Genomic DNA, 144,179 nt, shown 5'->3' on the forward strand with positions numbered 1-144,179 from the left:
AGGCCGACCCGCGGCGAGCGCCCAGGGCGCCGGCAGCCCCGGCCCGCCCTCCCCGCCCCCAACTACTCGCTCCCCAACGGAAAGTTCGGCTCCGGCGGCTTCTCGCCCGGCAGCGGGGATGAGCCGGGGTCGGGGGGCGCGCTGAGCGGCGGCCAGGAGGGGGCAACTTCTCCCGGGAGAGCGCCTCCCGCCGGGCCCCGCCGCCCGCAGCCCCCGGCGGGCTCGAGTGGTTTTTCCCTTGCCTGTGCCTCCCCCCTGCGGATCCAAGAGACGGACCTAGGTCCCCGCGCTCCCGCTGCCGGGTGACAAGAGCCAGCGCCGCCGCCGCCGCCTCGGCCGCCGCTCCCTCCGTCCCTCCGCCCGGCCGGCTGGCCGCTCCCGGCCGCAGCCCCTGCCCTGCCCGCCCGCCTGCCCGCCGCACCATGGAGTTCTCGGAGAGGAAGCGGAGCAGGAAATCCCAGAGCTTCAAACTGGTGAGCCGAGGTAAGCGGCTGACCGGGCCGGGCCGGGCCGGGCGGGGGGCGTGCGGGCGGCGGAGCGAGGACTTGGCGCCGCGTAAACAGCCCCCGGCCCCTTGCCCGTCGCCCGGGCCGCGCAGCCAACTCCCGCGGGGCCGGGGCTCCCGGGACCCCCCCGGTCCCCTCCCGAGGGGGGGCTGCGGCCGCAGGGCGGCGAGGAAAGTTGTGCCGGGGGGAGGCAGGATGTGATTCCGCGTAAACAAGTCGGAGGGCACATCAGGAAATTAGCAAACAATGACACTTGGGGCGCGGAGAGCCTTCTTTGGTATTCCACTCCTGTGGCTCGGCGGCGGGGTGGGGGAGGACACCTCTCCATCAGGCGGTGCGAACACCAACCCGGACCAGTGCTTGTGGTGGGTTGGGGGTCGGTGTGTTTTCCAACCCCCAAAGAGGAGGAAGAAAGGTGCTGGTGGCGTTTGGAAGATGGAGAAAGACGCTCATTAGGTGTCCAAGCCCAAATAAGAATTGTTGACATTCAGCATCTTTTCTGGGTACGTTATTTGGCCTGGAAAGGTGTTTTGGAATAGATCACTTATCCGTCAGGTAAGTATTATTAAAAAAAAAAAAAAATCCAGCCGACCCCTGACGATTTAACAGGTGTACACCGCAGTCTCTGGGCTTGGGTTTATTTCATCAGGCGAGGGGAAAGTTGAATAGTCCTGCCTGTGGTCAGTGAATTGTTAAGAGTCTCTGTTTTTCCTGATGTGACTTCGAAAAACGATGAGAACTTAAGGGCAGATGTAAAAAAAAAAATCAAAATGCATTGTGTTACCTTAGAGGCAGGTGACTTTTTTCTCCCCATCATGTCACAAGTCCCAATATTGAGTTTAGAATGCTCCTGTTTAAGTATCGCCTTTGAATCAGCTTGAAGTCAGAACCAAACCAGAGAACCTGTCCACTTTGGTCCTCTGTTGTTTTATCTAGCATGGGCATCAGAGCAGAGAGCAAGGCGATTGTGTTACCAACCTGGAGAAGTCCCATGTAAGCTGATGAAAATTAGAGGGCGATTGCAATTTCCAGCTAAGCTGAGCTAACTATGATGCAGATTCAGTAAAGCCTGCTTTGGGTTACTCTGAAAATGGTTTGATTATAGACATTTTGGAGATCTACTCCTGTTTCCTCCTGTTGAGTTCGGATACTGTTTAATGAAAAAAGCCTGAAGTAGTTTTACGTAGTCAAAATATTTGGCTTTTCCTTGTCTCTACGTACATTTTGTTCCCCCAGCAGTGTTGATTGCTCAGTCATTTGTACTTTAAAAGTCCCTCCATATTTGACTGGCCTGTTGGTCTATCTGATTCATTCTGGAATGTAGGCTGCTTTCTTATTTATGACCTCAGGAAACCTACTACTTTACCTTAAAAGTGAGAGGAGTTTTGTAGACCTTGTCCTGGGAGGTCTAAGGCCCCAAAAAGGGAATCGCTGTTAACAAGGGACCTAGTCTAGTTTCTTACCTAAGCGATCCTACTTTTTAGAAACAGACAACTGCCAAAGCACAGTAGCCTCTATAGAGAAGCTTGTAAAATACTGTGTCTTAAAGTTTGACTGACATAGCAAGTTTTTTTCCTTTTTTTAAAAAAAAATTATGGGTCTGATGTTTCTCTCTGCTCTGCAGGTGCATTTTTAGAACGTAAACGGTTGTATATTAAAGTGCAATAGCTGAATGCAAGACTCAGCTTTCTTATCCAAATTATACTATACTTGAAATAACAACTCAGTATTTTTCACGTGTGCTTGCCTGTAAGCTGCTCAAAGCCTGGGGTTTTTCTGGGTAAACTGAGAGTACCAGGTAACTCTAAAGCATACTATTCATCTACTCATGAAAATGGGTTGTAGAGGTAAATTTGGCGTCTTCCCCTGGCCTCTGATTGGGCAAGCTTCTTTCTGTTCCTTGTAAACATACTTGTCATTTGGAAGAAAAGAAGCCTCGTATGTAACTGGCATCTGTGGGCCAAATTTCCTGAGAAAACTGTGTGATCAAGCAGAGCCGTTTTCTAAAGTAAAAGTAATAATGTCAAGTCTGTGTACTTCTCCAGAGTAAGCAAAGTTGTAGGGATGACCAGTGACTACAAATTCTGTGATTAACTGAGTTCTCGAAAATTATATTTATAAATTAAAGTATAGCTTATACCTACTATATATAGTGAGATGCTAGCCTTTCTTGCTGATTCACATCTTGTAGGTCATTAGAATTCTAATTTTTCGTTGTCTTCTCACCCCAGATTATCACCATGAGGTCTGTAAGATCTCAGAATTCAGCACCGATGTTAATGGGAAGGCCAAAGAGACACAACCCATTTTTTTAGGTAGGTTCTCATGTCAATGAATTTCTCAGCAAGACAGCATGGCCATTTGCAATTAGGGAGAAGGGAAAAAAAAAAAAAAAAAGATTGTGCCAGAATGGGAAATGTCTGCCATTGCTTAATGTCTGACATTCTTTTCGAGACCCTTTATTTTACGGATTGCCAATATATCCCTTATTAACATTGCTAAAAGTTGTAATTTCAGACATAAATGTTTATTAGTGTCTACACACAGTGCTAATTATCACTCACACCCAGAGCCAGATGCTGACCATGCAGTTCTGTAGCTCTGCGTTCGCCCCATTTACATTGCATATTCACTGGCATGCTTCACCGGCTGTAGTTCGTGTAATTGGGGTATTACATCTTTGACATCTGGGTAACAGAAATTCAATTTCCAAGAAGCTGCTATTTGTTTGGTTCTGCCTCTGCCTTGGGTGGGATAGAGGATTAATACGCTGTCTGACGATAATGTCCCTTCACCTCTGTGGCCTGGTTGCTAATCCTGCCACGACAAAATTAAATTAACTCTCCAGCCAAAAAGCGGAAGGAAGAGAAAAGTGTGATTGTCCGCCGAACCACCTCTTGATAGGACTAGCGATCACGGAGCCACTTCTCATCTGTCTGGCTTTGTTTTCATTTCACACCAGCATCGGTGGTCAGAGAGAAGAGCCACACTTTGCTCTCCCCACCCTCCTTCCCAGCTTACCCCAGGGCCAAGCAGAGCCAAGCAGCATCTTGGAGGCCATCTGACAAGAGTAGCTGCGTGATGGATAAGTAGGTCCCCCAAGATGATGCCCCTCTCTCCAAGTGTGGTTTTTGGTGCACATACTGTACCTGATGGGGCCTTGCCTGTGCAGTTTGTTATTTGCAGACCATGAGCCCAAAATTAAACGATTTAGGATTTTGCCACGAAGAATGAACTACCCGTGAGGTTGGAGTGGAGGGTACATCATGGTGCTTGGCCTTCACCTTGCCCATCCCCAATACCTCCTCGAGCCCCAGGGGCAGGGTGAGAGCCGGGTGCCGCACACGAGGAAGCAACACGGGAGACGGTCCTGGCAAGAGCCATTGAAAGCAAGGGCCAGAATGGCCGTATCTCTGGGGAGAGTTGATAGGTCTTAAGGAAGCAGGATGTGTGCTCAGACCCAATGTACTGCCAATTAAAACAACGAGGAAGCCAGGCAGTGGGGCGTTCTCACTCTTTTGCTTTGAGGAAGAGAAAGGGTGGGTTGCAAAGGACCAAGAAGTCAAACAGATAATGAGTAGAGGTAAAAGAGGAGGGAAATAATGGCATTTCTTCCACAAGTGAGCACCAGAGTCACGCGAATCTTTCCATCCAGGCAGAGAGCATGACTGAGGCCAGCACTGTTCTTAGCACCTGTTTACTCTTCAGAGGTCTAGAACCCAAAACGTTCACAGTCAAGCGAAACGCTAAGACCCAGCAGGAGGATATTCCTGGATTGTACTCTCTTCAGTTCCTTCAGCTTACTCAGAATCCTGTATTTTCAGTTCCCTAAACTCGATCGGTTGGAAATTCTATATATCAAAGCACCACCCAATCTAACCATTTGAAATGAAGAACTTGCCTATTAGTAGAAAAATGTACATTTATCATAAAAAAGAACATCATATCCTTGGTTTCGTTCATCTTCAACAAAGCAGGCTTTTCCCCCCTTTCTGCTCCCTACTTGGAAAATGGTGAGGGCGCTATACAGTAGGTGGATTCTGGGTACGAGAGAGTGAAAGACGCAGAGCAGGAAGATGCTAGCGCTCGGAATTCGGTAAAAGGTAAACTCTCCACGGGGCAGGGCTGGCTTCGTTTTTCCTAGCTCGAGTCCAGGAAGATAAGAGAACATCAGTGAAAGGCCAGGCTTGGGATAAGTTTCTCAGTTGTTGGTCAGGGAGGCCTTTGACATCAAGAGACAAAAGATGGACCAGCATAAAAATGCCTGGGTTATTCTCAGTCTTCTGCTCATTCTGGGAAAAGTGTGATATGGTTCCCAAAGAACATTTCTCTTTTGTGATCTTCATGTCAGTTTGGAAAAGAAAAAAAGTGGAAGAGCAAACGATGACACAAACCTGATTTCTAGAGTAATTGAGAATAGTTACTGATAGCATATGAGAATCAGAATTCTGTTGTTGACAGTGTAATAAAGTGGACTTTTATTTAGCTAATAGTTCTTATTCACAAATGTAAATCATGTTTGTTTCGTAAATGGCTTGAGTCTACCCATAATATAACTCATTATGGCGTAGAATTCTGCGTGAGGTCTGTGACATCCAAGGGAGTTTGTTAGCAAAATAGCAGAACTGTTTCACCTATAACGCATTCCTCACACATGGCCCTATGGGATTTTCTGTGTTCAAACGTACATATGTGTCATCTTTGATACTATCTGTGCCTATAAGATTACAGTTCATGTCTCAGGGGAAGAGAACGCTCCAGAATCTGGCAGAGGTTCCCACCTCAAATCAGTTTCCTCAGAATATTTTCAGGCTGTTGATTCATGCATGCAGCACATCCAGCGAGGTAGGATGGCTCAATGGTGTGAATGGCTTGGCTGAGCGCTTTGGGCATTCCTCACACTTGATAACAGGATCAGAAGAGGTTACTTTACCCTGTGGACATTGGCTTTGTCAGGTTGGCCGTGATGGGCCACTATAAAGATTGGGTCACTATTTTGGAGAAAAACAACTTAATTCGTTTTGATCAATTCAACAGGTGTTTTTTTGAGAATATATGACGAACTCAGCACTTTTCTAGAGTGGCAGTGGGGTCAGGGGAAACCAGAGAAGTGGATAGGACAGGGACCCTGCTCTCAAGGATTAAAATCCAGTTGGGGTGATAGCACAAATTCAGGACACAGTGAAGGAGCGAAATTCAGTCACCCGTAACAGCTGCGGTTGTCTGAGTGCTTGCTCTGTGCCCAGCATTGAGTCCAGTACTTGACGTGAAGGATCTCATTTACTCCTCAGAGCAAATCTATGAGAGTTATCACCATCCCTGTTTTGTAGATGAGACTGAGAGGTGTCAGGTGGGCTGCCACAGGTCTCCCAAGGGACAAGCGCCATAGCCGGGACCCCACGCAGGTCCACCTGAGCTGGAAACACCCCATAGCATGCACAGCGTGTGTGCATGATAAATCACAAACGTGAACCTTCAGGGCAATGAGCAAAAGCAGAGCTGGGAGGGAAGGATCACATTCAGGGTCGGGTGGAAAGCTCTGGAAGGGGGAGATCTCGAACTAGGGGAGGATTTGGGTAGGCAGAGGGGAGTTGGAGAAGATTCCAGGTGGGAGGGGTGATGTGAGTCTCGGCAGAGGGCTGAGCATCGCTGTCATCGGACTTTAAGTGCCAGGTGCACTTTGTAGTTTGGACAGCGCTGGCGCACCTGTCGTCCCATGACTTTACGGTGGCCCCGTGCGGTAGCCTGGGCGGTGTTGTTGTTCCCATTCCCCAGAGGAAGAAACTGAAGCTCAAGTGACTTGCTCATAAGTAGCAGAACCTGGAGTAAACCCAGGTCTCCTACCCAAAGATCTTTTGCCTCCGCCTGGTTGAGCCAGGCAAATCCCAAGGATCATCGGAGAGGCCTCAGCCGGCAGCAAGGCACTTTTAGGAAGTATTTTAATGAGACAGTGAACTTACTATTCATAACTATAATACAAACATTTCATAAAATCTTTTATATTTGGATTTTGTTCTAGATTTACTATTGTAGTAGATAAATATGAAACATGTCTGTTTTTCAGGTGTCTGGTCCATTTATTCATTCAGATATTTACTGCACTCCAATTATGTGTCAGGCCCTGGTCTAGCTAGTTGTCCTTTTTAATATAAAGTCTGTGACACAACTTTCAGAAGATGAAGCTCAGGCTGCAGCCGCCAAGCCAAGGGAGCAGGGTGTAGGTCTCTGATATTTTGAATCTCTTTTCAATGGCTTTCTTGATGACAGCGGCCTCTACCAGGGTCCCCAGAGTCTCGAAATTCTCTTTGGGTTGGAAATGCAGCCAACAAGAGTAGGTGTCATTCATCGAGTTTGCTGTGTGTCAGGTACCATGCTAAGAACTTTGTGTTTTTGGTTTTTTTGGCCACACTGCACAGCTTGCGGGATCTTAGTTCCCTGGTCAGGGATTGAACCTGGGGCCACGGCGGCAGTGAAAGCACCAAGTCCTAACTACTGGACCTCCCCGGGAGTCCCCATGCTAAGAACTTTGTTACCCCATTATTTGTCCCATAAAAGATATTATTATTTCCACTTCACAGACGAGGAATTTGAGGATTTCACAAAGCAACTCAGTGACAGAACCAGGATACAAACCAGGGTCTGTCTCCAAAACCATGCCCTTAACCACAGGAAAGGCTCGTTCAAATGAACTCCTGGCTGGGACCCCAATATGTACAGAAGTGGAAGGGGAGTGGGGCAGCCAGGAGCATGCGGAAGAAGCCCAGAGCACCTTGTCCCATGTCCTACCCTCCTCTGCTAGCCTCTGCAGAACTGTCAGGGTGCCCTCATCCCTGTGTAAAAGCCTCTTGTCCAGATGGTTTCCGAGAATTCCTGCGGCACTGAAAGTATACCTGGTTCTACCGTGGGTCCAAAAATGGCTTCAAAAACAAGAGCAAGCAAAGTCCGATTTGAGAGCCTCTTGAGGAGACCTAAACACTGATGGCTTCTTTCAATGTAAGTGCACATAAGTACATGTGCTTCTGTAGCTGTGGGTGCAGATTTAGTTGTCCTTGGAGAGCACGCACTTTATTGCCTGAAGTTCTGGAGCTTTTGCTGCTAGGCCTGTCTCATACTTCCATTAATCACTGAGTTAATATCATAACCACACCATGAGGTAGGTGTTATGTCCCTTAGACAAATGGGAAGCTGAGCTCAGAGATGACAGTGACCTGCCTGAGGTCCCACAGGAATTAGTAGCTGGCCCCGCTTTAAATCGGGTGCTTTGACATCTAGTTCTGTCCTCTTTTCCTTAAGCCAGAGCGGCCTGTCCTCCCCGTCCCCTTCTGCCCACATGAGCTGATCTTAGTATGTAATTCATTATTCTCTCCCCTGCTCAGAGACTTAAGTGCCTTCTCATGGATTCTAGGGTCAAGGTGAAATCCCTTAACTGAGTCTTGAGTATCCACAGTCTGCCCTTAATCTGCATCACCATCTTCGACTTTGATATAACTTACCTCCCTGGAACCCAATTGCCCCCCCCCCAGCAAAGTAGGACTTCCAGGTGAGAAAGGGGGCCCCACCACAGGTAGAAGGAAAGGGGGCGGCCAGAGGCTTGGGCACGGGGAAGCCTGGGACCCATTTAGGAAGAAAGGAACTAAGGTTTGTTTAACATCCACCAAGGTCGGAAAACCCCAGCTTGAATCTCAGGTTAACAGTTCGGCACACCTCGGACAAGACTCTGGGGGGTTTCCTTTATCTTCCATAATGCAATACTGATGGTGGTCCTGAGCCCCTCATCAGATGCCCTGACAGCATGCAGGACGTCCTATACGGTGAAACACTCTTTCAAACTAGAAAATGCTGTATTCTTATTTTTATCCCCTTCTCCCTTCTCTTCTGACTTAGAGGTTATGCTTTCTTCTTGGACACCTCAGCACTAAATAGGAACACCACTCTCCTATGGCACTTACCATGGACTGCCTAGTAGTTCCTCATTTTTGTACGTGCCTTTGCTGTGCTCCAGGTCACCCCAAACACTTCCCACGTTGAATTGTGGTCGTTTTTGCCCCATCTCTCCTCATGTACTTTGGAGGATCACAGAGCAAGTGGGACCTGGATTCTGTCTTGAATCCTTTAGACCACTTAGCACAGCATTTTGTTTGATCACAGTAGGTACCCAAATTATCGGTACTCAAATCTGCGTTATCTCATTGCATGAGTATACTGGATACGGTTGCATAGGACTCTGAAGATTTGCTTTAAAATATTCTACCGTGGGCTTCCTTGGTGGCGCAGTGGTTAAGAATCCGCCTGCCAATGCAGGGGACAGGGGTTCAATCCCTGGTCCGGGAAGATCCCACATGACGCGGAGCAACTAAGCCAGTGTGCCACAACTACTGAGCCTGCGCTCTAGAGCCTGCGAGCCACAACTATTGAGCCCCCGTGCCTCAACTACTGAAGCCCGCACGCCTAGAGCCGGTGCTCCGCAACAAGAGAAGCCACTGCAATGAGAAGCCCGTGCACCACAGCAAAGAGTAGCCCTCGCTCGACGCAACTAGAGAAAGCCCGCGCACAGCAACAAAGACCCAACTCAGCCAAAAATAAATAAATAAATAAATTAAATATACTACCGTCTTGAGATTTTAGAGACAGTTAGCGAACCAAAGATATGCCTCATTTAACTGAAGAAGCTTTGGTCATGTACTAAGCTAGCGTAGAAATTGGGAATTTCTGTTGTTGATGGGTGAGAGACAACTCGAAATATAATATTTTTTTCAAATCTAGAAAAGACCAAAAAGGAGAGGAGCTCGCATATGAAAGCAGTGGCATGTTGCAAACCCAAACTGAAAAATAACATATGTTCTGCTGGCTCCGTACTCCGCTGTGATTTTGGCACACCTTTATAAAGGGGCTGAAGACTGTCCTGTCCTGTTTGTAAGCCCATGTTTAGAACTGAATGTCTGGTTCTCCACCTGCAGTAAGTTTTCCTACCTGGATTTAAGAAAATCCATGCATTAAGTAACAGCAGACCTTGGTGAATGGCCCGTTTGGGAACCCTGCCCCAACCCCATCGCACAACTGCACGCACCTGTCTTTCTGTTTCTCATAAGAGCTTGGTGTGGGTCAGCAATCGCCGTATAAGTGAAACGTGTGATGGGTTGTGAGAGTTGGCTTTTCCAGTAACGATCACGACTGCATCGCTGAAACAAAGAAATCTTCATGAGGGACAGAATCTAAGAAGATGTCTTAACAATTTAGCTTCCCTGGTTCCCATGGGAATATGGATGTTTCCTTTTGGAGGAAAAGAGCCCGGCCATCCATAAGGTGAAAGAAAGACTCCGGGAACAGTGTGTTTTGCATCTCAAAGTTGAAAATAGATCTAGGACGTTTATGCAACAAGTCTGTTATTCTTGAAAGTAACAGATTATTGGAGAGAACACTACCTGGGAAGGAATGTTAGTGCAGTAGCAGGATGCACACCAGGACCTATGGTGACTGAGGCAGGGGGCGCACGGAGGGCCCATGGAGAGTCGCCCCCTTGCCTGAACCTCCGGTTGTCTGTGGCTTTCAGATTAGGACCCAGATGACAGATAAGACCCTGCACGAGCTGCCACCTGCCTGCCTCAAGCTTATTCCTGACACTGCCCTTCCCACCAAACCACTTCCCATTCCTGCAGCGGCCTCACTTCCCCTCTTTACCTCTTCGCCTTGGTGGCTGCACGGACCACCTCCTCTGCTGACAACCCCACACCTGCACCATGCTCCCTTCGCTTTGCTTGGCTGTCTTATCCCTAAAGGCTCCAAGTTGACTTCCTCCAGGCAGTCTTCTCTGATTTCCCCCTCCCCGCTCCTTCCACAGCATCTCTACCAAAGCAAAGGCACTGCCAGTTTACTTCTGTCTCGCCCCCCCGGGTTGGAAACTCCCTCACGGTCATCTCTGTGTCCCCATCTCCCGGCACCACACTGGTCACATCACAAACATCCAAGGATGCTTGGCGAGTGTGCCAGGAGCCCGATTTCAAATTAAAAATAAAGTAGCGAGATCAGCCATCTTGAAGCTTTATCATTCACCTCTTTTACCTCCCAGCTCCTATCCTGGCTGCACGAGGTGAAAATCTACACATCCTCCTTAGTAGCTACCTGGACCTCACATGGCAGGAGTAACATACACCAACACTGACAATGGAACAGTTACTTTTCATTACACATTTTTTTCCCCTTTCTTACTAGGTTAACAGCAGGCCCCCTTTTATTTCTTTCTTTATTTTTGGCCGAGCCACACGACTTGTGGGATCTTAGTTCCTGGACCAGGGATCGAACCTGCGCCCCCTGCAGTGGAAGTGAGAAGTCTTAACCACTGGACCGCCAGGGAAGTCCCCAGGCCCCCCTTTTAAAGTTTAACTTGGGAATAGGACGCCCTTGTGTGTATCCCAGCCCCTGCCCCCAGGGCCTCGCAGGCTTAAGCTGCACGGTGTGAAGGTGCCCCTGGAATATTGCAATGCCGTGGGCTTGGCATCTGCCCTGCTGCTCCCTGCCTACAACCACCTCTACTAACTGCCTTGCCCGTGAGATCCTCTGTTGACCCCTTGAGTCTCAGCTTGAATTCCTGCAGGGCGAGACTTCAAGCTTCCTGTGTTCCCAGTGCACAATACCTGGCACCAAGTAGACTCTCGATCGCTAATTTTGGATAAATGAATGAGGACCATGTGAAGACATGTTAAAATGTAGTTTGCCGCCAGTTATTAGCTGATCCGAGTGGGACAGTGTGTTGAGCCGAGACGGTTTTCTTGGGCAGGACTGTCCTGTGCGTGGAAGGAGGTCTAGATCTCACCCTCTGAATGTTGGCAGGTCGGGAGCATCTCACCCAGTCATTGTGATGATCAGGACTGCCCCCAGCACATGCGAGCCAGAGCGTGGTCCTTAGCAGGCCAGGGGTGTGGGGTCCTTTAGCTTTGAGTGGAGAAAAACTATTGCATTGCCATAGACTGGATGCCCTTCCATCGCCGTTCTCTCTCAGATGCCCGTATGAAGGGGGATAACAAATGACAGAGGCTGTGATGGACCAATTCAGCTGCATCACCATCCCGAGAAGAGAGAGATCAAAGGGCACATTCCATTCAAGGTCAGGTTACTGTGCCTCCTTTCCGCAGAAAGGACAGCTTCTTGCTGGCATATTTGATCAGATATTTTAAAACCATTAAGAAGTTTAGACAGATTTTCTTTCGAGATTCCAGACAATCAGTATCCTTGTAAATAAGAATCCATAAAATTGTTTTCTTGGTATTGTATTTTTTTCCGAGCATGTACAAATATATACTGTGTTATTTGAATTCCAAGGGTTTTACAATGTTTTTTTTTTTTTTAACTTGGAAATCAAATTTTATATCTGAAAGGTTAATGATTATGCTATCTGGTAACCAAATGTGTGATGAGACGTTTGTCTCTGTAATTAACAGCAAGGGACTTTTACAGTTTCATAAAATTGAATGCTACATAGAGTATTCTGTGAGCATTTGTTTGGACGGGGTGTCCAAAACAGAGATGTTTATGGATGATATAAAGTTGAACTGAAATGTAATGCAGGTGTCTGCTGTGCATCTCACAGAATTTCTCATTGTTGAAATGGAAGCCAGAAGATTAATAACTTGACTTTGTCATGATAAAATAAGTAATGTGTTCTTGGAACAGTGGTATGGCACATAAGTTACTCCGTAATTCCAAGAATTTTTTTCTGTTCCAGGAATAATATCCTGAACAATCTATTTTTATAGAAAAAGTTGATGCAACATAATAGCCTACGAAGTTGCTTGTATGGCTAAAGGAATTATATCTCAAACGTGACTTGACACCCACACATAAAGTATAAAGAACCCCACAGAAACGCAAGGTTAAGGCACATCTTTTTTTTTTTTTTTTTTTTTTTTTGCGGTACGCGGGCCTCTCACTGTTGTGGCCTCTCCCGTTGCGGAGCACAGGCTCCGGATGCGCAGGCTCAGCGGCCATGGCTCACGGGCCCAGCTGCTCTGCTGCATGTGGGATCTTCCCGGACCGGGGCACGAACACACGTCCCCAGCATCGGCAGGCGGACTCTCAACCACTGCGCCACCAGGGAAGCCCTAAGGCACATCTTGAAAGGAAGAAGTCAGGAGGTGCAAAAGTAAAGGTTCTTCTGTGAACATTAACTCACCCTCCTCACACGTATATAATTTTTTCAATTACCAGCAAGACTTTAATGGGCACCTTAATAAGCATCGTGTGAAATACGGTGGAGCAGCGCTTGCTGCGGGAATGGGGGCTCCAGCCAGCCCTGTGAGCTGTTTAACTCCGCCCTGAAAGCCGGAGCAGTGCAGCCGTGAGGGGCCCTTTGGTCGTTTTGGGTAACTCGGTCTTATCCTTTGTGAAATGGGGGAAACGGTGCCCTGTCTGTCGTCTTCGATAAACTAGGAAGGCGTTGAGGATGAGACGCGTTCCCTTGGGAGAGCTTTGCCTAAAAGACACCATTGACTCTAGGCACCAAGTGGCCTCATCTTGCAAACCCCACGCCCCACGGAAACAGGGAGAACTTCCGTCACAGATGCCACAGATGTTGGTTGACACCTTGTACATCAGTAGTGTTTTGGGGTTTCTTTTCCCCCAGCTTTCCTCAACAGTAGTGTCCCAGCATAGCTGATACTAGAATTAACCCATTCCTGTATCCATTGGTAGGTCTTTATTGAGCAGCCCCTGGTGCCAGGCTAGGAGATTTGACAGCCCACTAGGGTGTGACAGGAACACAGAACCAGGGGACCTCACCTGGGGAGTTAAGGGATGTGACCCTTGAGAAGAGGACATTTAAGCAGAGAAAGACCTGAAGAGTAAGTATGGGGATGGGGCCGAGGCTGTGAGTCAGCCAGGAAATGACAGGGCCCCGAGAGCTGAAGACCTTCCTTAGAGCTGACGCAGGGAGCCCTCTGGCCATCCAGGACAGTCGCTAATGGGATTCGGATTTAATTGTCCTGAAGTGAGGCCTGGGCGCTGGTATTTTGTCACAGTCGTCCAGGTGATTCTACTGTGTGTCAGACCCCAGAGCTGCCATCTAGAACAAGGCGAGACGTGGCAGTAGCCAAGGCTGGACGAGCCCCCAGCGGGCCCCCATCCCCAGGTGGCCGGCATCCCACCGAGGCAGGCCACGACGTGATGCGGTTTGCATTTCTGAAAGATCACCCTGGCTTCAGGATGGACGTGTCTGGGCGGGGAGCAGTGCTGAGGGCTTTTGGCCATAGCCCCATGAGGTGGTAATGGGAGGCGAGTGGAAGGACTGAAGAGCAATCTAGAAGTTATAATAAGCAGGACTCGGTGATTAATTGGCTGTGAGGGGAGGGATGGGAAATGAGGCCCAGGTTTCTGGCTTGGACAGCGGGTTGGTGCTATTTATTAAGGCTCGGGGATAGTCATCATAAAATACATTTTTGGATGTGATTTTAAGGTTGCTCTTGAAATGTGCAAGTGGAGCCGTCCAGTGGCCTGGAGCCCCGAACTGGGATCCCACAGACAGATGGTCACTGGAACCAGAGAGAGGCTGGGGGATCCAGGAAGTGTGTGGAAAGGCCCCAGGGAAACGGCATTTAAGGCAGTGGCCGTGACCTGTAGGTGCGTGGTCAAGTCAATTTAGCGGATTGTCACCAACAGGAACAAGAAGAAGAAGAGAAATAGAAAATATCAGAGTGTCTTGCGTGCGGGAAGGATAAATTTGTGAAACTTTGGTTTTCTTGCTGTGAATCACAATCAAAAAAGTTTGGAAGCCTCTGATTTAAGCTGTGGTTGCCTCACCCCTGCAGATTTCCCCTTGGCCTCACTCAGGGAAGGCGACCACTGCCAACCTCCAGGTGCCTTTGGGCCCAAAGTCATCAGAGTTTCTTGAGATTCTTGGAAGAGAAAGGTGCTGTGAATGTGATCCGTTTTCATCATCATTAACATTATTTACATTGAAGATGAAACTGTATGACAGCATGTGTATTTAAGTTGGAATATTTTTAAAACTTTAAATGACTGAAGAAATATAATACCGCCAGTCCTTAATCTTGTTCATCCTTAACTGACCCACGGTGTAAACATGTGAATTAACATCTCAGTCAGGAGGGGGGATGTGTACTTCTGTACTAGCATTCTCTTTGAGTTTTCTGTACAGTAGAGCAGAGGGTCAAGATTTCAGATTATATTGAAAAGGATTGTCTCTTTCCAGACAGTAAATTATGAACATTTTCTCTCATATTGAATGAAGGCAAGATTTTGGTTATGCTACTCTAGGAAAATGGAAGCAGCCCTTGATCTACAATCTTGTTATATTTTTCCTGTGGGTACTGTCAGCCTTCGAAGACTTTTGCTTTATGTTTCACAGAACCATGAACACAAAAAAATTCTTATTCTCCTTTTTCCAAGTTAAAATATTTGGCTTTTGTAGAACCAACAGGACTCACATGAACCATGTTTTGAATTTATAGGACATGTCTGAGCCGCCTTCTTTTAGTTTGAAACAGTACAACTAAGTTGGACTCCATAAACATAGCTTGGTCCAAAGGTTTCATTGTTTCCAGTATGTGTATTAAGATAAGTAGGGGGTTAAGGTGCTGACTACTTCAAACAGCGCCCAGCGCAGGTCACAACAGCTTCCTGGATGCCACGCAGAGGGACTGTTTTGTGGATGGAGCCCTTCCTGCCATCCAGCTAGTTAGTTTCCCGAGCGTCGTAATGGAGCAGTGAGGCTCATGGACCTTGGAGTGTGGTGGGTCTCTAATTTCTAAACTCAAAGTCTCTGTTTTCTCCTGGGTAAGATGTATTCATAACATCCGAACCTCTTAGCTTTGTGATCAGGACTAAGTGTAGGCAGCATGCTCGCCAGAGGGCCTGGTACATAGTAAGTGCTCCATAAATGGTAGCTTTAACACTTTTCCACCTAAGTGTGTCCAAATTCCTTTAAAAAATACATGGCTTGTAATGAGCTTCAAAAGAATGTCATCTTAGGCCTATATCCCAGGGGTTGCAAAATATGCCCCACCCAGGCCCCTCCTTCCTTGACCTTCTTTTGCTGCCGTCTCTGGCCACCTACTTCCCCTTCCTGCCCAGCTTCATCTTTCCTGGGTGACTTAGAGAAGATGTTTTTATGTCCAAAGCTGCCTCTACCAGTTGCCTTATACCCCAGCTTTACATTCCCACAGGGAGAAGATGGTACATAATTCTTCCAGATTATTTTTTTCTTACAAAAAAGTAATACATATTCATTCCAAAACCACTTTGAAAGTTTTAACATATAAAGTTGAAAACAAGGTATAAAGTAAAAAGTCCCAGGGCTTCCCTGGTGGCGCAGTGGTCGAGAGTCCGCTGCCGATGCAGGGGACACGGGTTCATGCCCCGGTCTGGGAAGATCCCACATGCCGCAGAGCGGCTAGGCCCGTGAGCCGTGGCCACTGAGCTTGCGCGTCCAGAGCCTGTGCTCCGCAATTGGAGAGGCCACAGCAGTGAGAGGCCCGCGTACCGCAAAAAAAAAAAAAAAAAAAAAATCCTGTCCCAGTCACACGCTCCAGCAATAACCACTGTTTTTTTTTTTTGGTTGCACCAGGTCTTAGTTGCAGCAGTAGGCAGGCTCCTTAGTTGTGGCTCCAGGGCTCCTTTAGTTGTGGCTCACCAGCTCCTTAGTTGTGGCACACGGGTTTCTTAGTTGTGGCATGTGAACTCTTAGTTGCGGCATGCGTGTGGGATTTAGTTCCCTGACCAAGGATCAAACCCTGCATTGGGAGCGCAGAGTATTATCCACTGCGGCACCAGGGAAGTCCCGATAACCACTGTTAACAACGTGTGTGTAAAAAGTACACGTGTGTGTGCTATAAAAAGGAAAATTGAATCATCCTGTATAACGTTTTGTAACTTTTGTTTTGCTTAACCAAATCTCCATCTGTTCCACACAGGTTGAGTGTCTAATTTGAGCCAAGTAGTTAGGCCCTGATTATCCAGTGGTGGAGGAAGTAATCATGGTTTCAGACGTCGTGGAGTTTCTAGTTTATCCTTCACTTACTTCCAAATGACTATAAAAGGTCCATTTCATTCTTTACAGACATGTAAAGATATACTGTAATCTCATTGTACTGATATGCCATAATTCACTTATCTAATGCTCACTGATTGATGTCTGGGTGGTTCCCAGTGTCTCCCTAGTAAAATGATGCTACTGTGAATGTCCTTGTACTTGTGTCATGGGTACTTGTCTGAATATTTCTGTAGGATAAATGCCTGTGAATGGAATTGCCGAATTCCCTCCAAAAAGATCCCCCGACAACAGCCTATGAGAGGGGACCGTAACCCTACACCTTCACCCAAAATGGGCTTTATGAATCTATAGTTTTTGCCAAATTAATAGATAAAGAATTTCACATTATTTAACTTTCATTACATTAATAATTAGGGACCTTAAGAGATTTGAACTATTTATTTCTCGTGTGAATTGCACGTTCACATCCTGTGCCCATTTTCCATTGTTAGTACGTGTCCTTTTCTTCATTGACTTATAAGGCCTCTCCCGTGTATTTGGGATTTTAGCTCTTTGGCTTGAGTATTCCTGAACATTACTTGAAGTGGTGGCTTCTGACCTACCCACTTAATGTGGCTGGAATTACAGTCCATGTCTGATGAAGGAACGTTGTATTGGGAGGCCATGTTGTATTTATTGTAAAATCAAAGTTTTCCATGTTATAAGAACACTTGGGGGAGAGGAAAGTAGATAAACTCTCTCAACTGGTTGGGTAGTTGTAGTGGTATCGTAGCACTCTCTTCTTCTCATAGAAGTTTATTCTCCTCTGTAGATGTTCTTTGAGGGACACGTTTGAGAAGCAGTGTGACAGTCCATTTTGATTCATTTCCTGGCATTTCTCTGCTCCCCTGGCCCTTCTTACCCGTCTTAAGCCCTTCTTTCCCTTTCTGCTTTGAAGGCCTGTTTTCCAGCCTGGACCCATGGCATTCTGTCTTGGGACCTGTCCTGGCGTCACCTCCTCAGCCTTGATTAAAAAGACCTCTGGCCTCCCGCCCTGGCTGTGGGTAGCGCTTGCTGGGTGCGCCTGCCCACGTGTTAGGAGAGAGGCCCTGGGTCCTCAGAATCATTGTGCATCCATTTGGGTCCCGTGCTAGGCTGTAAACTCCTGCAGGGGAGAGACCGTATCTTGTTTTTTTTTCTTTTTCTTACTCTGCTCCCACAGTATCTCATATTTATTGAATGGATGAACGAAACTGGTATTATCTAAATAGATTTGAAAGGAACCTCGTTGTCCTTTCAGTGAAAACGCCATGTACGTGCTGAGCTGCTTAATTTTTTTCCACCTAAAACTTCAGCTGAACGGGAGGGTCCTCCAGCACGTGGCAGCACGCAGGCGGGCTAACGCCTCCTGTTCAGAGCTTTTCTCAGTGGTGTTTAGACCCCGTTGTGTCCTTGAATGGACTCCAAGGGCTGTTTCAGGACGGCGGGTTCCGGCACGTTCTCTTCAGTAGAGCTCGCTTCCTCTTTATTTTGGGGGCTTCTACTTCAGATTGCTGGGGAGGGAAGGGCTCACTTGGTGACCACCGCTCTGTTCTGTAGGGCTTCTCAGACCGTTCTTGCCGAGTTAGAACCCCAGGCTTGCGTGTCCCTGGTAAACATGGCTGTGGTCCCTGGGGACGGCCAGTTGTGACCCTGCTGGCATCTGCAAGCCAACACGGGTTTGGAGTGAGGATGCCAACCCCAGGTCTGCTCAGAGCGCAGAGTGTGCCCCAGATGCCTGCCTCTTTGGCTCACCTGTCAAGCCATGTGGTGAAGAGAGCCATGGCCTGGGCCTGATGGACCCTGCCTCCTTTTTCCTGCTGTTTCTCTCACTGCTGTCATTTGACAGGTTGTAGTTCAGCCTTTTCTGCAACATGGCTCCATGCCAACTTCTACTCGTGTTTGAGAGGAGTTATTTGCAGCGTTCAGTATAAATCCTGGTCATCTTGGTATTTCTCACTGATAAACTCAGCTTTTTTCTATTTAACATATCATTACCTGGAAAATGCAAGGAGTTTTAAAGTTTTTTTTTTTTTTTAAACGTATATCCACAGTGACACGCAGCCATCACCACTGTTTCCAGAACTTCTTCAACATCCCAAACAGAAAGAGTTCTTACTGTCACTCCTGCACATCTTCTCAGATGTCCCTCCTCTGTTTCTAGAACTGGAAGGGTCAGCTCTTTAGACCATAATGTCGCCCAGCTTCCTCCCTGGAAGCTACAATTTGAGTCTACTTTTTCCTCGTGAAAGATGTCGGGCTTCCCTGGTGGCGCAGTGGTTGAGAGTCCGCCTGCCGATGCAGGGGACACGGGTTCGTGCCCCGGTCCGGGAGGATCCCACATGCCGCGGAGCGGCTGGGCCCGTGAGCCATGGCCGCTGAGCCTGCGCGTCCGGAGCCTGTGCTCCGCAGCGGGAGAGGCCACGGCAGTGAGAGGCCCGTGTACCGCAAAAAAAAACAAAAACAAAAACAAAAAGAACAATGTCAGTAATAACTCGTACTGTATTTGAAGATAATTAAGTCACTCAATAGCCATTTATCTCTCAGAGAAACGACTGGACTTCTTTAACCTTTCCTTGTTCCTTTCATCTTTTTCGTTGACTTTTGCACGCTCTCCTCAAGTTTCTCAACAGGCTCTTTAAAAGAGCGCAAAACCTGGACATGATGGGAGTTCCCTGGTGGCCTAGTGGTTAGGATTCCAGGCTTTCACTGCCGTGGCCCGGATTCAATCCCTGGTCAGGGAACTGAGATCCCACAAGCCCCGAGGCCCCAAAAAACCAACCAACCAACAAACAAACCAAAAACTGGACATGATACCATAGTAAGAGTCGACCCATACTGGATGCAGTGGTGACTGTCCCTCCGTGCTTTAAGTGCCTGTTGGGCCTTTGGTAGAGGTGAGTTACCCAGTGGCACCCTGGGGATGGACTTGACGGTGGGTCAGGGCACGTGAGGAGCTGGAGATGACGCGGTTCTGACCGCTGTGACCGCTGCCTGCCACGGGGACGGGGAGTCCAGGAGGAATAGGTGGCCTCACTTCCCCAGCTTGGACACAAATGAGGTGATAGCTCTTTTAATGTTGAAATGAGGATTTTGAGCTCTCTGCGTTGTTAGATTAATAGGAAATCTGGTATCTCCGAATACAATGACCTTCCACCCCCTGAATTGTTGGTGAACCCCAGGGTCTGACTTAGTCTAGAAGGCCAGCTACCACTAGTAGTAATAGTAGCTACTGCTACTATGGGAATAGTTCAGGAGCGTTGCTTCATCGTCAGCTTTATGTACATTTCCAACTGCCTGCCGATTACCTAAGTTGCCTTTGTCAAAACTAGCCTCATTGTATCGCCACTTCCCTGCACCCTTCTAATTCTCTGACTGGTGTTAGCATCCATCCAGTCCCCCAAACTAGAAACCTTGGAGTTATCTTTAATTGATTCTCCTTCACATCCCACCCCCATCCCCACATCCAGTGAATCACCAAGTCTCTCTGGTGGACCTTCTTAAATGTCTCTCTTTCCATCTTATCTCTCCAGTCCCGTCCCCCAGTACTGGTACAGACTGGCACGGTCACTCACATAGCCTTTAGCAACAACCCGCTGGCTGGTTTCCCCTGCCCACACCACTTTCACCATAGTTTTGCCAGATTTGTTTTTCTAAAGGAAAGGTCTGATTATTTACCATCCTTATGTTAAAAGAGGTAATGAATTTTAAACTACCCAGAGCAATAACCCAGTTATCTCCAGTGCAAAATTTTTCTTCCTTAACCTGGTACCTTACTGGGATGACCTCACTGTACATTTCCACTTCATCACCTGCCACTTCTCTTTATGAGCCTTAAACTCCCGGCACACAGACTGCTGTTCAGGAAGAAGGGTGGGAGGTGATACAGCTGTGGCATCAACTCAAACAACAGTGAGCTTCTGTCTGGGGCCAGAAGAGTGATGTTTGGTGGGGGGGCACCGTCCCCAGCCCCGAGGGAATGGGAGGTGAATAATTTTCATGAGGGGCTGCAGGGAGGCAGGGACCTCAGAGAAGAGCTGATTTTTATCTCTAGCAAGGAAGCAGAGGCATCTACAGATCGTGGGGCAATCTGCTACCTGGAGTTCCGGGGGCACAGAGTTAAAAGAGGCATAGGGCCAACAGGATGGGGAGAATCAGGACCATTTCTTAGAACAACAAACCAGTATAAAGGGATTTGGGTAGAAGATGTTGAGAGATTTGCAGGGGGAGTACCTTTCAATTCGGACAAGATGATTTTTGTTATCTCTGGGGCCCAGGAGATGCTTGATAAATGTTTATGGAATGATATATTTCTGGTACTTTTTCAGTCCATCCTATTAATATATTGTTGGTTTATAACCTTAGGATCACATTTAATTCTACTGGACTTCACTCTGCTTTTGACAGAACATTTCTTTCATTTACTTAAGAAAGGTATATGGAATGCCTACTGCATGTCAACACCAGTTAATTTTTAGGGCAAAGATATGGTGACTGTTCTTCGTGAAAAGAAGGCATATAGAAACGGACATACAATGTTTACGTACGTCATCTCACTCTATGTTTGGGCATTACCGTCTTTTTTTCTTTTAATACCCCAAACCATGAATAATCGTGTTCTGCGTAGTATATCTTTCTCTCCTGGCCAAGTTAAAGGAGATCCTGTATGGTGACTTGTGTGTTGCAAGACTCTGTATGTATTATATAAATTCTTTACATAAAGGAAAGTGATCTTGTAGAGTCTTGAGCTTTCGCAAAGGGTAGAATCCAGCCTACTATCTTTTGTAGACCTTGTCCAAAGGAGTCTAGTCAGTAAACGCTCAAAACATTTTTCATTTAAGGCTGTTTTACCTATAAGGCAGCCACATAGCATGGATCCATGTTAGTAAGATTTCTTACTGTTCTGTCTTTTCTAGAAAGATGCAGCCCCTTGCGGTTAAACATCAGTAAAGGCATAGTTAGGTTTGGAAAGGAATCAGGAAAGTGCACAGGTTTCCTTAGGGAATCCTGCTTCTTTAGAGCTTCCTTTTCCTGACATTTATACGTGGAGAAGACATTGCCTTAAAACTGGAAAGACAAAGAGAGGTCAACTAGTGCTTTGAATCTCAATCTCGTAATACTTCCTGCCCTTTTTTGTTTTTGTTTTGGAATCAGAGAACTCGGCTTCACTGTGACAGTCAGAATAAGCCCACTTTTTCTTTTCTTTTTTTTTTTTTTGCAGTACGCAGGCCTCTCACTGTTGCGGCCTCTCCCGTTGCGGAGCACAGGCTCCGGACGCGCAGGCTCAGCGGCCATGGCTCACGGGCCCGGCCGCTGCGCGGCATGTGGGATCCTCCCGGACCGGGGCACGAACCCGTGTCCCCTGCATCAGCAGGCGAACTCTCAACCACTGCGCCACCAGGGAAGCCCAAGCCCACTTTTTCTGAGAAGGACTTTTAGAGGCATTCGGTGCCCTGTGAACATCTTGGTAACGGAAAAACCTGTATCCCTCCTAGACCGCCCTGTGTCCCCCCCTAGGTTATGCCCAGCAAGGTCTGGTTAAGAATTCATTTTACGGTTCAGGAAGCTGAAGTCAGAGAACGGCAGGCGGCTTGTCTTGTATCAAGTAGCAAGTCAGCGCAGTTGGGAAGTGAGTCCAGGTCTGGGGAGCACCAGCCCCGGCCTGTCCCCTGACCCACACACCGGCATCCGTGGTCTGAGCCTCTGCGGTGCCCCTGCTTGTCTGCAGTCCGCACCCATTCCATCCCAGTGCGTGCAGGCAGCTCGGCTTTTTCTGTTGTCCACACCTTTAGTCTTCAAGCCTCCCCGGCCCCCGGCCCTCTGCTCCATCCCTCCCAAATGTGCTTGTGTGAGGATACTCTCCCCCTCTCTGCAGAGCACATCAGCCTGTGATCGCCAGCCAGCCTGTGATCCGGTTCCAGGAGCTCTTCCCCCAGGCGGTATGGTCAGGGCTGTTCCCAACTTCTCTGGCTAAAGGAAGGACAGTTCAGTTACCCATTGTCCCCTGGGGACACCCAGCGTGTGTCCTCTAAGAAGCTCCCTGCAACTAGCCCGTTTCCAGCCTTCCCCACATCCCTCAACTTTCCTCTCCTTGACTTGGGCAGTTGTTGCACTTTTCTACTTTCCGTCCTTTCGGATGCCCCGCAGTCAGATGGACAGTGCGCTGTCTTCTCAGGACGTCAGCCAGCTCCGCTGCCCTCCTTCACAGACCCCTGTTTCCTTCCTCCTCGGTCCCAGGTCCTGATCTGTTGTTGTGGTTTGTTTTTTGTTTTGATTTTAGAAGAAGTGTTTCTAAACATCAGCCCACAGCCAGGATCCCCCTTGATGCTTGCGCCTTCTTTCCTCCACCGAGGAGCCTGGACTTCCACATGAAAAGACCAAGTATGCAGAATTCACACTGTAGTTTCAGTCTTGTAATTTTCAGAGCTGCAACTTCTAGGGCTGTGAAACTAAGGTCATGACAAAGCAGATTTGCTCTTAGAAAGTTCCAGGATCCTCATGACTTCTTTCCCCGCCCAAGACAGCACTTTATCATAGAATTCAGTCCCCGCAGCAGAGGTGGAGCCTTTGGAAAGACAGCATCCCTTTTGCTGTGATGTGTCACGGTTCATGTGCAGCAGGCACTGACCCAGGAGCCAGGCCGCGCGCCTGTCTTCATCTGGCTTGGCCGGTGCAGCTCTCGCCAGGGATCCAGGAGGGAGGGCAGTGGCAGCCACCGGCCAGTGCCAGCTAAGATCAGCGTGCTGCAGGTGGATGCATGTGCAACGTCCTTGATCTAGAAGATCAAGAACAAAAACCCTGCAGGAAGGAAGCTCCTTCTTGCCGAAACTGTGCTGCTAACCTAGCGAGGAAGGTTTAGCTTTGGATGCTGAAACGAACACGGACCACACTGGCGTACAGATTTCTCTTTCAGAGTTCCTCTGGGACCTCTTCCAGACACACCCTGTTCCCCAGACATCTTGAGAAACTTGTGAATTCTGCTGACCCTGCATTACTTAAATTGTGCTTGGTCATTCATTCCCATAAAATCTGGAACATGATTTATTGTTTCCGTATTGTCATTGTCACAGGTGTTTGAAGTGAAAAGAGTTTTATTACAAATTAAAATATTTCTCCTCTCAAGCACATGCCCACACAGAGCAGAATTGTAAATTTGGAAACCTGTGTTCCTTCTGTGTTTGCTCATGTTAGATGGTAGATAGTTAATATTTTTATTATTTTAAAAATTGAAGATACTTATTTGAAAACAGTATATAAAAGTTGCCTTATACTCAGTAATGTCTTCATATATTAATGAGCTAAATATCTAACTAGACAACACAAAATACCTACATTCATTGTGCAGTTAGTGCTACAGAGAAACGTGGCTAATATGATGCTGAGTGCATTAAAACGTGATTGTATTAAATGTGCTAGATTTATCTGCAAGAGCTGTGTTTTTCCTAATAGATACTTTCTGTGGGCCTTTTCCTTTTCTTGTAGTTGAAATCGCAGGCATTTAGTAGAGTGACTGTATGAGTGCGTATACATACCCTGGCATTAGACTTTTATTTTAACACCCAGATTAGAGAAAAAAAAAACAAAAAAAAAAACTACTTCTCTTAATGTTTGTAAAGATATTGGCTGATGACAATTTAAGAGGATAGTATGTTTGAAATAGCTCCTAATACATCTAGGCATCCTCTAATGTTATTATTTATAGAAAATACTTTATAGCTGTATAATTTGAATCATGTTTAAGTAATATTTATTAAGTACCCTCAGTGCAATACAGATACTTTGGTTCAAAAAAGAAAAAAAAATCCTCTGAGGAAGGAAGATTCTTGAAAGAGAGGCTTGCATCTGGAGTCAGTAATCATTCCCATTTCCAAAGAAGGAAGAAGGGGTGGCCTTTTATTTGTTTTGTTTTGGTTTGGTTTGGTGGTGGATTATTTTTTCTTTCGCTAATTTACAGTGATATCTCTGGCCCCATTTCCATTAGGAGACGAAAGCATGGAAATTAAAAAACAAATTACAGGAATGAGAAGATTACTGAATGACAGCGCTGGGAGGATCTACCAGCGTGTGGGCAAGGAGGGGGAGAAGTTGAAAGAAGAACCCCAGGATCTGGATTCGATGTGGCCTCCGCGTTTGAACTCTGTGGAGGCCCCACCGAGCCTACACCCGTCTTCCCGGGGTGCGTGGAACGAGCTACCACCCCAGAGTGGGCAGTTCTCAGGGCAGTATGGCACCCGCTCCAGAACCTTCCAGAGCCAGTCCCACGCCGCCGGGAGCTCCAATGGTATGGCTGCCATCAGATGCTCACAATGCTTTCGGGGCCGTTGCCCCGACGTGTTTTCTGTCTAAATATTCAGCATGTTCTTTGAGTTCAACATATTAAACCCTCCCTTAATCACCCACCCGCCTTAGCTGAGTTATCTTAAAAGACCGGGAAGACATAAAGGAAAACGTTGAAGAGCATCAAAAACCAGAATTGAGACGCAGGAAAACCTGGGGGTTCTCCATTAGAAGGGATAGTTTCTTGGTAGAGATTTTAGCCCTTTAAGAGGTTTAAAGCCATCATTTGCAGAGATAACGATACTATTGTCACAAAAGACTGAACAGTTAGGGCAGAAAGAGCTCCTCCCGCTCTGTCATTAAAAGAAGGTTCCTGGTCACGCGGTGTATTAATACGTCCCCTGGCCTAGTCTTGTGCTTTCTTCATTATCGGAAGAGTCAGATAAAGGCAGGACTGATGACCCCGCCCCCAGGTGACACCTTCACTTCAACCTCACATTCAAGCTACTGAACCTGTTGAGCCATATTTTACAACCTGCTTCATTCAGGTTGAAAAGTATTCCTATAAAGTAAAATTTCCTTAATTTAAATTCCTAATTTTTTTTAGTAATTTTTATTGGAGTCTAGGTGATTTATCATGTTGTGTTAGTTTCAGGTGTACAGCAAAGCGAATCAGCTATACACATACATATATATCCCCTCTGTTTTAGTTTCTTTTCCCATATAGGTCACCACAGAGTATTGAGTAGAGTTCCCTGTGCTAGACAGTAGGTTCTTATTAGTTATCTATTTTAAATTCCTAATTGTTAAGAAAAAAAAATCAAATGGCAAATTTTTTTTCAAAGCGTAAGGAAAAACTTGATGATTTCTCCATTCACGTTAATTTTCCCTCCAGTGACATGTTACTCGTTCTATAAATTATGTACAGATGTGCAGAACTGTAGTTTTCACACAGAGAACAAGAAGAAAGGAAGAATGCGTTTTCAGTTTCCTTGAAAAGTTAAGGATTTTTTTTTTTTTCCCATACATCATCCTTCAAGAAAAAGAGAACTACTGTGATTTTATTTTTCTTTTTAAACACAATTTGCAAGAACCAGTTCAGAGGTATGAAGAGCCATTCTGAGCCACTGCTGATGAGACAGGGAGGGACCCCCAAGAGATGTATGGGTGTCTTCTCTCTCTCTTAATTTTACATAAGCCAATATCATGCATGCTGGCATGCTTCCAGGTTAGAAGGAGATGGCTCTTTTAAGGCTCCTTCATAAAAATGAAAGGGCAGTTCTCTTTAAAATTAGAAAATGATTTATAACAAGCTGAAAAGGGTTGGTTTTGTCCTCTAAAAGTGATAAAGATAGACTTGGAATAGTGACTAGGAACATTCTACAACGTCCGCCTAACTCTACTGCCATGGGAGAAATGATGAGAGAACTAAAATAGCCTTAGGTATGTGTGAAGTTAGCAAGCCCCGCATCAATGAGTGTTGGGTGAACAGTGTTCTGTTTTCCAGGATACAACAAGGATAGTGGATTTACTTTGGAAAATATTAGTAATGGTAAAAGTTGAAAACATGAATTCCCCCATATTCGTTTAAAAATAGATCTTTTTGTGTTGATTGCTTGCATATTTTCGATAGGAATGCATTTGGTGTCTCGTTGGAATTATCTGCACTTCTAAAGTTGTAACATCTCAACGTGCTACCACTCGGAATGTAAATAATTATGCTGTTCCAAAGATTAAGTATATCCACAAATAATGCATATTGCAGGATGTAAATTACATTTAATGTATACGAAAAGCTATCACTGGACCAAAACCTTAGAACTTCCCTCTTCCACCTGTGAAAAAACCGAAGTGATAGCAGTCTCTCTTATCCTAATCCACTTAAAGGTAGCAGGGTGGGATACTGAGACTGGGAGAACTGCGCTGAAAGCGTGTTTTTCCAAATGTCCCGTTTTATTACAGGGATGATAGGAAGATATTTGTTTACATGTAAGGGAAACAGGATAGTTTCATGAAGGAAAAGATACTAAATTTAAACAGTGGAAAAGAGACTAAAGTGAAATTAAAGAAATGGGAATGGAAAAAAGATGTAGCAGGATCTCCTTTATGTAGCTGGAGAAAATCTAACACCCCAGCACCCTCTAAACCCTCAAGTTCAAATGGATCCTCCCAGACCCTCCTGCCCCCGCTTTCTCCATCCCAGACATACCACACCCAGAGTGGAAGTTTAATGTGTTGACCGTTCTTAATATTTGGAATAACATGATTAATGATAAAACTATTTTTTAAACAGACACATTTAATTCTTAATATGAACCCTCAGGACATCTCCAACTACCAGGTTTTGTTTTTGGTTTTGTTTTTTTTGGTAACACTGTTCTCGGAGCTAGTTTTTTGTGCAACAGCATGAGCGTGTTTCTAGTGAATCTTTCTGGAATTGTTATCTGAGATGAACTGGGGTGTCAGTAGGGAGGCCTGCTGTGACAGTGAACTGTGTGTGTCCGTTCACGCAGGCTCTGCCACCCGAGACACAGCGCGCACCTGACAATAGAGAAGCCTGGATAATTAGACGAAGTCAGACCCCAAAATTTAGGCTGTCCAAATTACTGGGTACATTTTCCTCAGGCACGATTTCATAGTTAACTGCACAGGCTTCAGAAGCCTGTCACGGTCCCTTCCTTTTTTTTTGGCTGTTTATAATCTTGCTGTTGCTTGGCGTCCGTCATTCTTTTCTTTCGTGCTCAGGAGAACTTCCAGTGGTGAATTCGTCAGTGGGATCAAACTGCTGTACTTGTAACTGCCAGTCGACGTTGCAGGCCATTCTCCAGGAGCTCAAGGCCATGCGGAAGCTGATGCAGATTCAGGCAGGTACGGAGATCAGGCCTCGGATGGAGGCCTCGGGTTTTGAATGCATACGTGACATCTCCAGTCAGGATGTTCATGGTGCTTTGATCACTGTCTGCTTCCCTCCTTGCTATCTTTTTTTTTCTTAGTTTTTTTAAAAAACATTTTTACTGGAGTATACTGGATGACATGCTTCTTCAATTAGCCATTTTCTCCACTTTTTCTACAACCCATCTTCCCATTAGCAACTCTAACAAATGCTTTATGGCCGGTACATGTGCTCCGGATACTTCAGCCCGACTCCCCACACTTCACAAATGTCAGCTAATTAAACTTTGAAACAATTATACCCGAAAGTGGGCAGAGCTGCTCAGGCTCATTTTCCTAATGGGAATCAACAAGGAGGTTCACGTCAGGGAAGGAGGTGAGAACGGCTCATCTTCCCTCCCGAGGGGCTCGGTTTGGGGGCTGCGTGCGTCTCACACACTCCCACTCCTGCACAAGTCCCCCCCCCCCCCACACACACACGTGTGCACGCCCCCTGCACTGGGCTCCGTGTGACAGGTGGGGAGCCACGCATTTTTGTGCACACGAAGGAGCCCTTAGGAAGCATGGGCTCCGCTGGTGAAGATTCCAGAGCATCAGCTGACAAGAAACGTTGGCCCTCGGGCCCTGCTTGTGGCTTTTCTCCTTAACATTCAGGTCAGAGAAGCTCAGAGACACCTCCTGTTTTGTCTTTTTATTTACACGACGCTTTTTTTGTTCTCGCCCCTGTTGGACAAGTTGAAGAACAGAAGAGCAGTGAACTTGCAGTTTGGGGTCAGAGTCCCAGTTTCTCCTGTCCTAGCTTGTTTAACTTCTCTGAACCTCAGATTTCTCATCTGTAACTGGAGTATTAATATCTAACTCACAGGGTTGTTGTGAAAATGGAATGAGATAGTAAATGGAAATGAACTCTGTAAGGCATGATCCGAGCCTCAGCTATTTCGTTAGTGTTGTTATGAAGACCTGTAGCATTTCATAGAGGTCTAGAAGTCTAGGTCCTTATTATAGTGGGTGTGTTTTCTAGTCTCCACAATTAGGGGAGAAAAAAAGGACATTTTTGTGACAGGCACAGAAAGTAACAAATCATTTTATTAAGCCCTCCCCCTTGTCAGGGAAAGCTGCTCCTTGAGCAGGAAGATAGCACTGTCTTTTATGACTATCACCCCTAACCCCCTTTTCTCTGTAAAGGTATTCAGAAAGGTCACTGTTCAGAAATCGTACTTGGTGCCGTTTAGTGAATTCTAGTAAAATTTTAATATTCAGTGATGTGGTTTGATGTAAAAAGCTTCATACTAAAACATATCAGTCACCCAAGATCACGTGAAAGTAAAATGGGCAAAAGGCTTTCTGAGAAGCGACATCTAATTTTATGTGCTGGATTTGGTCTTATCCCAAGGGAAAAAAAAATAAGCATTTTGGTCAGGCCAGTAAGCATTTAACTCACCTTGTTCCACCAGGATAATCTGTGTTCTTATTAACCTGGTAAAGGCTAACATCTGCTAAATGAGGAGCTCAGAAAGAAAGGTTACTTCATCCGGTACAGATTCTTTCCTCAATGGAAGAATTTGTTAGCACTTAAGAAAATGTGCGTAGGAAACTGTAATGATTTATTTTGTTACTTAAGCTCCTTACTCCTGAAATGGCAAACTACAAATTGCAACCCTTTAAATCCTTGACTGAAGCCTTTTTAGGATCTATTAAGTAAATGCCGCTATGTCACCCTGTTTTCTTTTCTGAACCTCTGCAGGTTAGGGTGGTAAGCGACTCCAAAGCTGTAGGAGAACCCAAAGGATAAACTGAATAAATTACTCTCCTTTCCTTAAACTTAAGAATTTGTGTTGAGTGCGTAGATTTACTTAAGGTTTATTGCCTATAAAACGTAGATTTAAATTCTATTTAGAAAGTTTCACCTTTACTTCAGGGAGAAAGCCAGGATTAAGATCAAGCGATAAGATCTGGATACAAAAGACTACGGCTCGCTCTGTCCAGACTTGCGGAAGGAGGAGAAAAACTTAGACAGTACCTGTGTTCTTTAAACTTAAATCATTTTGCTTTTAATTTTGGAAAGTGAGGCTGGAGTCCTAGACCGTAGATAATTGCTTCGGTTGTCCATGTGACTTTCGGGATGGAGACCCAGCCGCCTCAGGTGAAAATCTGGACCAAAGAGAGAAAAGTTTCTGTCCGGCTTGCATAGTAGGATCACTTGAGGAGCTTTAAAAAAACCCTGATGCCCAGGCATCACCCCTGGAAATTCCAATTCAAATTAATCTGGGGTGAGGCTGAGGCACTGGCTTTTTTTTTTTTTTAAAGCTCCAGGGTGATTCTAACGTGTAGCCGAGGTCGAGAACCGGTGAGCTAGACTAATTACTGCATGGGCGGTCAAAAAACTTCTCTGCTCATTTTACAGTGCAAGTAGTTTTTTTCTAATACTTATTTATAAATTTCTGTCCAGCCTAGAGATGCAGATATCAAGTTCAGAGTACAAATATTCTTTATTTACAACCTGATAGGAAATGATCCATATGATGTGCATGTAAAGATCTTTAGATTTTCATTTGTCTTATTTTTAGAGGTGTACTTCTGTAAAAAAAAAAAAAAAAAAAAGCAGCTATGTCCTGTGGTTGTATTTATCAAACCATATTAACACATGAAGATTTAAGTAGTAATGCCATATTTTCCTACAAAACTTTGCATCAGAGTATTTTTATTTATTTATGTATTTGGCTGCGTTGGGTCTTCGTTGCTGCGCGCGAGCTTTCTCTAGTTGCGGTGAGCGGGGGCTACTCTTCATTGCGGTGCGCGTGCTTCTCATTGCGGTGGCTTCTCTTGTTGCGGAGCACGGGGTCTAGGTGTGCGGGCTTCAGTAGTTGCGGCACGCAGGCCCTGCAGCTCGAGGGCTTCAGTAGTTGCAGCACTCGGGCTTCAGTAGTTGTGGCTCGTGGGCTCTAGAGCACAGGCTCAGTAGTTGTAGCACACGGGCTTAGTTGCTCCGTGGCGTGGGGGATCTTCCCAGACCAGGGCTCGAACCTGTGTCCCCTGCATTGGCAGGTGGATTCCTAACCACTGTACCACCAGGGAAGCCCCCAGAGTATTTTTAAATGGTTAATAAACGTTACTTCTCGAAGGGCACCAATGAGAACTGTAATTAGCATCCTTGGTTCCCTTAAGTACATAGGCAGCATCGGCACCCACTTCTTGATGGGTGCTTTTCGTCTTTGGAACTCAGACTGTTTCTGGGTCTTACTGATTTGCTCTCCTTGTACAGAATTATAGCCTTCCTCTTTTTCACCTACATGAAACTGAGGCAGAGAGGAGCAGCCTGGTCGGAACCCAGGAGAGTAGTGTGTGGAGATAGTTGATGTGTGGAACATCATTGGTTTGTGAGGCCGGAGTAACTGGACCTGAAATTGACCGGCAGGCCTGGCCCACATGCTTACTGGTCATTCCTGAATGACGCTTTTGATCAGCTTTGCCCCAGTGACCGTCCTTGCTCAGCCTTTGTCAGCTTTGGCACCTGTAGGCTGCTGGCTACTGATCAGTTTAACCTCAAGTGACAACTGGAATATTCCTGAGACTGGCTTGCCAGAAAGCATGAACATCCACACCGCAATTTAATTTCCGGAGTTCTCAGTTATACAAGAGTGTCATGGGATGCGTAAAGTCACGCTTCAGTGTTTTTTCAGAGCTCATCATCCTTTCCTCCTGTCGATTACCCACCAGCATTTGGAACAGAGTATTCTCTTGGGTTTTTCTGCCTGTAGACCTTTAAGGCTGCATTTGGTTATCTTCAGGTCCAGCGTGAGGTTGATTTCAGTGTGCCTCGTCCTTGAGTGAACCCACTTCAGCCTCAGTTTATGAAGCAAGTACATATTCCTGAGTTAGAGACAAGTGCCTGTACCATATTTTTGTTTGTTGTTCACAGTTGGAACCCAGAACAGACAACAACCCCCAATTTCCCTTATCTGCTCCCAGCGAACTGCCGTCTCGCGCAAGAGAAATAAAAAGAAAAAAGTGCCCCTGAAGACTGTGGAACCTCTCACTGTGAAACAGAAGCCCAGTGCGTTAGAAGCCGAGAAGAAGGCGGCGGCGGCCCCCGAGAATCCCAGTCTCCCCTCGGCCGAGCACACCTCCCCCAGGGAGAACCACATCCTAGGATTCGGCATCGTACTCCAATCACCAGCCTCTGATGTAAGTTGATGTTTTCTGGCTGCTGACGCTAATGTGTAACTTTGCCCTTAACTAGTTCTGCCCAAGAAAACCAGGGAAACTTGCAGAATACACGTGGGAAAGAGGAAAGGAAAACTCTTAGTAATTCCCTTGCCCAGGGTTTTCTCTTCTGAAAATCTTAGGCCTTATTTCCTTAAACATGTTTGCATTCTCTCCGAAAGAAGAAGGATGATGAAGTTCTGCTCACTAATTTCGTTAACATTTTTAATTTTGAAGCAGCCGTTTTCAATTTCCTCAGCGTAGTGAGCTAAAAGAACATAACTGAATCCTTTGTAGATGGGCATAAATGAACAGAACCCTACAGATAAGGTCACACCTTTCTAGAAACACAAACTAATAATAAAGAAAAGGGCAGTGGTGCTACTTCTGTTTTATAGATGCAAGCCACACTGCTAAGTAAGTCGCAGTGCCGTGCCACTGAGTCTGTGTAATGATAGGTTAACAGTCTGCAAAGGTTTTTCTATTTAAATATCATCGCTAGAAGGTCGTCGCAGCCCAAGATGCTGAATGACATCTAAGACGTTCGTCTGACTTACCATTTTATAGTCACACGGCCATAAACGAACTTCTTCAGTAATGTGCTCTATCGGCCACGGCGTACCCTCCTTGCAGTACCTTGATCTGAGTACACTGATGCCGTGAACCCCAACTCGTTGGGAGAGTTCCTAAAATAAACAAGGATGGGTGAGCTATTATTACCAGATGGTATAGGATGAGAATCCCGCTGAGAACTCCCACAGGCCTATATAGGATGAGAGTTTGGCCCTACCTCTTCAACTTTAAATAAGAAATAAATTGCTATTTTAAATCAGTTGTTCCTTTCAAGTTGCAGAAAGACGGTCTGCTAGCACGGGTCTTTAAAAAAGGGAGGCAACAAAAAGAATCATCTCGTGACTTGGTTAGACTAGAAAATCATTTGACCTTTTATCCAATCCTTGGCGTGAGGGGTTCCTGTTTATTTGTTTCTTTACCCACGAACACACACACACAATTGTTAAGAAGTTCTTCTAGACTAAAAACTTAGTTTTAAAAAATCATTAATGACGACAGCATTCTACCCTGGACCAGCTGGCTCATTTGATCCTACCCCATTGTTACTGCAGCTGAGGCCCTGGTTTCAAAGCCCACGTGGATCACACATTTGGAAGCAGAGGTAAATGGTTCCACAACACAAAGTACATTCAGTCTGAAGCAGTTTTCATACTGTTACATTTTTCTTGAATTTTTTAGGCCTTCTTTTCTGTGATAGGCATTAATGTATCAGGAGCAGTCATTTGAGTTGTGAAAATCATCTCCTGCGTGAGTCGATCTAATGCTAAGAACTGAACTTGCTCCTTTTTAAAAAATGTTTAAGGTCTAAATGTACTTCAGAGATAAATTGAGAAAGGTCTGTTAAAGGCTTTATGTACATTAGTGAAATAGAATAGAATTTTTCTTATCTTTACCAATACCAGTATTGTAATTTAAATACCAAAAAAATAATTTGCTTTTTATTCATGATGATTTTTGCTAACAAGAGGTATTCAGTTTAATAAAGCACGTTCAGAATTGTCCATGTAAACTCAGTTAGGTGCTGACTGTCTTTGACTGAAGAATAACATGCTTCTAAAGAAAAGCAAAAGCGTACACAGATATCATCTTTACATCATCCAACTGATATGCCCTTTGATTCATCTATTCCACGGAAATCGTCACTGCACCTAGAGGACCACGCAGTGAGTCCCATCATCAGAAATTGTGTCCCCGGATAGTCTTGCTGGCATGAATGAGGCTGGCCCTTTAGGTGATGAGACCATCAGTGCCAAGGCATCTAAATTTAGGTGCCCTTCTAGTCTTCTGTTATTTCTTAGCCGTGAGCCGTTTAAACTTTGGTGGAAGTCCAGAGGAGACAACAAGAAAATAGATCATAATCTTGTAGGAATTATTCTATAAAATCAATTGGAGAAAAGGTAATATAACTGGATTATATATAAGAAGATGGGCATCGTGTATCTGAAGATGGGCTCTGAAAAGTACCCAGTGTTGGGACGATTAAGTCCAAAGTTCTAGGACTGGGCGTGTGGCCCGTTGCAGTCAGAGCAGCTGTGTGGCCTGCACCGATAGCAGACGATACAAACACGGGATCGAGTCCGACAGCGAAAGCCCGATGTGTCCTGCCGAGGCCCTTGGGCCTTTTTTATCTTGTGGGCACTAGGGAGCCATTGCAGATTTCAAGTAGAGGAATAATCATACCTGTGTTTAGAATGGAATCTGGAACAGCACTGTGGATGATTGATGAATACAGAAAAGAGACTAGAGGCAAAGAGAGCAGGAAGAAGGTAATTCCAGGCGGCCAGGCAAGAGATGGGGAGGGTCTGTACGTGAGCAGTGAGCCTGCAGGGACAGAGAAATGAGAGGCCCCCGGGGGTGCCCACACAGAGAACCTGGTGGCTCAGGAGAAGTAAGCCCCACATTTCTATCCCGGAAAACGAGGTTGGTTACTAGATGCTACTGATTTCCTTAACTGAGACAGGGAGGACGGAGCAGAAGCAGGCCTTCAGTGCTGGATGGGAAGTAAAAAGAAGCTGAGTATCCTCAAAAGGTCATTAGACGTTTGGAGCACAGGAGAAAGATGAGAGCGGGAAGCAATGAAAAAAGGACACATAAAACCTGTGCTTTATTGTTTTTTAAATGTAAAAAAAAAAAAAATTACTGTAAATTGTTTAAAGTTCACAATGCATTATCATTTTTTATGCTGTGACTTTTAGAGTCACCCAAATACAAATTTGTGTATCTAGGCACAGGCACGAACGTGAGGGGCTGTAGATCACTGCAGGTGGACCGCCGACCCTCTGACCCCTGACGGGTATCCCTGCTCAGTGCAGAGAAACAGGGAGCCCTAATCAAAACCAGCTACAGTCCAGCACCTCGGAGTGCTGTCAGCACTAAATGACCTGGAGCACATGGGGAAATCCTCTTGCGGTGCCTGGCACATAAAAGGTACTCAGCAGATGGCCAAACGTCTCCATTTGTGTTAAGCACAATATACAAAATCACCTTTTAAAACTTTGGGTCTAGGACTTGGCGTTAATCAGAAGCTCTCCTCAATTTAACTCCTATTTTCTTGTTCTTTCCCTGTTATTCCTCACTGTGCACACATCCCCCCCGCCCAAAGCACCAATATGATTTCAACAATCCTTTACAGAACTTGCTATGCCAGTTTGTAATTATTTACGTGATTTCTTCTCCTTCCCCCTTGGCGTCTCAAGGGCAGGGAATAAATTTTAAAATAATAATAATAATAGCATTAATAGTAGTAGTAGCAGTAGCGTTTGTGTGCTATCCTCTGCCAAATAATTTTTCAAATTTTATGCTTACTCTTTGAGGTACTAGTATTATCCTCAATCTATAGATGAGGAGACGGTGGCCTAAAGGGCTTAAGTAGCCTGCTCAAGCCCACAAAGCCAGAAAGGTGGAGCTGGTTCCCAGACCAGGGCTGAGTGTGCCCTTACCCACTGAGTGCCAGACTTGGGCCCCTGCTCTAGCCCTGTTCTTGAATGTGACCACCGCTCACTAACTGTTCATGAGACGATCGTGACACAAAGGAGACCTGGAAGGTTAGACTATGGCTGTGTGTGCTGTTTACTTGGAAGTCTCTGGGGGAGACCTTCATGGTTAAGGGTGCAGCCTCTGAGGTCCGGATGCCCGGGCTACAAGCCCAGCTGTGTGACCCCGAGCAAGTGCACCCACCCTCACCTCCCTCAGTTTTCTCTCCATAAAATGGGAATGATGATAGTGCTAACCTCAGAGACGGGGCTGGCTGGAAGAGTTAAATGAAGACATCTATGTAAAGCACTTAGAATAGTACCTGGTACGTTTTAAGCACTCAGTAAATACTGGGTCTTTATTTTATTTTATTTTTTTTTGTGGTACGTGGGTCTCTCACTGTTGTGGCCTCTCCCGTTGCGGAGCACAGGCTCCGGACGCACAGGCTCAGCGGCCATGGCCCACGGGCCCAGCCGCTCCGCGGCATGTGGGATCGTCCCAGACCGGGGCACAAACCCATGTCCCCTGCATCGGCAGGCGGACTCTCAACCACTGCGCCACCAGGGAAGCCCTACTGGGTCTTTTTTAAACCTTAGCAGTCCTAGCTAAGTACCTTTATAGGGATAAATATACATGTTCGTTAAGTAAACTTATGTGTACATATACATGAACAAATACACATGAGCTAATAGTGTTTTTAAAAAGAGAGTGGCCAGAAATCCTGCCCCTCTTTGGGGGCAGGATTACTTGACCCATTTTAAGTTAGCATATTAAATAAAATTGAAACCTGAACTACACAGAAGCAAAAGCAGAAACCCCAAATTTCAGATTTAAATACAATATTTAATTCTTTCTTTAGGAGTTCCCAACCCAGTATTCTACCAGTACTCAGACAAGACAGTTGTGAATTTTTTGCAGTCACTGTTTTTCCCTACCTAGTTGGATTTATTGGGCAGATATACGTGGCTTAGGTTTATTTCCTTGTTGTTGCTTCTTGTTTGGCTTGTTCTTTGGCCACGGTGAAACACTAACATCAGGTTTTTTAAAATATTTCAAAATGTTTTTTTAAAAAACATAGGAAGTGTTTTTCTATTTGGTGTCGTTACTATGAATACTTTCCAGTAATCCTAGGCAACACAGAAGTTATCAGAAGATACAGCTGTGGATACCCATCAACTTAAGATAATTTTGTTAATGTTTATGTCATTCTTAAAATAAATAATTTAAAATGCATTGGTGCTTTCAACATAAAGAGCTCCTGAATTCAGAATCTGTTTTCTTAACTTCTTCTTAGCCCAATAAATAAAGTAATCCACTGGGAACTGGTAAAGCAAATCAATCAAGCAAGTGATTTTTTAATTTATTCATCGACACACTGAAATTAAGGCAGTAATATGCTTGAGAGTTTAAGCTCTAGTGCAGACTGCCTGGGTTCACATCCTTGCTTCACCACTTATTAGCTGGATAACCTTAAACAAGCTACCTAATCTCTCTAAACCTTAGTTTTTGCATCTGCAGACTGGGGATCACGAAAGTGGCCGCCTCATAGGGTGATGAGAATTAAATTAGAAAACCCATGGAATGCGCGTCAGCCTAGGGCTTGGACTATAGTAAGTAGCGAAGACATGCTAATCGTAGCGCCATTTTCCAGGGCTACTGAAATGAAGTAGTCCTCGCCCTTCAAGTATACCATATGAGGAAAACACATAAACAGTCATCACAGGGTAGTAGGACGTAAGGCTAGCAGGCTGTCAAGGTGGAGCTGGCCTCTGCCCAGAGGGTTAAGGGCTGGCTCTCAGTGGTGGACATCTTCCCCGAGGAGCAGTTTCACTGGAGTTGTGATGCAAGAAGCTAGACTGCAGTGGTTGAAGTCTTATGTGTTAAACATTCTGGCTCAGATAGCTTGAGCATAAATCAAGCCCAAGTCCTCAGTCATTAATTTACCACCTGAGAAAGGACGATGCTGAAAACATCCCTGAACGACTTGACAGTGTCTCATTATGCAAGTGCATGGAGGCGTGTTCAAGGAGCCAAACTGTATTGTCTTTTTAAAAATTCATTAATTCGTTAATTAATTTTTATTTATTTTTTTGGCCACGCCACGAGGCTTGCAGGATCTTAGTTCCCCGACCAGGGATCAAACCCAGGGCCCTGGCAGTGAAAGCACCGAGTCCTAACCATGGACCGCGAGGGAATTCCCCCCTGTGAAATTCTTAGTTCTACCAAAATTTTGTCGAATAAAAATCCATAATTGACTTAATAATCCAGAATTGACTCTTTAATGACTTCCTGTAATTATCATCCTATTCAACGTCCAGTATGTGCTAGTCTAGAGATTACGCCTACTTCTGGATAAACCTCTTGCCTGAGCTTTTTTTTTTTTTTTTTTTTTGCGGTACGCGGGTCTCTCACTGTTGTGGCCTCTCCCGTTGCGGAGCACAGGCTCCGGACGCGCAGGCTCAGCGGCCATGGCTCACGGGCCCAGCCACTCCGCGGCATGTGGGATCTAACCGGACCGGGGCACGAACGCGCGTCCCCTGCATCGGCAGGCGGACTCTCAACCACTGTGCCACCAGGGAAGCCCTTGCCTGAGCATTTTTTACTTGCCTTTTTACACAATGGGTCCACCCACCATGGGGCCTCTGCCCCCTTGATGCAGTGGTTCTCGGTTCTGCCACGTCCCCAGGCCACGCTGTTTTGAGCTGTGCCAGCTGGACCAACGAGAGCAGGCCCACCTTCCAATCCAGTGGGTTCTTGGGGCCGCCCAGCTTATTGGCCATGATCTTGGAGTGGCATTTAATAGACAGTAATGGTAATACTTGCTAAATCTACCTGGAGCAGACCTGAGTTATAGGGAACAATTTCAGTTTTTCTCAAACAGAAGCAGATTGCATTTGCAAGCAAAATACAATCAATTATGAAGGGGTTTTGTGTGTTTTTTTTATTTCATAAACTAAAGCTCATTTTTGTAGAAGTACATCTAGTACGCTGCTAAATAAATACTAAGTGAGAAAAAAGGATCATTGTATATGATAATACTATGAACAGAAAGGTTGAATTTATAGCTTTTAAACATTCTTAAAAATTTTGTTGTATGTTTTCAGTCCAAATCCTGCCTTTTCATCCATAGTTTTCTTGTAGGTTTCAGTCTTGAGCCAGTCTGAAACTTGACTAGGTAGCAAGTCAAGTGTAAGAACTATTGTGTATAATTCACCAGTTTGCAATTAAAAATCTGGGGCTAATGCCCAAAATGAACATTCACGCACCTCCTTTTACTCTTTTAACCAATGACCACATGTAGCTTTTTACATGTCTTACTGTAATTTGCTACTGACAATACCTTATATAAAACAGCCAATATCAGAAATATTCCCGGTGTGATTAATTTGTTATGATTGCCTTAAAATAGTTTTACATTTTTTCTTTAGATTATATAGAGGAGTCACATGATATGTTCAGAGAGACTTAGGGAAAAATCTCTTAGTCTACCAGGTGCTATGGGATCCCCCCAGCCAAACTAGACCTTGACCCCAACTACTTCTAAGCAAAGGGAGACCACAGTTGAAATGCAGAGAGAAGCAAGATGGTTAGTGTGTCCACAGGCCTGGGTCCAAGAACATTTTCAAGAGTCCTCATGACTACATGCGGTTTTTGCCTCCCGAACTTCACTGGGTGTAAGATGTAACACCACTGGATAGGAAAAGTCACCATTTGATGCATAACTGTGCTAAGTGGCTGAGGTACTGAAACTCGGCAAGACACACATGGAAATCCAAATTTATAGTGGGAATTCAGACTCTTAAAATGGTGACTCCAAGTGTCGTAAATCCTGCCCCATACTTTGGATGTCATCATTTAAAGATCAGGGGCTTCCCTGGTGGCGCAGTGGTTGAGAGTCCGCCTGCCGATGCAGGGGACGTGGGTTCGTGCCCCTGGTCTGGGAGGATCCCACACGCCGCGGAGCGGCTGGGCCCGTGAGCCATGGCCGCTGAGCCTGCGCGTCCGGAGCCTGTGCTCCGCAACGGGAGAGGACACAACAGTGAGAGGCCCGCGTACTGCAAAAAAATAAAATAAAGATCATATTACTTCAGTAATCAATAGAATCTGTAAATTAGTGTATTAGCTGTCTGTCCTCACTCGAGTATCAAATAGTAATTCTGTCAAAGGAAGTGTAGCTTTTAAAACGATACTCATTTGGAATAGTGGTGGTTTCTATCATAGCCATCGCCAGTAAACAGAGAGATCTCGCTTCGACTAGACAGTAAACAAAAAGAAGAGATTCAAGCATACAATTAAAGAGTTTTAACCTGTTTTTAAATATAAGTGCAAAGTTGTGGATCATTACACGGCTGGAATCCACCTGCCATTATATTTCTAAAGTGGGAGAAATAAAAAGGTTTCAGAGTAAAAATTTGAGATCAATCAACCTTGTATCTTTTCTTCATGTCTCAGGACGTAAAGCTCCCCTCTTTTTTTTTTAAAGGAATTGGTTCGTTGCGTTGTGGCCCCTTAGTGCTCACCGACAACCAGCTAAGAAACTTGCATGAAAGAAAGCGTGCGAGGAGCAGGGAGGGGCAGAGACCAGTCACCTTGGCCTCTGCTGCTGGCCTCCACCTAATAAAACTGACTCCTTTGTAAGGGACGCATAGCTGGGCCAGTTCACGTTCCTTGATCTGGAAGGAGCGCTCCAAAATAACAACAACCGTCTGGCAGTAGAAAGTAGAACACGAAGCATCGACAGCTTCTGCATCGGGGGAGCATCTCAGGAATCAAAATGCTACTCTGACCCCATAGGCAGTCTCTCGGCTCCACAGAGACCTCCAGAGACTTAGTTTTAGGGGTTGCAGCAGATGCCAGAAACAGCGACTGCATCTCTCTCCTAAATCCTACCTCCAGGGCCCTGATAAAATGCTATCCTGGCCCCCTAACCAAAACCCCTTCCCCCCCACCAGCCAAATGCTGCCTAATGGTCTGTACCCCTCTTGTAGCACTTATCGTTCTCCACTTTGTATGCTGGGGGTTTATGAACGTGTCTCGTCTAGTGAGCCCGACCTTAAACTCCTTCCACACGGAGGATGCTGAGTAAATATCGATTGATTGAGCCAGGGCAGTGTTCTCTAGGTAGCCTGCTCCCTGAGCTAGCATGGGCCCTGCGGGGAGAAGACTGGCGTGCCGGACCCGGGCAGGGCAGACTCCACACATGCTTCCTTTATGTGGGGATAAAAGACCTCGAAATCAATACTAGTCATTTTGAATGAATTGTTACATAGTGTTTTGTTGATTCTGAGAAAAATCTATCAGGCGCTAGTTGGGTGTTTGGCACTCTGAATGCAGAAGACAGTACACATTCTGATGAGAAACACAAACTCCCGACTAAATAAATGCAGTGTGAAGAGTGCCAGAAACATAGTTCGTAGAAAATACTCTGCATATGTGAAGAAAGAAGTGGCTAGTTCTGCCTGGCGGCCAGTTTAGGTCAGAGTCTCTCAAACCGGGTCCAAGTCCTACAAGATGGCTGAATTTTAAACACCTGCTTGGGGGTACCAGAATCCAGCAGAGATACCTGAACGAGAGAAGATGGTATGGTATCTTTCCCTTTTCTCTCTTGCAAATTTAAGGGCTACTGCACCCCCCAGCCCGGGTCCTCAAATAGCTGTGAGTTGCTGTTTCTACAAAGTAGACTGCGGTCCTTTTTTTTTTTTTTGTTAACGGCATCCAAATGATACAGGAGTGCTTAGCAAAAATCTGTGCTCAGTTCATTTAGCATAGAAGGTCTAAAGTCAGCCATAGGATGTGCAAAATCAAATTCTGATTATAAATGACACTTCGTCTTCAATTTTGATGGTAGAACTCTCTCAATCCTAACATTGCTACATCGAATCATTCAGCCAATGCGCATTGAGTGCCGAGTGTACAGCTTCTGTCCCAGGAGTTGGGGGCACAGAAGGTCAGCCTCTGCAGACCTTCACCGGCACTGAGGTGCGAAAGTCAGGAAACCATCCGGCAGCACTGTGTCCGTAGTGATATTTACCAAGCATTCAGAGACCAAAAGCCAAATGGCAAAGTAGAGCGGAGAAGTGAGATGACTTTCTGGAAAATCCAGTTGAGAATTCCCTTTGGGAGCAACAGGGCCCCAAGTCGTCCCCACGTCATCTGATTCATTTAAGCCCTTCTCTGAGCCCTTTACTCTGACCACAGGACAAACAAAAAGAATTCCTACTCTCCAGGAGAAAAACTAGTCCCAAATCCTCACATTTCTAATATGACTTAGAAAATCTAAAGTAGTATCAGCTTTGCAAAGTTTTAAATATGGTATCTAAGAAAAAGCTTTTATGATACATCCGAAGTGAAGATTCCTTCTGACTTTTTTTCTAACAAAAGTTTACCAACTGCACTTCTTCACCTTAAAGTTATTATTTTAAAGTCGTCGTGTTATAGTCAACAGTAAATTAGTAGTTTAGATAATGATGAATGAACTTTTATCTATTTAACAAGAATTTATTGAGTGCCTACAATGTGCCAGGCCCTAGAGATAACAAAGACTGAGTTCCAGGCAACAGGAAGGGCCGTGATCTAATCAATAATTATAATACGGTATAGTAAACACAGTCATATAAGTATGTCAAATAAATAGCAGTGACAAAGCATGCATAGCCGCCTCCTCGGGAAAGAAACAGTTAGGAAAGGCTTTGAAAAGGAAATGGTGTGAGCTGGGTTGAAAGATGGGAAGGTGGGTTGTAAACGTCCATGGCATGTGCATAGAGAATGTATTATCAGTGTCTGAGCTTATGTGGTAGAGTTCAAGTTGAAAGGGCCCTTATCGGCCTTCTGATCCAGTATCCCAGTCAGGAAACCCCCAGCAGGGAAGCACTGTGATTGGCACACTGGTTTTCCATTGGTGCTCTGGGACAGAGCTTCAGATTTTCCTCCCAAAAGCAGGGATCAGGGCACCTGCTCAGCATTGTTGTTTATGTATTAGTTGACCTAAGTTTTCACTGGAGGAAAAAAAAAATACAGCTCCACAGCTTAAAACCACTGGCCTAGTGCCAAGAGCATGGGACCTAGAGGGTAGCCTCGTGTTTGTGTCCTTAGGCAAATGAGGTCAAATTATTTACCGCAGGAGAAAGTGATCTGTAAATAGTAATGCACTGAGTATGTCTAAATTAGTTTTAAGTCATTTTTGTTGTGATCTCTTTGGGCCTGTGTTCCCTCCTTTACAAAATGAAGACGTTTCACCCAAAAGTCTCAAGTCCCCTGGGTAGCTCTAGAATTAAATGCTTTGGGAATTATCCAGCTTTCTCTTAACTTTTTCTAAGGACGAGAATGCTTTTCCAGCGTACTCCTTTCCACTGCTTTTGACAAGACTTAATATTGGAATTAGAGCATCTCATTTGGTGAACTGTCACTAGTAATTGGTTTTGTAAGTCGCAAACACTGTCACACAAAGCCGAGGCTGTGTGCTTTGCAGAGTATATGGCCATTGCAAGAGCTAGTGATGTTTTTTTGTTGCACGTATGCCCAAAGTTGGTTGCTTCAAATCTTGCTTTTAATGACATATTTATGTTCTTTTGGTAGCCAGAAGTGCAACTTGCTGAAGGCTTCGATGTGTTTATGCCTAAATCTCAGCTGGACTCTATACTGTCAAACTACACTCGCTCAGGAAGCCTTCTGTTTAGAAAACTGGTGTGTGCATTTTTTGATGACAAGACTTTGGCTAACTCCTTACCCAATGGGAAGAGGAAAAGAGGACTCAATGACAACCGGAAAGGACTAGACCAAAATATTGTGGGTGCAATAAAAGGTTGGTCTGCATCATTTCATTTTACGGGGTCTTCGTTAAGCTTTGCCTTCATTCCATAAAGATGCAGCTTAAAGTGTAGTAAATGAGCTAGAGGCGAATTTAACCTGCCGCTGGCCATCTGCCCACCGGCCTGGCTTTTGGGTGTGAGCTCCCTAACTCTCCGCCCCAAATACCACTAGAATTTGCTATTTCAAGGTGATGTTAATTTGTTAAAATCAGAATTTAAGAGCCAGTCTGATGTGCTGCAGAACTGAAAAGTTGTTCCTTAACTAACTTTGAAAATGAAAGTAGTTTTTCCTTTCAGTCATTTCTAAGAACTTCATCAAAACAGGATTTCTACTTAGATTTTTAGTTGTAAGTAAGAATAAAGCTGTGATGCTCTTTTGAAAAGAAGGTAGAAGAGTTCTCTCCAAAGTTCAGAAGTTGCTTTGCTAGGTCACTGCTTCTAAATATACTTTAAATGGAGGTGATCCCACTGTGAAGCCAGATCCTACTCTGCTCCTTCTGGTTTTGTGACATGGAGTCGTGCCAGTTACATGCAAACAAGTCCCTGGGTCTCCCCATTAACACGTGTGAAGGTGTGTCTGAATCCCACTGCGTTACGATAGCCACGCAGGCGCACGTATGTGTAGATCCTCATTTACAACCAGGTCCACATCCTAGATGTACTGCATATTTTAAATTTAATTTTCCTTCTCATTTATTTCTTACTTTTAAAATGTCCTTGGGACTTCCCTGGTGGTCCAGTTGGTAAGACTCTGCGCTCCCAATGCAGGGGGCCCAGGTTCGATCCCTGGTCAGGGAACTAGATCCCACATAATGCAACTAAAAAAAAAAAGATCCTGCATGCCGCAACTAAGACCCGGCACACAGCAAAAATAAATAAATGAATATTTTAAAAAATAAATAAATAAAATAAAATGCCCTTACTTAGGACTCTGATAAATGTAATTTTAGGTAACAGAAGTATTTAGATGTGACTTTCAGAAAGAATGTAAATGAATTTGCAAATATAAATACAACTGCCATGAAAATGAAATTTCGGATCAGGCCTCAGTTACACCAGAATCACCGCTCGGGATGTCTCTCCCCGCCCGGGGTTGCCGTGTTGTCTGGCTGTGGACTGACACACAGAGCGCTGCCGCCCAACCCCTGGTCCCCCCACCGTGCAAAATGAGTAAACGAATTCAATAGCACTTAGAGGGTACTTGGAATCCCACAATTAACTTTGCAAAATAATACGATTTTTAAATGGAGTTAGCAAGTACCAGGCAGCCTTTGTTCACGGCCAGAAGGACATGAGCCTTCATTAACAGAAAACTTCTCATCCTCCAACAGAGTTTTTTCACTTAAAGTGACAGCTGAGTTGTATTAAGTAAGCTACAGAGATATCACGATCTGTGCCATTTCTGAAAAGATTCAGCCTGAAGCGACACTAAAAACAAGATTACAGAATTTGACAAAGAGTCAATGATGTAACTAGGACTTGCTGAAGTGAAGAAGGGTCCCATTTGGGTTTAATATGTGTGGCTGGGATTTCTGGAAACATGAAGGGCAAGGCTGCCGATGCTTTTCATGCTGAAGCTTTTAAACATGCTGAAATGTAGCCAGGGATTGTTTTCATTTTCTTTTTTTCCAGGGCAGTATATTAACAATATGAAAGGGTTTGGAAATTAGGGAATCATGAATGACTGTGTTCCATCTTAATGACAGAAGAGTTACCCTAATCATAGATGATAATGAAATATATCATTACAAGCAGACTGATACGGGTTTTATGCTACCAGTTTCCATCTAGACTGGCCATCGTACAGTACTTTGAAAAAGTATATGAGAAACAGAAATAGGAAACATCCCTTGATCATCTTCACAGCCCTCCTCTTTCGCTAGAAATAAAACTGGCAACGAGGGCTCTTCTGCCCCTAATGCATAATAAAGCAGGTTATTCAAACCAAAGAACTTACACTTTTCATACTCTTCTTTTATTGTTGAATGAAACCTGGCATTAAAAAATTCTTTTAGAACAAAAAAATAACTTTAAAACAGACAGAAATCCACCCATAAGGCACCAACAACCTAAGGCCACAGATATTGTCTCTTCACTTGTTTACCCGCCGTGTTGATTCACAGAAATATTTCAATTTTGACTTTCTTTCCTTGATTACAAAAATAACACATGCTCGTAAAAAATCCAAACCATAAAAAAGCATAGACAGCTGAAAGGCCTCCATCGTCCCACTCTTCAGGGGGTACCGTGTACACTCCTACAATCCTCATTCAAAGTACGAATGTGGCGTCAGGTTTGTCTCTCTTACGAAGACACCCTGTTCATACTGATCAGCCAGCGTTCTTACCTGGTTTATTCTGACAATTTCTTACAAGCGCCCTGAGAAGAAGCTTTGTCTTCCTATTTTTTATTACCTGTTGCACTTCACTGAGAGCTCTACACACAGTCAGGTTTCCATAAATACACGTTGGGTGAGTGAATGGACATAGGTTTCATCTTGGCTTTGCCCTTAATTTATTGACATAATGGGCCTAGTACTCAACATCCATCCTCAGGTCTTCTCACACCTAATTTGGAAGGATTGACGTCAAAACGTTGCTGTAAATTTCTACCACTTAATAAAGTGCCAATGAAACAAACGAAAAAGGAAACCAAAACTGAATATAAATTTGAATACAATTCTCTTAATTCCCTAATATTTTTTTTCTTTTCATGCCGTACTTTGACTCGCTAAACGTTTATCAACCCACACACTATACTATAAAGCGATTTTTGGAAGTAGCTATTAATTGAAGGTCTTTTTCTTTTCTTTAACAAGAGAAAAATCACACAAAATTTAATACCATGTATACATGGGAGAGACCCAGGAAATCTGAGCAACTCCTAATTGACGGTCTTATTGAATTATTATACCCAGTTTTTCATGCTATTATTAGAGTTAAAAAAAGAAATTGATTTCCCTAACCAAGTCTTTCGAACCTGAGTAATCTGGCAAAGCGATAAAATTGTTTCTTTCTACATAATAATGGCAAGAAGACTACTCATGTTACTACTGCTGTCTACCACATATTTTGAAAAGATTTTGCAAATACTAAATACTCAGTGTTTCTTCCTCCATCCTTTATGGGACAGTGCACCAACACTGTATTAATTTGAAAAGTTCTACAACCTAGGAATATACATGGACTGGTTGATTTTATGAAACCTTCAGTAAAAACAACAGTGGAGGCTGGATTTTGTTTCAGACAAAGTGATGAGGTTGGTTAAGCCAAGAATGGGAAACAAGATAAGGAAAACCTGTAAGATGCCCATGAACAGGAACAGAAAGGGACTGAAAAAGCAGAGTTTATCGTGGGATTGTTAACATATCTCTTCGTAGTTATAATTAATATTCCCCATAGTACAGTATCTTGAAAAATATGTACAAGCCTCTTTGTAGAGATCATGCTTTTCTTTTCACAGTCTCATCTGTTTTATGGTAGGTACCACTTATTGGTAATTCACTAAAAATTCATTTATAGGTATGACCCAAGGGGTTGATGATGAAAGGATCCTTAATGAGAAACTTTCACCTGAGCACTTTGAATTTAACTCTGGGAAGAAGCAACTTAGGATCTTATTAAGTGGAGTCTTAGGTTTTGGGGCTAAGGATAGTTTAGTATCCTAGATTTAATCTGGAAACGATTTTACAGCCAGGATGCAGAATGGAGGTCAGGACCCAGGTGTCCTCTCCTCCCTTTATGCTTTACTTGCCAAAGACCACCTAGTTCTTGGCATCCTATGCCCAGGAGACCACACAGGGTGACCTAGTGAGAGTTACCAGATATTGACGTAATCATTGCACCTCTGAATGCTCTTCAGAAAGTGTAGTTGCGGTAAAGCCATTTTTAGAACCCGGGTTATGGTTTTTAATTCAGCTTCATAGTGATTAACGGAGAAAGTTTTATTACTATCAAACTACACTAGGTTTTTGAATCCTCTTGCATTCAAAGGAAACGACGTCTCCTTATCAAGTGCAAGAACCACTCTACTGCCCTTCGTTCACTCCATGTAGCACAACCTGCACTGCTGCTGTCGGGGAGCATCAGTGCTGCTGACCGGCCGGGATGGCCCACGGGGATCAGAGCATCCCTGGGCGGGAGCCCTCCTTGGGCGGTGGTGCTCCGAACACTCGACTATGCTTCTGACACTTCGTGTGACCTCACCCTTCATAGGCTCTGCTAAGCAGGCCACCAAAACCTCTCCTTCTATTCCAGCAACTCTAGAGACACGTAGGGTCTATATTTGCCATTTTGGAACTCCTTTATTTTCCATTTTTATTGTGTATCGTCACTCATTTCCTTGGATTTATTCCCAAAAAGTGAATAGCTGTTTTCTATCTGATCTCAAATAGACTTTAATATGTTTGGGAGTGGAATCTACATCTGATTTCTTATTTATTGATAGTAACTTCTGTGTGTTCTGAGAACTCCCTGTAAGGACAAGGCTGGAACATCAGCTTGGACTCAAATACCCCTACGATGTTGATGATTTTAGTTCCATTTACGGGAGAGGAAACTGAGGCTATGAGAAGTTAAGTAAACTTAAAGGAAACAACTAGTAAGTGGGAGCGCCAAGATTTAACCCCAGGCCTCTCTCACTCCAGAGCCATTACTTCATACCTTCTACGAGGACTATATGAAAAGAAGGAAAGGGGTCTCAGCTTTAAATTTCTATCTTAAAATTTAGCACTTTGGATTCCTTATAAATTCCACTGGGAAGGTGGCCATACTAATGATTTTAAATGACCGCTCAGTTGTTGTGCTGTATTCAGAATGAATTTCTAGGTAGAGCTTAGCTGTCCTCCAGTTTATTTACTAGCTTCAAGGGCAGGTCTTCCTTTGAAGACAGTGAGAATCAGTCCCGTCATAGTAGAGGGAAAAATAGAAGTGTGATCCCTTCCCGAGGGAAAGAGACTCTTCCAGTGCACAGGACCACAAAGAAAGAGTGTGCAAGTTGCCCTGCGTGGAAGCAGTCTTCCAGCGTTGTATGTAAATTCAATTCTAGTTGAAGTGTTTGGCCATTGGAACCAGTTGATAAATGCTTTCATTCAAGAAATCCTTTTGGAAAATGAATATTCATTTGTTAACTAATCTGTTCAGATTTTTACACATCAGATCAGCTTAAAACAGGATAGACCTGCATAATATATGACAACAAAATAATCTATAACGACTGTTCAGTGACATCAGATTCATAGCTTGTCTGTAACTATTACCTAGCTGTTGTTGTTTGCATTCTCCCTCTTTTTATGGAGGCCCAGTGACAGGTGGGTGATGCTGAATCTCGGTCATTCCATACGCAGAGCCCTGTGTGTTCATCCCCTTCCATAGCTGGTCTCATATTTCAGTGTGCACCAGAATTACCTGAGGTATTGGTTCAAAATTCCCAGATTTCTGAGTCCCATCATCGGAGATTAATTCAGTAGGTGTAGGGTAATCCCAGGAATCTGGATTTTGAACAGGCACCTGCAGGTGACTGGGGCAGGCTGTTTCCAGACCACCCTGGGAAGAGCAGTGCCATCCCAGCTCCGATGCTAACCGCCAGTTCGATCAGTCACGATCTGTACTGGCTGCACCGGCACACGTTCGCCTTCCTCTGTTGCTAAGAGCACCCCCTTTTCTGTAGGCTGCCCTACGTCTCTCCTGGAGCAAATGAGAATAAACGTGTGTCAGCGGCTCTCATCCGATGACTCTCCGGGGCTTAAACTGATTCTTCCCTGTTGTGTTGTTACACAAGGGCCCTGGTTTCAGACGAGCCCGCGGTGCCTCCCAGGACTTGAGTGGTTAACTGCCTCGTTTACCAAAGTGGACGAACAGCACTGCCAGACTTCAGCGCGAGTCTAGCAGGTGGAGCAATAAACAGATGCGTACTTTTCTGTGAAGCTTTATCGTCACTACAGAAAATGTCATCTCCGTTCTTGGCAAGCACTCGGCCCGGCTCCCCGATGGCGTATTTGAAGCGCTGAGCCAGCCAACTTCCGCAGCAAACAGTGCGATACAGAAGACCCACTGGCCTTTGCCGCTTTTCCGAGACTGGAGAAGTCACGAGAGCAGCAAAACGTTGGCGGTATTTTCATTGACCTCACAAACGCAGAAACCATCAGCAGGCATGGCGTTGCTGTTAACCACACTCGCGCTTACTATGCACCCGCTGTGAGGCAGGAACGGGAGACAGAGACTAGTGAGGCGTGGCCCCTGACCTCCAGGAGCGTGCAGTCCAGCGGAGTGACACACACGTAAACGGTGAGCCAGGACCTAGAACCGTCTCCAAGGTAGAACAGAATAAACGTCAAGTGCCCATCATTCACGGAGGGAGAAAGCACAGAGGCTGGAAGTCCCAGTAAGACAAGGGCTTACGGAACAGGTTACATCAGAACCAGACCTTGAAGGATGAGCAGTGTCCCAGATGCAAAGAGAATGGAAGAGGTTAACTTACAGAATAATTTCAATGCAGCTTCAGTGAAGTAAGACATTGGGTGAAAGCCTTTCGCCTCCAGAACTGTTTAAAGTCTATTCTAAGCGTTGGGCCTTGAGTCCTCACCAACCCGTTCACCTTTAAGCGTTTAACTTCATGTATATAAATGCCATTGCAATGGACTCAAACACAGTTTGCCCCAGGGGTTTTCAACTGGGGCTGTGCTTCTTAAAGCTGCCTCGGCCCCATCCCAGACTTAATGAACCAGAATCCTTCGGGTTGGGGCCAGAGAGAGTGGCAAGACTGTCCCTGCTTTGTCACTGGTCTTCCGTAAGCTCGGAAAAGGAACCTCCCGTTCCTCAAAATGACAACTCTATCCGCATGAGGAGCAAAGGGAAACGTGGAGACATTTGTTAAGAAGGAGTTTGTGGCTTTTGTTGATCTGTCTTCGGCCCGTCACACCACGGATGGCAACCCATTGTGGATTAACTCACAGGGACTCAGTTCTAAGTCCCGGTTACTGAATTCTCACCCAGCCTGCATTTCATTACATAAACAGCCTCCTGTCAAAAGAGATGAGTTTCTGTCGCACAAGCAGGGCCACTATAGCATGACTGTGTGTTTTGCAATGTTGTGGGCACCCTTCCCCTGGTGGACGTTGCCGATTTGTTTATTTATTATGACAGTTTTCTGGCAGAGGCAAGTCAGATGTCCCAAGGAAGGGGCAACTTTCTAATTTGCATCATGGCATGACGTTGGCTAGCCACAGCCCTGAACCTAGCAAACAGTGTTTTCTGTGTAGCCCATCTCTGTTTCCTTTAGATCCCTGAATTGTGTGGCTGATCTGAAACGCTCACCAGCATCTTCAGGTAATGCCACATCTCTTCCTATTTTCTTTCCCACTGCTGGGAAGCAGAATTGGATAATGAGTCCAAAATTGGTCAAATTGCATAATTCCTCGTAGCTTTTCTCCTGGACCTGTCGTTGGTGCTAGTGATCTGACAATTATTTTAATTCATTTCCACGAAGAGTTATTGACTCTCTCATACAAGGTATGCTGCAGAAATCTGAGAGACTCGGGAATTGACATTTGCTTGGATCGCTGCCCTAGAGGGGTTTATGCAGCGGATCATGGAATAGTTGCTGTCACTGTAGTACCAGGGACTGATGGTAAGCCCACAAAAAAAAACTAAGGATCTGTGTCAGCTTCCATTAAGAAAATGCCTCAAAATCAATAGACCTTTATTTAAAATTGAACTGAAAGCTGTCATCTATTGTGGCTGCCTTGAAGACATCTTTGTATAAGAGCAAACCTGGCTGCATCTGTCCGGTTAAAAGCATCCTTAAAAGAGAGAGACGCTGCCTTTTGGAATTAGTCGGGTTTTCTCACCAACTGCTCCTTGAGTCAAGCCTTCTGTTATGCTGACTGTGTTTCCAGGTTCTTCTTTCTGGTGCTTCTGGCTCTTGGTTACATTTTCACACTTCTCCATCATCAGCTCCTGGGATTTCTCAGAACCCTGGTGCCCCTGCATCCACCCTGTCCCTTTGATCACAGAGCACATCCAGTGTTGGTTATGTTATGTACATGTCTCCCCCAACCTCTTCATCTCCCCCCGTGTGGAGGCAGCTTAGCCATCTACAACTAAGTGCAGGCAAATCCTAAGTAGAAATGTGGACAGAAGCCAGGAGCAAGGGAGACAGTTGACAGCAGCCACCAAGGCACGCAGGACATCCAGCCTAACCACCGGGCATGGGGGCCTGTCCTGGCCTCTTTCTAGAGTCAGGGGTGGTCCTTCTTACCCACACGTGCATCACCTGAAAGGTGGCCTGGGGCTTCTAACACTAACACCCCCTAGCAGACACATTTTTTTATACAAGCTATTTATTCATTCATTCATTCATTCATTCATTCCTTTACTGAGTGCCTCTGTTGTATACCAGGCTCTGGGTAGGATCCACTCCCTGTTCTCAGTGAGCTGAAAGTGTTAGTATGGGGAGTAACTGGTACAAGTAGAGAACAGAGGTCAGGGGAGATAGAAATGTAAATAGGTTATTGATGTAGCAGACACATTAATTTTCACAGAGGCATCAACATTCTCCTACTTTTCAAGTTTGAAAGTTCAGAATCACCGTCAATGTCTTTTTTTTTTTTTTTTTTTTTCTGCTACTAATCACACTTCACGACCCGGTCCCGTCAGTTCTTTTCGTCCCTTCTCTCCCATTCACCGGCCTCTGGCTTCTCTGACACCATCCTAGTCAAGCTGTCCATCACCTTGTCCCTGAAGTTTGGCAGAAACACTCTTGAAATATCCTCCCTGACCCTCATTTCTTCTTCTGTAAGACAAGAGTTCATGACGTTTTTCCTACCGCTTCTTTGCCCATGAAATCAAGTGCAAACCCTGGCCTTACCCAGACTTCCCATAACTTGATTTTCCTCTCCTCCCAGCCACATTCCCCTGGGCTCCTACCTGGCAACCCAGCCCAGCACTGACACTGTTCCTCAAGCATCACATACTCATTTTGGACTTTGAGTTGTGCTGTGTTCCCCAGGGCTACAGGCTCTTCCTCTCTTTGTAGACAAATCCAGCTCATTCTTCTTGGTCCGGCCCAAGTCTCATCATCTCTCCCATGAGACTTTTCTCCTGATGCCCGAGCCTCCATTGATTTCTCCTTTCTCTAAATTCCTATGGCACATGTTACCTTTAGACCGCTTAGCAATACACCCTGACCCTTCGCTTTGCTACTCATGGTTTATGTGAAGGATGACTGTATCATTTATTGCCCAAACCGGGACTCTTTTGAGAGGGAAAATGGTGCTGTTAATCATTTCACCAGGAAAACAGACATTGTGAACTATCCTGGGCAAATCAGGATCTATGGTCATCCTACTTGTGTTTAGACGTCTTATCTTTCCAACAAGACTGTAAGTTCCTAGGGAGCAAATCTTACATGGGGAATATTTGCTTTGCATATTCCGTGGCATGTGAAACACAATTAACGATCAATAAATGCAGGAAGGAAAGAAAGAGGGATGGAGGGAATCAGGCAGTCAATTCATCCTCACTGAAAAAGGTGGTTTCTTAAAAATCAAAACACAACTCCAGGACTTCCCTGGTGGCGCAGTGGTTAAGAATCCGCCTGCCAATGGAGGGGACACGGGTTCGAGCCCTGGTCCGGGAAGATCCCACATGCCACGGAGCAGCTAAGCCCGTGCGCCATAACTACTGAGTCTGCGCTCTAGAGCCCGTGAGCCACAACTACTGAGCCCGCGCGCCTAGAGCCCATGCTCCGCAACAAGAGAAGCCACCGCAATGAGAAGCCCGCGCACCGCAAGGAAGAGTAGCCCCTGCTCGCTGCAACTAGAGAAAGCCCGTGTGTAGCAACGGAGACCCAACACAGCCAAAAGAATAAATTACATAAATAAATGTATTTTTAAAAAAAACCACAACTCCACCCGATTGGATGTATACAAGGCATGAATAACAGGATAAGCACACAACTTCTCCATGACCAGTTGGAAGAGGGCAGCTGAAATTCGAGAAGGCAGAATATAAGTTTGAAGATAGAAGAAAAACAGCAACAGACAAATCAAGTGGTGCAGAGCACTCAAGAAGGGTCTAAATCGTGTCAATCAAAACCATCAAGGCGATCCTGAATATAAAACCTAATTTGTATTCCACGGGGGCTCTGAAAGCGTGGATTATTGTTAAAATGTCAAAGAGCCGTCTCCACGACGCGCAATACAGGAAGTGTAGTTTCTCGCACTTTCATTCATGCCAGAGAGTAAGCATCTCCAAAAGGTAAAGTATAGTAAGTTTCTTGTGGGATTTTGATTTTAAATAAACCCCAAAATGGAATCCGTAAGCAGGCTAAATGTGCCATTTTCTGTCTTTTCCATCTCAGGACTCCTTGCTATATCTGTATACTTATCCATCCCTGTGTTTTTTTAGCATCCATCCTGATGGCACCTTGGTGCCTCAAAGAGAGTATCAAGGAAAAGTTTGAGAACTTTTTAATTGTCCGCCTCAACATAAGCCCCAAACTTCCTTCAAGCTGGTCTCAATTAGAAGGGAGTTGTCACCGTTAAAAAAGAACAGGAAACAAAATCTGAGGCATCAGCCCTGTCCTAATGCCCAGCATCTTCACCCCAATGTTCACTCTGCGACATTAGCCGCAGGTGGATGCAGGCAGGGATGGGGCAAGTGTGTTGCTCTGATGACCTGATCCCCATGGGCAAGGCCCGCATCACCCCCACTGCTCTCCCGGCTCATCATTCTTATTCTTCCCACCTTGGCCATCTCTGAATTTAGGTGGTTGTGAGGGATAGGATGGTCCTTGAACTTCCCAAATGTGTCATAACTCATTCTGGTCCTGTGGCTGTTGCTGGCTAGTGGGCGAACTCAGGACCTCATGGAATGACTTCGAAAGTTCATGTGCCAAGAAACCCTAGCTTTAAGAACTCAGAGAAAAACTCAGCACTTTCTCCTCATTCATTTCTATAAAGAACAGGTAAACATAGAAGCACTCTATGAAGCTGTGCTTGGGCACTTGGCGGACACGTGCTTTTGTGCCACTGACCAACTGTCTGAACTGAGGATTCTCGACCTTTTAAATTTTGTTTCACTTGAGGCTCTCAGTTCCAGATCTATGAAATAAATGAGTTATACTATTTCCAAGATGCCTTCCAAGTAGAACTTCTATAAATCTATGATCTTGAAATATTTCTCTTTGCCAAAAAAAGGGGTAAAGAGTAAAACACCATTTTATCAAAGTTTGTTATCAACCAGATCTTAATATTTAGCAGATATAATACATCCCCTTAAAATACACCAAGCACATGAAACAAACGTGTTACAGCACTGCAAGCCGAAGGAAAGTGTTGTACTTCCCACTAGTTGTGTTGCAGACTAGGTCTGCTGAGGACTTTCTTAAATAAAAGTAAATTAAAATTAACTTTGTTTAGTGTAAGACACCATTAAAGGCACTTCCTCTTAGACAGAGATCCCATTATAGCAAAAACTAAATAAAGGGAGACAGAGGATACTGTTCTCTTCCTCCAGACTACTCTGGCCTCAAATCTTTGAGAATCACTGTGATTCCACAAGATTGTTCAAACCTCCAAGTCCCAGCAAGTTTGGAGACAGTGAAAGGAGCATCGTGGGACGTAGGTTTACTCCCAACCCTGCCACATAAGGTCTTGAAACATTACCTTCTCTTGAAAAAAAAAAGAGTGTGGCTTGGCTAATTTTTCAAGTCTCTTCCAGTTCAGAAATACTATGGGTCAGTGAATTTGGTCCAAATTCTCATAATTAAATAAGACTGGGAATCAGTTTTATGGATAACTAGATTGCTTTTCATTACAACAACCAACTGGAAGTTACAGCCCCGTGCAAGGATCAGCAGTAAGGGACGAAGTATTGGGTGGTTGTTACTGGTAGCTATCGCCCTGCTGGAACAGGGGGTTGCCCTGCAGTCTCCTGCATTTGCAATTCAGTAGGATATTCCGATCTCATCAATAAATACATTATTGTTTGCATGACTGTATCTCCTTATCTTTACTTCTAATCTGGAGACTTCATATTTAGGTGCATTCGTTGAGGAACCACTGTCAGTCTTATTGTTAAATCAAACCTGAAATGAATTCCAGGACTCCGTGTATTTCAAGACCAATGGCTATTTACTGAAGAAACTCTTCCTTCAGTTCTTTCAAGTTAAGTCAAAGACCAGAGAAAAAGAGTTTATCTTTCTATAGTCTAGGCGATCACTAGACGGTATTATTTAAAAACCACTGGTTAACGAATTCAGGGAGACCTTGCCTGAGAAGGTCGCATTTCAGCTGAGACCTGCAGAGTGATGGAGTCTTGCCTTCACCTGTTCCTCCCAGCAGGCCGATCACCCAGTCTTCCGGTTCTCTTTTAAGGAAAGCTTTTGGTGCTCATCCTGAGAGAGTGTGTGTAAGGAGTGTGCTTGAGACAAGTCAGCATTGGCACTTCCATGCCCTCATCCTAGGAGACACTGTCTGATTTCTTCATAGACTGATTGAAGAACAGCATTTGTCCCCATTAGCAGTAAGTAGTCTTGAGGTCAGAAGTGGAAATAATGGTATTCATCTTCATCTTGAATGTGTTGAAGACATTTTCCGCGATTCCTTTTCTCCCCATCTTACCACTGAGATTGAAAACAGATGTTACTTCATACCCTCCCCACCACCCCGCTCCTTTAGTTTAAGAATCAAAATGTTCCTCACCAGACTCTTTCTCCCCGCTGCTCCAGAGTAACGTGAAGTTGCTATGAATCTTCCCTGTTCGCGCTATTTTTACTTTACTGCGTAAGTGTGTATCCATACCTCACATTTACTACCGTTTTGCGAATTTGTGAGTCTACATATTATACATGGCCTCAGGCTCTACTTTTTGCAAGCTTGTGTCTTTGTTTCTCAAGTTTACTCATATCAGCACACTTATAAAACTAGTGCATTCATTTTAACTGCTCACCACTGTGTAAATAAAGCACTTTTCTTTCCCCAGCCTTCTGTTAAGACACAGTTAAGTTAGTTGGTTCTCCTTGCTCACGATTTTCCATGGAGGACGACGTGCAGTGAGCAGTGGAATTGAGTCTTGGGGTAGAAGCATCGTCAGCACCACTAAGTGTTGCCAAATGGTTCTCTAAAGCCAACAGTATCACTTAGACATCCACCAGCAATGGATACAAAATCCCATTTTTCCTCATTCTTGCCAACATCTGGTGTTAACAAATTTTACTCTTTGCCAGTCTGATTGGTCTCAAATGACACCTCAGTGGTGGGTTCCCTGATAATTAACAAGGTTGAGCGTCATTTCATATTTATGACTATTTGGTTATTTTGCTCTGTGAATTTCCATCCTTTTCCTATTTTCCCATTAGGTTTTTGTTTCCTTATTGACTTACATGCATTCTTTCCTCTGTTACAGGTATTAAAAATATTTTATCTCACTTTCCGACTTGTAGAAACTTTGCCGGTGAAGTCCTTTATCATACCAAAGTTTAGATTTAACAGTCAAATAGATTACTTTATGCTTTGTGCATTTCTTGTGCCCTTTTTAAGAAATTCTCCCTGCCCTGATTATGTAATGGCATTCTCTTCTTCTTTTTCCAACAAAGTTTTAACGTTTTCTCTTTCATATTCAGGTCCTTTATCCACCTGGAATTTACTTTTGCCTAAAATGTGAGGGAGCGATTGAATGTGTTTTTCTCTATGGGTCGTTACTCATTTTAACACCATACTTCTTTTTTTTTTTTTTAAAACGTGAATTGTAATTCCACCTCTTTCATAGACTAAGCTCCCCTTTTCCATGTTTACACTTGGTCTTTTATCTGCCTCTGAGCCACTACTACACCGTTTTCATTAGTTTGGCATCGCAGTAATTCTTAATATCCTACAGGTCATGCCCTCCCTTTCTTCCCCTCCACCCCCATCTTTCGTTTCACGTTTGGTTTCTTTTTCCTCAGGTACATACAGCCTTTAGTAATTCTCTGAATGCCGGTCTGTGTGACATAGTCTTTCAGTCTTTGTTCTGCAGATGTCCTTATTTCACCCTCACTATACACCCAAGCTACCGGAGTCCGTGTCCCTCTCCCTTCCATACCAAGGCCACCTGGGCCCCTTAATATGGGGGGACCATGATCTCACAGACCTGCCTGGGTCTCCCTCCCCCGTTGGCTGCCACACTTCTGCTTCGTGTGGTTGAAAGTAGAGCAGCATTCACAGCTCTCACATGGAAGCATTACCTTAGCTGTCAGTTTGCCTCTATGGAGAATTCAGTCATTATTCTTTTACAGAATCTGTGTGCTCATATACAACGCTAAATTAAAACTTAATTAATTTATTTGGAAAATAATCCCTATTAGCTGTGCCATCTTGGGCCGGTCATTTAACCTGCCCGAACTTTGAGCTTGTCATCTGTCAAATGGGATCACAATACCTGTGCCACCGGGTTCTTGCCAAGATTAAATGAGATAGATAGATGGTACTTAGCACGTGGGACGTTTCAAATCATAGCTTGGAAAGAGTCGATGGGAAGAGGGAAATGTGGGAGGGGCACTGGCTTTTATCCTCACTTGATGGGAGGAGGTGGGTACAGCCCGAAGGGAAACCTTGTCCGCTCGGGTTCCCTTTCTCACCCTTGACCTGGGCCGCACAGCCTCAGGCAGTTTGGTAGATCTAACGAGGACCCCACTTTCAGTTCTGCTTGATGTTAAGTCTTGATTTCCGCTTGTCTGTCTGACCAGAAGTTAACACTGAGTCAACAAATCAGAAGCTGGGCTCTCACAGCTGGCCGGAGTTTTAACCCAGTTAGAGGATTTCACAGTGAAATTAAAACTCTGTTAAGTCTTCTCCTGCTTCTTAAATTGTCTGTGTGATCCAGTGGCTTTCTTTAAACATCCGTACCATATCCTGCTTTTCTCAGTGCAGAGAGCCAGAAAAAGCCTCATGAAGAGTCCTCTAGGAACTGTCGTGTGAACAGACAGCTGTTGGGAACGCAGCCGATCCGCTCTGTTCCCAGCTCATCACATTCAGACACGCTACACACCGCCGTGTTCACTGATAATTATATTAGATGCCACGTTCCCAGGGAAGGATCCACTCAGCCACCACTAGCTTATTCATTGTTGATACACAGTTAAAGGGCATGGCTCGAATGAACGCAAGCATCTGAGAAAAGTCCTTATTCATGTACAGATCAAACGGAACATTTGTCATTTCCGTGGTGACCTCACATACTCTTTTGTGCCTTGGGACCTCAAAGTATGTAAGCAGAGTAGATGCTTCCACTCTTCTATTTAGTTTAATTGTTGGCCTTAATCCACTTGTTCAGATTATTTGGACGCGTTTAAAATTATCCCTTGCTTCCCCTTAATATATTAAAACAGGAGGAGAGGGAAATTTCTTTTTAGGACCTACTGCATTCTAAGGATAAATGCAAACTGTTCTACCCTGATTCTTAATGACCCACTATTAACATAGTAGGAAACCCAGCTCATAAATGCAGTACCTCTTTTCACATCATTACTCCTAATGGAACTATTACCGGGATAATAGCTTGACCTTTAGCTATAGATTCACATAGCAAAAAATATGTACTGCTTACCCGACACCTCTATCCACGTAGCATATGGAGTGTTCTCAGGTCAATACAGTGACCGTCCTTTGGCCCTGTTCTCAGGACTCATCTGTGCATGTAACAGAAAGAATAGGATTTCGTCCTCTGTAGGTAGATTCTAGTTAAAAGTTTCTTTTAAGTTTGAGTGTAAGCCATGAACCAGAATGTCAATAATATGCCCGATGGAAATATTTGTTTGTAGAGGTGTTTTTCGGAAAGCCCAATGCTTTGCAAGCAAAGGGAGACCCAGGAGGCAGAGATTTCCCTGGCTTCTTATGATTGAAACCAGATAACTTTTCACTGCAAGGAGAAAACAATAACCAGAGATTGTCACCTTTTGAACGAGCGGCAGAACACTTGAGCTTAAAATGGTGAGAAAGATCCACTTGGAAGCCACCTACACAGCGGGAGACCTTCCCTCTGTTTCTCCTGGACTTAGTCGTTGACACACGTGGTTGCCAGGAATCACTTTGATGTTGGCATAATCCAAATCTGTTTTGTTAATTTCGAATCTCTGCTTCCTGATGTGGGCTAATTTGAATGCATGCATTTCCCAGTTTAAGAAGAGAGGGGTTGCTATGGAAATTAATTACATAAATAACATTACAAGGAAGGAGGGAGAGGTTTACCTGCTAAGACGGTGTATTCAATCATTTCTGTGGTATACATTTTCCTATAATCGAATAGGGTGCCAAATACAAATATTTTCTTTTGTTCGTTAAAACACGATTTCAAGAACTTTTCGGCAGCCCTCTGATTAAGAAGTGTCATTGTGGGCATTTGAATGTAATAAAACCTTGTTTCTTTAAATATATACTATTAGGACTTCCTATTAATTGAGATAGGCCTTTCTCCCCCAATTAGCCTAAGTATCTGAGCTACTGTATTTACTTCCATTAGAAACAAAAGTAGAAAATATGTTTGTTTATTCTTCAAATGTTTATGGTGTTCTTAGTCTAGGGCACTGCAGTAGGTGCTTTTAGGGAGAGAAAATAAACAAGGACCCCCGAAGACCCCTGTCTATAATCTGGTACAGGAGATTCAGAAGCACCCCTACCCCAGGGATGCTGTCCCCTCTGCATCTCTCCCAGGTGGAGACTGCTTACTCACATGCCCCATGTATCATAGATTGGGCAGCCTGGTTGACATTCTCCCTGGACCTTAACCCTCCCTCCTCCTTATCTCTCCTCCTCTTCTCAGTTGGGGCTAGGATGGAGCCTTTCCATCAGCACACCTCTGCATCTTCCTTCCCCTCACTCCCAGGTCCTGCTGCCATCTTGGATAACTTCACCATCCACATGAGAGATCCCGTGACCCCCTAGCTAGAGTGCCCAGACCTCGTCCTCACTGGCTTTCATCTCCACTACACTTCAACCCCACACCGTTGACCACACGTCCTGCTCGCTGCCAACATTTGACGCTCCACCATTATATTCTCAGTTGCCCCTTTTCCCCGGCATCTCCTTGCCAACCCCACTGATATATCCATTCCCTGATCTCCATAGATTTGCCCGAGTCTAAGCCATTTTCTGGCTTCACGTGCTTCCCAGATATGGGTGGAAAGGAAGGGTGGGCGAAGAAAGCTGTAATTTCATCCCAGGGGGCATCTTCACCACCACCTTCAATGCTTTATATCCTGTCCTTCTGCCAAACCTGTCCGGCGAACTCCTAACCCTACACCAGCCCTCCCATCGGGTGTCTCCACCCCAGACGAGGAGCTGCCAGGTGCCCTGGAGAAAACACCCGCCCTATGGCCGCTGCCGCCACGAGCACGCAGCCCCGCTCCTACTCGGCCTCCTGCGCTCTCGTCTGCTGCCTTCCTGTTCCTGTTCTCCTCTGGGCACTTCCAGACGTTCCCGCACTCTCCACGCCCTTCACCACTGAGTTCATTGAGGCGTCAGGAGCGATGACGACCCACCTTGATCCCTTCTAAGTCCACCCCTGTCTTCCCCTCCTCTGGGTTCAGAGGAGGAAGCTTTCCTCCTGGTCCCGGTCGAGGGTAACCCCCCATCCCTCTCCCGAATGCTGACCCTCCCCCAGTTCCTCTGGTACATGGTTCCTTAGACTGTCCCTCCATCCTCCCTGGATCCCCACTGGCCGCCTCCCCCATCCCCATCCTTCCTCCCCCGCCCCTTCCTCCCCCCAAGCCCAACGCCAGGCCTGGCGTTTGGAGAGTGTCATCTGTGGCCACCCTCCCCACGCCCTTGATGACGGCCTCCAGGGATTCTTCCCTCACCTCTTTCCTGGCCCTTCGTCTGCACTTGGGGCTGTGGGTCCCACCACTTGCGCCCGCACAAGACCACGCTTCTGGCTCCTTCCTGGACTCCCGTGCCTCAACCTCCTTTCAGACCCGGGGGTCCTCTCTGCTCTGTGCTTGGCCAGTGCTCTGTTCACTCGAAAACTTCTCCCTGGTCACTGTTTTTTCTCTTGTCGTTTTAATGACCACATATATGTTTGTGCCCCTCGAACCTGCATCTTCCTCCAGGACCCCTTCCCTGAACCAAAGGCTTCTGTGTTGAAATACCCGCCAGCTGTCCCCATGTGAGGACTCCGCAAACACCCCGAACTCAACGTGTCCCAAGCCACACCTGATGCATCTCGCAGCTCCCCTCACACACCTTCCTCCTGTATTCACCGGGTCATGGGATTCTCCAGCACTGGCAGTTCCTGATCTGTCCCCGTCACCCCTTCGACTTCGCTAGCGCTGGCCCCGATTCCCGCAATCGTGTCGATTCCTGAAAGGCATCCCGTGCTCCCACCCCCTCACGTCCACCCGCCCCTTGCTGCCCTGCATCTCTTCCTGCACAACTGGATTGTTGATGTTTGTACACTCGGCCCCTCGGATCCACAGGCTCTGCACCTGCAGGTATAACCAGCTGCCAAGCAAAAGTATTTGGAAAAGAATTCCAGGAAGTTCCGAAAAGCGACACTTAAATTTGCCAAGTGCAGGCACCTACTGACATAGCATTGACGTGGTATTAGGTATAATACGTCATCCAGAAATGATTCAAAGTATACAGGAGGATGTGCATAGGTTGTATGCATATAATACACATTGTATATACGGAACTCGAGCATCCGTGGATTTTGGTACCATGGGGGTCCTGGAACCCATGCCCCACAGAGACCAGGGGACGACTGTTTATGACTTTTTTCCCTTCTTCCATATTACTATTTCCTTAGGATAAATTTCTAGGGATAGGATTACCAGTCCCAAGGAAGAACAGTTTCATGTCTCATTATATAGAACCATCTTATTTCGCAAAAGGGTTTTGCCAATTTATGCCAACAGTCATATTTGAATGCGCCAGATTCACAGAATTTTATCAATCTTAAGTATTAGCTTAATTGTTTTTCTAATTTAGTAGGTATAAAGTGTTTTGCAACTTGGGGGCTTACAAATTATTTGAACATGTTTTGCTAAGTGTACTTTTTCCATTTATCGGTGGAGGCTTGAAGTTGCTCTTTCATTTGGGATGAGCTCTTCCTATCGTGGTAGATTTAGTGCAACTAGCTCTGCTCATTCAAATGAAATGTTTATTTTTTTATTCAATAGAAATGTTACAGCTTTGTGTAGTTGAATCTGTCAACATTTTCCTCTGTCCTTTCTTTTTAAAAGAAACCTTTAAAATGTTAAAATTATCAATGTTTTAAATACCAAGGAGGCAGTGCAACGTGACCGCATAGCAGGCCTTGACCTTGAGGGGAGCAGGTTGAAAAGTGCTCAGGAACGATGTGTGAAGCAGAAATGGCAACCCCAGCGCTGCGTGTACCATCACACGCTGTGCGGCTTTACTAAGATAACTGTCATGGCACGTGACTCCAGAGTTTCCTTTGTGCTTATTAGGGAGGTCTTTCCTAGGAGCTGCTAGTACAAGATGCAAGAGGTTGACTCAAAGTAGGATTGGAACTTTCACTAACACCCAACTGCACTGCCTCTATTTTGAGTGCCGATCGACTTAGCAGGAATCACCACGAGACCATCATCTTTTTGCGTAATTTTCCATTTGATTTTGAGTTAGCAGAAAAGTGAAATATGTTGATACACTTGCAGAATTCTGTCATGGGGCCAATGGACCCCTAGGAAGCGTTTTCTCCTCTGCCCGTAAGACACATACACATGGACGTGGAGCAATTAGAAAGAGTAGTTTCCGTAGAACTACTTAATATCTGTAACCGGTTTCATTTGGAAGCACAGGACATGGTATGTAGTATGGGCCCTGCCAAGCTCCATCTTCACCAAAGGAATGCCATTTGATTTTGAGAATATCCACTGCAGAACTGACATCTTTTAGAAGTGCACTCTTTTTTTTTTTTCCTTTTTGGGGTTATGTTCCTTTTTCAGATCTGCATATTTCCTTTGTTAAAATATTTAACAATATTTCACATTTTCTTTCAGTCTTCACAGAAAAATACTGCACTGCTAATCACGTGGATAAACTTCCTGGCCCAAGAGACTGGGTTCAGATTCTACAGGATCAAATCAAACTGGCCAGAAGAAGGTTAAAAAGAGGCTCAGGTATGAATCAGCTGCAAGAAAATCATTGCAGAAGTGCTTTATCGAATTTTTAGATGATACAAAGTACAATTCTTTGCTCTCGGATACTTCATTGTCTTTTGTCTTTTAAAGGAGAAGCTTTATATAATGTGCTTTGGTTTTGTATCTTAAAATCTTAGTCAAATGATTTTGACATTCACGTTAAGATTAAACAGTGAAAATTATGTCAGGCCATTTACTTTAAATAGTACAAATGAAAAAGATTGTTAATATCACTGGTGGTCTTATGTATGAAATGAGGTCTCTCTTTTGTGATTTGTTTCTATTGCCTATTGATTTTTATTTGTTTGGACCTCCATGACCTCATAAAAAGTACTAGTTGCTTAAGGTAAAAAAAAAAGAAGATTCTGTGGAAATATATTTAATTGCATGGAAAGGTGTTCTTACTGTACTAAGTGAATAAATTATAAATTAAAACACACACACACACACACACACACACACACACAATAACCATCTTACCAGAAACACCATGTAAAATAGAAAGAGATTTTTAAGTCAGATATTTACTTTTTTTTCTTTCAATCTGGGCTTGGTGGTTCTGGGATCATTCTTCCAGGCAAGGTGAACACCAGTTGAATTATGACTATTTAGAGATGGTCATTTGAAATCTCGTTCTCCCCAAAGTGACGGTGGGACAATTTACCAATGAAGAATCCTTTTGAGGTCAGTTTTCTGCCATTATGTAGGAATAATCATCCCTAGGAGGCCACAAGCCTCTAGATAGTATTTTTAAAAAACAAAACAAAAAACAACCGATCAAACCTCAGGCCCCCTGGCCTGCTAAGAGCCTTCTGTGCTTCTGTGGCTGTGGTGTGAGAGTTTGGGAGACAGGTTTTAAATGCTTGAGTGTCACACTCTGGGGGTCCATAGAACAGCAGTACAAACTCGTGAGACTGTCTGTAACACAGCCTCTTACTTGAACTTTCACTCTGAGTAGAAGTAACCGTGACCAAGCCTGCAGAAGAGCCCAGCCACCAGCCCCGCGGAGGAGAGCTCCGGGCTTAGGCTGGGAGTGCCCTTGACTCAACAAGACACAGAGCACCGAGGGACCGAGTGGTTTTTCAGGGTGAAAAACCTTACAGTTCTACAAAAGTAGCTAGCAAGACGCTACACTATCCAGCTATAACTGGATGAGTTTTTTTTTTATTAAAAATCTTCCCTCCCTCCTTTTTTAACCTTTTGACTTCTTTTACACTTAACTGATGCTCTTTTTATAAAGAGCAATGGACTACTAAGATTTTTCATTGGTAACCAAATGGATTATTGCATTAGGTAACAAGTCACATCAGAGTCAGTAGATCTGGTTTCCAAGGCTCACGTCCGCTCTTCACCAGCTCTGGACCTTGGACAAGTCACTCCATACTTCTCATCTTGGGTCCCCATCACGAACTGGACATAGAGGTACAGCCTGCCTCAGAGCTGTCCTGAGGCTCCAGACGCGGGTTGTACATGAACGTCTTTATCAGTGAAGCTAGTGTACCTCTCGGAAGATGTCTTTGCGCGCAGCCATGCTTGGTGGCATGGAGGTCACTGAGGCAGCCACACGTCGTGTCCTCGGTCAGGGTACCGGCCAGCCTGCTGTGCTGGGGCAGCCGCTTTGCTCCTGTTGTCCTGGCATGATTATCAGTGATGCCCCTTTCACTCTCAAAGGCTTTCAGGCTTGGGCAGTAAATCATGTGCTTATCCTCCCCCTGGGTCTCCCAGTTTTCACTGCTGTCTTCTCCTGCACCCCCAAATCATCGCAGATAAACACAGCGTGGTGCAGTGGAGAGAACAGGTCTGCTTTCCTGGCTCTGATCTGCCATTTACAGTTTCCTGGGAACCTGGACTAATTACTCAACCTCTCTGAGCCTCGGTTTCTCCATTTATATAACGAGGCTGATACCTACCTCCGGGTGTTTTCAGAGTTAAAATTAGATAATGTAAGTATTGCCACCGATAGACAGCTGACACGTAATAATGCTCAAGAAATGCCCACGAATGCCTCCTTCCCTTTGCTAACCAAAAACAAAACAAAGCAGTTCCTTTCTCCTCTGACACTGTTGGTCAGATTTCTTCCAAAAGGGCCTGCATTCCCTGAGTCTGCCTCCCCACCCAGTTCACTTTAGAATCCAGGGCATTTTGCCCCTGACCTCACTCCTCTACTTACGTGAACCTTTGCTGCCTTTGCGTCCGGATCATCAGATTTCACTTGTTTATATTAACACTCAGACTTGACCTCCATATTGATTGTTACCCTTTCAAATCACATCCTTCTTGAAACTGTCTTCCTCCAGGCTCTGTGATTTCATTCTCTTTGTTTCTCCTCCAATTTCCCTGTCAGTGCCTTGGGTCTCCTTCCCCACCTCTTTCTCCTCTGCCTGTCTCCTAAACCCGGGTCCTGGTTTCCATCTTTGGTGCTTCTTCTCGTTCTCGTTGTGCGTCCTCCCATGTGACTTGCACTGTTCCATCATCGGGGGCTCCCCAGTGTGCAGCTCCAGGCTCGGCCACGTCCTGGGACCCGAGCCTCCACTCCCTGACCCTCTGCTAAAGAGGTCCGGTCGTGCCCCGCCCCAGATTAAATACTTCTGGCTTCCTGTCCGCCCAGATAAAAACCCTTCTACATACCCCCAGCACAGCGCGCATGGTCCTTCACCTCCTGCCATCGCCTGGTGCGCCCCTGGGCCACACCAGACCCTGCCCCGCCCCACCCCATCTGAAATCGGCGGGCCTCCCACACCCAGGCTTCCCCTCCGCCTGGAAGCACACAGCATCTCAGAGGCTACTTTCTCCTGGAGGCTTCACAGGCGGCCTCGGCACTTTGATCTTCTGCCACCTGAATAGTGACAGGGACACACCCGTTTCCTCCACGAGATCCTCAGGAGCAGAGGCTGCATATTTCTGTCCTAAGCATTGAGAACACTGTATGACACAGTGTGGACACGCCAGGATATTTGTTGAATGGACCAGCGAATGGGAATGAAGGGACAGCTGTCCACAGCTAAAAGGTCTCAGCTCATCGCGGTCACGTGAGATCCTGGAGAATATTTCAGCAGTTTCTGACTGGAGGTTCAGAGGCTTCCTCATCCCCCATCCCCAGAACCCGCGGGGTGGCCACGTGCTGGGTACGCCACTCGCCTGGCCTCCCTGGGTGCCCCGTCCTTCGTCCTCAGGCCCTTTCTCTCACTTCTCTGTCCCCGTCCTCTGAGGCCTCTTCACTCCTGATCGCCTCTTCTCCCAGCTCCCCCAAAGGCTCAGAGTCTCTGGTCAAGGCGCCCAGACTTCACTCTGGGTGGCTTCACTGAGAAACACCTGGGAAGATCACCCTCCTGCTGGCGGCTCTCTTATCTCTTCTTAGGCTAAAGGTCCCCTGCCTCTGCCTGGAGACACCTCACAAAGGCCCCTTTGTGACTCTGCCCTTAGATTTCAGGCTCCAGGGAAAGCACTTTTTGCGATTGACAGGTATTATAAAAGACAGCACCCCGCGAGTAACCCCTCATTAAGCAAGCACTGGTGTCCTGCTGGGTGCGTGTCTCCTCAGCTTTACTTTCAAGTATAAGCTGAGCGGTGTCCTTGCTAGTTAAGTATTAAGTTGGTCTTATGTTGCCTAGGTTCTGCGTTACCAACACTGATGGTTTTGAGTATGTGAGAACTTGTACTTACCTGTTGCTTTTCAGAGCAAGTTGTCAAACCCAAAAAACAAAGACACTAAATACAGTAGCAGAGAGATCTAAGATTTGTCATAGTGAAGAGACTGAAATGTAATACTCAGTCCAAAGGAAAGGCAAAGGGTCAGAGTGGCCAGGATCCATCCACCAGCTGCCCTGTGGTCCCCGCGCCTTGGCCCCAGCTGTGCCACCAGCTTCTAGCAAATCTGCACTTGCTTCCTCTACCTCGGACCTCTTCCTGCATCACAGGGGGTGGCGGCAGGACATGGGAAATGCTTGGAGCTCCTTGGGAGCTTGAGGGAAAAGGACGGTATAAATTCAGGATCCGGATGTTACTGATTGAGGGGCTTTAGAGACAACCCAGAGGAAGCGGGAAGAGGGCTTGGTGTCCCAGAACCTGTGCCTCTAGCTGAGGAGATACGCGGGCCTCTCACTGTTGCGGCCTCTCCCGCTGCGGAGCACAGGCTCCGGACGCGCAGGCTCAGCGGCCATGGCTCACGGGCCCAGCCGCTCCGCGGCATGTGGGCTCTTCCCGGACCGGGGCACGAACCCGCGTCGCCTGCCTCGGCAGGCGGACTCTCAACCACTGCGCTACCAGGGAAGCCCTGAAGAGTCACCTTTGAAGGTGGAAGACACACACGTAGGGAGCGGAGCGTTGGGTGTATACTGAGTATATTGGAGAAGACTGTTCTCAGAGACACAGGAGCAGCTCTGCTGCCAGAGGCCACATGACTAGAAGAGCAAGTTCTGTTGCAATGTTGTTCCCCTCCTGTATGTATTTTATACATAAACACACTTTTTTTTCTGTTGTCAGATGCTGAGACCAGTTATTATCATAAGTTCTGGTCTCCACTCCCTTCCCCACAGCATACACATGCACACAGTGGGCACCTTCCTCCACGTTCCTGTCTCTCTTTCCCCCAAATCGACTGGCCAGTGAGCACGTTTCTTAACCATCTCAGGGTTTGGATTAGTAATTCGTGTGCCTGTTGGTACAGAATGGGGTGCAGTCTCCGCCCTGCCTCCTGTGGAGCGTCTCACCCGCTCAGAGGATCGTGTACCCTGTTCTGGAGTCGTCGTCTCATTTGATTGAGGATGCTTCCACTCTGACACTGGGTTTAGATTCTCCGCCTAGAGGGTTGTGGTTGGCACCTTGGCAGGTTTCCCCAGCCTGTTTAGCAGGTTCCATTAGCGTCTGAGAAGGGGAGGGTGGCTGAAGGACAAAGCTAACCCTGACACACAGACCATACAGGAGCAAGATGACAGCACACCCACAGTGACCTGCCAAATAGGCTTTGTCTCCCAATTTTGTCAAATCCTGTCCCACCTCTTTCTCCCCAAGCGGCACAGAAGTGGGATCCCAGCAAACCGGAACTGGAGCCGCACGCGTTACTGTCGTCATGTGGATGAGAACTGAGGGGCCAGGGTCAGTGCTATTGCTTGCTCTTTTTTTGTCTCCTTTTCAGTCTAAATGACAATATGGCGTCTCATGGATAGTCCACAGCTTCAGTCTTATTTATCATATCTGGCTCACTTCCTGGAATAAGGTACAGACTGTACCTGGGCAAGTAATCAATTCGCTGCTAAAGGCAGCCGGCGAAGCCTCCAGAAAAAGGAAGTGCCCGTCACAGATCTGAAAGGTTGTTCTGCCAATCCAAATAGAAATTCATTTGGGGCTCTCATCACATGTAATACATTTTTTTTCGATAACTGGAATGATTCCTTTTCTGGTGTGGATTTTTATCATTTCCATTAGATTATTTCCTCAGTGCAAAAATCGCAATTTTTTAATTTGTGTTGGATCTAAGAGTAAAGCTGTCGCTGCTATTAAAATTTTATTGGACTTGCTTAATCTTTCCCAAATTTCACAACTTGCCTGTCACCAGAGGAGAAAGATTGTGAGCTTGTTGTTACAGATGTTAGAATCACATTTAAGTTAACAGTCATGTTCTTAATCCACAACACTTGGCCCTGTTTGTGCAGCGGGCAGCTACTCATTTATACATAATCCTTTACAGATTTGGGGTTGTGTATGTTTGGTTCTTAGTAAAGCACATAATTGCACAGGCCTGTTTTTTTTTAAAGTGAGGAGAGCTGAATTACAAAGGGAAGATCAACTTACACCCAGAACTGATTTTTGTCATCACTAAATGAAAAGCTGCTTTTCATGGAAGGTAGAGAAAGTTACTAAAGTGTCAAATGAACTAAAACTTGAAGTTTTACAATTGCAGCTCATAGGGATGCCTGTGATTTATATTTGGACTATATATAGCGAGCGAAGAGGTCAAGCCCGGGCATTAACCTGAGTCAAACCCTTGGTACGTCTTAACGTCTGTTTGTCTCCGTTGCCTCATTTCTTAAAATGGGCATAAGATAGACCTGCCTTGTAGGGGTTGCCAAGGGTTAGCTGACACAATGCATATAATAACTGCTCAGGAGGTGGTATTCAGTAAATGGTGATGCCTATCATAGCTATTATTATTACTGAAGAATCTTTTAAATCTTCTGGTTCCTTTAGCCAAGATGCCTAGTCCAACTTTTTTTTCTCCAATTAATCACATCCTGGGATTGATGATAAATCCAGTATTGCATGTCCTGTGGCATAACTGTTCTAAAGAATCTTATTTTATGTACTATATGTATTAGAATAGTGTACACTGCCATGTGATGTAAAAAAGAAAAATCGTCGGAAATAATGCAGCCAGCTATCTAAGTGTTATACCAACTAAAACAATAAATAAACCTTGAACAGTGAAAATAAATAAATAAATCCCAATGAAAGAACTACCGTGTACTTCATCTTCCTATTCAAGTTCACTTAAGCCAATCAGAAGAGAATAATATCTTCTAAATATAAAAATAACATGTTTGTTATTTTTAAAATATATAAGAAAAATTTAAAAACTCAAAGAACAAAATTTTAAATACCCATAAGCTTTTCATCCAGAGAGAAACACTTAACATTTTAGTATGTCCTGTGTTTTGTCCATAAACCTATTTATAGAATTCTAATCTTACCATTTGTCCCATCACTTGACTGGAATGCTTTATGCAGTATTAAACATTCATCTACAACATAATTTTTAGTGGTTGCTGCTCTTCTTTTTTGAATTTTATTTTTTTTATACAGCAGGTTCTAATTAGTTATCTATTTTATGCATACTAGTGTATATATGTCAATCCCAATCTCCCAATTCGTACCGTTTGTTCTCTACATCTGTGTCTCTATTTCTGCCTTGCAAACCGGTTCATCTGTACAATTTTTCTAGATCCCACCTATATGCGTTAATATGCGATATTTGTTTTTCTCTTTCTGACTTACTTCACTCTGTATGACAGTCTCTAGGTCCATCCATGTCTCTACAAATAACCCAATTTCATTCCTTTTTACGGTGAGTAATATTCCATTGTATATATGTGCCACATCTTCTTTATCCATTCGTCTGTTGATGGGCATTTAGGTTGTTTCCGTGACCTGGCTATTGTAAATAGTGCTGCAGTGAACATTGGGGTGCATGTGTCTTTTTGAATTATGGTTTTCTCAGGGTGTATGCCCAGGAGTGGGATTGCTGGATCATGGCTGCTGCTTCTCTCCAGGCAAAACTTGTCTTGACTACTCTGTCTCGGTGTTTTTGTGGTGGATTTAGCAGGGGAGGGTCTTTCACCGCGGCCGTCGTGTGGCAGCCTGAGGGCAGGATGGTGGAGGGGTGAACCAGGGGAAATCTCTGAACGTCTCCATCCATCTCTGAACCCTGATTGCGTTTAAAGCCATGGCAGTCAAAACAAGAACATACCATTAGTTTGCTTCCCAGCAACTCAGCATTACAACGTGTTACACGGGGCAGCCCTCACCTGACTGGCCTCACGGACACATGTGCAGGAAACTTCCAAGGGGGCAGCAGCCCTGGGACAGAGGGAGCAGGGCCAGAATTATCCCAGCAGCCGTGGAATGTTCTGGCCTGTCCACAGCACATTGGGGAAACTGACAAGCCCAACACTTATCAGGAAACGTACGGGCACCTTCTTTTTTGTACTTGCTGGAAGGTTTTCTGTGACGGAAGGATCTACCTTTGGAAAACTCTTCAGGAGATTGAAATATATCAGAGATGAGCAGAGTTTTGCATTTTAAAGCACAGAAGGGACAAATCATTTGAAGAAATGCTTACTCCTTCTGATTTTATTCATGACTAAATTAATGCCGATTTTAGACTGAATTTCCAGTCATCTCCGAAGAAAGGTTCGTTCCCAAGCTGTCCTGAGCCTGCCCCACTAGAATGGTTCTGAGGATGACAAGTAAAATTCTACCATAGGAATTCACTGACCTCCATGCCTTCGATGATCCTATTTAAACAATTCACGCCAGATTCTGGGTGGATACTTAAGCCTATATAAATAAGCGAAAATGAACCGAAATCATCAATGACTGATAGAATAAGGTTCCTAAGATATAAAAAATTTTAATAGAGGAAAATGGATTTTATATCATCATTTTAAAAATATTTAAATCATGGTACTAAAATCTCTAATGTGAACTGGCTGAAGCTGAGAAGGGAAAAGAAAGGTGAAAACTATTATGTACGCTGGAGTTTTTAAATGGTATTACCTTATTCAGCAGAATGAATGAGCTCACTGAAACTAATGACATTTGTGTTTCATGTTTGTAACCAGCAGAGGCAGCTGACGGTGATGAACGGCTGGACTGCGTTTCTCTACCCCCAACAGGTAAAAGACATTTCCATTTTCATCACCTGCTGGAAAATACAGCCCGTGAGAATATTTGCCTTGAAAATGTTTTTAACATCAGGGATGCGGATGCTTGAGCAAACGGCTTCTGTAAGAGGCCCAACCCCTAGTTAATCAGAGGAGCTCAATGCCCTGCATTCAGAGAGATTTTGCACATTGAATATGAAAAGCTACAGTTTTCTCACATTCTGTTTCATCTGCCTGATAACCTCAGAACAGCAAGTCCTAAGAACTTAGTGTCACAACGTTTTGCCTCCCCAAGCCCTGGGACATTCAAAAAAATATTTTAACATGAAATGACATTTCTGTTTAGATCAGGGATCATCCATTTTATGATGAAATTCACATGCGCTCTGGCCTCACTCACCTCCCTCGCAAAAACCTTTGAGAGGCAGTGTCATTGCGCTTCCTATAATGGGCACCCGATGAATACTGTGTTTTAAGTGACGGATTGAGTGTGCCTGATCCATCTAGCCTGGGTGGCACATTCGTAACGCTGTAACCCGATCAGCTGAATACACTGTCTCACTGCCACACCTGCTGCAGGGTTAAGCCATAGACTTAATTCTGACTTCTTATTTGACTCTCAAGTAATCCTTCCGAACCCGGGCTCCTCCCTCTGCGTCGGTTCTCACCCGAGAGCCTGAGGGACAGGTGTCTGATCAGTGAGCCATGTGACAAAGAGCTTATCCCCTCAGTTGGTCTCAAGACTCTTTATTCACTTCCCTCAAAATACCTGAAGGTTCTCTAACAACCAAACCCAGACACACCGCCCCCCCCCAAAAAAAACCTCTGCAAATGAAAAAGCTCAACTCAGTGTTTTCTCTCCATTTGGGGTGGTAAGTTTTAAGTTAGATCCAGCAAGTATGAGAGGAGTCGTTAGTCTGTGTAGGAACTCGGCGAGGCCCGTGTTCACAGACAGCACTTACCCTGAGTTCACGGTATAGCAGAAATGTATGTTAGCGAACTTCAGAGCAGCCAGAAAACTCGGACACGCAAATGATACGGTGCTTTCTCTGTCACTGAGTAGCTAAGCAACAGATCGATGGACAAATAATGAAATGACTTCAGAGGGCAAGAGCAACCGGCTTCTATCACATTCTCACTGTATATAGTCATTATAGAAATTACAGAAAGGGGAGTTCTTGTTTGGCTATGTTTCCACACTTATGAATCAAGAGAACTGAAATGCATGATCTCTATTGTTCCTTCCCAACCTGTGCTCCTCTGAGTATCAGGACAACTCCTATCAGCCTTGTTCTGACCACCCACTCCAGGTAGAGGCATGAAGCACTGCTACTAATGATGAAACTGTGCCCTTTCGGGAGGCCCTCTGGAGGAACACCTTGCTGTTCTAGTTGTACTTTCCAGGGTTCCTCCCCCATCAGCCCCCATGACCCCAGGACATTTGCACTGCCCGTCCTGGCCACCGTCTGACACAGTGGGCTTTTAAGAAGTATTATTATTGGAAAACCATTCCCTTGAAATAATACCTTTGCATTTTCCTGTCTGAAGATGGAGGCAGAGAGATGTTTCAGATGAGAAAATTGAAATACAGGATGGTAGAACCACCTCATGGAACTGAAAAGAATTTCAAGGAATCTGAGAAAGAAGGCATGTTAGAGATCATCTAGTCCCATCCCTTCTTTTTATCCAGTCCTTTCATTTTACAGGTGAAAAAGCCTGAGGCCCAGAAACACTAAATGACTTTCTCAAGGTCTCACAGCTGGTTGGTGGCCTGGCCGGAGCCTAGGCCTCTCAACTCCCAGCCGATCCACCGCGTAGCTTTCTTACACCTTCTCTGCGTGTTTCCTAAAGATCCTAAGAGGTGATGGATGTACTAATCCCTTTAGGATTCCATCTCAGTGTCACCCCGTCTTCACAGTTAGTGTCTGTCGTAAGTCAGCCTGAAGTAGGCTGCAGCTTCAGCTCTCAGGTTCTTCCCAAGAAGGCCCCGCCCAAGGCTGTGAGGCCCCAAGGAGGACAACAGTAGGACCCCTCCTGCAGGTTCTTTCACTAGACTCCTGATAGATATTTGACACAAATCACTAAACAGCATGATAAATAATACCACTTATCACCTCGAAAATGGGAAGAGACGTCACGGATTGGTGCCCAAATTTTGCAGTAATGGAATTAAACAATCTTGATTAGACCGGCATGTCTCTGGAGTGCCTCTCACATAAAATCCCAGTCTGGGGCGTCTCTGAACACAGCACCACGACTTAGTCCTCCCCCCTTTTCCGTGTCTCCTTAATGAGACCGTCCGAGGGATGAGCTCCACCTTTCTCGTCCATGCAGCTTCCTCCCTGGATTGGAGACTCACTGGCCAGACCTTCCTCATCTGGTCTGTCTGAGCTGGCAACAGCTGGTCCCTTTTAAAGATTTAACAGTGCCTTTATTACCTTATTAAGGTCTTTTTTCTCCTTCCAGATTCATGCGTGTTGGGAAGGGGTGGGACGGGGGAATAAATCCCCAAGTGTTTCGATGAACCAGAACCGACCAGGCCATGGTTACAGTCAGGCGTCAGATGACATTTACCTCAGTCCGTTAACACTTAAGCAAACTTCTGTTTGTCTAGCTTTAACAAAAATGGATACAGATTTTTCTAGTGGAAAAACATTTTCTTAATTTCTTTTCCCTCAACCCTGTCAGTAAGCGTTTTTGAGCGATGCCAGGAGTCAGCACTGAGTTAGGTTCTGGTGAACAAATCCCACCCTCAGACCAGAGGCAGAGGCTACTACAGCCCAGGGGTGGAGACAGAGCTCTGATCAAGGAGAAAAACCACCATAAGGGAACAATTTTGGGGGGGAAAGAGTACAGAGAATAAAATCAAAACAGTACTGAAATTTAAAGGAGGCTTCTGGATTTGAAATAGAACAGTGCAGAGCGCACCTAGGCTTAGCATTTTTTGCTCATAAATTGGCATTCTTTTGCACACATTTTAGAAATGAATACAGAAAAGTGTAAGGAAGAAAATGTAAATTACTTTTACCACCCAGAGACAACCATTATTGTTGGCTGTTTTTTCCCAGACTTTTCTCTATATTTTTAAAATTTATATAATGGAGGTCAAATCCATCCAATTTTGTTTCCTAAAGTTTTGTTCTGTTTTGTTTTACCACCTAACAAGCGTTTCCCATTTTATTACAAATCTCCATACACATTATTTTAATAGCTGCACTATATTCCATCTTACAGGCCATATTGTATTTTATTTAGCCATTTTCTACTCCTGGATGATAGATATGAACATACTCTAATAGGAACCCACATTCATGGGTTTTCCTGTAAAAATCATCATTACAGATTTCTAATGGCTAAAATTACTCATTCGGCACACCTAAAGCCTTGGCTAAAAAATACTGATTTAGAGGTGAAACACAGACACCTTACCAATGAGGTCCTGCGTCTGGCCGTGTCATAGAAAAGCGTACAACTCTTCCTTAGAGAAGTGGCCCCCCCCTTCACTTTCTTGTCTCTGTTGTAGGTCATATATTTGACACCAGGAGAGAAAACACGGAAGACACAGAGACAGCTTTCACTGCCTAGACTTCCCTTTAGCGACACTTCTTAGCGCACGCATCTCCTCCATTGGAATTTCCTCAAAGATCCACTAGCATTTCAGGTTACTGCAAAGTGTGGGCGTTCTGTGAAGCTGACCCGTCACGTTTGAATAGTTTTCATATTCTTTCTTTGTAATGTGTGATAATCAAGCCTCCAATTTGGTCTAAGATTTTTAAAAATCATCTTTAGAGTTGAATTCTCAGCCTTTAAATGTCCAGCATATCACTGGGTTGGTTCAATGTCCATGAAAAAGAAGCAGTTTTATTTTCCCTGTTTGTTTTTTTTTTCTTTTTCAGTGTGAATATGGTATAGAGTTTTGAAGCGTATTTATTTTAATGTAAATTGCTTAGTTGCGGTATAGAGGAGAATGGCTCTTTCCGGACCAAGGAAGCAGTGTTGAAGGCCAAACTTAATTAGAATCTTCAACAGCTTAGAAGATGGAAGAGTTGTTTTGGGAGACAGGACAGCTCTGATCTATTAGATGAAATCATTTGTGGCATCGTTTTCTCCCCAGAATAATCATTTGTCACTGATAAGTGCAAACGATACGTAAATTCTTAGGAAAGAAAAATCTTTCACGTAGGCTGTGTCAACACAGTGACAAAATAACTAATTAAAAGGTGAGAAGCTCAAAGTAACCAGCTATCCACATGACACCTGACAACTATTTTAACAGATGGTTTTAGCTGAGTGGTCCAGGGTTGTGGCATCACGTGGCAACTGGCCACAAATGTACTTGATCTTATATACTTCACGTGGCTCTGGTGCGCTTGCCTCCCCCCCCCCCCCGCCCGCCCGCTTGATATAAAACCAACAAGTGAAAATGTGGATTCATTTTAAAGAAATATTTGGGGCATGTGGGTATTTGTTTCACAGAGATATTTGCCTCCAGATTCCTTTCTCTAGTAAGGTGGTGAATTTAAAATACCTGTTTATTTGGAGGCATTGCATTTACACTTCATTTATTGTATAAAGCAAATTACTGTGAAGTTTTGGCACTTGATCCAAAGGCCAAAAGTTGGCTTGAAAGAACTTTGGACAGTAGAAACACCAGACCCCCGGGGCGTGGGGAGGGGAAACGCTGTGCTACCATTTAACACACGTCCCTGGCACTTATTTTATCAAATCGGAGAGTGTAAGAGCTCAGAGTTACCGTTAGTCCCACTTCCTCAGTTTGTGGTGAGGCAGCTAAGGAGGAATGAGGATCACGGATGCCCAGCGCCGGGCAACAAGCCATCAATGGGCTAGCCAAGCCGGGAACCTCAGTTCCTGACTACCCCATCCCAGGTACCTGTACCATCACGTCACTCGGGGCAGCTAACCCTGGGCTAGGAGGGGAGCTCTAGGGGGAGGCAGTACCCACTAAAGACCAGCTAATCAACCCAAGACCATAGGAGGCATTCCTGAGATGTGACAAAGCTGGTCTAGGTGTGGCTTATGGAATCAATCCACCTGCTAGACAGCTACATCTCATACACGTGTGTCTTTTATCTTCTTTTCGGAGCCTCAAGGAAGGTTCAGATCAATGGTTTCCATCACAGGTTTAGCTAGCCTTTTCGATTTCAGGCCAGTTAGTAACCCCTTCCCTGACACCAGCCTCTCTGTTCATCAAGGAGTCTAATGAAGTATTGTGAACCCAGGCTTTTGTTTTTCTGCAAGATATGTTGTAAAAGTTGTCTTCTGCCTCTCAGAAGGAAGCCTTTCTCAAGGGAATTGAAAAGATTAATTAGTGACCTTTCAACTCTGTTACAGTAAAACGAATACATTGCGAATAAAAGTAGAAACATTTACCTTACAGCTGTGGAATCTGTTAAATATACACCATGAACCTTCAAAGCACTTCCTGCCAAGACTGGGCGAGAGCTTGAATTTTTCACTACTTGAGGGGTGGGTGGGGATTGTTCAGCTCTCGGATATGTGCAATGGATTCACAGATTGGAAATACACGGCATAAAACTGCAACCGTAAAATCATATTTTATAAATTAAAACTGTGTTTACTTAACTGCAACTACTGTTCAGACTTCAGAAATCCTTTTTATAGGTTTTCTTAGCAAAAAAACAAAAAGAATTATTCCATACCTATGGATAAGGTCTCAATCTTCTGTATGTATGTTTTATTAATATGTAAATATTTAGATTTTTTTAAGATTACTATGTTCTTTAAAAAAAATTCAACACAAGGCTAGTTGTGAAAATGGTGTATAACACGTGCTGTGATATCAATTCCCAAGATGCCCTTTATGTCTGTTCTGGAAGAATACAATAAATTACTTTAATTGAACACGCCTGTCTCCTGCCTGTGTGCCAGCCCTCCTGCCTTTATGAAGTGGATACTATGCTAGCCATTAATTAAAAGGTATTTATTAGTACTCTGGTGATCTTATGCAGAAAGTTTTCTCTCCGTATGAAGTTAATTTTTAAAAATAAACGAACGAACCAGATTGCCACCAGAAAGAGTGTCTTGGAATGGCTCCACCTGGAAGTTAGATCAGTGGCAGGTCCCACAGTAACACTTGAGCAGTAAGTAGTGATATGCTTGAAGCCTAATTTTAACTGAATTAGGTAGCTTCATAAGCTTCACTTAAAAGGCTAAGCCCTGCTTCTATGGAAACAAGACATCAGAAGGACAAATCAGTCTTCTCTAACGCAAAGTGGCTGTTCAAACCTAATTGCTTTATTCTCCTCTCTGAACACAGGGGGGCGCTACTCCTCGTGGGGACTTGCCCCCTCCTGCCTCCAAAGGCATCCCGGGCTGGCCGGCCAGCTCTGTCGGGGCTTTGGCTCGGGGTCTGGGTCTTGGGCCCTCCTTCTGTGGAGGCATTGGCGCTGAGCTAGTCTACAGCTGGGAGGAGTGCAGTAGTCGCGGGTGAGAAAGCAGCCGGACTGCAGGAGAGAAGGTGACAGGGTGAACTGCTTGCAAAGAGAGAAAATCTAAAGTACTGCCAGCTAGAGTCTTCCACACACGCGCAGCCCTTGGAAGCTGGGGGCCTGGCACCAGCCTGCCCCTCCTGCTGTAATCCCCCCAGGGTTTGGTGCGGCCCTTGGTGCGGGGAAATTATTTGTATTATTGTATTATTGCCACATCCCATGATTTGGCCCCAGGCCCCCGGGATGCCCTTGCTCCCACTCGCTGGCAAGGATCTGTGCCTCGTATGTCGCCTGGCTAACACCCTGAAGGGCTTTTCTCATCCAGTGGGAGGGGACCCAGTCTTACCCCCAGAAGGGGCACCATTTGCATTCTCGTAGAATAAGAGCTCACACACTTGCCTCAGTTGTTTCCTCTCCTACAGGCCCAGCATTAAAACCAAGTGACAGGGGGACGGCGGCTGACTCATTTCCCAGCTGCACCCCGAGTCCAGCTCAAGCATTTACTGAACACCCACTGTCGGTAGATGCCGTGTTGGTTTAGCACAGCCGGGGTTGCAATGCAAGGGACGAGGGCTGACGCTGGGGAGGTCTGTCGGCCTGGTGCCATCCACGCCAGGCCTTATGGACCATCCCGAGAAGCTGGGAACGCGTAGGGGCCGCTGAAGCATTCTGAGTAAGAGGTCCAATCAGAGTCATAGGCTCTCTTGATCGGTCTGGCTGAAGTCTGGGACGTTAACTGGAGGGGGCCCAGCCTAGAACAGGGAGTCCCATTAAGAAGCCGAGGGAATAGCTAGAGATGAATGAAGAGGACCCAAGAGGACAAAGCCCCACGTGCTGAAGCACAGGAGGACCAACAAGACTTGGAGATGCACTAGCTCGGGGTGGAGGAGGGAGGAGGTGTGGAAGCTGACACCCAGGTCTCTGGCTGGAGAATCGTGCTGGTGTTATTGGCGCTCCCGAGACTGGGAACACGGCGGGGAGGGGCGACTTGGAGAAAGACGACGGACAAGTTCAGGTGCACACGGGCTCCTCCATCCCTTCCTTCACCGAGTGGTCACTGAACATTCTGGGTCTGCCTGGTACTGTCCTCGGGTCCAGGAGCACAGCTGTGAGCCCCGGGGAAACACCAGCAACATAAGGCCTGTTGAGTTCCTGAACGAGAGGAGGGAACTGAAACTGGGTAGCTTTGTCCCAAGCTAGAGTCGATCAAGATTTGAAGCCCCATTCATTCCGCATAATTCAAGTGTGAACTAAACGGCATCATCACAGAGCTCACACGTAGCCCCCAATCTCCATCAAGTCTTTTCGTCCCTTCGGGTCACTTACCACACTCTGAAATTGTCTTTCTTTTTTTTTTTTTTCCGGTACGTGGGCCTCTCACTGTTGCGGCCTCTCCCATTGCGGAGCACAGGCTCCGGACGCGCAGGCTCAGCGGCCATGGCTCACGGGCCCAGCCGCTCCACGGCATGTGGGATCTTCCCGGACAGGGGCACGAATCCGTGTCCCCTGCATCGGCAGGCAGACTCTCAACCACTGCGCCACCAGGGAAGCCCCTCTTTGCTTATTTACGTGTTTACTATCCGGTTTTTCTCTGGAATCTAAGCATCGTGATGTCAGGGATCTTATCTTTAAGGCCACTTAAAGATTAAAGATGTTTCCTTGGGGAAAACATGTTTTTAGGAGCCCCAACTCCCCATCGTCCCCAGCAGAGGTGAACTAAGACAGACATTACCCTCTCCCTCTTCCGTGTCTCGTAGCCTTAGATCACGTGGACCTCCTTTGTCCCTATGTCGACACTCCTCAGAAATGTTGGCAAAACCGTGTCCATAAATCTGCCAGAGAGATACTGGGTGCATTCCATGAGAATCCGGTAACTCTAATGATTCAGAGCAAAGCTTTGAATTCACACAAACCAACTCCTTTTGCATTTTGTGACCTCTCAAAGCACGCTATTGATCATTTCCCCTAAAATATATATTATATATGTTTTTATTATTTATTTCCATTTTGTTATCAGTGAAATTAAACAAATGTAAAGAGTCATAATGGAAAAGCCGAAGACCAATCTAGAAATGGATCCCATGTGGGATAATCCACAGCACACTGTGCTTTACACATACTGATGCTCCAAATAGACTCAATACTTAAGGGCCTTTTTAATTGCGTTTTACTTTTTTGCCATTTTTATCTGTTAATGCTGAGAAACTGAAGGACATTTTAAACCTAAACTTTGGAACTAAGCTACTTCAGCTAATTCCTTTAAAACGCCTTCCAAAAATGAAGGTGATTGTGAGTGTGTTAAAAAGAAGAGCTGGGGCTTCCCTAGTGGCACAGTGGTTGAGAGTCCACCTACCGATGCAAGGGACATGGGTTCGTGCCCCGGTCCGGGAAGATCCCACGTGCCGCGGAGCGGCTGGGCCCGTGAGCCATGGCCGCTGAGCCTGCGCATCCGGAGCCTGTGCTCCGCAACGGGAGAGGCCACAGCAGTGAGAGGCCCGCATACCGCAAAAAAAAAAAAAAAAAAAAGAAGAGCCGATCGGAAACCAGCTCTCCTGAACTCCAGGTGGCATACTCTCCACCAAGGTGCCACCCAGATTCAAAACGTGGAGGGCCCTGGATGTGAATATGGAGGAAAAACTCAACCTTACAAAGGAAATTTGAGCATCCTAAATTGGTTCAATGAAGTGGTGGACCAACTGCACATTCCGGTAGAAGAACTCATAACAGCCTAGTAGTGGGTGGGTGGTCCAGGGCGGTGGTAGGCAGCTCTGCTCCATGTGGTCATCTGGAAACCCAGTTACATCCACCTTATGGTTCTGCCACCCCTGGGAGACATCCTCGTCCATGTGGTCAAAGCTGGCTCACCAGCCTAAGTCTATAATGAAGACTATGGGAAGGGGAATAAGAGTGGAGGGGAACTTCAAGAGAACTGAGAACATCTGAGCTCACAAAGACTTGTACACAAATGTTCAGAGCAGCATTATTCATAGTAGCCAAAAGTTGGAAACGTGAGTGCCCATCAACTGATGAATGGATAAACAAAATGTGGTGTATCCATGCAATGGAATATTATTCGGCAATTAAAGAAAAGGAAGTACTCATACATGCTAACATGGATGAACCTTGAGAACATTATGCTAAGTGAAAGAAACTAGATACAAAGGCCACATATACTATGATTCCATTTATATGAAACGTCCAGATTAGGCAGGTCCACAGAGACAGAAAGTAATTAGCAGTTGCCCAGGGCCGGGATGGGGAGCGGTAATGGGAAGTGACTGCTAATGGGTGCAGGGTTTCCCTTTGGAATGACGACTATGTTCTAAAATCAGATAGTGGTGATGGCTGTGCAACTCTGAATATATTAAAAACCACTGACTTGTATAATTTAAAAGGGCAAGTTTTATAGTATGTGAATTATAGCTCAATAAAGCTGTTAAAAAATTATAGTTAAGTTGGACCCTCTTACCTTACTCTCTGTGTGACAATTAATTCCAGATATTTCAAGGATTTAAATAATAAAAATGCTAGAAAATAATAAAATTATATAAATTATATAATATATAAATTTTTATATTATATAATATATAAATTTTATATATTATATAAATTATATAAAAATACTAGAAATTTTGTAATTAATATTTATATAAGCTTGAGGAGAGAAAGGATTTCTCAAACATGATGCCATAGGAAGAAATGATCAAGTAAAAATTAATTAAAATTTTTAAATCATACTTCAAAAGTTTTACAAAGGTAAACAGCAAGTGACAAAATGAGAAAAACATTTGCAGGATAAATCTTTTAAGAAAGAAGATACCTATCATATATCCAACTCTTATAAATCAAATGTCCAATAAACATTAAAATGCTAAAATTAAACCAAGAAATGCAAATTAAAACAGTAGTAAGAAAATTTCAGTTATTCAGTTGGAAAATATTGAAAGAAAGGTAGCACCAGTGTTTTTTTACGATGAAGGGAACTGTTAGTTACTACTAATAGGCATGTTAACTGGTACAATATTTCTGAGGGCAGTTTGCCAATAAATATCAAATTTGTTTAAACCTTTTGACCCAGCAACTTTACTTGAAGGAATTTATCTGGAAGAAATAAAGATTTGTCCAGAGATCAAGCTACAGGGTGTTCATCACCACATTGTTTAATATTTTTAAAAATTAAAATGATTTACATGTCAACAAGAGTTTAAACCATAATACATCCTTAAATCAGAATACTGTACAGCCATTTTCTGAATTAAAGACTTAAATATAAGACACAACACCATAAAACTCCTAGAAGAGAACACAGGCAAAACATTCTCTGACATAAATCATACCAATGTTTTCTTAGGTCAGTCTCCCAAGGCAGTAGAAATAGAGGCGAAAATAAGCAAATGGGACCTAATCAAACTTACAGGTTTTTGCACAGCAAAAGAAACCATAAACAAAATGAAAAGACAACCTATGAAATGGGAGAAAATATTCACAGATGATGTGACAAACGAGGGCTTAATTTGCAAAATACAACTCAACAACAAGAAAACAACCCAATTGAAAAATGGGAAGAAGACCTAAACAGACATTTCTCCAAAGACATACAGTTGGCCAACACGCACATGAAAAGCTGCTCAACATCACTAATTATTAGAGAAATGCAAATCAAAACTACAATGAGGTATCACCTCACACCGGTCAGAATGGCCATCATTAACAAATCTACAAATAACAAATGCTGGAGAAGGTGTGGAGAAAAGGGAACCCTCCTGCACTGTTGGTGGGAATGTAAATTGGTGCAGCCACTATGGAGAACAGTATGGAGGTTCCTCAAAAAACTAAAAATAGAGTTGCCATATGATCCAGCAATCCCACTCCTGGGCATATATCCAGACAACACTATAACTCAAAAAGATACATGCACCCCTATGTTCATAGCAGCACTATTCACAAGAGCCAAGACATGGAAGCAACCTAAACGTCCATCGGCAGATGAATGGGTAAAGAAGATGTGGTAATATATACAATGGAATACTACTCAGTCATAAAAAGAATGAAATAATGCCATTTGCAGCAACATGGATGGACCTAGAGATTACCATACCAAGTCAGTCAAAAAGAGACAAATACCATATGATATCATTTACATGTGGAATCTAAAATATGACACAAATGAACTTATTTACAAATCAGAAACAGAATCACGGACATAGAGAACAGACTTGTGGTTGCAAAGGGGGAGGGAGGTGGGGAAGGGATGGATTGGGAGTTTGGGATTAGCAGATGCAAACTATTATATGTAGAATGGATGAACAAGTCGTCGTACTGTAGAGCACAGGGAACTATATTCAATATCCTGTGATAAACCATAATGGAAAGAACATGAAAAAGAATGCATATATATATGTGTATAACTGAATCACTTTGCTGTACAGCAGAAATTAACACAACTATACTTCAAGAAAATAAAAAAAAAAAGGATACCGCACAGCCATTTTCAGTGCTGTACACAGAGATCACCAGTCAACTGATTGCAAAAGGCAGGTCACAGAACAATAGGTACTTTAGGATCTTTTGGGTTTTTTAATAATTGAACTCAAAAAAAAGTCTAAGAGGACATGCACCCAACTATTGATGGCTACCTGTGGATAGTGAGATTATGGGTACTTTAAATTTTTCTTCCTGTTATTTACCTCAATTAATTTTCCTGTAATGAATATGTGTTGCTTTTGCAATGAAAAGGGAAGTTATTTTTTTAAACATTTTAGTAATGTAAAAAAATGTTTATAGCATGGAGAAACGTTCACAATATATTTGCTATTAAATAGCACGTTCAGCCTGATCATACTTTTTTTTTTTTTTTTTTTTGCGGCATGCGGGCCTCTCACTGTTGTGGCCTCTCCCTCTGCGGAGCACAGGCTCCGGACGCGCAGGCCCCTCTGATCGTACTTTTTTAATTTCAGAAACTCATTTATTTTTATAAAGTTAGTTTAATGGGGCTTCCCTGGTGGCGCAGTGGTTGAGAGTCCGCCTGCCGATGCAGGGGACACGGGTTCGTGTCCCTGTCCGGGAAGATCCCACATGCCGTGGAGTGGCTGGGCCCGTGAGCCATGGCCGCTGAGCCTGCGCGTCCGGAGCCTGTGCTCCGCAACGGGAGAGGCCACAACAGTGAGAGGACCGCGTACCGCAAAAAAAAAAAAAAAAAAAGTTAGTTTAATGGTCATTGTGTGTAACTACAGACAAATTGCAGCATGTCCAAAACTATACCGACATCAACAACCTCCTACACCTTTAAAAAGTTATAGACGATGTATCACCCATTGGCCTGATCACATTCTGTAAAAGAAATATTTATACACATGCACAGAAAAAAAGAATAGAAGTTGTTAATAGTTGTTAGCTCTGGGTTGTAGAATAATATGTGATTTTAAAAAATTATTTGTGTAAGTTTTCTAAAATGAACATTTATCATTTTCTAAAATGAAAAAAACAAAGGTAAAGGAAGAAAAGGCTCAGTGGTCTTTGTATTTGTATGTCATGCGCACTGTTTGGATACTGTTAGGAATGCCTGAAATATCAATGTAAAGTCTTGTAATACAGGCTTCCAAAGTATCGTATAAGCTCCAAAGACTTCAGCTTGTTACTCTAATAATATGTACATTTGAACTGATTTACACGGCTCTGGAAGTTAATGCTTTACTTTCAAGGGGGGAAAAATCATTCTGCAGCTTAACAGGAAAAGGATATCCTCTCTGCAGCTTGAAAGGAAACCAGAGCTGATGATTTATAAAAAATGTATTAGTTGCAAGATAAGAAACCCATCTGAGGTCTAAGTACATTTGACACATCAGTTCAAAAAACAATTCCGCCAGGGCCTTTGGGATTTGGGGAGAATGGCTACCTAAGAAAAAGAAAACGGGTGGGTTCCTATAACAAATGAAACCGAGACACAGGCAGCAAGGCTACGACAGTCTTCACTCACATGCTTATCCCTCTGTGCAAGGTGACAGGGACCTAACCAGAGACGTGCTTTGGAAAACAGATTGAAGACTGTCAGGCCCACAGGTACTGCCCACTCTCTGTGAATACCAGCCGACACGTATTGGACACGTAGTACAGGCCAGGCACTGTTCTAATGCTTTAAAGTCCAGTTTAACTCGTATAGTCCACAAAGCCATCCTGTGAAGGAACTACTGCGGTTATCCCAACTGAACAGATGAAAAATGTGAGGCTGTTTGTTCCAGCTCACTAAGGAGTCGTTTTTAGCCAAGACTTGAGTCCAGGGAGTGTGACTCCAGCTCGCATTCATCTAGACATTCAGTAAAGTGTTCAGAATAACCCCGTTGAAAGTCCAGGCCTATCTGAGTTGACTTTACCACGCCCTTTATACTTTAGTTTGCACAAAAGCATTGAACCAGAAATGATAACACTGTCCTAAGTATTTTACAGATAAGAATTCAGTGGATCTCCGTTCTAAGCCTGGAAGTACTACTATTATCCTCCCCATTTTACAGATGCGGAGACTGGGTTACAGAGAGCTTAACTAACTTGCCCAAAGAGCTAATAAGTGGCAGAGCCAGGATTCAAAATCAGACATTCTGACCTAGAGCCTATGCTTCTAATCTCTGTGCTACAGGATGTACGTCTGTGTACATGTCTTGGATGTTTGTTCTATGTCAGGCCTTGTTTTAAGTGTTTTAATTGAATCATCTCGTTTGAAATATCCCCAACACACTGTCAGAAAGAGCCGGGGAAGTAGCTAGTGTCTTAACCTGACAACAGGTTCTTTGTTAAAAGGTTTCCAAAAGCACATAGCAAAGTGGTCAACAGAGGGAGTTTTGTAATCAGAATGACCACAGTTTAAATACTGGCTCTACCATTTACTAAGCTCGGCTATCTTTTTATCCCTAATTTCCTCCCCCTCTCCACTGTCCATCCGTCCACCAAAAGAATTAGAGGAGACAGACTGAAATGGAGGTCAGACTATCCCCAGCATAATGAACGCCACTGAAAGCCCCTCACTTCGGTGGGGAGACATTTGCTGCAGGTGGCAGGGCTGGGGAAGCCGGAAGGGCGTGATGCCCCAAATCAATTGTTCTCAGAGTGTGATTCCCCAGACCGGCAGCATCAGCATCACCTGGGAACTTGTTAGAGATGCAAAACCTCCAGCCCCGCCCCGGACCTGCTGACCTAGCAGCTCCTGGGTGAGGCCCGGTGCCTTTGAACACGGCCTACAGGCCAACCAGACGCACACGAAAGTTTGGAAGCCAGTCTTAGGAGGCAGTATGGCAAGGCCCCAACCTCAGAGCACGATATGGATGACCAGTAACTTGTGACTACGGATAACAATGTGAATTCGCTCCCTTAATGCGTCAAAGCAGATTCAAAGGTTTCCCTGTGATAGCATCACTGCCCCTTGCATTCTCTTTGGAGAGAGCGGGAAGGCATTACAGAAGCAACCGGAAGTGCCAGTTCCCCAGTGACTGGTGGAGGCGGGGCAAACGTAGGGAAAAGTTCAGACCCAGCCCCCCCTCTTTTTTGGCTGCTGGATTGAGGCCCCTAGAGGGCAGGGACTAACCCCAGAACTCTCACCTCCTTGGGCCACATACTCAGCCGGTCACTCCCTCCCAAGACCCTCTCGGCGGCTGTGTTCCTCCCCCCGGACCTCCCCTCCGTCCCTTCCATGGTTGCCCTAGACAGTCATGTTAGCCACTCAGCAGCCCTGACCGGCACTCCGCCCTCCAGGGTGACCCCGAGCCGCGCAAACAGGATGTCCAGGAGGTGGGGAAGCACCAGCTGAGAAGAAACCAAACCCACAAATCTCAAGACACTCAGCAAACCGACAGCTATCTACCAGGCCCCTACCTCAGAGGGCCCTGCACCAGGAAAGGGGACTAAAAGTACCTCGCACATGGTTACTGCTTTTAGGGGGTAGTTGAGGAGGCAGGACATCAACCCAGCACGACTGCAGAGGCAGGACAAGCTCCAGGGGCTCTGGATACGCAGTTCCTCTAACCACCAGTAGAAAATATTCGGGAAAAAAAAATTCCAGAAAGTTCCAAAAAGCAAAGCTTGAATTTGCCCCGTGCCTGGCAACTATTTACATAGCATTAGGTATTAATTGTATTAGATGAGTTATATGCAAATACTAGGCCATTTTATATAGGGGACTTGAGCATCTGAGGAGTTGGGTATCCGCGGGGGTCCTGGAACCAATCCCCTGGCTGACTGTATATATAGAGGCATGGGAGGAAATGAAGCTTGCAGCCAGGTGGTCAAAAACCTTGGAAACCAGAGTAAGGAATTCCAAATTGATTCCATAGGCCAGGGTTTCCCCAAAGTGTTAGTATATTTCTCAGAATATTCTCTTGGTAGAGTTTTAACAGATGTTATGGGACTGAATGAGTTCTAGTACCAAATCCAATGTGGGGAGGGGATCCCACACCAACAAGCGATTCTCGGGACACCAGCTGGGTGTCCTACAATTCAGCTCCGTTCCCACAGTACCTACCCAGACAGCATCAGATCCCACAGGCGAGGGGCTCAGTCCTAGGTGACTACCACTCAGACTCCAGGCACGAGTCCAGGTTGCCATCTATGCTTCTGACCAACTGGCTATAAATCAGAGGTTGCTACAACCTTCTCAGGTTCGAGTACTTTGCTAGAGCAGCTCACAGAACTCAGAGAAACATTTTACTTACCGGATCACCAGTTTATTACGAGAGGCTGTAACTCAGGAACAGCCAGACGGAAGAGATGCACAGGGCAGGGCAGTGGGAAGGGGCTGGGAGGTTCCATGTCCTCTCCAGGCACCACTGTTGCAGCAGCTCCATGTGTTCACCAACCCAGAAGCTCTCAGAACCCCATCCTTTTGATTTTTTACGGAGGCTTCCTTACGTAGGCGTAAGTGATTACATCATTGGCCATCAGCCCCTCTCCACTGGGTGCGGGGGTGGGACTCAAAGGTGCAACCCTCCAATCACAGGGTTGGCTCCGTGGCAACCAGGCCCCCCCCATCCTCAGGTGCTTCCAAAAGTCACCTCATTAGCATAACAAGAGACACCTCTGAAGCTCTCACAAGCTCATAGGTCTTAGACATTCTGGATTGGACAGTTTCACAGGTATCTCACCTGCAGGACCTCTTCAATTGTGAATCTCTGGAGGCTGCGTTTTACAAACATTTCAATATAGAACCCTTTTTCAGAGGACTAATGCTCCATGTAACAAACTCAGTTTGTAGATTTCAGTTGGTGGGTTGGTGGGTCTGTCCCTGCTGTGATCTCCTCAGTAGCTTGTTGGGAATATGGCTTCGGAGATCTCACAGCTCCTCTGAAGCAGAAATACTGCCCCAGGTGAGTCCAATGTATCATCAAGCTTGGGAATGAGCGGTGTCCATTGTTGCAGCTGAATGCTATGGGCCAATGATGATGGGAAGGGACAGGTGGGAGGAAGAAGGAATATAAGCATGGCTTAGATGTGGGGCCCCTGAGGGGATCTGGAGTGTCACCTACAAATTGGCACTTGCCATCTACCTCTACAAGGATTCAATTACGAGCCTCTGCAGCTGCTGACCTTCAACACCCCCTGAAGGGAGCTCAGGGTGAAGATCAGAAATGAGGCACTCTGTGCTCTGGAGAAAACTGGCAGAACAGATCTTCAGATAGGTATTTTCAGGTGAAGATTTTCTGAGCCCAATTCCTGCATCTCCTCATATCTAGAAAAGCACTAAAATCCTTCATGGTGACGTCTGCACCTCATGACTAGCAGTAACCTTCACGAGACTAGCAGAAACCTTCTACAAAAAAATATGTGCTTGATTGCATGTACTCCCCCTTTACCAAAATCACATATATACTGACCTTCCCCTCCTAGCTCTTTGGAGCAGTTTCTCAGAGCTATCTGAAATGCCGTCTCCCGGGCTATAGTTCTCATTTTGCCCCAAATAAAACTTAACTCACAATTCTCATGTTGTGCATTTTTTTCAGCCAACAGGAGGCAGTGAGGGGATATGGAAACCCTGAGGGGGAAGAGAGGTACACCGTCAGGAACAGAACAGAGATTGGAAGGAAAACCTCACTTCTTAGTAGAAACAACCCACACTTGTGGAGGGGCTCGTGGTTTACAAAGTATCTTCCAAAATACCAGCTGACCTTCTTACAACCCCATGAGGTGGTTAGGAAAATGATCTCCACTTTTCTTGGTTTAAGGAAACCAAGACGAAGTGGATAGGCGCTTGCTCTTCTTTACACTGTCCCGTATCTGACTGCCCTCTTCACTCTGAGTGATTGCTAGAGTGACGCGGGACCATTAGCAGGCCCGGCAGCAGCGGCGGGGATGCCTGTACCAGCAGCAGGCACCGGCCCAGACCTCGCTCGGGGGCCGACCTGGCTGTGGTCACTGCCGTGCAGCCCCTGGAATGCCATTTTCCTGCCCTTTTTCCAAATCTGGTTCCCCGGCCTTCCCCCCTGCCTATTGTGTGAGCTACCCCATCTCCCTCCATACCTACCTTTTCTAAGTTAGCCAGAGTAGGTTTCCACGGCTTCTAAAAAGCTTGACTTGAATGAGAAAGGTCAAGTGTGGGCATGAACGTCCACTTCAAAACTCAAATCTTCCGCTGTGCCTGGCTGGGGCATTGAAACATGTAATGAGTTCGAGTTGAGTCTTATGATAATGTCAGTGATGAATGTTCAAGTGGGAATTTCCAGTAGGCATTTGGAGATACAGGACTAGTGTATGGAATAGAGGTCAAGGTAGAAATATGGGTTTAGGGAACAATTCCACTGAAATCACGGATATGAATGAAATAGCTTGTAACAGGTCAAGCTGTGACAGCAAGCAACTGAAAGCACTCTGGTGATCCAAGGCGAATAGATTCACTTGAAAAGTCCTAAGAAGAGCTTTGGAAAGAGAAGAAGCACGGCTTGGCCGAGGAAAGTGGAAAGGCAAGACATTTGAGAAGACTCCGAGGCGGATGCCGCCTATGTTTAGAGAGGCAATTTCTTAATATCGAGGGGAAAAGTAACAGTAATACAAAAAAACAAAAACAAAAACACCTTTCACTCAACAGTATGTTTGGTATGATCCCATTTTATTTTATTTTTTAAATGTATATATTTGCATCAGTCTGGAAGGATCTACATCAAAGCATTTGCAGTGGTTATCTCTGGATGCTAGAATGACAATTTTTGTTTCTTTGTTTTCTTATTTTCCACATTAAGCATTCATTGATTTTTTTTTTCCAGATACAATTCATAAAGCATAAAATTCACCATTTTAGAAGGTACAGTTCAGTGTCCTGAGAATATTCACAAAGTTGTATGACCATCATCATTCTCTAATTGCAGAAAATTTTCATCCTTCCAAAAAGAAATCCTGTGTCCATTAGCGGTCGCTCCCCATTCCTGCCCTCCCTCCCAGCCCTAGGCAACCACGAATTACTTTCTGTCTCTATAGAGCTGTTTATTCTGCATGTTCCGTATGAATGAATGAAATGCTGTATGTAGCCTTTTGTGACTGGTTTCTTTCCATCAGCATCATGTTTTCAGGGTTTATCCATGTTGTGGCTTGTGTCCGTACCTCACTGTACCTTGTTGCCAAATAAAATTCCCTGGCACGGCTGTCCCATATGTTGTTTATCCATTCATTAGCTGCTAGACACTTGAGCTGTGTCTTTCCACCTTTAGACTACGGCAAATAATCCTGCGGTGAACATTCATGAACCAGTTTTTGTATGAATGCATGTTTTCAATTCTCCTGAGTATATACCTAGGAGTGGAACTGCTGGGCCATATCTGTTTAACTTTTGAGGCGCCACCAAAGAGTTTTCCAAAAGGTCTACACTCTTTTACATTCCCACCAGCAACGTAGGAATGTTCTGGTTACTCCACCTTCTCCCTATAACACCTGTTCGCTTGTTAGCATCACTTTTTAGAAAGGATGGAGAAAACACGTGCTAAGGGGGCCCAAGACCCACCTTTCTTTTCAACGAACTTAATCCTTTTTGTGATTTTTCCACAGATGAAAGGTAAAGCAGGCAAGCATTCTTCTGTAAGAATATGATAGAGAAGTTGGCATTTATTGAATTCTTATTGGCCTCTGGGAGGGTTAATGTCGAACTCTGTGCATGTATTATCCTACTGAATATTTACAGAAAACACTGAGTTTGGAACCTATTCTGGAGATGAAGAATGAGGTTTCGAGGTGAAGTGACTTGAGCGTAATGACACTGACCCAAATCCGAAATTCTTAACCATCCATTGTGACAGCTAAAAACCCGCCTCTCCTTCTGCTGAGTGTTTCTGGCTGTACACACCATGTGTCATTTCCATATTTTCCCAGGGGAAAAGAAACCTTTCTCAAGATGATTTTTCACAAGTAAGTCAGGTACAATTTATCATACTCTTAATGCAAACATATTCTGGAGATGCAAAACCTATAGCATATGTATAAATAACTTGACTCAGCAGTGTAAACATTAATTCAATGCTTTTTAAAAAAATGAACAAGCGGGTCCCACCCCCTGCGCCCAGAACGGAGCCCGCGTTTCCGCAGAGCTGGAACTCCCCCAGCTCGGGGTCTCTTCCCTCCGCCGCCACGGAAGTGCCCCGGAGGCCGAGGGGAGGGCGACCTCACTGAGGCTGCGGGCTCTGGAGGGGCCCCGGCGGCCAGAAAAAAAAAAAAAAAAAAAAAATGAACAACTTTGTTTCTCTGAGTTGATGTGATACTTCTTCTCTCCTGCTGGATATTTTATTGGCTCATTGGTGCCAATAGGAATGGGTTCTAAAACTGGTCAGCCCAGAGAAAGACTAATCAAATAAATCTCAAGTTAGCCATGCTTTCAATTTTGTTTTGAAGTGAGATTTTTTTTTTCCAGCTGTGCCTTATTTCCCAAAGAAAGCATGGTAGATTTTGTGTTCGAAAACACGTTCGCCTCTGTGACTTCCAATGACAGCAGAACCAATTCTGTTTTGTAACTGGCCAATGTCAGCTCCTGAGATAGACCCATGGAAGAAGAGGGATGTGAATAAGATCTGAATAAAGCATATTATTAGATCTCAAAGAGAATCGATAGAATTTAATGTAGTTTTCCTTGCCTTGCGTCAATAAAGCAATGTTGTTAGGAAGGCATTACAATCTTGTCTTCTCTTGTGGGTTTGAAAGCTTCTTTTGTTGTGGCGGTGATGGTTGATTTGCCTGAGTCGCCTGTCCTAAGGGCTGATTTGTTTGGTTTTGTAACGCATCATCCCTGCATCTGTAACGTAAGGCTCAGAACACCTAGGGAGATAAATAGATGTTATTTTCATTATCTGTGCTTTATAAATAAATTTTAACCTGGAAAGATGACATGGCCTAAGTCACACATTCAGCTGCGTTTGACAGGTTGGTGCACAATTCTGGGCTGAACCTTAATCTGCTTAAAATCAGGAGAAATCTGGAAAACCACAGGCTCACCCATTATCTCTCTGCTGGTGAAATTGAGACCAGTTGGTTAAAGGGCTCTAACGGGCCGAATTGGCCCCAGAATTCATATGTTGAATCCATACACCCCCAGGACCTCAGAATGTGACTGTATGTGGAGATAGGGCCTTTAAAGAGGTAATTAATTTAAAGTGACATGATTAGGGTGGGCCCTAATCCAATATGACTGGTGTCCTTATAAGAAGGGGAAATTGGGACACAAGACACGTACAGCGGGAAGACAACGTGAAGACACAGGGGGAAGACAGCCAACCACAGGCCAAGGAGAGAAGCCTGGAACAGACCCTTCTGCACAGCCCTCAGAAGGAAACAACTCTGCCCACACCTTGACCTCAGATTTCTAGCCACCAGATGTGAGACAAGAAATTTCTGTTGTTTAAGCGGCCTAGTCCGCAGGACTTTGTTACAGCAGCCTGAGCAAACGAATACAGGGCCCTCTGCTGCCACTCTGATGACGAGTGTCAGGCCCCGGGTCTCCTGACATTCATCTCAATGCCCCAAGATCGTGCTTTTGAGGCTTACTGAGCGAAACCCAGAAACCACAGACATACCAGCTGTTTGGTGCTCACATGCATCGTATTTATCTTAGATACCATGGAGGTCAGTCTCCTCTCTGGTCAGAGCATCATCCCCCCAGAAAATCTGAATGCAGGATTTGAAATTTGAGCTATCTGGTCAACCGGTCTGAGGTTGAGCTGACATCCGACCTTTCTTGCTCCAGTGCGCTTGCTGGGGAAATTTTCTCCAGGGAAATCTTCATTCCTGTCTGGATTCCCAGAAGTTGTGCTGACTCAGACCCTCTTTTCGGACATCCTGTGATTTTTGTGAAAGACGACCCTTTGCTCTTGTCAAGCGCACGCACGCCTCTCTCCCCCTGGGGCAGAGTCCTACCTCTCCACTGGGACCCTTCTTCAGAGGAAGAAGGACGAGAGAGGGATGGGGCACCGTGCCTAGTTCAGGCACGTCTCACTTAATCTTCACCTCCCTGAGGGGAAGCTCCCTGAGGGGAAGCTACCATCACCTCCATTTGCTAGATGGAGAAACTGAGAGACATACCAGTTAATCGCTCACCCCAAATTCACACAGCTCACAAGTGGGGGAGGTAGATTTGCCTTCCGCTCTCTGACTCAGGCCTGTGCTTCTGCTACCTCGGAATGCCATTGAGAGAGAGGCAACCAGATTACCATCCTCCTTACAGACCCCACACATCCCAAGATAACAAAGGTGAAAAGGCCCAGTGAAGACCTTGCTGAGCTGGGGCTCATGACATTTTGTCTCTGGAAGCTTCAGATAACACCTCTCCATGGCTGATGGCGTACTTCCTATGGAGCTCTAAACAGCGCCACTGAAAGGGTGGTCTGCAGCAGGAGGCCCTCAAAGGTTCGGTCCCTGCTCCAGAATGAGATGGAGACAGAAAGCAAGCAGGAACATTCAGGGGCATTCATGCCAATTCAACAGCAATGCTAGGGCATGGAACCCAATCATAAAAAAAAAATGAGCTTGTATTTCATACAATCATCTCATTTTTCTCAGCACACATCATACTTCATTGCAAATAACGAAACTGGTCCTTGGGACTTCCCTGGCGGTCCAGTGGTTAGGACTCGGCACTTTCACTGCCATGGCCCTGGGTTCAATCCCTGGTCGGGGAAGTAGGATTCTGAAAACTGAGGGGGGCGGCCAAAAGAAAAAAAAAAAAAAACTGGTTCCTTACCATGGACACCTTGAGAAGCACTGCCCAGAGGCCAGCATAAATGAATAGGGAGACAAAGAGATGATGGGGAGGCATGGAGCCCAGGTGTTATGGGCTGAATGTCTGTGTCCCCCCCAAAATCCACATGTTGAAGCCCTGACCCCCAGTATGATGGTATAAGGGGGTGGGGCCTCTGGGCGGAAATTAGGTTTAGATGAGGTCATGAGGGTGAGGCCCCCATGATGGAATTGGTGCCCTTTTAAGAGGAAGAGACACCAGAGTGTTCTCTCTCCGCCCTGTGAGGATACAGCGAGAAGGTGGCCATCTGCAAGCCAGGAGGAGAGGCCTTACCAGGAACCAAGTCTGCTGGCACCTTGATCTCAGACTTCCAGCCTCCATAAGTGTGAGAAATAAATGTGTGTTGTTTAAGCCCCCCAGTCTGTGGTATTTTGCTATAGCAACCCGAACGGACAAAGACTCTGGCTCTGCTACTGACAACCCAAGGCCCTGTTGCTGAGGCTGAGCCTCCTGCCGTCTGGTGCTTCCTTTACTGGCAGCATTTCCTCCCTCGGGTCCTTAACAAAATTGGCAGGGTTCCCATGACATGACATGACAAAGCCAGTTCCCCAGGACACAAACCTGTCCCTACAAGGTGCTGGGTTTGAAGGCAGGCCCTAGGACACATCACACGCCATCCCCTTCCTACTGCCTAACTTGGGGGCCACAACCTGCCCTCGTGCCATCCCTCGGTCTCCATCTCAGGAAGGAAGGGCTGGGGGTCATAATCCCATCCCTCCCACAAAGCCAGTCCCACCTCGAGGTGGGATTCCTTTTGGAAACTCTCCTACCCCATTCTTAGCAACCTTAAATCTCCTTATAGCAATCATTTCCTCCTCTTCAGTATAAATGGTACGTTCCACTTTTCTGCATTTGTGAAATAAATTTGTATCAAGAATAAGACCATTTTTATATAACGCAACATGCCTGAGACTGATTTTGTTGTTGTTTTAGAGAAAGGTCCAGATGCTTTAAAAGTTTATGAACAGCCACCCAGCTCTCGACAGCAAGCAGAAGCCTGCAGCTCCCATCACTCATTTCTCAATTATCCTGGGAGAAGTAGGTCAGGGATGAAAGCAGGCCCGGGAGGCTGGGGGGTGTAGCAGGACAGCAGGAGACTGGCCCTGCTGTTAACGAGGGTGACCTTGGGTAAGTCTGTGACCCGCCCTGTACCTGGCTCCCCACAAGGGTTTGGAGCTCTGTGACCCCATCCTTCTTGATAAGGTCACTTTCTACAGCGGCCATCCTGTCCTTTAGATTAAACAAGAAGCCAAATGGCCTGAAATGAGCCTCCCTCCCTGCCCGCTTCATTCCCCAGGCTGTCTTGTTAATAGGAAAGTAGCCAGAAGGGTAAGCAGCCGAGAGAAGGAAGAGACCCCCCCCCCCCGACGAACAGCCAGTCCTTCGAGGGAACCTCACCCCTGAGGGCTGGGGGGACGGCGGCTTCAGCCTCCTGGACTTCCCAGCAAAGTCTGTGCTTGTCTTTGTAGTTGCTGCTGCCCGCGAAGCTGGACCTGGCTTCTCTTTCCTGCCTAACAGACACCGTGGTTTCCATCAGCCTCAGGCCGCTCCCCCTCCTGGAGGCTCCTTCCTCCTTCCTCCCCTGCATCCTGCACACTCTCTTCCCACAGCCCCAGTTCTCCCGCCCCCGTCCTTCGACACCTACCTAGCACTTACAGCGCACAAAGCACAGGCATCGAATCCTCGCGATGCTGTTGATTTATTGGCTTCTGAACAAAAATCTCCAGGTCTGGGGAGCTGAGTGTAGTTTTTGCCTCCGGTCCCCTGTCTACCCTGGGCCACCACAATCAGAGGGGGCTTGGGGTCATCAGACACTTTAGGTACATACCGTTCTTCCTGTGAGCCCGGCAAACCCTGTGAGACCGGGGTGGAGAGCTCCCTTTTATAAACATGGAAAGTGAGGCTCACTTGGATGCCTGGAAACAGATTGGATGCCCTGGGGTGTCCACTGGTTTTAAAAAAAAAAACAAGCACAGGCTGGTCACGTGCTGACTCAGGGCCAACGCAGAGCCAGTAAGGGGCAGAGGCGGGCTCAGCCCTGGGTCTGTGTGATGCCAAAGCCCCCTCTCCTCCACCAGACGTCCCACTCTGGTCTCTGCCCTTACCCCTCGGGGGTGTGGCCTCTAGGATGCCCGAGCAGCTCGGAAGGGTAGCAGACACAGAGCCTCTGGGATGCCCAGTGGAGAAGGAGGGTCCAGACGAGGAGAACCAGCTCTCCGCCCGGAAGCTGCAGAAGGCCTGCCCTTCACCTACACAGCAGATCAGAGGCAGCTGCCGGGAGCCCAGGGTGGTCCCACCAGGAAGCGGGGGTGGGGACTGGGCTGGGTTGGGTTGGGACAGCTCAGTGACTAGGGACACTGGATACTTGATGGGGCTGAGGACACTGACAGGTCCGTCCTGCCCCAAATGCCACTAGGGCCCCTGAAGAATCACGAGCCCCTTCAGCCAGCTTCTCCTTTTGCATTTGACCCCTCACTGCCGTCTTGACATTGGCCCAGAGGACACTGTCCAGCGCTTCTGGGGCCCATGGCCTGCTCTCAGGCTGCTGGAGAAGCAAGGCATTCAGAAGCCCGTGACCAGCCCTCCCTGCGCTCGGGGCTTTTAATCTCCTTAATTGAAATTGATTGGCCTCTTGGGAGGTAGCTCCGCATTGGCCCTGAGCTTCAGCAGGTGATCAACTCCTGCTTCGTTCTTTGAAAGACCAGTTCACACACCAGGGCATCTGATCTTCTCCCTGAATCCTGGGCCCCTTTCCTGACCAGGAGCAAAACCAGAAACAGGCACACTTAACAAAACAGCTCAGGAAATAAAAGCGCCCGATAAAAATAAGGGGAGAATATTCCAGTCCCATTGTGGCTTAGCATTATACAAAAGGCCAGTCAAAACCCCATTACCGAGGAAAGATGTAATCACACACGGACGGAGCTGCGGCAGCTCACAAGATAAACAGGCTGGGCTGGAGCATCTCGAGCACCGGGCTGCAGAAAAGATAAAAAGGGAAGAAAAGTGAAAGCCCATCTTAAGTTAAAAGCAAACCAAACATCGAGAGAACGGTTTGAGTGTCCGGATTCGTGTTCATCTAGACACATAACAGTCCACTCCCCACCCCCAAGTGGCTGGAGCTGCTTTACAAACCGGTTTGGTCCGTCATACCTTCTAATAGGGCCCCTTCCTTACCAGGCTGATCACATATCCTGGAAACATCCCTCTGGGGGTTCCCCTGGGATGGGCCGCTGGGTCATTTCACCAACTGGGAGCTGGGTTTGAAAGGGCTGTGCTGGGGGACTCGGGCCACCTTATGGTTTCCCAGCCCTGGGCTCTGTCCCTGCACTGGCTGCACAAGGTGGCACCAGGACACAAGACTCACCTTAGAGGTAAGGAAACACAGGCCTGACAAGGTAGATAATCATTGGGAGTGACAAACTCACCCTAAGACCATCTTGCTGCCTGGCCTTCTAAAGATCAAGTTGAAGGGACCAGGATGTGCCATCCCCAAATATGCCACTGTGGCGTAAGGATTATTTTAAACTGAAGGCAAGTGAGAATGAACAAGACACAGGATGAGTTCTTCCTCCCCTTTTCTGCCTAAAAGCAGGGCATAAAATTCCCTTGGTGAAGGCTTCCCCCTCTCCTGTACTAGAAAGAGGAGAAAGACTCTTATCACCAAGACAGAGTTGTCACTGAGATGAATCTGCAGAAACAGACCTTATTCAAATAACCCACAAGAATTCCCTGGCGGTCCAGTGGTTAGGGCTCCACGCTTCCACTGCAGGGGTCATGGGTTCGATCTATGGTCAGGGAACTAAGATCCCACAAGCCACTCGGGATGTCCAAAAATTTTTAAAAAACAAAACAAACAAAAACCATTATCTTCCATTAGTTTCCTCCTTATATTTCCTAGTCACTTCTCCACAATGTATTGTCTCTAGAAGCCTAAACCTCCTTTCCTTTGTTGAAGATGAGCTATAAATGCCCAAATTGAGTCTACCTCTTTGAGTTTCACTTTTTTTCTGTGAACTCTGTGCATGTAAAATATTAATCAAATTCATCTTCTTTTTCTCCTGTTAATCTGTCTTTTGCTGGTTAAATTCGCAGGCCCTCAGGTACTGAACATAAGAGAGTAGGGGAAAAGTTTTTCCTCCCCAATGAAGTCCAGAGATCCAGATTTTAAGAGCAGAGATCCAACTTGTTTGTGGCAGAAAACTCCATTTTTAAGTAAATTCAAGTTGAAAGTGGCTCTCTTAATCTCCACTTTCTCTAGCAGCAGGAACATGACAGAAGGATGAAGCAGAGGGTGAGCTCTGTGAAAACAAGGGCCACAACTGTCTCAGTCATCATGGAGCTAGTGTCTAAGGGTGCCTAACGTATAGTAGGCACTCAATAAACATGTGTTGAATAAGTGAATAAATCAATGAATAGAGGGATGGGTGGATGTACATTGGATCAAATAGGGTTGGAAAAACTACACTGTGCAGGAAGTAAAATTGTAGCTTACTGAAAACAGGCTCCCATAAAATACCACCAAGACAGCCTGCTGATAAAGCAAAGCTCCCAGCAGTAAGAGAGGTCACTGCTTGGCAGTCTTGACAGTGTCTCTGAGTCAGGCCGGTGAAGTCAGGATATTCAGCTGGTCGAAGGTGGGTCTTTCAGCGTGGGAATCATAAGGACTGTGTTAAGTCTCCTGATGTAATAGTTCAGGATTCTGGGCACAGCGAGGTGTGTTAACAGTCATTCGATGTTATCTGTTGAAAGGCTAAGCAGTTTTAAGTGGGTTTGGGGGAAGTTCCTACAATAATAAAGTTATTTGCAGCTTTTATCTTCCTGGGCAAGCGTTTCCGCAATGGTCAAATCACATTGGTAAAGACAGCGGAATCAAGTCATGTCGGTGAAGACTGCGTGGTACAGGTCACATGAACGCAGACGTAAGTAAGCTCTGCGGACACGGATGCTTTCCTTGAGCCAGTGACCTTGAGTAAACCACTCTCCTTCTGCACTGTGACATATACAGAGAAGTAAAAACCATGGTTGCCCCCAGGAGTACAGTAAACCTAAGTGGGCTCTAGGGTAGGTGTGGTGGCTAATTTCTGGTTAAATAGGGGTGACACATGCTAAACCATCCAAGGGAGAGGTGATTCAGGTATGCCTTAGACTTCAGTATCTGACAATAGCCCTGAAAGGCAGGACCGGCAACATAACTTGCAGAGACCAGTGCAAAATGAAAATGCAGCGAGCGGGGGCCACTCTTCATTGCGGTGCACAGACTTCTCACTGCGGTGGCTTCTCTTGTTGCGGAGCACACGGGCTCTAGGCACGTGGGCTTCAGCAGTGGTGGCACGTGGGCTCAGTAGTTGTGACTCGCGGGCTCTAGAGCGCAGGCTCAGTAGTTGTGGCGCACGGTCTTAGTTGCCCCGTAGCACGTGGGATCTTCCCGGACCAGGGCTCGAACCCGTGTCCCCTGCACTGGCAGGCGGATTCTTAACCACTGCGCCACCAGGGAAGTCCCAAGAAATAATCTTAACGTAAAAGGATAAATATTCTATGATTCCACTTACATGAAATACCCAGAATAGGCACATTCATAGAGACAGAAAATGCCTTAGAGGTTATCAGGGGCTGAAGGGAGAGGGAAAGGGAGGGTGATTGCTTAATGGGTTTAGATTTTCTATTTGGAGTAAGGAAAAAGTTTTGGAAATAGATAGTGGTGATGGTTGTACTAAACTGTGACTGTAATTAATATCACTCAATAGTATACTTTTAAAATTTTTATTTATTTAGTTTTGGCTGTGCTCAGTCTTCATTGTTGCACGTGGGCTTTCTCTAGTTGCAGTGAGCCGGGGCTACTCTTTGTGGCAGTGCGCGAGCTTCTCATCGCAGTGACTTCTCTTATTGCGGAGCATGGGTTCTAGGCGCGTAGGCTCCAGTAGTTGCAGCGCGCAGGCTCAGTAGTTATGGCATGCTGGCCCTAGAATGCATGGGCTTCGGTAGTTGCAGCACGTGGGTTCAGTAGTTGTGGCTCACGGGCTCTAGGCATGCGGGCTTCAGTAGTTGTGGCACACGGGCTCAGTAGTTGTGGTTTGCGGGCTCTAGAGTGCAGGTTCAGTAGTTGTGACGCATGGGCTTAGCTGCTCCGCGGCATGTAGGATCTTCCCAGACCAGGACTCGAACCCATGTCCTCTGCATTGGCAGGCGGATTCTTAACCACTGGACTGCCAGGGAAGTCCCAATAGTATACTTTATTGTTTTTGTTTTTGTTTTTTGCGGTACGCGGGCCTCTCACTGTTGTGGCCTCTCCCGTTGCGGAGCACAGGCTCCGGACGCACAGGCTCAGCAGCCATGGCTCACCGCGGCATGTGGGATCTTCCCGGACCGGGGCACAAACCCGTGTCCCCTGCATCGGCAGGCGGACTCTCAACCACTGCGCCACCACGGAAGCCCCCAATAGTATACTTTAAAATGACAAATTTTATGAAGTGTGTGGGTGTGTTTTATTTCTAATTATCGTACAACACTGGGACATATATACTTTGCCACAGTAGAAAAGTGATTAAATAAGAAAAACGAAGGATTTCAAGATGGCAGCAGCAGAGCATTAGCCACGTGCAGGGCCCTCCTGAGCACGGGGCTCTGTGGGAAGCCAGCTCTGCCAAGAGGACAGAGACCCCCAAATGTAGGTGTCACGCCGCATTCTGGAGACTGAGTGCTGCCTCTGGGTCACTGAAGACCTCCTCAAAGTGCCCAGCCTCCAGAAGCTTCTTGTGCTCAAACAAGGATGGTAAACACCGCAAGCCCTCACCTTCCTGCTACCCGCCACGCCCTCCCTGGCCTCCTAATATCACGTCCAGATGCAGAGCTCAGGAGACTTCCCAGTGTCAGCCCTGGAGGTGACAGTGTTCATGGGATGTTTTGCCTCCTCCTTCTGACCTCAGTTATGGTACTTTAACCCTATGGTGCCATTCACAGGGCAGACGTGTGCAGCCAGGGATACAGAGGGAGCAGGAACCTAGCTGGTAATTAGGTGACCAGCCACCTCCCCCATTTCCTGGCATTCACTGAGCACACTCCCTCCATCCCTTCTGTTTTTGCCTCCATGCAAACTATATCCCTCACTTCTCTGGGCTTCCTCTCACTCTGGATCCATTAGGTGGGACCTACTAGAGTTCCCCTGGGGGCGCTCTGGAGGGATGAAGATGAGGGATGAGAGAGGGTGGTAGAGTGTGGCCAAGAAGGAGCTCTGCCTTGTCATCCAATTCAATCAGAGTCTACAGATAACATATATTAGGTACCAATGAGAGGTGAGAAGGTAATAAAAAGGTGAACCAGGCATGGCTCTATCCCGGGAAACCTAATGAAAGATTGCCTGCCACCTTTGCCTCGCATACCTTAGATGATCAGCCCTTAATCTGGGGTTTACTGAGCAGAGAGGATGCCCTTCTCGTGAGCCAAGCCAAACACGGGTGCTCACTCAGTGAGCTTTCCAAGCCCTGAGGCCACCTGTGGCTGCTTCTGGTCATTGGTGGCCTCAAGCCGTTCCACCTCTGGGCATTCACTCAATAGGAGGGCGGGAGCGCTGCTTGTTGGCCGAGGACAGGCCCCAAACAAGACATCACACAGGAAAATTATATGAAGTAGTTCTCTAGCTCTGACCCTGTCTACCGTTGTAGGACTCCCCGGCCACCCCAAAAGCCTCTGTCTTCATTTCTGGGACATCTCATGGGGGGATCTCACGGGTATGTGTGCCCTTTCACAACCACGTGGCACGCACTTCTTTCTCCAAGTCTAACTTTGGTTCCCTACTAGGCTAGGCACTGCCCCAACCTCTCAAGGCCTGAAGGTCCCAGGAAGGTTCCTCCCCCCAGTCCTGTCTCCTGCTGTTCAGGGGTCTGCATTCAGGCTGAGGCTTCTCTTCAAGGCCCTGGACATCAAGACAGCCCACCTGCTAATGCCCGTTCTCCCTAAAGAAGAGAGAAGCCTGAATCACACGCCCCATCCTCCCCATGTTGGGCCACTGTGTAGGCTTCTGAGCACTCCTAATGCTGTGAGGAGCATTCAGGAGGATGATGTATGGCCCTGCTGTGCTAAAGCTTGCCCTTCAGCAAGAATACACAGTGGAAAAAGCACAGTCACTTCAGCAAGTAGTGTTGGGGAAGCTGGACAGCTGCATGTAAATCAATAAAGTTGGAACAGTCCCCTCACACCATGCACAAAAATAAACTCAAAATGGCTTAAAGGGGCTTCCCTGGTGGCACAGTGGTTGACAGTCTGCCTGCCGATGCAGGGGACACGGGTTCGTGCCCCGGTCCGGGAAGATCCCACATGCTGCGGAGCGGCTGGGTCCGTGAGCCATGGCCGCTGAGCCTGAGCATCCGGAGCCTGTGCTCCGCAGCGGGAGAGGCCACAGCAGTGAGAGGCCCGCGTACTGCAAAAAAAAAAAAACAACCTATAATGAGGCGCCACTTCACAATGGTCAGAATGGCCATCATTTAAAAATCTACAAATAACAAATGCTGGAGAGGATGTGGAGAAAAGGGAACCCTCCTACACTGTTGGTAGGAATGTTAATTGGTGCAGCCACTATGGAAAACAGAATGGAGGTTCCTCAAAAAACTAAAAATAGAGTTGCTATATGATCCAGCAATCCCACTCCTGGGTATACATCCAGACAAAACTATAATTCAAAAAGATACATGCACCCCTATGTTCATAGCAGCACGATTTACAATAGCCAAGACATGGAAACAACCTAAATGTCCAATGGCAGATGAATGGATAAAGAAGATGTGGTACATATATACAATGGAATACTACTCAGCCCTAAAAAAGAATGAAATAATGCCATTTGCAGGAACATGAATACAACTAGAGATTACCATACTAAGTGAAGTCACAAAGAGAAGACAAATATCCTATGATATCGCTTATACAATATGTGGAATCTTAATATATGACACAAAAGAACTTATCTGCAAAACAGAACAGACTCACAGACATAGAGAGTTTGCCAAGGGGCAACGGGAGTGGGGGAGGGATGGATTGGGAGTTTGGGATTAGCAGATGCAAACTATTATATATAGAATGGATAGACAACAAGGTCCTACTGTAGAGCACAAGGAAATATACTCAATATCCTGCGATAAAACATAATGGAAAAGAATATGGAAACAAACGTATGTATATGGTTAACCAAATCACTTTGCTGTACAGTAGAAATTAACACAACATTGTAAATCAACAATACTTCAATAAAATAAACTTTTTTTAAAAAAAGATTGCCCTTCAGGATTGGTGCTAGGCCTGGGATCTGCCTTGCCAGCCCTCCAGGTAAACCCAGGTGAGTCCTGAATCCTGGAGGTTTGAGTTTGGTCGGCAATTTCCAACGTGCTAGAAGTGTAAGGTCTAGGTGTGTCACAGCAGAGAAATATCCATATATTTTAAGTCCTCTTAAATATAGAGGACTCTCTCCTCCTCCTCTTGGGGCATAAGTTTTAGCATCAGAGGGATGAATATGTACCATGCTCCAACTACCTTTGTCAGGGGTTTAGTCAAACCACTCTTCTTTCAATCATGTACTGAACAGACCTGCTTTTTCTAATGTCTTTTAATCAAAAGACACTACCTTTGGAACATGTACTGGAATACCTCCCCCTGCAGAGGCAGGTCCTCTACAGCCATGCTCTGATTTCACAAGCGTACCTCTCCACCATTCACAGGAGGCTTCCTTTGCAAAAGTGTACCCTTGCCAGGCTCTGAAGGGTAAATTCATCTGTTTGACCTTGCAAGGACACATTTGCTGTAAACACTCACACTCCTTACATCCTCCTAGGCTAGTCCTTTGTCTGGTACAGAAAGAAAGTCTAGTCAGAGTCTGAAGATCTGGACTTGCTTCCTGGCCCAGCTTTCCATTATATAACCAGGCAGAAATTCTCTAGTCCCTGAGCTTGTATTTTGTCATCTGGGAAAAATATTGAATGTGAGGATCAAATTAAGAACATGTGTTAAAATGTAAATGCTGGGCTTCCCTGGTGGCGCAGTGGTTGAGAGTCCGCCTGCCGATGCAGGGGACACGGGTTCGTGCCCCGGTCCGGGAAGATCCCACATGGTGCGGAGCGGCTGGGCCCGTGAGCCATGGCCGCTGAGCCTGCGCATCCGGAGCCTGTGCTCCGCAACGGGAGAGGCCACAGCAGTGAGAGGCCCGCGTACCGCAAAAAAAAAAAAAAAAAAAAGTAAATGCTTTGCAAACCGTCGATCACAGTGCATGGGAGAAATTGTGTCCCTTTGATCAGCTTGGCTGAACTCTTGAGTCTGGGCATTCCTGGGGATCATATGCAGGAGAGGTAATTGCAGCCTTTCTGATCATATTCCTTAAGAAGCTGCCCAGAATGTCACCTTCCTCGGGCAGGGTGGGGTTAGGAGATGCCGGGAGACCATTGTAGTAAGACCCTCCCTGCTGAGACAGCTTTTATCAGTGGTAGAGTGTGAAGGAGGGAGCTATACTTGGCGACAGAGAGGACGGGGTTGGGGGGAGAGCCCTACTGAGTAATTTGATTAGAACAGCCCAGTGCTTACTGGGGGTAGATAGGAGAACAAGTGGAATCCCCAGCCAAGCTCAGGACAAACTTAGGCTGGCGAACTTGACTCTACTTTAGGGAGATTGGAAAGCTCTTAGGGATAGAATTCAGTGGAAACATTTGTTTTTTGATACAGAATCTTCCCACTTAAGTGAAGAGTAAATACCAAAGAAGAGACACATGTCAGTCTGTGGAAACTGACCCATCAACCTGCTCCAGAGTAGCAAGCAGGGGCCTCAGAACAGAAAGACTTGTCACTTAGTACCACAGCCTCTGTCAACAGGGCTATTATCAATGAGAAGATCAGCTGGGGAACGTCTGGGATCCCTGTTCCTACCACATGCAGGGAGGACTGACCCAAGAGAGCAAAGGAGGAAGGGACAACACGGGGCAGCGGGAGGACGAAGGAGGAGCCTGAGGAAGGAGCCGCAGTATGCCGGCCCCTGAGAGAGACCATCACAGCGTTCTAGAAACCAAAACAGCCCCCTCGCTCCATCTTTCTGCAAAGTCACCATTGAGCTCCTCCCAAACTGCTTCCTTCAAAAACTCACGGAACCCTGACTGTCCACAAAAATGTTCACCAATCCTGCCATAAGATCAGGCTATTAGGTACATCAAACTCACACCTGGAGCCCAGATGCCCTCCTCCCCCTGGAACACACTCAGGAGGAAAAGGCACACATACCATCCCTTGATTTACATAAATGTCAGCCCATCACGCAGAGCAAACAAACCCTGGGCTGAATCAGAGGAAGGCAAAACCAAGGGAGCCCAGCCGTATGAATGGCCTGCTCGCCAAAGTTTAAGACGCCATGGACAAGCTTTCACAGTCTGTCCATTACTACAAGATCACTGCCGTGGCCTTGAGCCCTTACAGGGCTCTGCATGTCATATAGGCCATAAAATTAAGCCTTGGAATCCCACTACTGGGCATATACACTGAGAAAACCATAATTCAGAAAGATACATGTACCACAATGTTCATTGCAGCAGTATTTACAATGGCCAGGACATGGAAGCAACCTAAATGTCCACTGACAGATGAATGGATAAAGAAGAAGTGGTACATATATACAATGGAATATTACTCAGCCATAAAAAGGAATGAAATTGAGTTATTTGTAATGAGGTGGAAGGACCTAGAGTCTGTCATACAGAGTAAAGTCAGAAAGAGAAAAATAAATACCGTCTGATACCACATATATATGGAATCTAAAAAACCCGGTACTGATGAACCTAGGGGCAGGACAGGAATAAAGACACAGACATAGAGAACGGACTTGAGGACACAAGGGGGGAAGGGGAAGCTGGGACGAAATGAGAGAGTGGCATGGACATATATACACTACCAAATGTAAAATAGATAGCTAGTGGGAAGCAGCCGCATAGCACAGGGAGAGATCAACTCGATGCTTTGTGACCACCTAGAGGGGTGGGAAAGAGGGGGTGGGAGGGAGGCTCAACAGGGAGGGGATATGGGGATATATGTATACATATAGCTGATTCACTTTGTTACAAAGCAGAAACTAACACAACATTGTAAAGCAGTTATACTCCAATAAAGATGTGAAAAAAAAATTAAGCCTTGGGATTATAATCTAACCCATACCTAAGGGCGACACAAAGATCAGAAAAGCTACAGAGCTGTTCTTAGAACGCTGGGTGATAAACAGCTTTCAACATCCAGAATTAACCGCCTGGAATGTGTCCCCAGCTCCCTGCATTTCTGACCCCTGGGTAATACCACCTTCTGCCTTTTCACTCTCCCAGCCCTTCCACCAGTTTTATGACTCAATGCCCTATATTAAATCCCTCTCTGTTTGAAATGCCTAAAGTGATTTCTGGTTTTAATGACCAAACATTTACCGATGAATCCTTCTTCAATATTCTTTTTCTTTTGGATGTTTGTGTACAGGCAGACCTCCTTTCATTGTGCTCCACTTCATTGTGCTTTACAGATACTGCATTTTTTACAAATTGAAGGTCTCTGGCAACCCTGCGTCGAGTAAGTCTATCGGTGCCATTTTCCCAAGAGTATTTGCTCGCTTTGTGTCTCTCAGTCACATTTTGGTGATTCTTGCAACATTTCAAACTTTTTCATTATTATTATAGTTGTCATGGTGATCTGTGATCCATGATCTGTGATGTTACTGCCACAGCTTGCTGAAGGCTCACATGATGGTTAGTAACTTTTAGCAAGAGAGCGTTTTTTCATTAAGGTATGTACAGTATTTTTTTAGACATAATGCTATAGCACACTCAACAGACTACAGTAGAGTGTGAACATAACTTTTACATGCACTGGGAAACCAAAAAATGTGTGCAACTCAATTTATTGATATTTGCTTTATTGCAGTGTTCTGGAACCAAACTCGCAACATTCCAAAGTACACCTGTGAACACCCAACTTTTCATGTTTGGGCGCTGTCCTTTGTCCTCATTTGGCTGAATTCTCTGACAAGTACTTTCTGCTTTTAATTTTTTCAGTTGTCAGTGTTTCTTCCCACCACCCTCTCAACGTTGGCGCACTTTGCTGCTTGGCCCTAGCTGGGCTCCTCTGCTTTTAGGCCACTGTTGCATTAAACTGCAGAACAAACTTAAGCACTGGGCAGACCCACTCCCTCCCTCCGGGGACACCTGGTGGCTCCACTGAACCTTTTATTCCACTGGGTCATTAACGAGAAAGGTCTGCCTCAGCAGGACCCTAATCCTGGCGATGGGAGCTATGCATAATTAATGAATAGGAAAATTGGGAGCCTGGTCAGTCTCAACATATCCCTAATAATCTCTGCATTTCCCTGTATATCTTCCTTCCTTCCAACATGAGTACTCCAAATCCACCTCATCCCACTAACGTTTTCAAGTCTATATTTTCTCTTCCTTTCCTCCCCATCTTATGGCACTTGGCTTCATAACTGGTTACCCCAGCTTCTCAGTAACCCTGTGCACATTTTAAATACCACTTGCCTTGGTCTCTGGTTGTGGATCCTAAGACGTCAGCAGGTATCCAGCAACTGGGAGATTTAAGAGTAGGCACAGGGACCATTCTGAATTTTACTATCCTAATATTTACTCATCGTTACAGTAAAACATTGGATAAACCAACAGGGATGGAGTTGTTCTAGACAGACACGTGTTTCACTGAACTGGAATTTACACACTCAGGCAATAAAATGCTGTTGACTTTTCAATGTTCTGGGGAAAATATTTACGAAGCATATTCAGTGAAGGAGCGTGACACGGTCTACCTTTTCTAGGTGATTCAGGGCTCACCCCGGTTCCTCCCCTGAGGGGCTAGCGCATGCTGTGACCTCTCCTTAGAACAGTCCTTCCCTGCCTTGGCCTATTTATTGTTTTTGTGTGGTTTTTTTGGTGGTACGCGGGCCTCTCACTGTTGTGGCCTCTCCCGTTGCGGAACACAGGCTCCGGACGCGCAGGCTCAGCGGCCATGGCTCACGGGCCCAGCCGCTCCGCGGTATGTGGGATCTTCCCAGACCGGGGCACGAACCCATGTCCCCTGCATCGGCAGGCAGACTCCCAACCACTGAACCACCAGGGAAGCCCCGTCTTGGCCTATTTAAATCCTCCTCATCCTTTGGCTGTCAGCTCCAAGACCATTTTCCTCAGGCACAACTATATCAATTTAGTAAAACGTGTCAAACTGTTCACTTAAAATGGGTGAATTCTGTGGCATGTAAACGGTACGTCAGTAAAGCCGTGAAAAACAAAACACATTTTCAAGGAGGTGGAGCATACCAACCCTCCCCCCTAAAATGCAGCTGCTTTACAGTATGTAAAGGGGGAGGGAAAGACCTTCACATTGGAGAAACCTGATGCAAACTATGTCAGCCCGATGGTCAAGGTCAACATCAACAGTGACGTCATGTGGACAGGATGTACCCTTGATATGACATGATGGAAACGGCACTTTATCTCTGTGGTCTTCCTCCCAGAAACCATAACCCCAGTCTAATTATGAGGAAAACTCCAGTACAGGTGCATCCTACAATATACCTAACTAGCTGTCCTCAAAACTATCAAGGTCATCAAAAACAATAAAAATCCAAGACACTGTCACAGCCAAGAGGAGCCTAAGTAGACACAATGATTACAATGTGGGATCCTAGAACGAAAAAGAACATAAGGTACAAACTAAGGAAATCTGAAAAAAGTATGGACTTCTGTTAATAATAATGTATCAGTATAGGCTCATTACTGGTGACAAATGTGCTACAGTAATATAAGATGTTCATAATGGGAGAAAACGGGTTTGGGATAGATGGGAACTCTCTGAACTACATTCACGATCTCTCTGCAAATCTCGAACTGTTGTAAAAAAATAAGGTTCATTTAAATCACATTAAAAAAAATTTTCCCCAGTTTCTCAAACCAAATCAAGGCCCCCCTGCTGTAGGTTCATATAGAAATGCAGACTATTGACTAAATGAATTAACCTATCACCATATGCAATTATGCTTGTGTGTTTTACCCACTGTATCCTTGGTATAAGGTTAGAGCCTGGTTCTTGATAGGCATTTAGTAATAAACATATGGCAAGTGCAGTGTCAGAGAATGTTAGTTCCATGACATCAGAATTGTGTCTGTTGGGACTTCCCTGGTGGCGCAGTGTTTAAGAACCCACCTGCTGGGCTTCCCTGGTGGCGCAGTGGTTGAGAGTCCGCCTGCCGATGCAGGGGACACGGGTTCATGCCCCGGTTTGGGAAGATCTCACATGCCGCGGAGCAACTAAGCCCGTGCGCCACAACTACTGAGCCTGTGCTCTAGAGCCTACGAGCCACAACTACTGAGCCCACGTGCCACAACTACTGAAGCCCACGTGCCTAGAGCCTGTGTTCTGCAACAAAGAGAAGCCACCGCAATGAGAAGCCCGCGCACCACAACGAAAATTATCCCCTGCTCGCTTCAACTACAGAAAGCCCGCGGGCAGCAACAAAGACTCCATGCAGCCAAAAATAAATTAATTAATTTAAAAAAAAAAAGAATTGTGTCTGTTGTGTTCTCCACTGTATCCTCATCACCCAGAGGTGCCTGGCATATGGAGACACTCAACAAAGTCTCGTTCCCAAGTTGAGCCAAGGAATCCTTTCCCCAGTGGTTTGTTTGAGTTTGGGATGAAGACAGGTTAGCTCAATCTGCCTGGTTTCTTCAATAAAGCCTATGGAAGTATTGATGGCAATAATGTTTCTCACCAGATGAACAAAAGGCACAGGGATCTGGGCTATAACAAGAGGGAAGAGTGAAGTCAACACTCAAAGTGAAGGAAGGACAAGAGACTGAGCAAGCGGCCCCTGGGACTCCCCCCAGGGCTGTCCTCTCTAGTTCCAGGCAATTCCTGGGATCTTCTGTGTCCGGGAGACCCTCTTGCTATGTGAAGTCCAATGACATTGACCATGAGATCCTGTTGCTTAGTTCAACTTCACTGAGACTTTATCTGTGTCATGTTTGACTGGCCTGTGTTTCTGTTATGAAAGATGTTGAATCAAATTAATGTGGGAACTATCACCTGTGCTAAGAGGAAGAGAAGGAAAAAAAGACAATAGAGCGCAAATGGGGACCCTAAAGGGAAAGTAGAGGCTATAAAAAGGAAAGAAGAGAAAGAATTGGAAAGAAATGAAAACGGCCTGACAAGTACACAGAAAGAAACACGGGTTTCAAAGTGTTGTGAATTCATGAGGGCTTAATTTCCAAAATATACAAACAGCTCATACAACTCAATAAGAAAAAACCAAACAACACAATTGAAAAATGGGCAGAAGACCTAAGTAGACATTTCTCCAAAGAAGACATACAGATGGCCAATAGGCACATGAAAAGATGCTCAATATTGCTAGTTATTAGAGAAACTCAAATCAAAACTACAATGAGGTATCACTTCACACTGGTCAGAATAGTCATCATTAAAAATAATAAATGCTGGAGAGAATGTGGAGAAAAGGGAACCCTCCAGCACTGTTGTTGGGAATGTAAATTGGTGCAGCCACTATGGAGAACAGTATGGAGGTTCCTTAAAAAACTAAAAATAGAGTTGCCATACGATCCAGCTATCCCACTCCTGGGCATATATCCAGACAAAACTCTAATTCGAAAAGATACATGCGCCCCAATGTTCATAGCAGTATTGTTTACAATAGCCAGGTCATGGAAACATCCTAAACGTCCATCGACAGAGGAATGGGTAAAGAAGATGTGGTACATATATACAATGGAATATTACTCAGCCATAAAAAGAATGAAATCATGCCATTTGCAGCAACATGGATGGACCTAGAGATTATCATATGACATCACTTATATGCGGAATCTAAACTATGACACAAATGAAGTTACTTACAAAACAAAAACAGACTCACAGACATAGAAAACAAACTTATGGTTACCAAAGGGGAAAGCGGGGGGAGGATAAATCAGGGTTTGGGATTAGCAAATATATACTACTATATATAAAACAGGTAAACAATAAGGCCCTACTGTACAGCACAGGGAACTATATTCAGTATCCTGTAATAAACCAGAATGGAAAAGGACATGAAAAAGTATAGATATATATTTATATATATATATATGTGTGTGTGTGTGTGTGTGTGTGTAACTGAATCATTTTGCTGTACACCTGAAACTAACACAACATTGTAAATCAACTATGCTTCAATTTAAAAAAATAAAACAAAATCAAAGCGTTGTGAATTCGTTCCTTCAGCAAAGATGTACTAAGCATCTACTATGTGCCGGGTTCCATTCCAGGTGTCAGTGAAATGATGGACATGACCACCCTCAAGGAGCCTGCATCCTGGTAGGGGCTGGAGGTGGGAACAGAAAGTCAACAAATAATTAAACAAAAGAGATACCAGAGACCGGTGAGTATTTAGACAGCAATTTAAAACAGAGTGGGAGTGAGAGACTGCTCTGTACAGTATTGGTTGATCAGGGAAAGTGACATTTAAATTGCTCTCCGAAGGACAAGAAGATGCTGCAAGTGTGAAGGTGGAGGAAGGTGTGTGGAGGCTACGGTCCAGCCAGAGGGAGAGCCAGGGCTCTAAGGCTCCAAGGAAGGTTCTGAGGAATAGGGAGGGGGTGGCCCCTGGGGAACATTTGCTAATGTCCGGGGACATACTGTCCTCACAAGGTGGTGGAGGGGCAGTGCCACTGGCATCTAGGGGTTAGAGGTCTGTCAGGGATGCTGCTGAACTACAGCGCAGGAGACAAACCCCCATGCAAAGGATTATCCAAAATATCAGAGGCGCCGGGTGGAGAAACCCTGCCCTTAGGCTATTACAGGCTTGGCATCTTCATGGTGTAGAAAGCAGGACACCACACCTGGAGAAGAAAAGAAGAGAGGGCAGGGCTATGAAACCACCCGCCTTTGTGGTTTTAAAACCGGGCAGTAAACATGGACTCGTTTATTTTTGGAAACAGTTACTCTGGCTCTTGTGTGGAATGTGGGAGAAGGGGCAAGGGTGAGTGAAGGAGACCAGGTGGGTGATTTTTAATAGTAGAGAGAGGGGATGGCGGCTTGGGTGCTCATCATGGAAGGAGAGATAGAGAAGTAAAGAGCTGAGACTGATTTTAGAGGTGGAACTCATAGCTCTTGCTGACAAAGTGAACTTGGAGGGTGAGGAGAAAAAAGGAATCAAGAATTCATTGAAGTGAGGTATCACCTCACACCAGTTAGAACGGCCATCATAAAAAAATCTACAAGCAATAAATCCTGGAGAGGGTGTGGAGAAAAGGGAACCCTCTTGCACTGTTGGTGGGAATGTAAATTGATACAGCCACTGTGGAGAACAGTATGGAGGTTCCTCAAAAAACTAAAAATAGAGTTACCATATGATCCAGCGATCCCACTGCTGGGCATATACCCTGAGAAAACCAGAATTCAAAAAGAGTCATGTACCACAATGTTCATTGCAGCTCTATTTACAATAGCCGAGACATGGAAGCAACCTAAGTGTCCATCGGCAGATGAATGGATAAAGAAGATGTGGCACAGGGCAGGGACTTCCCTGGTGGCAAAGTGGTTAAGAATCCTCCTGCCAATGCAGGGGACACGGGTTCGAGCCCTGGTCCGGGTAGATCCCACATGCTGCGGAGCAACTAAGCCCGTGAGCCCCAACTACTGAGCCTGCGCTCTAGAGCCCACGAGCCCCAACTACGGAGCCCACGTGCCCCAACTACTGAGCCCGCGTGCCTAGAGCCCGTGCTCCGCAACAAGAGAAGCCACCGCAATGAGAAGCCCGCACACTACAATGAAGAGTAGCCCCTGCTCGCCTCAACTAGAGAAAGCCCGCGTGCAGCAACGAAGACCCAATGCAGCCAAAAATAAATAAATAAAATAAAGAAATTTATAAAAATAAATAAATAAAATATCACCAAGTTACCTTTAAGAAACAACAACCCGCATAGCACAGGGAGATCAGCTCAGGGCTTTGTGTCCACCTAGAGGGGTGGGATAGGGAGGGATATGTATATGTAGAGCTGATTCACTTTGTTACAAAGCAGAAACTTAACACACCATTGTAAAGCGATTATACTCCAATAAAGATATTTTAAAAAAAAGGATTCATTGAAGGATTCACGGCCAGCTTCAGTGTATCAGTGTAGTCAGTGCCAGTAGCCGTCCCCACCCAGGGTTGCCGGGGACCTCAGGGTGGCTTCGGCCACCATGGTTCCAGGTACTGGGCACATCCCAGCACGGAGGCTGCGATCCCCCAGGGCGGCCGGTCCACTGGGGGCTGGGGCACAGAACTGTAAGAAGGGGGATTTGGCTTCCCTCCATCTTCATTTAGCACCAGGTCTGGCAAATTATGTAGCTGGTCCCGCTTAAAGGTTTCCATTTTGAGCAGCCAGATTTTTAATTAGTGTCACTTACCAAAATGGGGAAGAGTAGGGTGGGGTAAGAAGTGCAATTTGGGACGTGTTTAATCTCGAGATGCCTGTGAGACATCTAATTGAAAAGACCAAGTGGGCAATTGTGTAGTCTACCTACAGCTCAGGAAAAGTATGAAGTTATAGATATAAAGCTGGAATTCATCAGCCTGTAGATAGTGTTTAAAACCATGAGAATGATGGTGCAGCTGTTGTGAAAAACAGTAGGATTGGTCCTAAAACCATTAAGCATAGAATTACCATAGAATCCAGCAATTCCACTTCTGGGTATGTACCCAAAAGAAGTGAAAGCAGGGACCCCAACAGCTATTTGTACACCCATGTCCATAGCAGCATTATTCACAGTAGCGGAAATGTGGAAACAACTCATATGTCCATTTATAGACGAATGAATAAACAGAATGTGGTGTAGACGTAGAAGTGATATTATTCAGCCTTAAAAAGGAAGGAAATTCTGACACAGGCTACAACATGGATGAATCTTGAGGTCATGACGCTAAGTAAAAGAAACCAGTCACAAAAGGACAATACTGTGTGATTCCAATTATATGAGGAACCTAGAACAGTCAAATTCATAGAACGAATGGTGGTTATCAAGGGCTGGGAGACGAGGGAGATGGGGAGTTACCGCTTAATGGGTGCAGTTTCAGTTTTGCAAGATGAAGGAGCTCTGGAGGTGGATGGTGGTGATGGCTGCACGACGTGAATGCCCTTAGTGCCACTGAACTGTGCACTTAGAAATGATTAAAATAGTACATTTTATGTTATGTACATTTTACCACAATAAAAAAGAACTTATTATTATTTACTGAATGCTTTCTCTATGCCCAGCACTGATCTAAGTTCTTTCCTTGTTTAAAACTCATATAACCCTTCACAACAGTCTTTAAGGTAGGTCTGACATTATCTACCCCATTTTACAAACATGGAAACTAGTGACCAGAGATGTTAAGGAACAAACCAAAGCTCACACAGCTTCTCACTGGCTGGGGTAGGATTTAGACTCAAGCGGTCTGGTTCCAGAGCCTAAGCTTTATTTTTTATTTTTATTTTTTTTAACATACTGTACTACCTGCCAACAGAGATTATGTCATAAGCTATAAGAATACACGTTTCACAATAAAACACTAATTTTTAAAATGAAAGGCTGAATTTACAGCCCACAAGCAGCTAGGTCCTGGCCTTTCACCGTATTCCAACATCACTTCCCAGCACGGAGCCTGGCACTGCAGAAGTGAAGAGAAACCATCCAGGGATGATCACTGTATCATCTCTGAGGAAACTGTTCTATGACCAGAGACATGCCCAGGAAACACGTACCAGAGGGTCTCCTGCTGCATGTGAAAAGGCCGGGATCACCCATGGCCCCTTTCCTGGTCCTTAGGAGGATACAGTGTGGACTCAGCCAACTCAGGAGGCCAGGTCAGGGCCCCAATCCCAGGACAGGTAGTCTTGGGGAGGAGATGTGCAGTTCCTTGGCTTTGGAGAGAGGCAGTTACTGGGCTGTATTTAAGTTGCTTCATTATGTTATCAATTAAACCTCTCAAGCAGAAGCAGTGCCAAAACCATGGAAACTCCAGGCCTGCAGCTGGGGAAAACACGGTGGCTGGACCACGGTATACAGAAGTTCTTATTTATGAAGCAAAGTTAGAGCTGGCTGGCAGAGGGAAGGTGCAAACCACTCGTGGGGATTCCCTCTAGAGATCTGAATTCCCTCACTCAGAAACACATCCCAGACTGTCAGGAACCCAGGGGCCAGTGTCGGCGCTGGGCAGGCCTGGGTCACTGAAGTGGACAGAAAGCAGGAAGGGCCAGACAACAAGGATGCAAAGTGTCCTTCTGGCTCAAGTCCTGGGCGGTTGGAAGAGGGTGAGCGACCTTAGATTGATCTCGAGGCAGAATCCCCAGATCTGAATGCATCCTTTAGATGCAGGGAGGCCCAGGCCCCAGAGCAGTGAGTAGGCACCCCGCTTCCTAAACCTCCCTTCCAGGTGGAATTTAAGTTGACCCATCGCCATTGCCTTTGAAGTATTCCTTACCTCTCAGCATCCCCCTTTTTAAATTTACTTGTTTTTGTTTATTTATTTTTGGCTGCGTTGGGCCTTCATTGCCGTACCTGGGCTTTCTCTAGTTGCAGCGAGAGGGGGCTACTCTTCGTTGCGGTGCGTGGGCTTCTCATTGTGTGGGCTTCTCATTGCGGTGGCTTCTCGTTGCGGAACATGGGCTCTAGTCAGTAGCTGTGGCTCGCAGGCTCTAGAGTGCAGGCTCAGTAGTTTTGGCTCACGGGCCCAGCCGCTCCGTGGCATGTGGGATCTTCCCGGACCAGGGCTCAAACCCGTGTCCCCTGCATTGGCAGGCGGGTTCTTAACCACTGCGCCACCAGGGAAGCCCCTCAGGGCCCTTTCTGAGGTGGGAAGGACTCTGACCTCAGCTACGCGACCTGGGTCAGATGTTCTGGGTGAGCACGGCCAAGGCTCCTCCTGGTTAGGGGGCCCTGCCCTAGTGACATTCACACCAACAGAAAGAGAATGAAACAGGGTTCCTTTCTCTGGTCCCAACTTTGAGGAGGGCAACTTACTTTAAGTTCCAGTTTTTAAAAAATCAGCACTTTCTTCCTTCATTACTAAATATTGGGTTGGCCAAAATGTTTGTTTGGGTTTTTCCATAGATGTTAAAGATGAAATTTTGGCCAACCCAATACAAGTTTTAAGCACATACTCATCTCCACGCACCACCCCAGCACACACCCATCTTCCTAATGCTAACTGCTCCATAACTATTGCTGTCTTGAGGTGTTTGGGATCCTCAACACTTGACATAAACACATTTAAATATATATGTATGTGTATTCGTCTGCTAGAGCTGCCATAACAAAATACCACAGACTGAGGGGCTTAAACAATAGAAATGTATTTTCTCACAGTTCTGGAGGCTGGAAGTCCAAGTTCAAGGTGTGGGCAGGGTCAGTTACCGCAGAGGCCTCTCTCCTTGGCTTGTAGACAGCTGCCTTCTCTCTGCGTCCTCACATCGTCTTCCATCTGTATGAGTCTGTCTTAGTCTGTTTGGGCTGCTGTAACAAAATACCACAAACTAGGTGGTTTGTATATAGCAGAAATGCATTGCTCACAGTTCTGGAGGCTGGAAGTCCAAGATCAAGATGAGGATAGATTTGGTGTCTGGTGCGGCCCACTTCCTGGTTCATAGACAGCCATTTCCCTTGTGTCCTCACATGGTAGAAGGGGTGATGGAGCTCTCTGGGGTCTCTTTTATAAGGGCACTAATCCATTCATGAGGGCTCCACCCTCATGACCTAATCACCCCCAAAGACCCCACCTCCAAATACCATCTCATTGGGGGCTAGGATTTAGCATATGAATTTTGGGGGGACACAAACATTCAATCTATAGGTGTCTGAGTCCTAATCTCCTCTTCTTATAAGGACACCAGTTGTATTGGATTAGGGCCCATCCATATTTCCCAATTTTGCCTAAATTACCTCTTTAAAGGCCCTATCTCCAAATACAGTCACATTCTGAAATTTTGGGGGTTAGGGCTTCAGTACATGAATTTGGAGGAGGGGGGGACACAATTCGGCCCATACAGTATGGAAATGGCCGAGGAGGTTCCGCTGAATACAGCGTTAGCACAAGGCCCAGCAAAGATGTTTTGTTTAACTTATCGGAAATAGCTAAATTTATAGCAAGGAAGCAGAGAAACTATGTTTTGTTATCTTCATTTCCATTCTCACCACCTTTAAAGGAAATTTCAAAAGCAACACCTATAGCAGTAAATCTCAGCACTCGTTAGCTATGGTTTTCTCCTAAATTTTAATACTTCAGTTCTCTGATCCTTCCTTAAAGCAACGCAAATATCAAAAAACAACCCAACATGTTAGCATCATCCCAGGAAACGGCAACCCAGTAAGCAAAAGAACCCAGCCTCCCTGGGTCACTGGACTCACAACCAGAATTCCACCAAGCAGAAATAACAGGTGGCAACATTTAGCGCATTCCTTGTTTTTTGTTTTCCTTTTTCCTACCTATCAGTACCTTACGTTGCTGAGAACACAGTTCATATTGAAATCAGTCTTGCTTTTTTCTGTTACACTTGATCAGACTCCTTTCCTAACATCGTTAAAAATTATTCATCGACGTGTTGAACGGCTGCATAATACTACGTGGTGTTTCATGACGTCATTTACCTATTTCTAACTGTTGGAAGCAACATTTAGGTTGTTTCCAGTCTTTCTCAATTACAAATAATGATGACAAACATCTTTGGTTTATATCCCAGCCTGTGTTTCTGAGCATTTCTTTAGGCTAGATTCCTATTAGTGAAATTACTCTATCTAATGTACATACACTTATTTTGAAGGCTTTGGAAACATAGGAAAAGAGCTGTCTTTTCAGATTCTGTGACTTCGTGGGTCAGGCCCTCCCCTGATGCTAATCCAGCATTTGGTCCTATGTTCTTACCAAGGTATCTTTGCCTTCTGCCACCTTTCCACCCAAGCACAATTATTACTTCCAATAATTACAGGCTGCTGTGATAGGTACGAGGAATAAAAAGCACCGCAGCCGCTCGTGGGGAAAAAAAGGTGAGGAGGGGTGTAGAAATGCTTGCATTTACAAAGCACTTTTCCTCCAAAGAGCTCACAGGTTTTCCGAGACATGGTCTCATTAATCTTCTTAGGTCTGTTATTTTTCCTTCTGATACAGATCCAAACATAAACCTTATTTGTTGGCTTGCATTTAGGCACTCACTGTGCTCCAGTTTTCTTGATGTTCCCTAAAGTGACTTTTATATTTAGGACTTCTGTTCATGCAGATGACAAAAAAGCCCCAACTGGGTCTACTCATCGCTCACCCTTAAGACCCACAGGAGGAAAAGAGGAAGGACAATTGGTCTCATCTGAAGAATGAACAGAGAAGTTCAGTAGCCCAGAGAAGTTAAGTAACCCAGCACAGGGTGAAAGGGGGATTCAGGGCAGAAGCCCTAAATGACAGCTGCACACGAGGCAGGTTGCTTTCTTTCACAGTTGCTTGCTTACATCTTTTTGCACAAATACATTCACAATTTCTGACTTTGTAGACATTTTGAAACGAATCGTGGTAGATGGAATATTGGCTCCCCCAAAGATGTCCACCTCCTAGCCTCAGACTCTGTGAATATATTACCTTACGTGGCAAAAGGGACAGACTTTGCAGATGTGATTAAATTAAGGATCTTGAGATAGTGAGATTATCTTGGATTATTAGCTGTAATCACAAGGATCCTTATAAGAAGGAGGCAAAACTTGGGCATCAAAGGACGCTACCAAGAGAGTGAAACGACAGTGGGAGAAAATACCTGCAAATTGTATGTCTGATAAGGGATTAATATGCAGAATACATAAAGAACTCCTACCACTCAATGACAAAAGGACAGACAGCCCAACTAAAAATGGGCAAAAGATTTAAATAGACATTTCTCCTAAGAAGATATACAATTGGCCAACGAGCACATGAAAGGATGCTCAACATCATTAGTCATTAAAGAAATCAAAACTACAACAAGAAACCACCTCACGTGCATGAAGATAACTATAATCATAAAGACAGACAATGACAAATGTTGGTGCAGATGTGGAGAAATCGGAACCCATGCACATTGATGGTGGGGATGTAAAATGGTGCAGTTACCATGGAAAACAGTTTGGTAGTTCCTCAAAAATCTAAACGTAGCATTTTCATATAATCCCACAATTCTGCTCTTAGGTACACAACTGAAAGAAGTGAAAACAGGAACTTAAACACACGCCAATGTTCATTGCAGCATTATTCACAATATGGAAAAAATGGAAATAAGCCAAGTGTCCATCAACTGACGAACAGATAAACACAATGTGGTGTATGTATTCAATGCAATATTATTCAGCCACAAAAGGAATGAAGTTCTAAAACGTCCTACAACATGGATGAATATCGAAAACATTACGTTAAGTGAGAAGAACAAATACAAAAGGATAAACACTGCATGACTCCATTTACATGAAATATGTAGAATAGGCAACTCGTAGAAACAGCAGATGGACTCCAGCCGGCAGGAGGGAATGGGGAGTTATTGCTTAACATGTAAAGGGTTTCTGCTTGGGCGAGGAAGGGTTTTGGAAATAGTGGGACTGTTGTACTACATTGTGGTTGTAATTAATGCCACTGAGTTGTACACTTAAAAAAAGGGTTAATGCCGAATTTTATGTTATATATATTTTACAACAATAAAAATAAAGAGGGAGGCAAGAGGGTCAAGGTCAGAGAAAAGAGATGCAAGGACGTAAGCAGAGATTGGAGTGACGTGCTTTGAAGACAAAGGAGTAGGGCCGTGGGCCAAGGAATGACGGCAGCCTCCAGAAAAAGGTAAGAAAACAGATTCTCTCTGGAGCTTCCAACATCTTGATTTCAGCCTTCTAAAACCCTTACGGGACTTCTGACCTCCAGAATAGTAAAATAATAAATTGTGTTGCTTTAAGCCACTAGGTTTGTGGTAATTTGTTACAGCAGCGATAGGAGACTAATCACGGATGTAAAACCTTATTATATTATTATAGTTCACTCACATGATACATGGATTCAGTTTAGTTGATCCACGTGACGTTTAAAGTTCCACACCAAAGCACCCTACAGTTTGAGTACAAGAGCTGATGAACTGGCCTGAAGGGCCCACTGAGTTTAATCAACGTGTGATAGATCAGACTGGGATTCTTCGAGTGACCCGGGCTGTCAGACAGTGGTCCCCTTTCCTGAAAAGATAAGCTGTGGAATGGATTCAATTAATGACATCCCAAAGAAAAATATTTCTACAAAAACAATCCTGAAAATTCATGCATATGTGAATTGTGTGATTTATGAAAATTAGAGCTGTGTGATCCAAGCGGGACTGAATTTAGAGACCACATTCTGTGTTCACTGCTCCCACGTCTTCTTGCCCCTTCTTTACACTCCTGTAGCACCCGGCCTGGCCTCTTATCACGCTGTTCCCTTGAGGGCTGGGACCAGGTCTTCTTAAGCTTGGTGCCGAGAGCACAGAATTTACATTTTCATCCTTATCTCTAATTATGGAATGAAAAGCTTTCTTTTTGATAAACCACTAGGAGGGGAGATGAAGTTCTGGAGAGTATCTGAAAAGATCAGGAAAAACCAGCGTGTCCCAAGGACATCTACATCCTAGTAAGAGACACCAGAGATATAATAGGATTAACTTCACAGCACCTACAGAATGGTCATACCCAGCCCTGCATCTCTCCACCCTCTCTCCTAACACCAGCATCTTGATTCCTAGGCATATCCTGGTGGTTTTTCTCTAAAAACACCAACCTACAGTTGGTTCAATCCCTAAGATTCTCTGCTGAATTCCCAAGCTGCTTCTTATCCATTTATCACCCTTACATGACTTTGCTCCATGAACTTGATAATGGCTAATCAAGTCTCAGGCAGGTGCAGCCGGCTCCATCACCTGAGCTCCAAGCCAGGGGCTGTGGATGTCCTTCACGTGGTGGCACTGGGTGGGTACAAAGGCTCTGCTGGCGGCGGTGTCACAGCCAGAGTTATGGACTCAACCATCGTCCCCAGGGACCTGTGGCCAATGGTGGAGGTAGTGGGTTTCTGTCAGTCGTGGCGGTGCCCTTTAACTGCAGTGATGGACACAGAACCAAGGAGGAGGGGCAACCAGGTGGGACGGCAGATGCCCAGGGCTGCATTTAGTGCTCTGCCAACTCACTTCTTCCCAAGAGTGACCTGATCAGTGTTTGGTTTCTTGCACTTTGCTTACAGGCTGAGGTAAATAAAGAAATGCCGGTAAATCCACCTGCCCTTTCTTTCTTCCTGTTCTCCCCAGGAAAATCACAAGTCATACACAGTGGATCAGTAAACAACAAAGACCTTTGTCAAAAAAGAGCAAGGGAGAAAGTGAAGAGAAGTCTGATAATCTGTCACTGCCACTTAACAGAACATTTCTCCAAATCGCTTTTATTTTTTTCTAATTACAGAAGGAATGCATGTTTATTGTAAACAATTTGGAAAATAGAGAAAAACACGAAGAAAAAAGGCAAATTATCTGTAATCTTAGCATCTTGAGATACCACTGTCCCTGTGCTAACACCCTCTATACTCTTACTCTGCCTTAATTTGGTTCAGAGTCCTGTTATATTACTATTACTATTACTGTTGTTGTGGTTGTTGCTTGTTGCCTGACTACCTCAGTAGAACATGAAGCCCATGAAGGCAGGGAATCTGCATCCCTGTGCACCAAGGACAGTGCTCAATAAATATTTGTTAAATGAGAAACAGTCGAAAAGACACACGCATCCCAATGTTCGCAGCAGCACTATTTACAATAACCAGGACGTGGAAGCGACCTAAGTGTCCACCGACAGATGAATGGAGAAAGAAGATGTGGTACATGGGACTTCCCTCACAGTCCAATGGTAAAGAATCTGCCTTCTAATGCAGGGGACGTGGGTTCGATCCCTGGTCAGGGAAGTAAGATCCCACGTGCCACAGGGCAACTAAGCCCGTGCGCCACAACTACGGAGCCCACCTCAACTAGAGAAGAGAAAACCCACGTGCCACAACCAGAGAGAGGCCCGCAGGCCACAATGAGAGAAGCCCAAGTGCCGCAACGAAGAGCCCATGCGCCACAACGAAAAAATCCCTCATGCCTCAAGGAAGATCCTGTGTGCCTGCAACTAAGACCCAACACAGCCAAAATTAATTAATTGATTTAAAAAAAGAACCATGTTTATTAAAAAAAAATGAAGATGTGGTACATATATACAATGGAATGTTATTCAGCCATAAAAAAGAACGAAAAAATGCCATTTGCAACAACATGCATGGACCTAGAGATTGTCATACTAAGTGAAGTAAGTCAGACAGAGAAAGACAAATACCATATGATATCACTTATATGTAGAATCTAAAAAAATGGTACAAATGAACTTATTTATAAAAGAGAAATGGACTCACAGATGTAGAAAACAAACATGGTTACTGGGGGGAAAGAGGGGGAGAGATAAATTGGGAGATTGAGATTGACATATACACACTATGATATATAAAATAGATAACTAATAAGGACCTACTGTATAGCACAGGGAGCTCTACTCAATACTCTGTAATGGCCTATATGGGAAAAGAATCTAAAAAAGAATTGATGTATGTATATGTATAACTGATTCACCTTGCTGTATGGCAGAAACTAACACAACATTGTAAATCAACTATACGCCAATAAAATTAATTTTAAAAAAAAACAACAAAAAAAGAAAAACAAATCAGCTTTTAATCTTTTTTTTCTAAAACACCTATATACATAAATTATGTTTATAAAGCATTATTTTTGTTAATTTTAAAAACCATTCTATTACCAAGAGCCCCAAGGAGAATATCTGCAATACTCATGGTCTGAAAAGTAGAGCCCGGATGGACTCACCTACACATTCCTTCCTCTCGGGGGAGTTTCAGAGCAGCAGCTCTGGGGAGCGGGCCTTGGAGAACGGATGACGTCACTGTTCCAGCCAGGGCTGACGGCCTTTGAAAGGTGCACTCAGCTCATGTGCTTTGCCCCTCAGCTTCATGCAGCTGCTGGTGTGCACACGGATACACTTGAACAGGTGATCGGGTTGCCCAGGAAGTAAGGTTGAGCAGGCTGGACGCAATGGAAGGTCAAGGGCATGAGGGCATCAAGAAGCAAGTGCAAAATTAAGGCATCTGAACAGGTGGTTACTGGACTCTCCAGCTCCCTCTATTTCTCATCCTCAGATCTGCTTTGCCTTAAAACGTCTGAGAGCATCTGAAGTGACCTATTTCAACACACCTTCGCTTTACGTCAGCATCTTCCTGACTCTCCACCTATTCTTCTCATCTCAGGAGCAAACATCCTCCTTCCTTCCCCTGGTTCCTCCTTCCTTGTACTTGTGACCTTAATGATGTCCCCCCCACCCAGCATCGCTAGGATTCTGCTCCATGGTTATCTCCTCTCTCTACTCTTACCTTCAGTTTTTCCAGATACATTCATTCCTTCCTCTCTTTTTATGACTGTTCTCGACTACCCAGTCCCCCAAATAATCCTCCTTCCCACTTATGCTACCCATCTCATCTCTTCCCTCATCTTCATATCGATCTGATTGAAAGAGAAGTTTACACCTGTTGTAAATATCCACCCCCACTCACTCTTTCCTTAACTTCCTGTAATGTGGTTTCTACCTTGATTCCAGGACCGTCAGTGACCTTCCACCTGCTCTGTCTGAAAGCCTTCACTCACCTCATCCTCTCTGTAGCATCTTACGCTGTCAACTATCATTGTCACCTGTACAACGACTGGCAAGCGTGGTCTCCTTCAAATTCCATGCTCACCTCTCTATGCACCCTCCTGATACAGCCTACACACTGATGACAAATTAATCTTTCTAAGGCATAATCTTTCTAAGGTGTTGTCTAAGATTAATTTCTTTCTATGGCTAAACCAGTAAATTAGAAAAAGTACTAAATATACTGGGTCAGGACTTGAGCAAGTCATTTAATAAGCCTCTCATCCTTGGACAGAAGGTTGAGTGATGTGGATATAACCCAGAAGCATTTTAGCAGAAGACCTCACATCGATGCAAACGTAGCTGGTCCAGAGTGAAAGCTCAATGATGGAACTCTACCCACCGTCAACTGTGGTGCAGTGGGCATGGCCACTTCCACTGTCAAGAGTGGTGAATCTGAATACAGTAAGTGCTAAGCAATGTCCTGCAAAGTGACTGCAATTTGTTGCCTCACTTATCCTGCTCCTTCTAAGTTTACCTTTAGTGTAGCGATGGCCAAGGCGAGGCATTGTGGAGCCATAATCCTGGTTTATCATGTCTTTAGACCCGAACCAACACCGGGATACCAGTAATACCCAAGAAGGTCTCCAGCACCCAGGCCTCTTCACCAGCTCTCATTCTCCTAACTCAGTCCTTTCCTGTCCAGGATCTCGTCCTCTGTCTGCTCAAGAGCATCCTCTCAAAACCCTCCTGTCCTTCTCCCAAGGTGCATCCACTAGACACGGGCTTCCTTAGGACCAGATTCATGTTTACTTATCATTTTAATATCATTAGCATGAGGAAGTGCCCTCTCTTCCATTCTGTCCACCTGCATCTTGGCTGTCTCACTGTCTTCGAGACCAAAATGTCATCATGGCAGCCACCTTCGCTCTCCTAGCTGTTTCTGCACTATTTCTGCAGGCTGGTAACAGACCTTAACTTCACTTAACGCATTCTGTTTCCACTAACCAACCCCCAAACTCCCCTTCTCCAAAGCAATACATTTCTCCTACTCAATACTCTCCAACAAGACCATTAAGGACTTTTAGTGCAGGTAAAACTGGTCTATTTTGGCAAAGGGTATCCATTCGAATGTAAATGAGCAAGGAATAGGAAATCTATGACTGATCTAAAAATTATCAAGGTCAGACCTGCATCCATCATTAGAGGGAATACACCTGGGGACGGCAGTTTTTTTGTTTTTTAAAGGAAGCTGTTTGTTTGGGTTTTTTTAAGTCTTTACTGAATTTGTTACAATATTGCTTCTGTTCTATGTTTTGGTTTTTTGGCCCTGAGGCATGTGGGATCTTAGCTCCCTGACCAGGGATCGAACCCGCAGCCCCTGCATTGGAAGGTGAAGTCTTAACCACTGGACCGCCAGGGAAGTCCTGGGACAGCAGTTTTAACCCCTCTTAATCACGTGGAATTTATGCACAAATGGACTTATGAACAGCTTGTTTGTAAGTAGGGGCACGTTGGTATGGTTCAGTGGATTAATAACTTGTTGAACAACTTTAACAAAAGATATGGGTTGGTAGACCCATGTCAATCTCTTTTCTTTTTTAAAAAACTTATAATTTTTAAAAAATTGAGGTATAGTTGATTTACAATATGATGTCAGTTTTAGGTGTACAACACAGAGATTCAAAAATGTTATAGCTTACACTCCGTTTACAGTTCTTATAAAATATTGGCTATATTCCCTGTGCTGTATAATATATCCTTGTGGCTTATCTATTCTATACATAGTAGTTTGTACCTCTTAATCCCCGACACCTATCGTGACCCCCTCCATCCCTGTACCCACTGATAACCACTAGTCTGCATAGTCTGTAACCACTATGTCTGTGAATGTTTCATTTTTTTAATATTCACTAGTTTGTTTTATTGTTTAGATTCCACATATAAGTAATAACATACAGTATTTGTCTTTCTCTGACATTTCACTATGGATAATATTTTCTATGACCATCCACATTGCAGCAAATAGCAGAATTTCATTCTTTTTATGGCTGAGTAGCATTCCATCGTGTGTGTGTGTGTGTGAGTACCATATCTTCTTTATCCATTCATCTGTTGATAGACACTTAGGTTGCTTCCATATCTTGGCAATTGCAATCCATGTCAATTTAAAATGAGGTCTCTATTGCTTGATCAGTCTTCATTTCTGCCCTGTTCATGCCTTTCCAATTTGTGAAGGGATAAGAAAATCAGTGCTGAATAATAATTTTAAGAATAAGGGTTCTCATACTAATATAAAATGAACATGTGTCCTTTAATTAACTCATTAACTAACCATGAAGGCAGTAAAACATACAACTGGCTCCAAGGGGAATCCAAAGAATGGACAAGTATAGAAGCAATCAGAAATGTTGAAATAAATTTGCTAATCGATGCAAGACTCACAGCCTCTTTCACGGGGTGGAAATCAATTGCATGCCCACCAGAGAAAATTCATTTTTCTCTTTCTGGACAAGAATTTTTTGCATCACTACTATGTGTTTTCTACAATTTATATTTGCAAAACAGTTCTGTGAAAAACAATGAAAGACACAGACCCCCGTAAAACCAGACAACCCAGAAGAATCTGCTAGATGATACCCAGCAATCCACTGAATGGAAACTCAGTAATCTTTTTGCCCATTTCAAGGCCTTTCACAATTTTTCCTGACAATAAGAGGAAACAATCATAAAGCAATCTGAGGTCTTTTGCAGGGACCAAGTACAAGGAGAGAATAGAAAAGGTTATAGCTTAGCAGTAGTGCCTTCGGGAATGGCTCGGGAGTTGAAATCAGTAGTATGTCCATCAGTACAGTGTGATGAGTGCCAGTATTATATTGAGTGTGACTCCCAAAAAAATCTTAAATTATTTTTCCACTTCAGGCATCTTCTGTAGAATGAGAGAAGGGAAGGGTCTGCCCTGGTCAGCTGTGATCAGACAACTGGGTTCCATGTACCACATTTATTTATTTGTTTGTTTGCTTGTTTGTTTGGCTGTGTTGGGTCTTCGTTGCCGTGCGCGGGCTTTCTCTGGTTGAGGTCAGCGGAGGCTACTCTTCATTGCGGTGAGCAGGCTTCTCATTGCTGTGGCTTCTCTTGTTGGGGAGCACGGGCTCTAGGTGCACGGGCTTCAGTAGTTGCGGCTTGCAGGCTCCAGAACGCAGGCTCAATAGTTGTGTCACATGGGCTCAGTAGTTGTGGCTCGCGGGCTTAGTTGCTCTGAGGCACGTGGGATCTTCCCGGACCAGGGCTTGAACCCGTGTCCCCTGCATTGGCAGGCGGATTCTTAACCACAGAGCCACCAGGGAAGTCCTATGTACAACATTTTATAAGAACTGGAGACAGGCAGGTAAAGGAACGTGGAGTGGTGGAGGAAACCAAGAATATTCGGTCTAGAGAAGAAAAAGCTCAAATAGGAATGGGATAACTGTCTTCAAAGTCTTACAGGACAAATGTGGAAGAAGGCTTAAGGAAAACATTCCTAAATTATAACCCAATGTACGGTGATGTTGACAACAGCAGTCAAGATTTATTGAGCTTTACTCTCTGGCAAATCCTGAGCTAAGCATTTTACAAGTGTCATCTCATTAAATCCTCACAACAAGGAGAATCTAGTGGCCAAGTCTAGACTTGACAGTCAGAGATGTCAAGCTTTGGATGGAACCAAAGGTCTTTAAGTCCCTTTGAGCCCAGAGATCACACGGTTCTGTGTCCCTCTGCTGCTCAAAGACCTCCAATGGATCCCTACTGGCTACTATGTTAGGTACACATTTCTCAGCCTGCCAATAAAGGCTCTTCACGGGATGGCCCAAATCACTCTCTCGGGGTTTGTCACCTGAAAACTAACACCCAAAAAAGTACCAAATCCAGCCGTGCAAGGTTCTCAACCAACCCTTCTTCAGCTTGACCACCTCTCCACATTCTATCCATGCTTTTCCATCTCCGATGTTACCTCCTTCTCAAAGTCATTCTAGTACCTTCTTTCCCTCCTCTTCCACCCTCCTCCTCTCTCCAGTAGCATTTTGCACTCCTTCTGCCACATGCTGGCCGCTGTCATAGTTAATAAGTCCTTGTTTAATCTCTTCTACCAGCTTACAAACTCCTTGAGGGGAGGGCTGTTGGCCAGATGTGTTGAGTGGCCAGAGAAGGAAGGTGGGACTTTGATGGGGAAGAAGCTTGAGGAAACTTCCAAGGCAATAGGAAGAATCCCAGGTCCTTCACCAGGGGAGCAGTTTCTGGAATGCCTTCGTCACTTGTGCTCCTCTGAGCTATTCTCTTTTTTCTCACCTCTTAACAGAAGGGAGGATGGAGCTCTCTTTTCTTCTGGAGGCAGCCTGGCTTACCCGCAGAGGATGGCATTCCCTGTGAGATGACAGGGCAGTGGGGGCTTCCTCCCTTCAGTACCCAGACCCCGACAGCAAGTCAACAAGCGTTTGATAAATGACTTATTTGTTTATTGTAGTTGGCGTCAAGACTGGACAAGTACGTTTGGGTCCAGGTTATAGAAGGCCTTGAACATCAAGACAAGGGGAGCGCCTACGGATCCTTGACCCGGAAAGTGACTTCCTTACATGATTTTCTCTAGTTGTCTTGTATGTATTGATATTTTTTTTCAAAAGTGTTTTGCAAATATGAATTATCAGGTCCAACAGGACAGTAGGAGGAGCCAGTACGAATAACCAGCAGGAATGGTCCACAGGGACTAAGGGCCCTTCCAAGACACATATAAGTACAAATTCCATGTGAATATTTTTACCTGGGCTGTTCCCTCCAAATATTTTTAACAGGGCCCAAACCCATTGTAGAGCACCTGTAAATTGTTTGTATAACATTAAAAGATATATTTATTGTCACTTATCTGATGAAGGCATTGAAACAATATAAATCCAACTTTGTGTTCTTGTATGTATTTTTTTAAGATTTTTTTTTGATGTGGACTATTTTTAAAGTCTTTATTGAATTTGTTACAATATTGCTTCTGTTTTTTTCTTTTTTATAAATTTTATTTACTTATTTATTTTTGGCTGCGTTGGGTCTTCGTTGCTGTGTGCGGGCTTTCTCTAGTTGCGGTGAGCAGGGGCTACGCTTTGTTGCAGTGCGTGGGCTTCTCATTGTGGTGTCTTCTCTTGTTGTAGAGCTCGGGCTCTAGGTGGGTGGGCTTCAGTAGTTATGGCACGTGGGCTCAGTAGTTGCGGTTCATGGCCTCCAGAGCACAGGCTCAGTAGTTGTGGCACACGGGCCTAGTTGCTCCACAGCATGTGGGAATCTTCCCGGACCAGGGCTTGAACCCGTGTCCCGTGCATTGGCAGGCGGATTCTTAACCACTGCACCACCAGGGAGGCCCTTGCTTCTGTTTCATGTTTTGGTTTTTTGGCCACGAGGCATGCAGGATCTTAGCCCCACAATCAGGGATCCAACCCGCACCCCCTTCACTGGAAGGTGAAGTCTCAACCACTGGACCTCCAGGGAAGTTCCGTTCCTGTACGTATTTTTTTGGAAATATGCTCATACAATCTTTTTTTGACCTCTCATTCACCCACGTCTTTCTCTAGTTGCTCGAAAACGTTATCGCAGACATTTGATAGTTTTGTGTTTCCTCTGCTTTTTGTCATCCCCCACCTAGACCTAGAATACGCTTCGCCCCTCCTCCACAGACACAGAAATGTCCTTTGCCAATTTCCCTCTCCCCCAAATCCGTAAAAGCCTCTTGACATGTCTGTTTTTCTCTTGAGGATTTTCCCTCTTTCCTCCCTTAGCTGTTCCACTGCTCTGTTTCAACGAACTGTGATTTACCTGGGTCTGGGGCTCTCTGGTTCCTATCACAGAGGTCCGACTCTTTTCCTGTGGGAGGCTGCAGAGAAAGTGAACAGCCCAGTAAGCCATCAGGAATTTCTCGCTGATCAGTGGGTTGCCTGCACTTCGTATGTCTTTTTTCCAGAACTACGGAGCAGCCACCTCCCCACCCAGGAGCTGGGTGGTCCCCTAGGACTCTGGCCATCCTGCCCAGTGGAAATAACACGAGGATGGCGTTCTGAGCTGCCACTTCATCGTCAACCTTCAAAACAACCCTCTCACGTGGGTTACTACCTCGATACCACTGAGAGAGATGCAATGTGGAGAAACTGAATAATATCTCCAAAGTTCCAGAGCTAGGGAGTGACAGAGCCAGGATTCAAAGGCAGCCTTCCTGACCCAACATGTGTACCCTCCCCGCAAACTTCATGGTTTGCACTGGGTTTAGAAGACTTGCATTTTCTTTAACATGCTGCCCTAACACAAATTTCAAAAAGTAAAAACAAATCGCTCCATTAAAAAATTCACATCTCCCACTTGCGGCAACGTGGACGGACCTAGAGATTATCATACTAAGTGAAGTAAGCCAGACAGAGAAAGACAAATATATTATGATATCGCTTATATGTGGAATTCAAAAAAATGATACAAATGAACTCATATACAAAACAGAAATAGACCCACAGTCATAGAAAGCAAACGTATGGTTACCATAAGGGGAAAGGGCGGGGAGGGATAACTTAGGAGTTTGGGATCAACATATACACACTATTATATATAAAATAGATACCCAACAAGTGTATATAGCAGAAGTGTGTATAGCACAGGGAACTGTACTCAGTATTTTGTAATAACGACAAGGGAAAAGAATCTGAAAAAGAGCATACATATATTATTGAATATTTATATAACTGAATCACTTTGCTGTACACCTGAAACTAACATGACATTGTAAATCAATTATACCTCAATAAAAAAGTAAAATAAAATAAATTCGCACCTGAACACTCTCGCACGATAATACTAACCCTCTTGTAAACGTATTTGCTTCGTCACCTGTACAAACATTCCTCATCAAAACTGCCCTTTGTCTGCTTCTCATTGTGAAATGCAGCAACTATATAAAACAAAGGATCAAAAAACATGGATTAATTGCTTAGGGGATGCATTTGCCATATTTCCTATAGTTTTCTCTTCTTTTTCTGGATTGTCTCCCTGTTTCTGTTTCTAGAGGTTTCCTTTTTAAAAAAAAAATTGCCAAGATTTTAATGAACCCATTCACATTCTTTCCCTGCCTCTTAACAGCTTCACCATCCTGGTCTCCTGTCTTTGGACCCTGGATAAACCCACAACACGCTCACACATTGGAAAGCACAGCCCCTTCCCTTATACCACTGTCAAGTTTACAGCATCCTCAAGTTGTGCTCAATTGAAGGGGGATGCATTTATGTCCTTCCCTGTTCTGTTCCCTGCGGTGACCTTCCACCTAGAACATAAATTCATTGTTTTCTTTTTTAAAATTTTCTCAAAGGGGTGCCAAGAAGTATGAAAAAATCATTTTAATTACTCAAACAAATTAGTAGACAATTTAAAAGGTGTAAGGGACTTCCCTGGTGGTGCAGTGGTTAAGAATCCACCTGCCAATGCAGGGGTCCCAGGTTCGAGCCCTGGTCCGGGAAGATCCCACATGCCGCGGAGAAACTAAGCCCGTGCGCCACAACTACTGAGTGTGCGCTCTACAGCCCGCGAGCCACAACTACTGAGCCTTCGTGCTGCAACTACTGAAGCCCATGAGCCTAGAGCCCGTGCTCTGCAACAAGAGAAGCCACCAACTGCAATGAGAAACCTGCGCACCGCTATGCAGAGTAGCCCCTGCTTGCTGCAACTAGAGAAAGCCCGCGCACAGCAATGAAGACCCAACACAGCCAAAAATAAATAAATTTTTAAAATAAATAAATAAAAATAAAAGGTGTAAAAGGGTATACGTCCTTGTCCCCGTCCTTTGGTTTCCTACACACAGGCTACCACTCTCACCAGTTGGTTGCCATTTCAAACAAGAAAGATCTGTGCTAATAGTTTCCTGCTCCCTGTGGCTTTAAGCTGCTTCAAAGAAAATTCACCCATTCAGTTCAGCCTACTTGAATCACTACTCCACCTTCAGTCTCAACTTAAATGGCACCTCCTCCTGGAAGCCTCCTGTCCCTCCCAAGCCTGTGACACTAAGCACTTACCCCATCGTCCATCAAGCTTACCAAGCAGGATGGAAATTGCCTGTTTCTTACCTCGGGGCAGGACCAGCACAGCACCCGGCACACAGATGTATTCAGGAAATATTTGCTTAATTAATGTAGTATCTGAATACCAATGTATATTCCAAACTATGCATGAAGTCCAGGGAATGCAAAGGCAAATAAACCAAGGTATCTACCTTGGCATCTTCATATAGTTTACCAAGAAAAAAAAAACAGAAGCAGCAAGAGAAAGATCCACTTTCATTAATCTTACTTTCAATCCAGGTTCATTTAGTAGCAGTATTTCTCATTTGTATCCCCTGTTCTTCCTCTTACTGTTACTAAGTGTTCTGCAGTCACCCTTTATTGCCAAAATGAGTCCTAGGAACCCCATTAGTTTGTGTTGGCCAAAGCATCAAAGGCTGAACATTTCACCTTGCCTTGCTTGCCACTTTTCCTTTCTCCAAAGTGGCATCTGATCGACTCTCTAGCGCCAGGTATTGAGAATACTGGCAGGCAATGCGCTGGGGAGAGGGTACCACTCATTTTTATGACTTCAATCGAAAAGTTACATACAGTTTACAAATATACAGTCACCCCCCCCGGTATCAGCGGGAGACTGGTTCCAGGACCTCCGCAGATACCAAAATCCGAGGATGCTCAACTCCCTGATATAAAATGATAGCACAGTATTTGCCTATAACCTACCATACGATCCTTTGTATACTTTAAACCATCCCTGGGTTACTTATAATACTTAATACAATGTAAATTTTATGTAAATAGTTGCCAGTGCCCGGCAAATTCAAGTTTGGCTTTTCAGAACTTTCTTTTTTTTTTTTCCCGAGTATTTTCAATCCACGATTGGTTGAATCCGCAACCCGTGGGTACAGAGGGCCCACTGCAGTCTCGAAATATACTCAGAGGCAGTATGTGTTGCTACCCTGGAGAGTCAGAGCAGAAAAGTGGTATTTAAGGCTCAGCAGATCCGTCCAGGTCGTCTGCCAGCCTCCAGACCCAGCTCAGGGTGGCAACAGCTCTGAGCTTCTGCTGTGTGACAGGACAGCCTCTCTGAGCCATCATCGTGGGGTTTGTGACATGTTAACTAAGCTAACAAATGCAAATGTCCAAGACAATATGTGGCTTGTCCTGAAGGTTCAGAATTGCTAAGAGAGGAGAAGCAATTCCTGCATGATGACGACATCTTTGATACTTATCATTTTAAAATTATTTTCAAATGTAAAGCTATCTTGCTACAAAATCCTACTTAAGTGAAATGGAGCGTATGCTCTGTGCATCAGCCTTGGGCAAATCACCTTTATCTCAACAGTATTCTTCTCCTGTCAGAAATGATGAGCTTGGGCTAAAAAGATTAGACTCTCAAGAGACAAAACAACCAAATGCGATGGGTGAAACTTAATTGGATTCTTCTTTAAAAAAACAAAAAAAAACAAGAGTTTAATTATTGTTGGCATTGCTGATATTTAAATATGACTGCCTATTAGATATTATGGAATTATTATTTGTTTTCTTAGGTGTGAATTTTAAAAAAAGTTTTGGTGTGATAGCGTTTTCGTGGGCAGGTAAGAGTATGTTCTTATTAACAGGAAATGCATACTGAAGTATCATGATGTCTGCAAACGTTTAGGAAAAAGAATATTCAAGTTTGTGTACAGAAAGAGACTGAAAGGAAGAAATAGAGAAAATATACCATTTTCACAAAATGATTTTTGAATTCCCTTTTTGCAGTCATTTCAAATTTCCAAGAGTGCATCAAAACCCTATGACCAAATATATTGAAAATCATTTTTTTAAACCAACAGTCTAGCCAAACAAGAACGCATTCTTTATGCTCTAATTTTGGTCTTTAAAAATCTAAATATTCTGTCCCATCTGCATCATCTTAACAAAGTTTCTAAACTTGTGAGTACACTAAAAACTATAACTTTTCAAGGGACCCTCCTACACTGGTGGGAGTGTAAATTGGTGCAGCCACTATGGAGAACATTATGGAGGTTCCTCAAAAAACTAAAATTAGAGCTACCAGGGACTTCCATGGTGGTCCAGTGGTTAAGACTCTGTGCTCCCGCTGCAGGGGGCTTGGGTTCGATCCCTGGTCAGAGAACTAGATCCCACATGCATGCTGCAACCAAGAGCCCAAATGCTGCAACTAAAAGAGCCCACATGCCACAATGAAGATCCTGCATGTTGCAACTAAGACCTGGCACAGCCAAGTAAATAAAAAATAGAGCTACCATGTGATCCAGCAATCTCACTCCTGGGCGTATATCAGGAGAAAACCATAATTTGAAAAGATACATGCACCCCAATGTTCATAGCAGCACTATTCACAATAGCCAGGACATGGAAACAACCTAAATGTCCATCTACAGATGAATGGATAAAGAAGATGGGGTGTATATATATACACACACAACGGACAATCACTCAGCCATAAAAAAGAATGAAATGATGCCATTTGCTTGGATGGACTTAAAAGATTATCATACTAAGTGAAGTAAGTCAAAAAGAGAAAGACAAATACCATATGATACCACTTATATGTGGAATCTAAAATATGACACAACTGAACTTATCTACGAAACAGAAACAGACTCACAGACATAGAGAACAGTCTTGTGGTCGCCAAGGGGGAGAGGGCGCGGTGGAGGGATGGATTGGGAGTTTGGGGTTAGCAGGTGCAAACTATTACATAGAGAATGGATAGACAACAAGGTCCTACTGTATAGCACAGGGAACTCTATTCAATATCCTGTGATAAAACATAATGGAAAAGAGTATGAAAAAGAATATATATGTATAACTGAATCACTTTGCTATACAGCAGAAATTAATACAACATTGTAAATCAACTATACTTGAAAAAAATAAATTTTAAAAAATTATAACTTTTGAAAATTCTGTTCATTAGTTTTTTTTTTAATTTATTTATTTTTATATTTGGCTGCGTTGGGCCTTCGTTGCTGCACGCAGGCTTTCTCTAGTTGCGCTGAGCGGGGGCTACTCTTTGTTGTGGTGCGCGGGCTTCTCATAGCAATGGCTTCTCTTGCTGCAGAGCACGGGCTCTAGACGCGCGGGCTTCAGTTGTTGTGGCACGCGGGCTCAGTAGTTGTGGCTCGCGGCTTCTAGAGCACAGGCTTGGTAGTTGTGGCGCACGGGCTTAGCTGCTCCATGGCATGTGGGATCCTCCCAGACCAGGGCTCGAACCCGTGTCTCCTGCGTTGGCAGGTGGATTCTTAACCACTGCGCCACCAGGGAAGCCCCGTTAGTTTTATTTATCCTAATTTTTACCAACATTTTGACTCCCTTCCCTTCCCTCAATGATCCTTCATGCTTCCGGCTTTCAACAGAACCTGTCTTGCCTTTCCCCTTTGGATTTTATTCTTGTATGTCTTCATTTTTTCTCTCATCTCCATCATTTACAGAGATTTCTTTCTTCCTTGCTGTCAATATTTTCCTGTAGATTTGTATCCTATTCTGGGCAGTATTTTAGTTCTCTAATTTATCCTGCCTTCACTGCACTTTTTTTTTTTTTTTGCGGTACACGGGCCTCTCACTGTTGTGGCCTCTCCCATTGCGGAGCACAGGCTCTGGACACGCAGGCTCAGCGGCCATGGCTCACGAGCCTAGCCGCTCCGTGGCATGTGGGATCTTCCCGGACCAGGGCACGAACCTGTGTCCCCTGCATCGGCAGGCTGACTCTCAACCACTGCGCCACCAGGGAAGCCCCTCACCGCAATTATTACCTCTACATCTGTTTCATTATCTTCTATCATCCTCCATTCCCTGGAAAGGGGGAACCCTGGACATCCCCACTGATGCCCCACTCCTCTGTCTTCCTTTGTTACAAGCAGCCCTCTTGAGTGCTTTTTCAAATCTGGCATGGTTTTATTTAAAATAGAAAAACTTGGGCTTCCCTGGTTGCACAGTGGTTAAGAATCTGCCTGCCATTGCAGGGGACACGGGTTCGAGCCCTGGTCCGGGAAGATGCCACATGCCACGGAGCAACTAAGCCCGTGCGCCACAACTACTGAGCCTGTGCTCTAGAGCCCGTGAGCCACAACTACTGAGCCTGAAGGCCACAACTACTGAGCCCACGTGCCACAACTACTGCGCCCGAGTGCCACAACTACTGAGCCCGTGCGCCTTGAGCCCATGCTCCGCAACAAGAGAAGCCACTGTAATGAGAAGCCCACGCACCTCAACGAAGAGTAGCCCCTGCTCGCCGCAACTAGAGAAAGCCCGCATGCAGCAACAAAGACCCAATGCAGCCAAAAATAAATAACTAAATTAAAACAATGAAATAGAAAAACTTAAACTTTTTTAAAAGATTGAAATGCCAAGGCAGTAGGAATTTCCTCTCCAAGAATGTAAAAACGGAGCCAGCCCAGAATCAGTCCTCCACCGTCAGATCTAGTCCGGTCTTTCGGGGGGAGTTTACTTGGTCCATTAGTTGCCCTGCGAGAAGAAAGCCGGCCCGCCTGCATCAGTGCACTTAGACTCCCATCCACACAGGTGGAGTTCACCCAAGTGACTGCTCCTCTCCCCTCCCCCACCTCCTCTGTCCCCACCCCCCCAGCCACTCCCAGAGCTTCCTGTCATTTCACCTTTTCTCTGGTTCACAGAACCCTTGAATGATAATCCTCTTTTATTTTCCTGAACTTCTGAACTCTTCTTGCTTGCGTCTTTTACCTCCGGTCTTTGGCAGTCAGCCTCGGATTCCTTTATCTGCCCTTGGCCTGGCTTATTCTTTTTGCCCATGGAGAATAAGAAGGACTGGTTTCCACCGTCGTTTCTCGCTTTTGACCACAATGCCAGGCCATACTGCATTTTTTGTTTCCCCTGTTCTCTCCTTTGTCTTAGTTGACCTAACTTTTCCTTTCATGTCTGGACTCAGAACCCAGTGATCTTTTTTTGCTTTTTCTCTGCTCTCTGGTCTCCACTGTGGGAGCTACCTCGATGTGCTTCCCCTACCCACCTCTTTTATTCTGATTCTGGGCAAACTGAATCGTCCATCAGTCCCACATGTACCACCTCGTCGTGGAAGGAGTTCCCTGCAGTCTGCACACCTGAGCTGGTCAGTTTCAGGAGTCCTGTGTTCAAGGGCTCCTTCAACCTGTGTTTGTAGGTTTACTGCCCGGGTTCTTCATAATCATATATCCTTGCTCTGCTCTCAAAGGTGGAAGGATCATTCCATCATCTCTCTGCCACGTGCAACATTCCTCTGTCCACTCCCCAATCCGGCCCAGTATTTCACTTGGTATTTCATTGCTGTGTATTTCATTTCATTGTCCTGGCATATTTCATGGTCGTGGCTTATTAGCCATCTCAAACTAGCATCTTTTGTAACCACGTTATTTCTCGTTCTAGACGTAAAAGCATTTGTTCCTTGTCCTGCTTGGGGCTGTGCCTCTGGAAAATTAAATCACAGGCTCCCATATCAATCCCCAAATACTTTTTAAGATGTGTCATGTATTGTCTTCCTTTGAAGGCTTAGTACCACTTATTCTAGGGAACTAAATTTCACCAGTGTGTCTCCTGGGATTACAGTCAAAGACTTTGTACTCTAAATTCTCTAAACAAAATTCCTGCCTTGGAATGTTTTTCAGATGACAAAACGCCCTTTCTGAATGACTGGGTGATCAGTTCCTCTCAAATCAGCCAACAACTTGTGTTAAGTCCTTTCTCCTCATGGAAAACAAGAAACTCAGTATCACTTCGTACCTCTGACTCTTCTCAGTAAAGCAGTTTTTCGTCTCTTCTCCCAAGTCTCACCTTAATATCTGGCTGCTTCTATCGCTTTTCTATTCTGGGTCTGTGACTAAAACTCGTCAGAAGAAAGCTGTTCTCTGCGAATTGCCGTTAGCATGCCATCAGCCAGTTGGTCAACAGGTATTTACCAAGCAATCCTGGTGGACAGTCATCACAAAAGTAGCCTTGGCAGAATCCCACGATGCCAAGGCATTGAATCAAATTGCGAGGAGTCCCCTCACCTCTAACGGCAAAACCGCAGCACTCCTCTGGGTCATCTGCACATCTTGCAGGACACACGGTGTCAGGGAGGAAAAACCTTTCCTCTATCCTCTTAAACTCTGTCACTGGGGGCCTGCAAATTACACTAACAAAAGGCAAAATAATTGGAGAAAAGAAACACAATTTTTAATAATATTTTACATGCATGGGGATTTATAGGAAAGAACTAAAACTCGGGACTTCTCTGCAGTCCCCATGCAGGGGGCCCGGGTTTGATCCCTGGTCAGGGAACTAGATGCTGTCTGCCTGTCGCAACTAAGAGCAAGCAAAGCTCAAATAAATAAATATTAAAAAGAGAAGAACTAAAATTCAAAGAGGTGATTAGACTCGGGGGCTTATATATCATTTTAACAAAGGAAAGGGGGTTTGGGCTTCGAGGCACAATAAATTGTGGGGAAGTGACTAGGATGTACGTGGAAGAGCTAATGGAAGATAAGGGTTATTTCAGTAAAGTCTGTTTATGCAGGCTCATCTCGGTGCCGATTCTCTTTCTCTGGTGATATGAGTCGTTCTCTTCCTCCTGGTACAGGAGAGAGGGACTCTTGTCACCAAGGGAAATTTATGCCCAGCTGTAGGTAGATAAGGGAAGGCCAGAGAATTCTTCCTGCATCTGCTGATTCTCAGTTGCCTTCAGCTCAAAATAATCCTTATGCCAAAGTGGCATATTTGGCGGGGGGGACCTCCTGATACCCTTCAATGGTTCCTCCAATAAGTGCAACCATGCTGACACTTTCTACTGGCACCTTACAGAGAGCAGTGCTTTCTGATTAGCATTCCCATTTTTCAGTTGAATACACTGCAGCTTTGAGAGATGAATGCTTTTCCTTCTCTGATCCAATCTCCAAATGACTCGATTCAGTTACCTTGTACAGTGCTGTAATCTCACTGTTCTTCCCTCTCCAGCTCATTCATGTAGCCGCCACTGAAACTGTTGGAAAAACAAAGTATATTCTGCTCCTTAACTTTCATAGTGGGGACCCCTTGGTTTCTTCTCCCTGATTTCTCCCACTATCCCTGAGCAGAAGAATGAAAGACACTGAAGCAAAGAGAGACCGAAAGGAAGCTCAACGTTTGCAGCCATAGTTAGAACCCACATCCTGTGCCCCAGGTCTCTGTGCCCTGTGGTTCATCCACAAGCTTGCTCTTGTGACCATCTCCTGCTTTAGCCACGAGAGTTCCACGGAATTCAAACCCTGTCCTCATTGCCTCCAGGGGATGCTCCTGAGCTCATGGTCCCCCTGATTCTTCCCAATTCTTCTCCCTAAACATTCCAATATCAAGAAATGTGAGCCCTTTGGGGCAGAAACAACGTAAGGACCTACAGAATCCCAGCTTTTCAGAGTCCGAACAGCTCTAGGGCAGGGAGTGTTTTCCCCACTGGAAGAGCACGCAGGCTGTGAGTTTGATGATGGTGATAGGTTGGTGGACCAGCGGGGTGGGACATGCCTCCAGCCGGAATCAAGTCTGTTCAGAAGCTTCACTCATATTTATTTTCTTCTGCCACTAATCCTTCCTAGTGCCCAAATTTCATGATGTTATTTGAGTGGAATTAAATTGGAACAGCTTACATTAACTGATTAATTAGAGTCAGCTTTGACCACAGTGATGAAGAGGTCCAGTCCTGTTAGTGTAATATTCCGCCCGTCAGGCTGTGGTCGCATAACACTGGGAGGGGCTGGGAGAGACTGCTGGCCTACTCGTCTATGGATATAGGTAATTAACCCGAACTTTGTTTTAAAAAATTAGGAGGGCAGCACAATGGAATATTATTCAGCTATGAAGAGGAATGAAGTACTGAGGCAACCTGCAACATGGATGAACCTCAAAATACTATGCGAGGGGGCTTCCCTGGTGGCACAGTGGTTGAGAGTCCGCCTGCCGATGCAGGGGACACAGGTTCGTCCCCTGGTCCAGGAAGATCCCACATGCCACGGAGCGGCTGGGCCCATGAGCCATGGCCGCTGAGCCTGTGCGTCTGGAGCCTGTGCTCCGCAACGGGAGAGGCCACAACAGTAAGAGGCCCGCGTACCGCAAACAAAAACAAAAACAAAAACAAAAGGTCATTGATTGCATGATTCTATTTATAGAAAATGGCCAGAATCGGGGAATCCACCGAAAGGGCCCACAGACAGGTGGTTGCCAGGGGCTGGTGGAGGAGGGAATGGGGAGTGATTGGGAGTGGGGTTTCTTTGAGGAGTGATGGAAATGTTTTGAAATTAGGTAGAGGTGGCGTTTGCACAACATTGAGAATGTACTAAACGACACAGAATTGTTCACTGTAAAGTGGGTAATTTACATTATATGAATTTTACTTTGATTAAAATACATATATATAGAGAGAGACAGACAGGCAGACACAGGGAGTAAGAACTCACCTGATACTGATCTTTTTTTTTTGCCTGCATTGGGTCTTCGTTGCTGTGCACGGGCTTCCTCTAGTTGCGGCGAGTGGGGGCTCCTCTTCGTTGTGGTGCGCAGGCTTCTCATTGCAGTGGCTTCTCTTGTTGTGGAGCACGGGCTCTAGGCGCGCGGGCTTCAGTAGTTGCAGCACGTGGGCTTCAGTAGTTGTGGCGCACGGGCTTAGTTGCTCCGCGGCAATGTGGGATCTTCCCAGACCAGGGCTCGAACCCGTGTCCCCTGCATTGGCAGGTGGATTCTTAACCACTGCGCCACCAGGGAAGCCCACCTGATATTGAACTTTAATTGTATGATCTGAAACTCTTGCCATGCGCCTTAAAAGGGTTTTCTGTGTGCATGTTTTTAAAATAACTAGAAGAGGAACTTCCCTGGCGGTCCAGTGGTTAGGACTCCGCGCTTCCACTGCAGGGGGTACAGGTTCCATCCCAGGTCAGGGAACTAAGATCCCGAGTGCCGTGGCACAGCCAAAAAAGAAAAATAATAATAACTACAAGACTATGAAGATGAAAGGCATACTTGACAAAAGTTTATGTCAGATAAAGTGGCTCTGAGAACCAGTCAGCAGAGGTTGTTCAGGTCAAGTCCACAAGTGCTAACCGAGAACCCAGTGTTCAAGGCCCAGTACCCCCCCAAATGCGGAGGGGAAGAAGACCCCAGCCCCCTCCAACTGGAGATTCTCAAGGAGGGTGTGGGCACAGGAGCGGGCAAAACAGAGTATGATAAGTGTGCAAATAAAAAGTGTAAACACAGTCTGACCGAGGGTCTAGGCTCCAGTGCCCCTCTGTAGGGGCTGCGTTTGAGACGGGTCTGGGAGGATGAAGATGGTGATATGAGTATTACAGGCAGAAGGGTAACATGATAAATGGCGGGGGGGCAGGAGAGCCTAAGGCATCATCTCCAGCGCGGCCTGAGAAGAACTGGAACTGGGGTGAACCACACGCGTGTGAGAGGCGACGTCCTCACTGTCAGTTCCATCCTAGTCTGCGAGTCGACCGTCACTTCAGTCCTGTGTCATTTGTCAGGCCCTCAAGCAACGCTGTTCTGTGCGCGCGCACGCGCACGCATGCGCGCTCGCGCACACTGAGGTACCTATCTCAATATGAAGCTTTCTGACACGCAGGTAGTTTGAGTGATCTCCCTGCCTCTCAAAATTCTTGCCTACTTGATCCTTAGGCTTACGTTATTTTAACCAAAGGCAAAGACTGTCATTCTATAACTAAAGTTAAAATTTAAAACAAAAGTACACTCAAAGAGGTGATGTAGCATAAAAATATCCTAAACACAGGCACCAAATAAAAAATAGATACATCGGGTTTCATGAAGATTAAATTTTTTTTGCTTCCAAGGAAGCTATCCAGAAAGTAAAATGATGATCCACAAAATGGGAGAAAATATTTGCAACTCTTATACCTGCTAAGGGTCTAGTATCCAGGATACATAAAGAGCTCTTATAGCTCAACAATGAAAAGACAAGCCAGTTGAAAAATGGGCAGAGGATTTGAAGAGACATTTCTCCAAAGACATACAAATGGCCAATAAACACATGAGAAGATGCTCAACGTCATTAGTCATCAGGGGAATGCAAATCAAAACCACAATGAGAGGGCTTCCCTGGTGACGCGGTGGTTGAGAGTCCGCCTGCCGATGCAGGGGACACGGGTTCGTGCCCCAGTCCGGGAAGATCCCACATGCCGCGGCTGGGCCCGTGAGCCATGGCCGCTGAGCCTGCGCGTCCGGAGCCTGTGCTCCGCAGCAGGAGAGGCCACAACAGTGAGAGGCCCGCGTACGGAAAAAAAAAAAGCCACAATGAGACAGGACTTCACATCCACACTTATGACCATGAGCATAAAGGCAGACGGTGACCAGCATTGCTGCGGATGTGGACAAGCGGCTCCCTCGGGTACCGCTGGTGGAGTGTGAAACGACACAGCCAACTTGGAGAACAGTTGGCAGTTTCTCAAAAAGTTAACCATAGTTCCCACACGACCCAGCAATTCCACTCCAAAGGATATAACCGAGAGGAATGAAAACGTTTATATCCACACAAAAACCTGTACAGGAATGTTCACGACGGTATTATTCGTATTAGCCACAAGGTGGAAACAACACCAATGTCCATCAACGGATGAGCGGATAAACCAAGTGAGGAACACAGAATATTCTTCAGCCATAAAAAGGAATGAAGTACTGATTCATGCTGCACCATAGACGAACCTTGAAAACATTCTTCTAAGTGAAAGAAGCCAGACACAAAACTCGCATACTGTAGGATTCCTTTTATAGGAAATGTCCAGAAGAGGCCTATCTCTAGAGACAGAAGGTAGCTTAGTGCTGGGGGTGAGGGGAATGACTGTTCAACACAGAGTTTCTTTTAGGGATGATGAAAATATTCTGGAATTAGCAGTAATAGCTGCACACTGTTGGAATATACTAACAAATCACTTAAAAGGAGTGGATTTTATGATATATGTATTATAACAACAATAACAAAAAAAAAAAAACCCTAAAGCTAAGGTATAAATCACCTTCATCAGCTCCTGAGAGCAAACGTTAGCTGGGAGGATAAGGGTGAAGCAGCAGGAAGTTGCAGGCGCCCAGGCTGGAGGTGTAGACAGGCCCAGACAGGGGAATGGGCCCTCTGCCCTAAACTACAATCTGTCTTGGTCATTTTAGGTCATCTTTCCTGCCCATCTTTCCTCTCCCACTGTAGAAGGAAAGCAACCTCAACCACGGGAGGGAAAGTAACCAAAATCGACATTCATAGCCTTGGAAGTCATTTCAGGCACCAAAGAACAGACAAGTGACTTTCAAAAAGTGCAACCAACAAAAAATGTATCTATTTTTCTCACAGCTAAGAAAGAGAAAGGATAATGACAAATCCTGGCTTTGGGAAATGCTCACTTGCCAAAAGATTATCGAAAGCATGTGGTCCCAGCTCAATTGCCTGTCTCTCCACACACGTCTCCAGATGATGGAGTGAGCTGAGCGTGTTTACACAAAACACGGTCCTTGGAGCCCAGCAGATGTTTGCTGCCTTCCAGGAGGGGCAATCGGATGGCCGGTTTGGTTACGTGGCACTGCCCACTTGAGAAGGTAACTTGGGAGCTTAGTGCTGAAGGAGTATCCTTGGGGGATCTACCAGCTGGGATCAGGTGTCTGAACCTGGACGGAATAATTACACACCCCCTTTCACGACAAAAGGAGATACCCATTCCGTAACCCGAGAGGGGGATTTGACTTTCAAATTGTTAACAGACCTTGGATCAAGCGAAAAGCTTGGGAGGGAAAAGCAAGCAGCCTTTGGATGAGTCCTGAGGTAGGTTGGATGTTCTCCTGAAAGACTCCTAGTCTCTGATTAAACTTCTGCCATCTTCCCTCCTACACTACGGTCCAGGGCAATCACTGAGAGTTTA

General features: G+C 45.2%; 1 protein-coding gene and 1 non-coding gene across 6 annotated transcripts; both read left to right on the forward strand.

Moving 5' to 3' along the window:
* The first annotated feature begins 247 nt into the window (after positions 1–247).
* Positions 248–76,083, forward strand: BEND7 (BEN domain containing 7). 5 transcript variants are annotated; one of them, XM_029239564.1, is made up of 9 exons: positions 248–483; positions 2,738–2,821; positions 24,506–24,805; positions 27,547–27,669; positions 31,613–31,878; positions 43,018–43,243; positions 63,246–63,365; positions 71,726–71,776; positions 75,288–76,083. In XM_029239564.1, exons 1-9 carry the CDS (start codon positions 423–425, stop codon positions 75,347–75,349), a joined length of 1,293 nt encoding a protein of 430 aa, XP_029095397.1. In that variant the 5' UTR covers positions 248–422; the 3' UTR covers positions 75,350–76,083. The 5 variants fall into 5 exon arrangements, with proteins under 5 accessions (XP_029095397.1, XP_029095396.1, XP_029095398.1 ...); XM_029239563.1 differs by having other exon boundaries at positions 71,723–71,776; positions 75,288–75,610; XM_029239565.1 differs by lacking the exon at positions 75,288–76,083 and adding an exon at positions 73,471–74,164 and having other exon boundaries at positions 71,723–71,776.
* Positions 43,976–44,048, forward strand: TRNAG-CCC. Its single transcript has one exon. It is a non-coding gene; the product is annotated as a tRNA-Gly (tRNA).
* Positions 76,084–144,179: the final 68,096 nt, after the last annotated feature.

This window comes from Monodon monoceros, unplaced genomic scaffold, assembly GCF_005190385.1.
Source record: "Monodon monoceros isolate NGI ecotype Baffin Bay Population unplaced genomic scaffold, NGI_Narwhal_1 Super_Scaffold_21, whole genome shotgun sequence".
In the NCBI taxonomy this organism is placed as follows: Eukaryota; Metazoa; Chordata; class Mammalia; order Artiodactyla; family Monodontidae; genus Monodon; species Monodon monoceros.

What these genes read in the sequence shown, in the direction of transcription:
- BEND7 (XM_029239562.1), top strand. Translation starts at nt 423, where the DNA reads ATGGAGTTCTCGGAGAGGAAGCGGAGCAGGAAATCCCAGAGCTTCAAA. An exon ending in CTTCAAACTGGTGAGCCGAG is followed by an intron (nt 484 to 2,737) that starts GTAAGCGGCTGA and finishes TTCTCACCCCAG; the next exon opens with ATTATCACCATGAGGTCTGT. An exon ending in AAGGTTAAAAAGAGGCTCAG is followed by an intron (nt 63,366 to 71,722) that starts GTATGAATCAGC and finishes GTTTGTAACCAG; the next exon opens with CAGAGGCAGCTGACGGTGAT.